We start from the raw sequence: 144179 nt of genomic DNA, 5'->3' as shown, positions 1-144179 counted from the left end.
GAAATAAATCAGTCACAACAGGACAGAGACTGTATGATTCCACTCACATGAAGTACCTAAAATAGTGCAAATCACAGAGACAGAAAGTAGAAAGGTGGTTGCCAAGGGCTTGGGTGAGTGGGAATTAGTGTTTAATGGGTATAGAGTTTCCGTTTTGCAAGATGTTGTACAATGATGTGAATATACTTAACAATACCAAATTGTACACTTTAAAATGGGTAAGATGGTTAGAAAAAAAAATCTGACCTCTTAAATGCTAGCACTGGGCCCACTTGATTCCACCTCTCTAAGCTGTACAGTGCACTTTCGTCTTTTTCCTACAACACGTGCATTTGAAGACTCCTAACCATGGCCCCTTGGACCAGCTGCTCTTCTCCAGGTGAAACAAGCCACATCTTTACATCATCTCTTCCGCTCTGGCCACCAGATTACCTGGCCCAGCTGGCCCAGAACCTGCAGTGCTGTAGCAGGACCATGGGCATCCTTGACAGGCTGAAGCCCATGCACGGTGGCAGAGGATAGACCCTGTCTGGAGCAGCTAGTGCAAGCAGAGTGGTTACAATTTGCTGGAATAGAAGAGAAAACCAGTATCCTTAAATGGGCAATTCTACTTTACACTTTTTTTTTTTAACGTCTTTATTGGAGTATACTTGCTTTACAATGGTGTGTTAGTTTCTGCTTTATAACAAAGTGAATCAGTTATACATATACATATATCCCCATATCTCTTCCCTCTTGCATTTCCCTCCCTCCCACCCTCCCTATCCCACCCCTCTAGGTGGTCACAGAGCACCGAGCTGATCTCCCTGTGCTATGTGGCTGCTTCCACTAGCTATCTATCTTACGTTTGGTAGTGTATATATGTCCATGCCACTCTCTCACTTTGTCCCAGCTTACCCTTCCCCCTCCCCATATCCTCAAGTCCATTCTCTAGTAGGTCTGTGTCTTTATTCCCGTCTTATCCCTAGGTTCTTCATGACATTTTTTTTCTTAAATTCCATATATATGTGTTAGCATACGGTATTTGTTCTTCTCTTTCTGACTTACTTCACTCTGTATGACAGTCTCTAGGTCCATCCACCTCACTACAAATAACTCAGTTTAGTTCCTTTTTATGGCTGAGTAAATATTCCATTGTATGTATGTGCCACATCTTCTTTATCCATTCATCTGTTGATGGACACTTAGGTTGCTTCCATGTCCTGGTTATTGTAAATAGAGCTGCAGTGAACATTGTGGTACATGACTCTTTTTGAATTATGGTTTTCTCAGGGTATATGCCCAGTAGTGGTATTGCTGGGTCATATGGTAGTTCTATTTTTAGTTTTTTAAGGAACCTTCATACTGTTCTCCATAGTGGCTATATCAATTTACATTCCCACCAACAGTGCAAGAGGGTTCCCTTTTCTCCACACCCCCTCCAGCATTTATTGTTTGTAGATTTTTTACTTTATACTTTTTAAGGCATTTTACAAACTGGATTAAATTTACTACTCACTGCGACCCTTCGGGGCAGGCATTTCAGGAAGAGAAGGCCTCGGTCAGAGAGATCAGCATTTACACTGGTCCTCTTAAGTCCTTACTGGGTGGGCCCTGTCCACTCTGCAGCCTGCCTTTGATTTCACATTAAAAACAAACCCAAAAACAAATAAGCAAAACAAAAACAAAACCGAAACGATCATTTGCCAAATTGTCCCAAGTCTTATAATTTTGACAGATTGAGAAAGTTTTCTATAGAGGTAGAAAAACAGATTGAACTGTTCCCCATATCACAGTGCACATCCGTGAGGGCCAAAGGCCATTTGTGGGGTGCCCTTGGGTACCTAGCCCTCCCTGAGCCAGGAGAGCTGGGGGCCTTGTCTTTGGCTCTGCTGGCAAGACCTGAGCCTGCCTCCACCCAAGGGTAAGACAGCCGTTAAACCTCCATTCTGCGGAAAGATCAGCTCCCTTCCCATGGCTGCCCAAGGAGCTCAGAGCATCCTTAGGGAAATCCTCCGATCTGTGACCTGGGCCCTGCCCAGGGCTCAAGGGAATCCCTCTCTTTCAGGGGCTGGAAATGGAAAATGGTGGCTGAGAGACGGGGGACGGTGATGGGAAAGAGGGCCCCTGGCAGCCAGGACGAAAACGTGTGGTACCCAGAGACCTCCAGCAAGCCTGGCTGGGCTAGGCTGTGCACACCCCCCCGGCCCTGGCTGTTTTCTTCCCAGTCGGCACGCGCCCCTGAGGCTGCACATTGGCCTCTACTGACTTTATCTTCCCCTTTTAGGACGCTGTCCCTGGCCATTTTAACCTAATTTCATCAGGACAAACAAGTTAGGGAAGCAGAAGGAAGAGGCACATAGGAAAAGTTCCTTGCAGTCTGGAGTATCAGGGTCCCCCAGGGAATGAGAAGAGGGCGTGTCTTCTTGAACGTTGCAAAAGACATTTTTTACTGCAAAAGATACTCCCCGGTGTCCTAAACTGGCAAACGCTGGGCTAGGGAGAAAGGAGGCAGGGAGAGGAAGGTGGAGGGGTTTCTGCAGGAAGTCAGCTTTCTGGCCTCTCACTGATAGATCTAGTTACAGAGGGAGAGATTTAAAATATTTAACACGCCAGCCCGACCAACCAGAGCAGCCGTCCGCGGGGGGCCTCCGCGCCAGCTCCTGGAGGCCCTCTGCTGGGCCGTGTGTTCCCCGCTGGCTGCGCGGTGGCGGAGGGTGTTGGGCGAGCGGGCTGCGGCTGTTTACCGACCGGTGTGAAGTGTTTGCACACGAACGCGTGGTGTGGCCGCAGCGTCTTACAGCAGCGGAATGTCGGTCCGGGGGCCCCCGCATCAGAGACGCTGGCCCCGAATGCCTGATCGCCGCCTCGAGCTCCCTGGGTGCTTATTCCAAATCACTCCCAGCGTCGGTGGCCGCACCCCGTTCCCTGGCAGAACCGTAGATGTTTGTTTCCCGCCACCCCGCGCAGAGTCGGGCAGTGCCCGGATGTCCTGGGGAGCAGCTGGGTGCCTCCTGGCCTGTGGGACTCGTGTGCGTGTGGGTGACATTCGAGGAGCCGGCAGCTTTTGCTTTACCGGGAGGGATCTTTCTCTTGCTTCCTCACCCTCTCCTTCCAGGCTGACGTGCAGCTGGCACATGCTGCTGCCCCCTCTCAGCGGGAATCCAGGGTTTTGTCTCTGTAAAGAGGAGGGGCCCACGCTTCCAGAGCCACTGACAGATGTCTGCGGGAAGGGGCCTCCACACCTGCCAAACCGCCAGCTTCCTTTCTCAGTCTCAAGGGCTCTGGGGAACGGGCGCATTTGGAAAATGTGTCGTATGCCCCGCCGTTTCCACTTTCTCGGAAGACAGGCTATCTCATCTGAGAGTGAAAAATCAGGCAGCCAGAGCTTCCTGAGATGGGAGGCGAGAGGTGGCATGTGAGACGATGTACATGTCACCCAGGAGCCTCCCTTCCTGAGACCAGCCTGGGATGGGGCCCGGGGATGGTTAGACGCCTTGTCCTGAAAGAGGAGACCATAAAGATCCGTCTTCATTTTCACGATCTGAAAACTTCTGGCGAGGCTTGAAATGGAGCGCTGCGTTTTATTCTTATTTCTATACATATTACTTTTCCTTCTAATGTATATCGTTTTAAAATTCACATGTTTATGAGGCTTACAGAAACATCACAGCCCAGTGCCTCCTGCCTCACCCATTCTTACCTCCGGTTACCGTTCCCCAGAGCCAACGGCTGGCTGTGCTTTTAGTGGTACTCCTGTTTAGTCGTTCTAAACAATATGTTTATAAAGCTGCATCTTTACTTTCATAATTTTAGAAATGTTCTAAATTTGTTATTAACATTTCTAATGTTATTGCTGTGGAAGATGAGGGTTTAGCTTTCCTCCCCCCTCCTAGACACAGGTGTTCATACTTCTCCCTCACTTCCCCACAGAATTCTCTTCCCATGTTAGACGCCATCCATTATAAGATGTACCATTATTTATGAGTCACTACAAAAGCATGAACGTGCTCCCAGTTAAACTTAGAAACAATACTTTCTTATCACATTGACCATGAGGTGCAGTCTGACTTCCAAGATGTTAAAATGTGAGAAGTACGTGCATGTTAGAATATTATAAATTATGGGACGGCACAATTTTTGATTAAATCACTCTCAGTATTTGCATTATTTTGACTGTCTACATCGTACACTATAATTACATTTTGGTTCTTGTACATCTCCCCGCCCCCCCCAAGTTAATAATTGCCTTATCTATTTAATTGTGTAGTTTTTTGGGTGTTTATGAGTAATTCATCCCCAGACTCTCCTCAGCGTGATGATCACGTTAGTAATCTCTCAGTTGTGTTTCCCTCCCTGTGGGGATGTCTTCCTGGAGCTGTCTTCCTGCTCCAAACTCGGGGCTGGTCTCCCCTTGGCCCACTGCAGTTACCAAGTCAGAGCTTCCCTTTAGCATCATCCTGGGAATCCTCTTTCCTTCTCTCCTATGTTGGATCCTCTGTTTCCTGGGGCTTCTCTCTTCTTTCTTAGGTAATTCTTTGTTTTGTTGAAGCACATCCTTCAGTAGATTCCTGAGAAAGGGTTAATGGCAGGTAAATGTCTGGGGACCTTGTAAGTGTCTTTATTCGACTGTTGCACTTGATAGCGTGTCTGGATATAGAATTTGACTTTGCAAATAATTTTTCTTCATGTTAGAGGCTTCCTGCCAATGTCTGGTGATTTAGTGCTCACAGTAAGGGGATGTGTGCCTGGGTGACGTTTATGAACCAGTGGGCTCCGGGTTGGTGATTCTGCAGCAACCTGGATGTTTCATTGGAGGATCCTGCTAGACCAGTCTCTGTAAGTCTTTTCTCTTGGACTTGCCAGCTTCCCTAGAGATGAATCATCTGATCTGCCTGTGGGGTATAAGCCTCACTGCCAGCATTCTGGGAGCCAAGAGGGGGGAAGAGACTGCAGGGTGTTATAATCCAAAATGCAGACTGTCATTTAATCCTGTTTCAGCAGCAGGTCACATGCCAGCTCCCAGCTGTGCCCGCTGTCCAGATGATCTCTAATTCACCCTTTTCTCCCAGGGCTGGGCAGGGGCATGGCCTGGCTGCACAGGTTTGTGGGAAGAAATAGGAGGCTCCTCGTTCCTTGCAAAAATTTTCAACACATTTGTTTTCAGTGCACCTGTACCTATATTCTGCACAAAGGGAACCAATTTCTGTTTCTTTCTAAGGTTCTGTGGAAGCTGGCTTGCTTCTTCCAGGCTTCCCTCCCTATGGGCTTGGGTTTTGGCTGTATCTTCTCTGCTAAATTAATTAACTCTCATTCATCTGCTTGTCTAGTTTCTAGAATATTGTTGACATTTTTTTTTTTGTCTCCTGTTGTCTCCATTCCTGTTCTCTCTTTGTCCTTATGGGGCTAGACAAGGTGTGTTGGTAAATGTTTGACAAGTGGCTCCTAGGGGGAGGGGGAGCCCTGATTTGTAGCAGTCCAGTTTCTGCAGTTAAATGCTCCTACTGTGGCTATTCCAGGCAACCAAGAGGATATCACTGAACAGGCAGATGGGAAGAGATACAGAAAAGCACATCATTATATAATATTTCCACCATACAGATACGATAGACATGAACACTAGCTATAAATAACCTCAAGAGAATATATAATCGTAAAATTACTATGAAATGATAAGTTTTGAGAAATTATTAGCTTTGTTTTCAATGTAATTTTTAAAATTGTAAACTTATACAATTTAGCTTCAAAAATAACTGTATTTAACAACTGGTTCAAAAAATTCCTAAAAATTTAACAATCAGTTCTCACAAATCAGTGTCAGCTGGCCCCAGAATACCACTGGGTTAATGCCTTTTTAACAGTTTAACTGTCATTTCAGTACATTATGGAAAAACTGTTTTTCAAATGAAAACACAAATTCAAAGAGATACATGCACCCCAGTGTTCATAGCAGCACTATTTACAATAGCCAAGACATGGAAGCAACCAAAGTCCCATCAACAGATGATTGGATTAAGAGGATGTGGTACGTATACAGAATGGAATATTACTCAACCCCAAAAAAGAATGAAATAATGCCAATGGCAGCAACATGGATGGACGTAGAGAATATTATGCTTAGTGAAATAAGTCACACAGAGAGAGACAAATACTATATGATATCACTTATATGTAGAATCTAAAAAATAATACAAATGAATTTATATGCAAAACAGAAACAGACTCACAGAAAACAAACTAGTGGTTACCAATGGGGAGAGAGAAGGGAGGATGGTCAAATTAGGGGAATGGGATTAACAAACTACTATATATAAACTATGTAAGCAACATGGATATACTGTATAGCACAGGGAGTTACACCTATTATCTTGTAATAACCTGTAATGGAATATAATCTGCAAAAGTACTGAATCACTGTGCTGCACACCTGAAACTAATGCAATATTGTAAATCAACTATACTTTAATTAAATAAACTTTTTCAGTTTGCTGCTCTATAGCATACAATTATCTTTCCTCATATATTGGGGTTTTCCCCCCAGTTTTATTGAGATATAATTGACATATAATTCATATGATGTTAACACAATGGTAATTCATCCAAAATTCACATTATCTAACTATAAATCTCCAACTGTGGTGAGGGAAGGATGACACCTCAGTGGAATGGATGATGCTTGACTTGAGAGTAAAGAGAGGAGTTACAATGAGGAGGGGTAGGTAATCAGTGCTGGTGGTACTCAGGGGAAAGGGCTGTCAACGAGATGGGGCAGGAGGTCCTGCTAGGACAAGGCGGTAACTGGGCCAAACTTTCTGTTTTGATTTAATCTCCATTTTTAAAAAGAACGTTTAGTGGATCTGTGTTTCTTAGCAGATCTCTGAAGTAGCGCCAGCCAACTTCTCACTCCAGACACACCTGACCGTGTCACAGCATTGAGTGACTGCACAGAGGGTTTCATTAGCGAAGCTCAAAGCATTTGACCCAAAGCGCCTCATTAAGTCTCACCACACCCCAGTGTGGGAGCTGAAGGGGAACATCATTATCCCCATTTTACAGAAGGAAGAAACAGAGGCCTTAAAGCAAATCAACAATAGCTGAGACTGGCTCGTCAGCCTGCAAATCCAGTATTATTTCATGATAACAGGGTCTTAGGCACTAATTTATGTTTTCTGCCTCTATAAGTGAGGGTGCACACGTTTTGTTCTCTGAAATATCAAGAAGTTCTTTTAAGTCTAAATTGTATGATTTTGGTTTTGACCTTTGTTGACCCTCTCACACGTTCCTACATGCATGATTTTATAGTATTTTATGTATATTATTCAACATAACTCCAGTCTGGCTGTAGGAATAGGGGCAGGTTGGCAAGAGCGGAAGGCTGTGCCATTTGGGTAACAAGTAGAAGAGCAGATACTGTGGTTTGGTCTCCATACTGCGCAGATCACAGAGCATTAACAATGGCCAAAATAGACAATAGGCTGTTTGAGCATTTACTGTGTGCCACATATGGAACTTAGTACTTTACATGTGTTATCTCATTTAAATTAATTTAATCTTCACAATAACAATTTGTGGGTGGTGTTAATATTACCCCTACTTTACACACGAGGAAAGTGAAGCTTACAGAGTTTAAGGAAACAGCCAGCTTCTTGGCTACAGTGATTGGTGTAGACATGGACCTGTCACCCAACAGAGTCCCAACTCAGGGTATACTGAGCTGGACCCAGAAGAAGAACCCTTCCTTCTCTGGTCAAAGGGTCATTTGACTGGGAACCCAGTGAGGTGGGCTCCCATATCCACTGCTGTGTGAAGAAAGGTCTCTGTAGGAGGAGAGAATGAAATCCACACACAAAGAAGCAGAGACAAAACGGGGAGAAAGAATCCCTGCGGAATGAAAATCCTTGCCTCTGAGTCCCTGCCTCCCTTATCTAAGCGAATGTAAGTTCAGTTTGTCACTTGGCCCCTGCGAGAGCCTGACCAACACAAGTGTTTAAGCCCCTGCTATCCCCTTGTGAGACATTACCTTATTTACCCCTTTGGACTTACCCCAATCTCTGTCAAATCTGCAAGCAGGTAAACTTTCCTCACAGTACAACCCTCCTTCTACTTCTAGACACATTCTGCATCTCCTCCATAAGATTCTTCTCCATCTCTTGTTACTTGGCTGAAGACTCCTAATGCAAATACGCTATATTGTGATAACGTGGTCAGCTTAAGAGTCCATATGCGTGACTTTGTCTTCTGACCTCAAGAGGCAAGAGAAAAGCCATGGTACTAACAATACAAAGATACGATGGCCCATTGGCCAGAATTTCACAGGCCAGCCTCTTCTTTGATAGGGTGAGGTTTGGGGGAACATAATAGAGTAGTCAGCTTTTCATTCGGCCAGATCAATTTAGAAGGCTGAAATGTATCCTTCTCCAACTCTTCATTCATTCATACATTTATTAACAAGTCTAGTAAATACTCTGCTGTAAGCCCTGAGCATATAAAGCAACCTTACAGTCAAGTCACTAGCTGACTATAAAGGTCACACTAATTCTTCTTCCTAAAATTCCATTCTTCACTTCACTTGATACCTCTGGTTACCTTCCAAAATTCAGGGCAGAGTGTAAGCAGATTGTCGGTCATTCTTGTTGGCAATAATTTAAAAAACGGGTTGGGAGCCAGGAAGGGAAAAAGAGGTGAAGAGGAAGCCCTGGCAGTAGAGACTGATGTAGTGCAGCCTTGGGCCAGGTGTGGGGAGCAGTGCAGACAAAGGGCACAGCCTGCCCTACAGGGGTGCCAGCCCAGGAGCTAAGGGAAGTGAGAGGCCTCTGTGCCCTGGCTTTGGCATGAAGTAGGTAAGGGTGATGTTGAGGCTTTATAACCCCTGATGGTAAGCCTTGAGGGAATGTACTCATTCTCACCTTCACGTAACTGAATAGTAAACTACATTTGGCCAAAGTTGTGCCTTTAGGATTATAGCCAAAGCCAGGCTCAGAGCAAATCAATGAGAGAGGCCCTCACATTGCACAAAGGACCAGACACAGAAAAAGCCTTCTTGGTGCACATAGTATCTGCATCCAATGAAGCAATATAAATTTGTAAGAATCTCCTTAAAATTGCTGGCAAGGGAATCTGAAGAAGATTCTAGTAAGCAAAGCAGAGTGAAATGGAAATTAATTGTGCAGCACCCATTACTTTTTTTTTTTTTTTTTTTTGCGGTACGCAGGCCTCTCGCTGTTGTGGCCTCTCCCGTTGCGGAGCACAGGCTCCGGACGCGCAGGCTCAGCGGCCATGGCTTACGGGCCCAGCCGCTCCGCGACATGTGGGATCCTCCTGGACCGAGGCACGAACCCACGTCCCCTGCATCGGCAGGCGGACTCTCAACCATTGGGCCACCAGGGAAGCCCCCCATTACTTTTAATTTAATATGCCCTTGATAAGCTCTTTGTATACTATATAGTCTAGTGTTTATTCAATGAAAGTAAAAATTACCTATTAGAAGTTTGTAGATTTTTATTTTATTTTATCTTATCTCATCTTGTTTTATTTTATTTTATTTTATTTTTTGGCCATGCCGCGCAGCTTGTGGGATCTTAGTTCCCCAGCCAGGGATCGAACCCGGGACCACTGCATTGAAAGTGCCAAGTCTTAACCACTGGACCACCAGGGAATTCCCTGCAGATTCATTTTTAACCATGGTCCCCCAGCTTTACTTCTTCTAGGTGGCTTTTAGTTTCTGAGCCCCCAGTTCTCTGGCTGAGGGGTTTTCAGTGATGTAGCACTTGGGTTGGGGAGAGTGGTAGGCAGCCTCCAAGAAGACCCTTCCTGATGTTCACACTCCTGCCTGGCCCCTCCCACACTGTATCAGAGTTGGTCTGTGTGACCAATAGGATACAGAAGTGACTGGAGTTTATTTCCAAGATTAGGTTTTAAAACACACTGCAGCTTCCATGTCAAGTGCTTTCTCTCTCACTCTCTCTTGAATCCCCCATTCAGGAAGGCAGCTGTGATGTCACAAGGACACACCGTGTACGGAGAGGTGCATGAGGCAAGGAAATGAGGCTGCTAGCCAAGAGCCAGTGAGGAACTCAGGTCCCCAGCTGTTCCTGACCAGGGTTCTTGGCCTCCTTAATCAATAGAAATTGATCAGAGCCCAGACAAGAAATTCAGGCAGGGCCTTATCGGGGCCCCTGCTGCAGCAGTGGGGAGCGAGAACAAACCACAGGTTTCCTTGCTTGCCTGCTCCCCAAGGGGACGGCGAGCTGGTCCCTTACATGGGGGGAGGGGAGGGGCGGGTCCAGGGCTCGGGCCGGAGGGCTGGCTTAGGGGGTCTGCCCACCCTTTTGGTGGTGGTGTGTGCAGGGGGCATGCACAGTCCCCTGCTTTTGCTCCTGGCTCCTCAGAAGTGGCAGTTGGATTTTTGGTCTCTGTATCTTGTTGTCCATAACTTGCCCTAACTGCCTCGCACGCAGTAAGTTTTAGTCTCTTATAGTTTCTTTGTATTTTGTTACTCAAGGAGACCTTTGTCCAGGTGCAAGTATTGCAGCACTGCCGCAAAGGGCCCCAGGCCCCAGGTCCCAGCCTGTCTCATAACAACTGTGTGGTGCCCTGCAGCGTGGCTCCTCCAGCCCCAGTCGAGCCTCACGATGACTGCAGCCCTGGCTTGACTACAGTCTCGTGAGGCGCCTGAGTCAGAGCCACCCTGTGAGCTCACTCCCAGATTCCTGACTCTCAGAAACTGTGAGAGATCATACACGTCTGTTGTTTTAAGTTCCTGAGTCTGGGGGTGATTCACTGTGCAACAATAGATAATTAATACAGAGAGGGGAGACAGTATTTATTCCTGCTACCCTTATTTTCTCAAGGAGTCCCTCCTTACTTCTGCAGGGAGAGATGTCCAGGTCCCTGATTATAGGGGTCGAGGCGTCCTCATTTCCTTTGCTGTCATTGTTACACCTTTGTTATCCCCTGGATGTTTGGACATGTGGGTGAGGAAGTACACACAGAATCTACAAGATGACACAGACAATTCTTCTTGTCCCTGTCCCAACTGGGAGGAGTATGAAAAGAATTTTTGTGCTCATGTAGGCTTTAGAAATGGGTATAAATAAGAAAAAATAGACTTTATTTCTTATTACAAAAGCAATAATATATGTGGTATAAAAATTTTTTTAAAGCAAGACCATTAAGCAACCATAATTCCAATATGGAGGTATATCCAATAACTGCTGTTAATAATTGAAGCATTTCTATAACTATTTCATCTCTATACATTTTACACAAATAAAGAATATAATAAGTGCTAGTTTGTGACTTGTTTTTTCATTAAATATATTGTGAACCTGTGTTTATGTCATTAACCTATTAGGTCATCTACAATTATATATATTTTTTTAAAGAAAGGGAATTTATTTATTTTCACTTATTTATTTTTATGGCTGCATCAGGTCTTAGTTGCGACAGGTGGGATCTTCATTGAGGTGTGGAGGATCTTCTGTTGCGGCGCGCGGGCTTCTCTCTAGTTGTGGCGCGTGGGTTTTTCTCTCTCTAGTTGTGGCACATGAGCTCCAGACCACGTGTGCTCTGTAGTTTGTGGCATGTGGGCTCTCTAGTTGAGGCACCCGGGCTCAATAGTTGTGGCTCGTGGGCTTAGTTGCCCCATGGCGTGGGGGACCTTAGTTTCCTGACCAGGGATGGAAGCCGCGTCCCCTGCATTGGAAGGCGGATTCTTTACCACTGGACCGCCAGGGAAGTCCGTACAATTATAAGCTAAAATGACTGCATAGCACTCCATTATACAGATACCATAATTTTTTAAGCCAATTCTTTTTGTTGGACATAAATGTGTTTCTACTTTTGCTCTTATACGAAATGCTATAAGGAATATGTTTGTAGCTAAATATTTGTACCTCTCCTTGACTTTTCCCCTGTGGGATTAAATTATTAAAGTAGAATGGTTGGCTTAAACAAGTATACATTTTTAGAGCTTTTCTTATGTATTGCCAAATTGCCTTCCAGAGAGGTCTACCACTTTATAGCTTATTCATGTGTCTAATTCTTCATACCCTTACCAGCACTGAGCAACTATTTTTATCTTTCTGGCCTGGTATCTGAATGGGTAACACAAGGATTTCTGGAGAAGACTAACTCACTTACATTCCGAAATTGTCCGCATCCACGAGTGAGAGCAGACCCCACTCCAGCCTGATGCCTTGTCAAGTGCGAGGGGAATGAAGCGATGGACTGAACGTCTCTCCCCGATTATGCTTAGAAGATGAGGAGGGGAATGCTGGAACTCATATGTATGCATTCAAGATGTAAGAAGGACAGCCAGACATAAAATATTCAAACCCTCTGGTCTGGTAATTATACTTTTGGGAATTTAGCCTAAGGAAGAATCTCACTGAAAGGAAAAAGGGCATATACTTGAAAAACGTTTATTGTAACTTTACTTGTAGTAGGAAACATTATAAATAACAGAGGAGAAATGGTTTGAGAAATGGCTTAAGAAATTGGGGTCTATTCAACTTGATGGAATATTATGCAGTTGTTAAATTAGCAATTATAACAACTATGTAGAAACATGGGAATGTATTCATGATATAATGTTAAATGCAAAAGAAGGTTATACATTTTTAGTATTTGAAACGATACACTAGTTAAGTCCATGTAGGCGAAGACTGGAAGAAAGCACAGAAACTGAAAATAGTTGTGAGAGAGAGCGGTACCCCGCGTTTGGAATTTTTCTTTTCTTTTTTCTTTTTTTTTTTTTTGCGGTACGCGGGCCTCTCACTGTTGTGGCCTCTCCCGTTGCGGAGCACAGGCTCTGGACGCAGCCGCTCCGCGGCATGTGGGATCTTCCTAGACTGGGGCACGAACCCGTGTCCCCTGCATCGGCAGGCGGATTCTTAACCACTGCGCCACCAGGGAAGCCCTGGACTTTTTCTTTAAAGTCATCGTTGTGCAATTACAAGGAAAAGTAACAATTTTGAAAGAGGTGGGAAGGGGTTCATGGAAAGAGGTAAGTGAATGTGCTAGAGGGACAGTCACGGAAAGTGCTGAGTCAGTCAAATATGTTAACTTAGCGAGGCTTTGCTGAATATTGGAAAGAGCGAGGCGCTGCCGGCCAACAGAGCTCGGCTGGAAGCCAGGCTCCACTTCATACCAGAAATATGAGCCCAGACAAGTTAACTTCCTGCAGGTTAGTTTACGTAGCTGTAAAAATGGATGAATGATGCCTACTTGTGCAGATGTTGGGGGGCGGGAGGGGAGGCCGTATTCTGGAGGCAGGTCTGCAGTAGGTGCTTGATGAGGGGTGATGATTATCGAAAGCGACGCTGCTCTTCTTCTGTATTCATCTTTTCATAATTATTGATACCACAATAGAGAGAAGGAAGTCCAGCCAAGAGAAAATATTTGCACATCTATTTCTGGCAAATGTAAACCACACGATTCTGTCCAGGACAGAAGGGAGTGAGTGAGTGCAGACTCTTAGCTCAGCTGGATGGTTATGGAGCTAACTTAGCAGTGTCTCTACAGCCTCCCTGTTAAGTGATTTATCTGGACACTTTGACGGATGATGACATAGTATAAAAAGTACCACAGAACTGCCAACCTTCTGCTGTGTACCGCGGCAGCAAAACTGATCATGAAAAGGTGACGGACAGAGAGAAATTTCGGAAAACCTTACATAGTACCTATCCCTGCGTTATTTTTAAAAAATGGATTATACAGTCTAATTTGGGGTGGGGGGGCTCAGTGCTGGCTCTTGTTAACGCAGCGGTTTGAAATCAGCCCCAGAAGAGCAAGCAGCACAGCATTTTGCTCTCTGTGATGTCAGGACCGTTTGCCAATCACATCTGGATTTGCAGCATCTCTAGCACCAGGGAAAACTCAGAAGGTGGAGAGAGAATGGCCTGACTTACAGACACTCAGCAGAGAGACTCAGTGGCCACCTGATGCAGAGAAATCTGTGACGTGAAAAGGTCCATCTGTCTCTCTTCAGGGACGGGGACAATTCCGCCACTGTACCCACCCCTCTTGTAGGGAAAAAAATCAGCACCTTGTTTGTACCGAGTCCTTTCCGACAAATTCCTTGTCATCGTGAGCACGCTTTTCCTTCCTCCTCCTCAAAAATCTTTCAGCAGTAACAGCAGCTCAAATAACTGGAGTTATTTCGGCATTAAAATACAGGCTTTGTGGACCTCTCACGCAGCCAGATGCAGTTTCAAAGGAAACTTCTTTTGCTGGGCATTCAGTGTTACACAGGGATTTGGGGAGTTAATCTTCACTGTTTGTGCTGTCGGAGAAAAGGAAAGAAGAGCTGCTCTTTCTAACCGCTCCTCCCTGTAGGCCTCTGTCTCCTTTTGTAGCCTGGAATTATGGAGATGGAGGAAACTCGGAGCGGTTATCCCCGCAGCCCCCGAAGGCGGGATGGGCCCTCCTTAAACCTCCAGAACAGATGGTTGCTGATCAGAGTTTTAAAGATCCCGGGAGAGACATTCTGCAGCCTCCCTTGTTAACTGGTATCAGCGCTCAGCCTGTTTTCATCTGAATAACTTCTTTTTTGTTGTTGTTACACCAACAATAGTGGAAAATTTTAAATTGCAAAACTCTGTGCAGAAGCTCCCATAAATCACCTGCAGCCATGTTGCTACAGTTTACATTTACTGCAGAGACAGCTGGAGTTCAAGAGACGGGCGTTTTTCTTTGAGAGAGAGTTACAAGTACAAGTCAGTCCTATTCCTCCTGGGGCCACAGCAGCTTCCCCAAGGGTCCTGCCTTCAGAGCCGCACTGAGGAAGCAGGCCCTTGCCTTAGGCGCCACGTGTGTCCTCAGCCTCCAGAGGACACACTCCCTGCTGGGCTCTCCTCCTCTGGGGGTTGGGCAGGAAGCCCTGTGGCTCATCAGGTGTCTACTGGGGACCAGGCGCACCAGGGTCTGCAAGACTCCCTTGGATTAAGGGTTGGCAAACTACAGACCAGGGCCCACTACTGGCCCGCTGCCTGTTTTCACAGAGCCTGTGAGATACGTTTTTTTTCCTGTTGTTTTTTTGTTTTTGCGGTGCGCGGGCCTCCCACTGTTGTGGCCTCTCCCGTTGTGGAGCACAGGCTCCGGACGCGCAGGTTCAGCGGCCATGGCTCACGGGCCCAGCTGCTCCGCGGCATGTGGGATCTTCCCAGACCGGGGCACGAACCCGTGTCCCCTGCATCGGCAGGCGGACTCTCAACCACTGCGCCACCAGGGAAGCCCTGTTTGTTTGTTTTAAACTTTGAAGTGGTTGGAAAAAATATCAAAAGAAGAATACTATTTTGTGATGTGTGAAAATCATAGGAAATGGACATTTGTGTCCATAAATAGCTTTATTAGAACACAGCCTTGCTCCTTCGTGTGTCTTATTCATTACACCTGTGGCTGCTTTCACTAAAATGGCCGTGTTGAGCCGCTGGGACAGAGACCACTCTGTACGCGCAGCAAATCCTACAGTATTTCATCTGGCCCTTCACGGAGAAAGTTCACAGCCCTCTGTGTCAGAGCCTCCCATATCACCTGGGGGTCCATCTCCTTGCTTCCCCCGTGGTAACCTGCCCTCATCGACACTGCAGCTGCCGCTCCAGAGACAGCACATCCCGGACGCCGTGGCTCCTTCCCTAGGCTGCCAGGTTGACCTCGGGGCTGGCGGGGAGCACAGAGCAGGAAGTGGGGAGGTGTCTGCCCAGCTGTTTGCCGTCATCTCTAGATTGAGATTATCAGGACTTGCTGCTCTTCAGCTGTAGGGTCTAATCCTCATTCTGAAGCATGAAAACCAACAGGACATGGGATGCAGGAGTCAAGGACAGCTCCTCTTGTTTCGGCTGTCTGCTGCCGTGTGTGGAGTGGGGAAGGAGAGGTTTGGGCAGGGACAAGGAACCCTCGAGACTCCGCTTCCCATGGACCAAGTTTGTGATCCGTTGAGAGGACAGTTAGACTACTGGTCACCTGCGTCTGGGATGGAGGTCTGGATCCGTGAGTCATCAGCAGGCGGGTGGTGCGGAAAGACTGAGTAGCGGACGACATTGTCAAGGGGGTGAGTGCGGAGAGAAAGAAGAGGTGTCAGGACTCATCACAGGCCCATCAACATTTAGAAGTCAGGTCGGGGGAGAAGAAGGCACGAGGGCAGAATTCCGGATGTCTTGTTCGCTGCCCCATGCCCAGCAGCGGATGCAGGGCCTGCACACACCACGTGCTCCACAAATTACGTGTTCACTCTGTAAGCGAATTAGAATTCCAGTCAACTAGCATCATCCACTCCCTGTCTCTTTCTCATCCCGCCCCGCCTTCCCTTTCCTTCTGTCTTCTGCTTTCTTCTCTGTTATGTGTTAACGCATCGGGAGCACCCAGGCACCCCAGCCACCCTTGGGCATCCTTGCTTACCTTGCTACAGCTCCGGGTGAAACAAGTGATGCTCCAGTGAATTAGTCAATAGATATCCTCCTTTTTGTCTACGTAGGTTGTTTTAAAAAAATGTCACACTTGTTCGTGTTGAGCCTCACCCTCTTCATGAACTCTTTGTTCGGTTAATGCTATTTTGACTTCTGTTCTGCCTTTTTACTAATGCCTCACAGCTTGGTGTCATCTGTGATCTTACTTAGGAAGTTCTCAGTTACATCACCGGGGTAAAGATAGAGAGGCTCCGCGTGAGCTCCAGCTCTGACATGAGTGCGATCACGCCGGATGCTTCCAGGTTGAGGCTGAGTCATCGATAAGCCACTGCTTGGGTGATATTATTCAGCTCTTAAGAAAGAAAAGAGTCTTATTTCTTTCTGCCTCATTGATGAAAAGTCATTGGCAATGGAATCTAAGGTCATACCTCAGCACAGAGAGATGACATCTCCTGCTCATTCCTTATCCACACGGCCTGTCGATCATGGAAGAAAATTAAATGGGCCTGCCGAGCTTTGATCTTCACATACCATCGAGGTGAGTGCAAATTGATTGCTTGTTGCTGCTGAACTGACTCTTGACACCGAAGAGAAGTGGACTTGTATGGTGACCTGCGTTGGCGTTGCATGGGGTGGGGCCAGGGGAATCAGAGAGACCTAGCAAGGCTCGAGGTCATACTTTGCACCAGGCATTATGCCAAGCGCTTTACAAAGATTTCCTTGTTTAATATTTGCAACAGCCCGGAGAGGTTGCTATGGTTGTTCCTGTTTTCCAGTTAAGGAAACTGAGGCTCGGAAGGTAGAGGATCTTGTGCAAGGCTACACAGCTGGTTGGCAGCACTGAACTTGAACTTGAACTTCAAGTCTTTCACACTCACTCCCAGCAGTTATACACTTGTGGTCACCTGAACAGGATCACATTGTGGGAAAGACTATCTTTAAACTCCTAAGGCTTCAAACATCGCCCGGGCACAAATGACTTCAAAGTTTATAATCTGCCCTCTGCAACCTAGTCCCCATCTCCAACTGCCTCCTGGACATCTCCACTTGGATCTCATTCTAAAAACTACAGCTCCACGTGTAAACTCAAGCAATGATCTTCTCTCCAAAACCCAGGACCTCCCCACCCCTGCCCCCACTGTCCTGTGCTTTTTAGTGGTACAATATTCGTTCAGTCTTCTCAGAATCAGAGTTATTTTTAAGCCCCTCCCTGCGGATTCTTTCTCTGAAATAGTTCTTGCCTCCATCTCCCGTTTCTATTTCCACCATCCTTTTTGCCGTGATTGCCGAGGGCTTAGATTACTGCAACAGCTAAATACATCGTTCACCAGCTGTTAGAGTTAAACTCTGTTTAATCAAGTCAGTTCCTTCCTGTGAAAGTATGGCCCTCGATTGTGTTTGCATACTGGAATTACCTGGGGAATTTTAAAAGTACTCAGAATTTTATATGTTTTGGGTCTTCAGCATTACAGCACTGAGATATCAGCATTGCAGGAGCCACATCAGGATTCTGTGTATCTCTGAGACCAAGGATGTTGTCCTAAGGTTTTGGGGATCAGACACAGTCCCCAGGCATTAAGGAGTTGTGACTCTAATCACACTCTTGTCTCTTTGGTCTGGATGAGGGCAAGCAGGCTTGACTGCCGATAAAAAGAGTCGAGTAGGTAAAGCTTAGCATTACTGCAACCCCTACTTTCCAACAGTCCCTCCAATAGGTATCTGCTGTTTTCCAGTGACTGACTCAGGTGAATGGTGCCTCTGTGAGGTCTTGGACCCTCCCATTAAAGAGCCATGCTTCAGACTTGACAGTTTCACAGGTTACATATTACATATTTTCTAACCAACTGTCACAGAGTTCTCTGATGGAGGAGAGTTGGTTAGCAAATCTGATCAATTAATCCAGAATATAATGGCTTAATGCAGTGTTTAAAAATTTGTGTTCCATATAACACTAGCACTATAAGGTGCACAAAAAAAGAGAGAGAGAGAGAGAGAGAGAGAATTTCATGCCCACATAATCTTAGCAAATCTCTTGAGATGCACTTTAGCATATTAAAGGCTCTGAGAAGGTCTGCATTCAAAACTTTAGCTTGAATTAGTTTATTCATTACTAATAAGTTCCCCAAACTTATTTGACCATGGAACCTTTTTATTTTCAAGTACCATATTCCAAAATTAAGACACCAGTGCCTATAAGATGCATTATGATCTCAGAGATATTAAAGAGAAAAATGGTCAATGATGATTATATGGTACATCGATTATAACAAACATCCTGATTTCAGAGATGTTAAAATGTGAAAGATAGTACATCTTCGTCTTAAGTAAATCCAGTAATACATAGTAACTTCGCTTGAGACTAGGGTTTTGTGGAATGCCTTGTGGGGAATTACTGGGCAAGAGAGCTCTATTTTCCCAGGGGTGTTCTGATTATGCTCCAGTGGTAGAACGTGGTCAGTGTGGTAAAGTCCAGTAGAGGAGGCATTTGAGGGGAGAAGGGATTTCCAGAACCTGCCGTTGGTCTATTTTCAGGAAGACTGGCCTGGAAAGAAAGGGACAGGGTCCTCACTGCCAGAAACCTAGGGTCTGACTGACTGGCAGAAGACAACGATGGTCCAGTGCTGAAGAGAAGAATGGCAGAGACTCCAGGGGAAGGGCAAATGCCTTTACCACCTGGCTTTCAAACACTGAGAGAGCCTCTGGCTTGCCCAGTGTATCATGGAATTGCAAAAGGTTCATCCATTGATAATCAGGTGGCAGGGGACGGGAGTAAGTGCTGGATACCAGCTATGCCTTATTCTGGCTGTGCGAATTGGCTGCGTTTCTTTACCTATCTGAACGTCAGTATCTTAAAACATAAGTCAAATTATCGTAGTAATAACAACTGTCTTGATTTGCATTTCTCTAATGATTAATGATGTTGAGCATTCTTTCATGTGTTTGTTGGCAGTCTGTATATCTTCTTTGGAGAAATGCCTATTTAAGTCTTCCGCCCATTTTTGGATTGGGTTGTTTGTTTTTTTGCTATTGAGCTGCATGAGCTGTTTATAAATTTTGGAGATTAATCCTTTGTCAGTTGCTTCATTTGCAAATATTGTCTCCCATTCTGAGGGTTCTCTTTTGGTCTTGTTTATGATTTCCTTTGCTGTGCAAAAGCTTTGAAGTTTCATTAGGTCCCATTTGTTTATCTTTGTTTTTATTTCCATTTCTCTAGGAGGTGGGTCCAAAAGGATCTTGCTGTGATTTATGTCATAGAGTGTTCTGCCTATGTTTTCCTCTAAGAGTTTGATAGTTTCTGGCCTTACATTTAGGTCTTTAATCCATTTTGAGCTTATTTTTTTGTATGGTGTTAGGGAATGATCTAATCTCATACTTTTACATGTCCCTGTCCAGTTTTCCCAGCACCACTTATTGAAGAGGTTGTCCTTTCTCCACTGTACATTCCTGCCTCCTTTATCAAAGATAAGTTGACCATATGTGCGTGGGTTTATCTCTGGGCTTTCTATCCTGTTCCATTGATCTATCTTTCTGTTTTTATGCCAGTACCACACTGTCTTGATTACTGTAGCTTTGCAGTATAGTCTGAAGCAAAACTACAATGAGATATCATCTCACACCAGTCAGAATGGCCATCATCAAGAAATCTAGAAACAATAAATGCTGGAGAGAGTGTGGAGAAAAGGGAACACTCTTGCACTGCTGGTGGGAATGTGAATTGGTACAGCCACTATGGAGAACAGTATGGAGGTTCCTTAAAAAACTAAAAATAGAACTACCATATGACCCAGCAATCCCACTACTAGGCATATACCCTGAGAAAACCATAATTCAAAAAGAGACATGTACCAAAATGTTCATTGCAGCTCTATTCACAATAGCCCGGAGCTGGAAACAACCTAAATGTCCATCATCGGATGAATGGATAAAGAAGATGTGGCACATATATACAATGGAATATTACTCAGCCATAAAAAGAAATGAAACTGAGCTATTTGTAATGAGGTGGATAGACCTAGAGTCTGTCATACAGAGTGAAGTAAGTCAGGAAGAGAAAGACAAATACCGTATGCTAACACATATATATGGAATTAAAAAAAAAATGCCATGAAGAACCTAGGGGTAAAACGGGAATAAAGACACAGACCTACTAGAGAATGGACTTGAGGATATGGGGAGGGGGAAGTGTAAGCTGCGACAAAGCGAAAGAGAGGCATGGACATGTATACACTACCAAACGTGAGGTAGATAGATAGTGGGAAGCAGCCGCAGAGCACAGGGAGATCAGCTCAGTGCTCTGTGACCACCTAGAGGGGTGGGATGGGGAGGGTGGGAGGGAGGGAGATGCATGAGGGAAGGGATGTGGGAACGGATGTATATGTATGACTGATTCACTTTGTTATAAAGCAGAAACTAAAAAAAAAAAATTAAAAATAAATAAATAAATAAAAGAGATGGAAAAAAAAATAACAACTGTCAGATAGATAACATTCGGGCTGTTTGTAACAGAAGGCTGACTATGGTGGTTTAACCAAGTAAGGCTTTCCTTTTTTTCACACCTCTCAGGAATTCCAGAGGCAGGCATTTGGGGGAGGGTTGGTGACACCAGGAAGATCGCTTTTTTCTTCCTGCTGCGCGATCCTCAGTGTGAGGCTTTCGTCCTCACGTTCGTGTCCTCACAGCTACGAGGTAGCTGCTGTACCTCCCACTCAACTCTACATCCCAGGCAGGAAGGTGAAGGAGGGAAAGGAAGAAAGGGCAGCCCCCCAAACTGTCTCAGAAATCCCCAGCCGACTTCCAGCTAGAACCCGGTGGTCAGCATCCATCCACACGGTCACTCCCAGCTACGAGGGCATCTTAGTGAGGAGGTGGTAGCGGGCACTTTGTGAATAAAATTGGGATTCTGTTAGAAAGAAAGAAGGCGAATGCAGGTACTGGGTAAGTAGCTAGTAGCATTTGCCACAGACGCTGACCTCTCAGGTGTGCATTAGATACGCATAACAGAGAAAACACTCCGTGCCCACCCGGGAGTAGACGTGCAATAGATATTCTTCTTCCTGGATTCCCCGCAGCAGTTGATGGTTGATCTCTTCTTCCGTTTCTTCACGGTTGGAAAATATGTTGTAACGGGTGGTCGTACCACAAGGCAGCATGTCACATGTAACAGAGAGGGAGGCAGAAACCTGGCCGTGAGTCCTTTGGCCCCTAAAACAGTGGAGAAGGATGGACAGGATGGTTTGCAAAGGAAGCCCGGGGAGGGGGGGATGCCGACTTGTATCTGGGACTACAGAGCTGTCATCAGTACAATATTCTGTTTCGGTTAGAGAAGCCAGTGTGTGGGTCACAGTCCTTACCTGGTACGTGCCTCCTCTGTACCCCCCAGCGGGAGCGCTGCAGGAGCTATTTGTACCACTTTATGACACTTCTTTTATTGTTACTTTCCTATGCTCATGACAACCACACTGTAAATTCCTTTGGTACAAGGCCTGCCCCTTGTTTATCTTTGTCTGCTGCAGTCGCCACCCTAATCCTCCCGAAAGCTCAGGGCCTTTGTGAGCCAAGCCAGGTAAACTGTGAAGTGTGAAGCGGGCCTGGGGTAAAAAGGAACAGCACCCTGGCTGGTACCCACCACCTGCCCAAAGGGGCTCATGTTTCAATACAAACCAAACATTAGATCAAGCAGTGGCTACGAACCTGACTAAAAGAAACACAATTTATCTGGTGCCTTCCTATAGAAGCACTCACCTAAGAAGAATTCTTGTCAGAAAGTCAAACCTGAATCTGATCAAGCTTCTAGATATAACTACCGATTTATAGGAAAGAAAGGAGATAGGGGAACACGTTGAAATGATACCACAGGAATGCAGTTAGCAAGATGCAGACTGTGGGAAGCCCTACAGGACAAAATGACTCAGTTTCTGCAACAGAAATTGCAAGGAAAGTAAAACATTGGGAGGGCAAACGTATAGACTAAGAGAGACTTATCAACCAGTTGCAATACACTTTATACGGTTCCTGATTCAAACACACTGTAAAAAAATATTTGAGACAATTAGAGAAATTTGAACACTGAATTGCTTAGGGAATTATTATTTTCCAGGTAATGATATTGTGGTATGTTTCTGAAAGAGCCCTTATCTTTTAGAGATGCATACTGAAACGTTTTAGGGATAAAATGATGCTAGAGATTTGCTTCAAAATAACACTGTGTGTGGAGGCGGGTGGATGGGACTGTGGATGAACTGATGCTCGCCAAGGACTGCTCGTCGTAGAAGCAGGATGGTAGGTGCATAAAGATCATTGTCTTCATTGCTCTAATTTTTGCTTCATTTGAAATGTTCATAATAAAAACAGGGGAAAAAGGCTAAAAGAGGAAAAATCACTGGGCCAGCCAGCACAAACACATGGCAGACAGAGGTAGATTTACCATGAAGCTGATGAAACCCCGTTTTCAGACCTCTCACCACACAGGCCCTTCCAAGAGAATTTTGTGTTCATGCTTTTTCTTAAAGAGGGGTCTCCAAATTGTAAGAGCTTCAGGCCTCACAAAACTTGGATCTGCCCCTGATAGCAGGCAACCACTTAACCCCTGTTGTAGGCATTCAGTAAATGGTCACTGATAAAATTTTAAAAACACTTCTTAATGAAGACTTTCAAACTTACACAAAAGTAGACATACCATATAAAAACCTTATGTTCTGGGGCTTCCCTGGTGGCACAGTAGTTGAGAGTCCGCCTGCCGATGCAGGGGATGCGGGTTCATGCCCCGGTCTGGGAAGATCCCACATGCCACGGAGCGGCTGGGCCTGTGAGCCATGGCCCGTGAGCCATGGCCGCTGAGCCTGCACGTCCGGAGCCTGTGCTCCTCAACGGGAGAGGCCACAGCAGTGAGAGGCCCGCATACCGCAAAAAAAAAAAAAAAAAGATATACACAGAGAAGACAAAACAATTACACTTCTGATGCCTTGGCCATTTTCTCATAGTGTAAAGCTGGGAGGAATCTTAAAAGCTATCTGATCGTACCTGCTCATTTTATAGATGTGTAGGGTTCTGTTGTCAAATGAATGCAGGAAATACTAAGTTTAGAAAGTTAAACAGGTGCAACCACTTTGGAGAACTGTTTTGGCAGTTTTTATGAAGTTAAATATATCTACCCTATGACCCAGTCATTTCTCTCTTAAGTATTTATTCAAGAAAAATGAAAGCATATGACCACAAAAGAACTTGGACAAGAATGTTCATACCTGCCTTATTCATAATAGGCAAGGCCCGGAAACAATTCAATTTCTGTGAAAAGGTGGGTGGATAAGCAGATCATGAGATATATGTATTTATCCATACACAATGGAATACAGCTCAGCAATTACAAAAAAGAGGATGAGCTGATACACACAATAGCTTTGGTGAAAGTAAGAGATCTCACACTGAGCAAAAGAAGCCAGACCTGCCACCCACACACAGAGAAATAAATCCATGCAACATGATTAGATTTTTGTGAAGTCTAAGAAGTAGCAAAGCCAGACTATGGTGATGATGAGAAGTCAGACACTGTTTACTGCTGGACCAGGAGAGGGGATGGACTGGAATGAGGAGACTTCCTGGGGTGATGGAAACATCTTGTATCTTGTTTTGGGTAGTGGTCGATTCATTCAACTTTTAAAACTCAATGACCTGAACACTTAAGGTGTGCGCTTATGCTAATGATACCGCAATAAAATCTTTCAAAAACTTCAACATACTTCTTGTTGTTGTTTGTTTTTTTGTTTTTTGCCGTACGCGGGCCTCTCACTGTTGTAGCCTCTCCCATTGCGGAGCACAGGCTCCGGACGCACAGGCTCAGCAGCCATGGCTCACGGGCCCAGCCGCTCCGCGGCATGTGGGATCCTCCTGGACCGGGGCACGAACCCGTGTCCCCTGCATCGGCAGGCGGACTCTCAACCACTGCGCCACCAGGGAAGCCCTCAACATAGTTCTTTATGGTGGGGCTTTTCAGAGGAGTTAATCCAGCAAATATGTATTATAAATCTTTAAGAAGGAGACACAGGACAGTGTTTCTTAACCATATTTGAAGACGGGCCACACTTTGAAGGCCCATCCAGGGAACAGAAAATGATTTAGAGGACGGTGGGGTTTGCACATTGACTTAGTGCATCTTATCCGCTGACTGTTTTCTGCTGCTTATTTCCTTCCTCCTCGACCCAGAGGGGGCAGCTCATGCCAGTGCCTGGGGCTGGATGGTGAGTCACCTGCTGTGGTCCAATTCTCCTGCCTCCCCCTGGCCATACTAAGCCCCTCTGTTAGACCCTTGTCTCTCCTAGGCCACCGGATCACCACTGCCCATCACCTCCCATCAGTGGCAAGAGACAGGGTTGGACGGGGGAGCTCGGCCCCTGATATGTTTGCAGGACTTGTCCTCTATCAGCCACGCAGCCCATTTATTCCATCACGTTTGTATCCATCACCAGTTTGCAGCCCACATTGATGCGAACGCCCCTGTCTGTCACTGTGTCCATCTCTGGAGATACAAGACTGAGGAAAGCACCATTCCTGCCTTAGGGGGAGAGAGTCACATTAAGACAACTTTTAAACAATGCGGTATCCGCGAGGTGCTCAAGACTTTGCTTTCATCTTACCTCTTCCCCTGCAGATGTGCAGATTTCCTCTTCCTCAGATGGGTCTGTCAAAGGCAAAAATGGTGATACCAACCACCGAACACAAAAGGAGGATCATTACTTTGACTGAAAGGGTATGTGTCGTAAGAGAAATACTCTACCCTGTTGGCCAAACACCGGAGTGGTGCAGTGGGGGAGGGGCTCCGGGGCCCGCGGGGTTTTGCTGCATTTCTGTGGGTGCAGCTGCTAAGAAGCAGCCCCAGAAGCCTGTGCTCCAACGATGAGGGGTCATATAGATCCATAAGCCCTGATGCTGATGAGTCCAGTGGGTTTTTTCTTGTTTGGGGGCAGGGATGGAGGGAGGTGAGCTTTACAGTTTTTGTAGAACTCTAATTCTGTCAAAATGACTCCTGACTTCTTATTCACTGCCCAGTTCAAGCATGTGATACACTCTTCCCTTGAACTGGTAGCCAGGCAGGTGGGGAGGGTAAATCCAGCTATCAGCTGCACTCAAGGGCAGCAGAAACAGCCTGCCATTGACCATGGCCATGGCCTTATTGATTGCCCTTGCAAGCAGGCGTCCAAGGGAGGTGGTGAAGACTCAAGTATTATTCAAAGACCAGGCGGTTCTTGAGCAACATCTCTGTTTGTTGACTTTTTAAAAGAAATTAATATGAGCAGTATTGACTTTGTATGTATGTGTCTGCCGAGTTCCATGCGTTTTACTGCATGTAGAGATCTTTTTTTTTTTTTTTTTTTTTTTGCGGTACGCAGGCCTCTCACTGCTGTGGCCTCTCCCATTGCGGAGCACAGGCTCCGGACGTGCAGGCCCAGAGGCCATGGCTCACGGGCCCAGCCGCTCCGCGGCATGTAGGATCTTCCCGGACCCGGGCACGAACCCGCGTCCCCTGCATCGGCAGGCGGACTCTCAACCACTGCGCCACCAGGGAAGCCCGCATGTAGAGATCTTTATAACCACCATCACAGTCAGGTTACAGACAGCCTGGTCCTTCCAGAATTCTCTCCTGCTACCCCATTTACTCACACCCTCACCCCACCCCTGACTCCTAGCAACCACTGATCAGTTCTCCATCACCGTAGCTTTATCCCATTGAGAGCATCATATACATGAAATCATTATAGTACATACCTTTTGAGTCTGGCTTCTTTCACACAGGGTGATTTTGTCTGAAGATCTTTCTTTAGCCCTTTAGCAATTCTTCCAGAGCAAGTCTGCTTCGGATGAATTCTCTTATTTTTCATTCACCTGAGAAGGTTTTCATTTCACCTTCATTCCTGAAGGATATTTTCTTAGAATATAGGATTCCAGGATGACAGGTTTTTTTTTCTTTCTGCACACAAACACTGTTGTTCAACTACTTTCTCCCCTCTAGTTGTTTCAGATGAGAATTCCAGTTGTTCAACGGTTGTTCCAACATAATATGTTGTTTTTCTCTGAGTGCTTTTTCAGCAGTTTAATTATGATATGTCTGGGCATGGATTTCTTGGGTTTATCCTGTTTGGGGTCTGCTGAGATTCTGGAATCTATAGGTTTATGGCTTTTGATAAATTTGGGAAGTTTTCAGTCTATTTTTCATCTATTTTTCTGCATCATACTTTTTTCCTATCCTCTGGGACTCTAATGCCACAAATATTAGACTTTTTGGGATTGTTCCATAGGACTCTGAAGCTCTGTTCATTTTTGTTTTCAATCTTCATGCTCTCTCTCTCTCTTTTCAGTTTTTTATTTTATTTTTGCCTGTCTTTAAAAAAAATTTTTATTGAAATATGGTTGATTTACAGTGTTATGTTAGTTTCAGGTAAAGTGTACAGTAAACTGATTCAGTTATACATATATATATATATATTCTTGTTAAGATTGGATAATTTCTATTGCTCAATCTTCAAGTTGATCAACTTTTCCCTCTGTTATCTCCATTCTGTTTTTTAACCCATTCAGTGAATTTTACATTTTTGTTAATGTAGTTTCAGTTCTAAAATATCTATTTGATTCATCTCCTATTGTTTTTTTGCTGAGGCTTTCTAGAGTATTTGTTTTTACTTCTTGGAGCATTTTTATAATTGTTGCTTTAAAGTCTTTGTCAGATAACTTTCGCATCTGTATCATCTTGGCACTGATATCCATTGGTTGCATTTTCCCATGTGAATTGAGATTTTCCTGGTTCATATGCCAAATATTTTTGGATCATATCACAGACATTTTGAGTATTATGAGATACTGGGTCTTGTTTAAATCGGGTAGAGAATGTTGTTGTTGTTTTAAGCAGACAATCGACACAGTTGGGCTCAGTCTGCAAGTTCTGACCAGATTTCTATGGGTTGTGGTTCTCATGTCAGTTCCACTTTCAAAGTCTTTGCAGTGCTAGTCACATTTCTCCTGAATGCCCACCATCTCATGGTCAGGCTGGGACCTAGATGGTGATGTATCTGTTAATTCAGTTCTGAGTCTTTGTTACACTGTTTGTGATCAAATCCAAGTACGCGTGGCATGGCGGCGAGCCCAGAATTTAGCAGATAACGTCATGGTTTGTTTTCCCAAACTCCTTTCTCTCTATAATCTCCCTGGTATTTTCCAGTTTCCTGGGGTTTCCCTTTTTGGTTGTCCATGCAGAAAGCTGGGCTTTTCTTTTCCCTGTTCTCCTGTGCAATTCTTGTGACTCTGCCCATATCCAGGGCCAAATGGTGGGGGCACTGAGAGAGGGAAAACCATACTCTTTAATTGGAGAGGAAGTGTCCCCTTCCCCAGCATTCTCCATGCTGCATGCCTTTCATGCTTGTTAGAGGAGGTGATGGAGAGGATGTGACCTCCAGTTGACCCACGAGCTGGACCGGGGCAGGCAGAGGCTCCTAATCCCCTCCCCTCCCCTGAATGTACATTCTGCCCACCATTCCTGCAGTGGGAGCTGTTCCAAGGACACAGCCTTGGGAGTCAGGTGTTGCTGAGACCATCTGGACGGTATACGTGACTGGACCCCGGTAAGGCTTCTTATAATCTTTTAAGATTCTGGCGGGCGGGTACAGTGATCCGTTTGTCTTGCGGCCGCTCAAGATGAGCATCTTATGTAAGTCCCCTGGCTTATTAAACCTGCCACCTACCAATCTGGAGGAGTCTGCTTCTTTCCTCTGTCTCTCCCTGCCCTCTCTGTACAGGGGCCGGTTTCAGATTTCATGCAGGAAGCTCCCGAGGCTGTGAACTTACACTGCTGTCTACACGGCCAGAAGACTCCTTTCTCACACCTGGAGGCTGAACTAGAAAATTTCTGCTGGAGTGTTCTCGGTCCACGCCGATGCCCACTTCTGGGCTTCAGGCTGCCTTGCGTCCCTTCCAGGAAATTCCAGGGGGAAAATGGTGGATCCGTAGACAGCTGATGATACTATGAATTCATGTTTTCTCTCCCCATCAACCTGCTTGGTCCTCAGATAGCTGCCCCCTGCATCCTGTCCCGGAATTCAGTGGGTGAGCCAGGGTAGAGAGAAGGAGCTTACTCCATCTTACCCAGATCTAGAAGCTGTTCACTGACTTTTGCTGAGCCATGTCTCCAGATCTCTTTGGTCTGAGAACTGGGGACTCTTTCCAAAGGGAGAATGGACATGTCATCATAGGAGTGTATGAGGGCAGTTGTCAAATACGTGAGTTTGTGCTACTGAAGTGCTGAGAAAAGACATTGCAGCCTCTCGTGGGCAACATGGAGCCTCTAAAGAGCCTCTAAACAAATCCTTGTCCCAGGCTGGAGGAGCAGCCACCCTCCTCTTGTTCCCACACACGGCTGACGGGAGCAGGGCCTGCCCTGCCTGGTTAGCGTGACGGTACCGCAGGCAGCTCTCTTCCTAATGGCCCACGGGGTGCATATCGTATTCCAGATGCACAGCCGTCAGCCCTGCATCTCTTCCCAGGTCCCTTGTGAAACTTTCTTTTCTTCTCTTTGCTTTTTCCATTTCTTCTGCCAGCGCCTTTTATGGAATAATGTGACTGTAGGAAGGAATGAGTAGATCTGGCCAACCCAAGGGGACGGGCGGAGCGTTTACGCGAAGAACTGAGGTTCTCTGGTGTAGTAAACACTGTGATCTCGGCTGGGGCAGTCTTTTGTGAGGAAGGAAGCTGCAGTGCAGAAAACTCTTGATTGATAAACATATACGTGTTCTTGCCAATGTCACCCAAGGGATAAACAGTTTGCCCGCCATAAAATCTCATTAGTCCTGCCAGGCGAATGAAGAAATGTAAAGATTTGTGGCCCCAGTCTAACTAAAGCCATTATCTCAAGAATGTCTCAGCGATGCGTTATGGGTCTATTTGAAGATTTCAATTTACCTGTAGTAGGATTTGCTTGCTTTTCTTCTACTGGAGGAAAACATTCAGCCTGTTTTATTGTTTTGGATTCATTTTTCAGAGAACTGAGACTATCATAGCTAGCCCTCCCTCCAGAAATAGTTAAAAGCACCAACCACTTGCCTGTTGCCCCCCAGCAGACGCAATCATAGAGGAGATTTCTGTTTGTGCAGTGACAGGTGGGGTGTGTTTGGTGCATGCACAAGTTGGAGAATATGATTGACACAGTCGTGAATCCATTTGTGCTTGAAAAACAGGCTGAGAATCTAAGAAAAACTCAGAGTCTCTCTGAAAAAGAGACATTATGAGTGTTGCACTATTTTCCTTTTATATACATAAAAAGGAAAATAGTATAGGAAACGTTACTTCTCTCAATGAATGTTTACTAAGTGTCTCTGTACGAGGTTTTGTGTTAAGAGCTGTGGGAGATGCAAAGAATACGCTAAGATCCTTGTTCTCCTCGTGAAGATGAGATGCACTCGTAGGTGGTGGTGGCCGAGCATGGGATCCTCCCGGACCAGGGCTCGAACCCGTGTCCCCTGCATTGGCAGGCAGATTCTTAACCCCTGCGCCACCAGGAAAGCCCCTTATCAACTTTATTGAGGAATAATTTAGGTACAATAAACTACATCCATTGAAAGTACATACTCTTCTAACCTTTTAAACTACTAACTAATGACTTGTTAATTAAAAATTATTCAGCAATTCAAATAAAAAATAATTTTAAAACCCTACACAATTGGGAAATACTATATGACCTTCAGAGGGAGCAAGACGAATATGATCTTATCTTACTGTCTGGAATCTATGTGACACACACGTACGACAGAAGGGCAAGAGGAAGCAGATGAGGATCAGGACGAGAGGGTCCACCAGGACGCTGGAATTGTTTCCTGGGGGCACCTGGTGTGCTCCGGTAACACAGTCTAGGGAACACTTCAGCTGCGAGAATGAAGTGAAGGGGACAGTTATGCCTTTCATGACCGTCCCTTCCTGTTCCCAAGGTCCCCGCCTTGGTTCAGGACCTCATCACCTCATGTTTAAATTATTATTAAAAGCCATCCAACGTTTCTCCTTGCTTCTGGTCTCTCCCCACATTAACCTGTCTTGCATGTAACTGTGTTTATGCCACTTCCCAACTAACACAATTTCAGGACCTCTTGGGGCGAAATCAAACGCTTCAGTCTGGCCTTTGAAGCCCTCAGCCATGCAGCCTGTACCTGGAGTGGCTTTGTCAACCCATCTCACCTAATTCTAAGCACAGGCCATCTGTTTCAGGTGGACGGTTCCATTCACTTGCCCTCATCTTCATGGCGTCCCTCCTGTTGGAACATCCCTTCATCTTCCTTACCTGTGTGTCGTGCTCCACGTGCTATTCTCTGTCAACTTTATGTACACAGTGAAGACTTTGTACCCTCCGAGTTCTTTCTCTTCCATATTTTTATGGTCTGAACTACTCACTTTTTATACACAATCACAAGCTGCTTTTGACTTTTAAGGAGCGTTTCATGAGCCTATATTCTCTTTCTTAAATAACCAGTATAAACAGGTTGAGATCAGGGATCACATTATAGAATACTTCCTGGGCTTTAGGATTATATGTAAAAAAAAAAAAAAATCCTCTAAATGTGTAATTCAATGGTGTGTGGAGACTTTCAATGCAAGCAAATCCAAGAATCTGAAAACAATCCTTTGTTAGACCATGCATCTTTTAAAACATATGTATATATCTTAAATATTTTTTGTAAGCACTAAGGAAATGCAAAGTGTGGTGATAACAATAGCAAATATTTATTGAGCTCTGACTGTGTGTCGGACACTTTCCCAAGTGTTTTTCCATGGCATAACTGCTTTAATTCTCCTGACAACCCACTGAGGCTGTTATTCCCATTTTACAGCCAAGGAAACCAAAGCACAAAGTGGGGAAATCATTGCCAAGGTCAGAGAGTTTGGGCCAAGCAGCTGGGCCTGGTGCCCAAGCGTTTAACCACAACACACAATGCATCTCATTCATATGAGGAGCATATGAAATGTAGACAATGTTGAGGAATAAGAAACAGAATTGTAATTAGAGGCCAGAGGAAAAGATCTTGACCACGTCAAGATTTATGCCTGAGAGATGGTGAGATGGAACGTACCGCCTGTATGATAAAGGTGTTGGATTCTAACAAACTCTGGAGAAAGAACAGCTCATTATCTGTAGAGTCTATTTTTAGATTCTTTTCCTTAGGTCATTGTAGAGAAAATATAAAGTCTCTGATTACTCTGTACATGATAGGTATGATCTTAATTATTATTATTTTTTTAAAGATGTCATAAAAGTCTGCACTTTGCTGAGTTTTTCATTAAAAATCTCCTTTTCGAACTTAGCAGATGCTAATCTTTTCCACTTAAATAGTTGGAAATTCTCCCCTGGGTGTCCTAGCTCTTTAAATATTTTTAGGTTGCCTGATTTCTTCTGTTGACTCTCCGGGAAGCCAGCTTCATTCCTAAACCCCAGAGAGTAGCCCTGCTCCATCTTTTGCACCCTCACTGCATCAGGATAAAGTGCTGCCTAATTACTGCTTTTGTGGGGTCACAGAGGCCGGAGTATTTGTGTCCAGGCCATTGCTCTGGACCATAAACTCTTCTCAGATGAGAGATAAATCTCTTTAGTATTTAAATCTCCAGGATTTGTAAGAGGAGTTTACTCCAACCAAATTGTTTCAAGTCTTATAAGAGAAGTGATCAAATGAGACCATGTAACTCAGCCTGAGATAGTTTCTAATGGGACCAGTTTAAGGGTAAGGATGTCCCCCACCACCCATAAAAGTATCAAAATCTGGTGCCCACATCTAAAGGGGGATCCTGAAAAATCAAATCATTTTATTTACTTTGTTTCTCCATTTCTGATATGAGAAGGGAATTCAGAAGTGAGTATTTGAGGAAGTGTTACTTTGTCTCCTATGAAGACACAAAAGCAAAGTTCTGATTATAGTAATACCCTGGCTTTTTGCTGGATATTTTCTTCCAATAATGGAAATTTCTTTTAAGAAATTTGAACCAAACAGCTAAACCTGTGTTTTTACTAGAAACTAAATACTTTTAATAGATATGAAATATATGACACTCGTAATTTTATGCTTATTTGGTTAACTCTATAATGAAACATACAGAACATGTTAATTTGCAAGTGCATTGGAATTGAGTGGAAGAAGTTAACATTAAACAACACATGAGTATTTCCTTATTATCGGTGGGAAAAATTATAGGATTGGCCACTTGTAGAATATTTGCTTATTTTCTGAGATTTCTTTTTTAAAATAAATGTATTCACTTTTCCAGTCCTTATGATGTAGGGAAGTTACTGTGGAAGCAGTAAGTTACTGAGAAGCAGACCTTAATAGAGGAACAGTGATAAGGAAGGGTACTCTGCACTGTTCAGGCTTCTCCCGTGTGTTTAGCATCTTTCCCACCACACACATTGCCCAGGCTTTCCTCCAAAGGTCCCAGTCCAGAAAGGAGGTCTGCTGCATATGTGATGGTGGCACTTTAGGATCTTTGAGGTCCGAGGTCCAACTTCTGGACCACTTTCCCAAGTGACCTCGGACATCCTCAGGTTACGCGCTTCCTTCTCTGGAACAAGTAGACAGACTTGTAGTCTCTACAGCGGTGGGTCCCAAGCTCAGCAGCAAATTAGAATCTCTTGGGGAACTCTATTTATTTATTTATTTTTTAAACTTTTTATTTTATATTGGAGTATAGTTGATTAACAATATTGTGATAGTTTCAGGTGTACAGCAAAGTGATTCAGTTATACCTATACATGTATCTATTCTTTTTTCAATTCTTTTCCCATTTAGGTTGTTGCATAATATTGAGCAGAACTCCCTGTGCTCTACAGTAGGTCCTTGTTGGTAATCCATTTTTTTTTCTTTTCCATTATGGTTTATCACAGGATATTGAATATAGTTCCCTGAGCTCTACAGTAGGTCTTTGTTGTTTATCTAGGTACTCCATTTTAAATATAGAGGTGTGCCCATGTCAGTCCTCTTGAGGAACTTTAAAAACTCCTGATGCCCAGTTCCTGCCCACCCCCAGATTAAAATTTAATTGGCCTCAGTGTGAGGCCTGGACGCCTGTATATTTAAATTTCTCCAGGTGACACTGCTCTAAATTCATTCTAGAAGAAAGAAACTTCCTCCTCCCTCATTGGCCAGTTGCCGGCATACCTGTAGCGATGGTAGCAACAGGGGTGTTGTATTGGTAATAATATGCTGCAAAATTATTGAAAGGCTGCAATGAAAGGCCCTGTCAAAGTAAAAAGATGATAACAACTATTACTCTCCTTATTTTGTTAGCAAAGATTGCTGAGACCGGACATCTGTGGAACACCCTCCCAGTTATAAAGCACGTTCAACATACCACCAGCTTTGTCCTCAGAAGGACCCTGTGAGGCAGCCAAGGAAGGTATTATCATGTACATTTTTTACAGGTGAAGAAATTAAGTTCAGATAGGCTGAATGACACGTCCAGGATCACACAGCTAAGTAGCTAGCAGCGCTGGGGTTAGAATCCAGGTTTCTGATTGCTATTCCCTTGTAACAAGTGGTCGTATTATGACTTAGAATCCCATATAGTTCTAGTTATTCACTCACTGTGTGACTGTGTGTGGTTGTGTGACCTTTTTTTTTTTTTTTTTTTTTTTTTTGCGGTACATGGGCCTCTCACTGTTGTGGCCTCTCCCGTTGCGGAGCACAGGCTCCGGACGTGCAGGCTCAGCAGCCATGGCGCACGGGCCCAGCCGCTCCGTGGCATGTGGGATCTTCCCGGACCGGGGCACGAACCCGTGTCCCCTGCATCGACAGGCGGACTCTCAACCACTGCGCCACCAGGGAAGCCTAGGCTGTACATTTTATAAAGTGGCAAAGAACTGAATTGTGTTCATGTTCTAATGTTTTTTGGAAGTTAGAACTTGCAAGCAATGAATTTGGATATTTAGCTGAAGCAGTTTCTAAGCAAAGAGTTGCAGAAGTAGCCTGATTTCTTCCTGACTATTAAGGGTAAAATGTGAAAAGAGAGAAATGACTTAAAGATGAAATTGTTACTAAAAAAAGGAAACAGAACTTAAAGATTTGTAAAATTCTCAGAGTGTCCATATTGAAAAGAATGAGAAGGGCTCTTTGGGAGAGAACACTAAGTATGTGGCCAAGCGAGCATTCGATAAGGAGGTGGGTATGGATCCGCCATCTCCATAGAAGCCAGGAGGTCTTCTCCAAGACAACGGAAGAATGACCCTCCTTCCCCCTCAAGGTGATTCAGAGATTGTCAGGGCTGCCACTTGCATCACAGGCCTGTGTTCAGGGCGGGAGAGAGCAGGAGGGGCCGCTGGCGCTCTCAGGAGCTCAGGGATAGCTGGCAGCACTGCTTTATCTCACATGGCTGCAACCTGCACTCAGGCAGGATGCTCCTCGGCTGCCCCAGGTGCGGCTCGGGCAGCAAACTTTGGCAGCATCCATACTGTCCAAAGAGTGTAGGAGCCCTGAGGGCATGGCTGCCTCCAGCTAGGTTTCAAAGGATGGGACCAACAAGCCATGGAGCCACAGGGGTGGGACCTGTCTCTGCTTTCTCCTTTCCCATTTCTCCTCTTTGGACTGGGAATATCTGTCCTGTGTCCATCCTACCACTTTGTATTTTGGAAGCACAAGGCACATTTGCTTTCACAGGCTCACAGCTGGGGAATTTGCCTGAGGATAAATCTTACCTTGAGTCTCACCCATATCTGATTTAGATGGTATTTGGAGGAGATTTTGGACTTTACACTTTTTTTTTTTTTTAGAATATGTTGGGGGTAGGAGTTTATTAATTAATTAATTTAATTTTGCTGTGTTGGGTCTTCGTTTCTGTGTGAGGGCTTTCTCTAGTTGCGGCGAGCGGGGGCCACTCTTCATCACGGTGCGCGGGCCTCTCACTATCGCGGCCTCTCTTGTTGCAGAGCACAGGCTCCAGACGCGCAGGCTCAGTAGTTGTGACTCACGGGTCCAGTTGCTCCGCGGCATGTGGGATCCTCCCAGACCAGGGCTCGAACCCGTGTCCCCTGCATTAGCAGGCAGATTCCTAACCACTGCGCCACCAGGGAAGCTCTGGACTTTACACTTTTGAGTTGACATGTGAGTACAACATAAATTTTGGAGGGCCAAGGGTGGACTGCTATAGACTGAATGTTTCTGTCCCACCTCCCCAGTTCATATGTTGAAGTCCTAACCCCCAATGTAATGGTATGTGTTTAGAGGTGGGGCGTTTGGGAGGTGATTAGGTCATGAGGATGGAGCCCTCGTGAATGGGATTATTTGCCCTTTTAAAAGAGACTCCAGAGGGCTCTCTCTCCCCATCTGCCATGTGAGGACACAGCAAGAAGACAGCTGTCCATGACTAGAAATCTCACACCGAATCTGCTGGTTCCTAGCTTCCAGAACTGTGAAAAATAAATTTCTGTTGTTTATATGCCGTCCAGTCTACGGTTTTTTGTTATAGCAGCCTGAACGCCTGAAGACATCAAGGTTGAAAACGACCTAAATATCCATCAATAGAAAATGGACGAACTGTATTATATTGTTACAGCAGTTAGAATGAATGAACTGGGCTTCCCTGGTGGCACAGTGGTTAAGAATACGCCTGCCAGTGCAGGGGACACGGGTTCCAGCCCTGGTCTGGCAAGATCCCACATGCCGCGGAGCAGCTAAGCCCGTGTGCCACAACTACTGAGCCTGTGCTCTAGAGCCCACGAGCCACAACTACTGAAGCCCGTGCGCCTAGAGCCCGTGCTCCACAAAAAGAGAAGCCACCACAATGAGAAGTCTGCGCACCACAACGAAGAGTAGCCCCCGCTCACCGCAACTAGAGAAAGCCCACACGCAGCAGCAAAGACCCAACGCAGCCAGAAATAATACACAAATAAAATAAATAAAATCAATGAACTAACTTTATGTTTATAAACATGGATCAACCTCAGAAACACAACTTTGAACAGAAAAAGGCAATCTCAAGAAAGCATAGTATAACATTTATATAAAGCTTGAAAACCCATAAAACAATATTATAGAATGCTTACAACATAGAGTAATAGTAAAAAACATGCATCTGAAAAATAATCAAAATCCAAATCAGGATGTGGTGGGTACCAGGTGTTGTTGTTATGAAACTCTATGCTTTTCATGTCTGTTTTACATGTTAAACAAAACAAAACTGAAATGCTTATTGGCCATGAGGCTGTAAATCCTGGCACAGATCAAGAAGACACTTTACAAAACTTGTGTAATTGCTGTCCTACTTCATGTCATCGTAACTTCACTTTCAGAGAGCGGGAACAGGTAACCCGTGAGTTGGGGGAAAAGGGACAGAGATGAGGTTGAGTAAGGGCTGTTAGAATTCTTTTTTTTTTTTTGCTCTACGCGGGCCTCTCACTGTTGTGGCCTCTCCCGTTGCGGAACACAGGCTCCAGACGCGCAGGCTCAGCGGCCATGGCTCACGGGCCCAGCCGCTCCGCGGCACGTGGGATCCTCCCAGACCAGGGCATGAACCCATGCCCCCTGCACCAGCAGGCGGACTCCCAACCAATGCACCACCAGGGAAGCCCTAGAATTCTTTATCACAGCTCTTAGTGAGGGTTTTCTGGAAACATGAAATTTGAGGTGAGATTTGAGAAAGGAAGGCGGGAGCCTGGTGAATACAAGCAGAGAATACCAAGGAGAGATGGGATGATGAATGGTTTGCTTGAGTAGTTAACCATTTAGGAATGATTCATGCAGCCAGTATTTATGATGTCGTAGCATTTATGCACATAAATCACAAAGAAGACCTAAAATGTAGCAGAAAGACAAGAGCCAGAAAAGGAAATGGAATTTGCGCCTCCCAACCCCATCATTCTCCATTCTATAGTCACAGTAGAACAGGACACAGGAAACCAGGGGGGAAAAAGAGGTATTCCAGGAATGGGAGGGTCCCTCTAGAGTGGCTTGTATTTTCTTGCAATGGGAAGGAGGAAGGAGATCCCAGCTGAACTGTTCCGTTTTTCATTCAGACCTGCAATGTTTCATGGCTGAGGTTGCTTGCCACAAGACTGCCTTCTAAGAATAGAAAACCTGATCACAAGCTGCTTTTCCTCTGTGACATGCCACCTACATTGCAACATGCTTCAGTGGCTGAATCAGAAGGTGACGCGCTTTTCAATTCGCTAGAAGATATTCTGCTTGTCACAAACGAAGTAACTCTTGCCAGCATTTTCGAGTAATGCACATTTGGTTATGTATCCTTCTACTAAATATAAGGTCCTACAATAGTTAGGGGAAAGAAGCATTGCAAATGTATTAGCACCTTGCAGAGTATTCACAATGACTTACTGCAGTGCTCAAAGAAATCCCATGACTCCAGCTGTCACAGGGGACTACGGGTTCATTCATTGAGTTAGGTACCCACAACACTCCAGAGTGCTACAAATCCACTTAACAACCTTGAATCCTGAGTTTTCTGTTCATATTTCTAAATTAGCATAAAGAAATACAGAATCACAAGCAAGGAGAATCCCCATAGGCTACTGCCAAGAGGTTTTGTGTTTATTTTGGCACACATAGGAAATATTCTGAATCCCTAAAATGGGGAGCAGTTCTTTTCATTAGGAATATGTGATTAAGTGAGGCTGGTCTAAAATAGTTCTGGTCTTTAAAGAAAGTCTCCCTTCTAATGGGAGCACTGAAGCAGAAGTACAGCTCGTGAATAAAACAGAGCAAAGCCTCATTTTGGCTGGATAAGACAGAAACACAGGTACAAGTTTCTTCATTTCCTTCTCTTGTTATCTCCTCCATCACCTTTAAGAAAAGACAGCATCAGAGAGACAAAATTGCTGCCCTGAACATCTTTTTAATCCTTCCCTTCCATTCACCAAATTCCAGTTCACTTTATGAGGCCTCTGGTACCACTTCCTGGCTTTTTGCATCATTAGCTATTTGCTTCCTCCCACTTGCCAATGAGGAATACAAGGGTAGTAAGTGAAAAAGCTGAGTTTCCACATTCTGAGAGAGGTCAGATTCCAGACGAAGCTTGGGGTTCAGGCCAAGCTCTGGGAGAACACTGCAGGCTCATTGGCAGTGAGGCTCAGGGGCCAGATGAGGCCTGGCATCCAACAGGGACAGCTTCTGGGGAGGAGCTGGGTCTTTGCTTTTCGCAGAGCACATCTACCTGTCAGGACTGGTCCCTCGACACGCAGGACACCTGCTTGTTTAGTGAAGAACCCCGACTCCTCTAAGGTAGTGTTCTTGACTCTTTTCCACCGACATTCACAGTAGGAAATATATTTTCCTTCATGATCCATATTGGTCACGGTCCACCAGTCAGGAAAAAAGAAACCAGAGTGTGTTTCAACAGAGAGAATTTAATGTAGGGAATTGGTTAAACAGATGTTGGAGGACTGAACAAATTAGCTGCAAGAAGCAGCTACTGCCTTGGGAGCTGGAGATCAGAGCAGAGAGGAGGCTGTGGTTATCAGAACCCAGCAGCTTTTTTTTGGCTGTGCCGTGCAGCTCGTGGAATTTTAGTTCCCTGACCAGGGATTGAACCCAGGCCCTTGGCAGTGAGAGCTCGGAGTCCTAACCACTGGGCCACCAGGGACCACTGGACCACCACCCAGAACCCAGCAGCTTCAAGGAGAGGCACCATGGAGCTGGGCCCCCGACTTCTGAAGGGGGCGCTGCCTGGCTGATGGGGGTACGTTGGGGGTAGAGGGAGAAGAGGCGGGATGAGGCTGGTTCTGGAAGAGCTGTAAGAAGCTGCAGACAGGAAACACTGCTGCCAGGCTAGAGGGCTGTCGGGGGCGGGGGGGGGGGGGTTGCTGCTGGCAGGGACAGGGAGCCACCGGCAAGGAGCAAGTCCCTCCCTTTCCTCCGGCACAGGCTCTGCCTCCAGGGCCCCCGGCAGCCCGATGACAAAGGAGAAGTATGGTTTGTGCAGTTCCAGCACCAGCAACTCAAAGCAGTAGAGGGTAGGTTTGAAGCTGAAAGGCTGTAGCTCAGTAACTGCCTCACAACGCTTTGCTGGAATATGAGATACAGTCTGCATTTAATTTTCAATCACTTTCTATTCTATTTCGTCTTACCCGACGCTACCTTAGCCTAGCACATTTTACATATTAAAAAGCTGATGGGAGCTGCTAAATTCTGCTCTAGGACACCTTCAAGGGTAATGGTGACTTTGCACATTGGACTCAGTGCCCCTTATCTCCTGAACTCCTTCCATACCAAAAGTCTTAAGGGGATTGTCTCCCAAGGTACCTCTCCCCTGAATACATATGGGCGGCCCCACCTTTCCACAGGATTCAGGATGTATTAAGAGGCTGCAAGTGTCCCGTACAGTACTAGAAGGGGGAGGACCGCCAGAGAGGAGGTTGCACTAAGGGGACAAGCTAAGGAACCACCAACCAAAAATATCTGCGTCCTTTTTACAGGTTAATGTTGTAAAGGTGTTTTGGGGAATACCCGGAAATGCACATCAGAGGAGCTTGAAACATAGGAGAAAAGACAAAAGCCGATGAGTAATCAATACATGATCTGTCACGAGGCAGTATGGTTAGTTGTCCGGGGGGTGACATAGGTGGGAAATATTTTGAGTACAGGGCAGGACAGTAGGATTGTGAGCAGGAGTGATCTGGAAAGGTTCCATGTAAAGGCCTGAGTTCGTTTTGATGGAATAGGTAGAATGTAGTGGAGGGGGGAGCATTCCAGGTGAAGAGAACATTAGGAACCATAGAACAAGCCCCTGCGTGCTTGGTGCAGCGCTGGGACCTGGGGGCCAGAACCAGTGAGGGAAATCTGAGTGTTGCCAGGGGAAGACATGAAGCCTTGTACATAGACAGGCTCTATGGGCTGAACGCTGGGAACCATTCCCATGTTTAAGGAGCAGGTAGGAGAGCTGGTGAAGAACGCAGTGACGATGCTTTGAAGAGAACCAAGGTCACGGAGCACAAAGGAGGGAGGGCGGTAAAGTCAAAGGCTCCCAAGGCCAGGGGCTGAGAACTGAGGGAAAACTTCTGGCTTTGAACCAGGAGCGCCAAGTCTCTCTCTCTTTTTTTTGCTGCTTTGTGGCTTGTGGGATCTTAGTTCCCTGACCAGGGATAGAACTCGGGCCACAGCAGTGAAAGCGATGAGTCCTCACCACTGGACCGCCAGGGAATTCCTGCAAAGTCTCTTTAACGAGGGCGGTGGCTCTTGACCATATTGTCTGTCTTGGGAGATTAACCTGTTATTACTTTCAGCCCCATCTTTTGAACTTGCACAGTGTGTTTAACTTTCACTTCAGCTGGTAGAAAGTATCCAGTGAAAGCACCCAACTAAAGTTTGCAGGCAGTCCCCGCAGTTTCCCAGCCGTCCAGAGCCACGCTGTTTCTTAAGGCTGTGCTTCAGTGGCTCGTGGTCTTCCTGCGCGTGACTGCCCTCCTTCAGCTTCCTGCAAAGCAGCTGTTTTCCTTTCGCTGCTGTCATCCACTCTCCTCAAGGGGCTTGTCCTGCTGCATGGAGGCTCTGGGATCCCAACTTCAGAAAAGAAGGAGGGTTATGCGTCGGGACCTTGCGCTTGGAGACCTCTTCATGGTTGTAGGCTGCACTGCGACCCCAGCCAGCTGCTTTGCAAATGCAAGTGACTGTGAACACAGGAAACCAGGTGAGGGATCAGTGGATCAGGTGAACCTGTCACCCTGACTCAACGTGTTCAGCTGGGAGGTGATCAGTATCATCTCCCCCAGGAGTAAAGGAGAGTCTATTTATAGCCTTAAGATATATGCACAGTTGTGACCAAATTGCTAGAGGTGACAGGTCCGGGTGTTGCTTCTGTGCTTGCTTCATACTCGGGTTTTGTTCTGGAGTTTCTTGTTTGAATGCTGTTGTTTCTTCTGCACGATATAAGCTGTGATCACGAAGACTTTGGTTTCTTTTCTTCCTCTTGGATATCAGATTCTAGCTACTATCAACTGCTTCCTCACTTATACTAAATAGTTCTCATAATTGAATCCACTCCGTAGGTAGCCTAAACACGTCATGTGCATAAGCTGCTTACTTATTGAGTAACTATACTGTGGGCTGAATCAAATAGAATACGCAGAAATATTCTGGGGTGAAGACAATTATTTTAATAGCTGGCATTACAGTTTCTCTTGGCAAGGCACTTTTTTGTGTGTAGGAAAATACTTTGATAAACAGTTTAGGAATGGAAGGTGACCCTAAGTATAGATTCGGAGACAGAGATAAGTTAAAGTACTATATAAGGAGAGAAAAGAGGAGGGGAGGGATGGGACCACAGAGATGATGGAGAGTGGGAAGCTGCGGTTCATACTGAAAGAGGATGGGGGTCGGTGGATACCAAGGCTGCTGGGATACTGAAGGACTTTTAAGAGCAGGGAATTTTAATTTTAGGTTATTTGCATCTTTCATTCAGAACGCTTTGGTTGCTCCAAACCTTCAGAAGAGTCTGCTATACGAACAACCACAGAAAAGAGTCTGCTTTCCACATGTGTGTCAGCAGGAGAAAAAAGCGTTGCAGGAGGTGAGATGTGAGGCAGTCTAACTATTTAGAGAAAACAAGAGCTCAGAGCCAGAAGTGACCTTGAAATTGTAAGCCCCCAAGGAATATGCAGTCTTGGAGAGAACACTGGCCTTCCACAAAATCTCTATGGACAGGGTGACCCCAACTGAAAACTGATGACACACAGCAGCTTGCTATTTTCAATCATAAATTCTCAAGAGGCTTTTATTACTAGAAAATGACAGGGTCAGTAATGCCTCCTTCCTCCTCCATTTATTTAAATCTGTAGGCCTCATTTTCCTCACCTGCATATTCTGGAGATTGGACCTAGAATATGTCTGTGGTCTCTATTAGAGTCTACAGCTCTAATAATAATAGCGGCTATTTTAATGTTCTTTTTTTGAGGTAAATTTACTTACAGTGAAATGTACAAATCTCAAGTGTAGCATTTCATGAGTTTTGACAAACGCATATACCCTTGGAACCCAAATCTAAGCAAGATATAGAGCTTTTCTATCACTACAGAAAAATTCCCTCTTCAGTCGAACCACACCCTTACCTCCAGGCGCCCACCCTTCTGGCTCTTATCAGGATGGATCAAAAAACTAAAATTTAAAAGTTACTGTTGAATGCCAGGCTTTGTTTTAGAATGCTTCATCAGCATCAGTGCTTTTATTTCTCACGAGCACTGTGAAATGGCTCTTATCTCCATTTTTGCAGATTAACCGTTGAGCACCAGACCAATTAAGTTGCCCCTGGTTATCAGCCACCCAGTGTAGCGGCAGGGCGTGAACGAAGAAGTGGGTTTTAGACTCACGGCATCCCTGAGACGGCTCACGGCCAGCCCACATACGATTAGTTAAGAAATATTATAGATCAATGTTCAAGTGAAATCAATGCCATTTACAAATTCTCAAGCCTCCCGAATAACCCTAAAGGCCGCATGCATTACACTTTACAAATGATTCGTTTCTATCCTAAACAGAAAATGGCAGAAAGGAGGTGTGAGAGGTTGCAAATTCGGTTTTACTGGTGAAAAACCCCAAAAGAGGTGACTTAGGTTCCAAACATGCCTCGAGGCAGGGCCCGCGGGGATGCCGAGATAGGCGGCGAGGGAAGGGCTGGACCAGCGACCTTTAAGGAGCCTGGCGCCGCTCCTTCCTCTGACGCCACAGGCATCCTCTCAGAATAGAGCAGGCTCGACGCGCTCGCCGAGAGAACGGACACGCGTCCTGCCACGGGGATTGGACGCTGCCGCGCAGGGCTCATCGGCAGCACTGGAGTTCAATTTCGTCACCCGTCCCCCTCAATGTCACCGTCTCCCTCCGCTCCTAGGCGCACCCTAGTGCCTCCCTGCCCCGGCACCTGGGTGGGTTCCCAGGCTCCTCCCCAGAGCTGACTTCGAGCCCCACGCCCTACAGGCCCACGGCTGCCATGGCAACCGTACGCCGCCGCCGCCGCCTCTACACGCACGTCGCGAACTAACGGACTCCGCGGCGGCGGCGGCGGCTTATGCCCCACCCCCACCCCACCTGGACCGCAGCAAAACGGTCGGTCGATCTGCGGCACCTAGGTAATGAATCCGAAGGAGACGGGCGCCAGCTACAGAGCCGATGGTGGGGTATCCGGTTTGACAGCCCCACCCCTACTCCCGCCGCGGGAGAGGCGGGGGCCGTGGGCGGCGGGGGAGGTAGTGCGTGCCGTGCGGGACGGGGAGAGCCGCGGGCGCGCATGGCATGATGGGGATTGTAGTTCAGTGGCTCCTTGGGCTCGCGGCCTTGGCGGGGCGGCCTGGACGGGAGAACTACAAAGCCCGGCGTCCCCGACAGCTGGGAAAGACCGATAAACTTTGAGCCGAGCGGGCAGAGACGATCTTTCTCTTTGTGTTGAGGGGGGTTCTGGGGTGGTCGCGGAACTGGGTTCTGAGCGCTGGGAAGGGGAAGTGGAGGTGGAGGTGAGACTCGGGCTTTCCGCCCCGCCATTTGGCCCGCCCCGGTTGCAGCACTGGCCCCACCCCGGCCCGGCCACCGCCCCGCATAGTCTCTGGGAGGAGCGGCCGCCCAGGCTGCAGGGCCTCGGGCCTTCGGCGCCTCTCCCCCCCCAGGTTGCTGCCTCTCGGTGCAGAACCGTATGTATGGCACACGTTTGATGGGAGACCCGAAAAACTATATTTTAACAGGCGTTTCTCCTTTTCCCTGATTCCCTCCTTTATTTCTAGGTATTTGATCAGATTTGTTCTGAAGTAGTTAGGAGGTGTTTGCATTAATTAAACCCATTGATTAATAATTACTCAAAGGGCATTAATGTTTAAAGGTTAACTGTAGAAGTAGAGAAAAGATACCATGCTGTTATATGGTAGTATCTGATATTTTTACCGTTTTGCGTTTTGCATTTTACTTATTGAGGGTCAAGATCCACCCCTGCCTACTAGCCTGAACACTGCCGACACATATTTTGATTCTATTTGAAACCTCAGTTCAACTTTAAATCACTAATGTTTTTGAAATACAGACTTGTCTTTTTATTTCATTTTTTTAGTAGTGGGTAGTAATAATTATTTTCTTTTTTATAACATTTTCCAGAATTTCTCAGGACCATTTTTCAGAATGAAAAGTGCCATGTTCTTTCTTCCTTTCTTTTTTTTAATGCTCTGGAATACACCTTAGCGCCTGAAGTTTGCTCAGGCCCTGGCGGTAAGGAAGCTGACACAGATTTAGAAAACCTGCCTTGTCTACCCTTTAACATTTTTCAATAGGTAGAATACCATCCTAGAAATTCGGTATTTTACAGTGGTATGTTGGAAAATTATTGATGTATTGTGGGCTTATTTTGTGTGTGTATGTTTTAAAACAAGAAAACAACATAAGGCCACTATAAAATTCCTTTTACTTCCATTAAATGAAGTTGGCCTCTGTGAACTATACTTAAAGTAACAGTCTCATAGGAGGAGATAAAAAGTAGGTTTAGTAAGACCACTAGAAAAAAATCAAGACCTTATGGTATACAGTATAAGGATTTGAAATATCTTATTTATTCATTCAAGATTTGTTTATTCATTCATTCAAGATTTGTTAAGGACCTATTATGTGCCAGGCAATACATGCCAGGTGGTGGGAATTAAGAGATGATAGAATATAGTCTGTGTTCTGCGTGGGCACACATTCATGTCATCACAGTAGTGTGGGAGAGAGGTGCAAATTGCTCTGAGCCTCCAGTGGGAATATGTGGTAATATCACAGTGACGTGTATTGAATACTTACTCTGTGGGAGGTACTCCTTGGCATATTTTGCATGCAACCCCTTATTTAATCCTCACAGCTATCCTGTGAAGTCGCTGCTGTTATCTAGAGATGAGGAAACAGCCTTAGAGACCTTGCCCAAAGTCATAGCTGATAAGGTGTGAACCTGGGATTCCAACCCAAGTGGGTCTAGCTCATCTCAGTCATGATCTCAACCACTCATGCCATTCTCCACACCCTTTGGAAGAAAGATCCTGACTCTGTCTAGGGAGATTAGGAGAAGCCTCCAGAATGATGTGACATTTGACTTGTGTTAGGAAAGTTGCTTAAGCTTTTACTGGAGAGAGGCTGAGGAAAGTCATTCTAGGCAAATGGCATAACAAAAGCAAAGGAAAAATTGGAGTGCTTTGTGTTTGCGGAACCCTAGGTCATTCTGATGACTAAATACTTGCAATATAGTGGGAGAGACCAGATCTCGAAGTACTTGGTACCATGACAAAGCGTTTAGAATTTTTCCTCAACATGGGGTGACGGTTGAAGAATTTCTGATAGAGTAGTGCCATTTATTGGGTTTGTATTTTAGAAAGACCTCCGGCTCCAGTGTGGAGAATGGATCCAGGAGAGTGGTGATAGGAAAACCAGTTTTAGGGGGAAAAAAAAAAAAAAAAGTCCAGTAAGGAAATGAAAAGAGCCTAAAGTAAGCAGTTGGAGTTATGGGAAGAGATGGATTGCAGGAGTATTTAAGAGGTAAAATTGATAATGACTTGATAATTGGGGGCTAGAAAGATTTGGAATCCTAAGACAAATGATTCTTAGTTTTCTGGCTAGGATGACTAATGGGATAGTGAAACCACTGATTGAGATCAGGAGGAACAGGTTTTTATCTGGGGCAAAAGACAAAGATAAATCCGTTTACTTTTGAGTATTTGTTCAAGGTTCCTGTGGGATATTCAGGTAAGGAGGCATTTGTATCCAGAGTTCAGGACAGAGATCAGAGGTAGAGGTTGAAGTGTAGATAAGTAGTTATAGGAGAGAATGGACCAGCTCACATAGGAGGAATGTGTAGCTATGAAAAAAGAAGAGGTTTGGATGTGGAACTCTTGGGAAACAGCAGCATTTACAGGGGGGTTGAGTTTCTGGGGAGAGGGGGGTGTGTTTGAAAGGAAGTGGGAGCCCACAGATGAGGCTGAGAGGTCAGGAGGCAGAGAGCAAGGAGAAGAACCACAGAGAGCATCATAACAAATGAGGTAGGAGAGGAAAGTAGGAAGCAGGGAGGGAGTGATCCAGGTGCCTCGGAGAGGGTGAGTAAGGCAAAGACTGAAATGTGTCCAATGGATCTGGTGACTGCACATCATTTCTAAACTTTGCAAAAATGAAGAAGAGGAATCTGGGCATAGGCTACTTGAAAAGAGTTTCCGTATTAATACATATACAAAAGAAAACAGAATAATGAGCCCCATGTAGCCATCACCTAGCTTGGAGAATGAACACATGACCAATTTTGTTTCATCTGTAATCTCTGCCCGCAGTTGGATAATTTTATTTAGTTCTTTTTTAATTAATTAATTTTTATTTTTGGCTGCATTGAGTGTTCGTTGCTGCACGTGGGCTTTCTCTAGTTGCAGTGAGCAGGGGCTACTCTTCGTTGTGGTGCGTGGGCTTCTCATCGCGGTGGCTTCTCTTGTTGTGGAGCACGGGCTCTAGGCGCGCGGGCTCAGTAGTTGTGGCTCGCGGGCTCAGTAGTTGTGGCGCATGGGCTTAGTTGCTCCGCGGCATGTGGGATCTTCCCGGACCAGGGATCGAACAGTGTTCCCTGCATTGGCAGGCGGATTCTTAACCACTGCACCACCAGGGAAGTCCCATGGATTATTTTAAAGCTAGACTCAGATATCATATCTTTTTATCTGTAATTATTTCATTATGTATCTTTGAAAGTTAAGGATTCTTTAAAAAAATATAGAACTGTAGTATTACCTACTTAAAAAATTCAACAGTACTTCCTTAACATAAAATTTCCAGTCACACTTCTTTTTAAAGAAGCTTGACTGTGAAGAAAAAGAGTTGAGGCAAACTAAAAGAGGTTTGTAGGGTGTTTTCTTTTTTTTTTAAAGATTGATGACAAGCTATTAAGGAAAGAGCCAATAAAGAGGAAATGTGTGACGATGTAGGCGACGAAGAGCGAGGAGAGAGCTGATCGAGATCCCTGAGAAAGTAGGAAAGGAAGGGATGAGCAGGGTGGAAGAATTAGGCTAGAATGAATTTGGTACGTTTCATAAGCAGCAACTAAGTTCTAGCTGTGTTACTAGGCAGCATGCTAGTAACAACATGTTGATAGGAGGGGAGAAGCTCTGAAAAAGGAGGAGATGCGAATAGATACACGTATTTATAGGTTGGGTGGTAAAAGGTGAGAGTTCAAAGCTTATGGCCCCTAAGAGGTGGATAGAAGTAAAGGTCAATTGATGAGAGATGAGATTGGGGTTAGGAACGGAGAATAGTGGAGATTTGAAATAGCCACACTGGAAGGGGACCTGAGCTAGGACAAGTAAGAATTGTTTCATTGATTAGATGACAGCAAAACACCAGGCGGTGTCATTTTTTTTTTCCTTAAAATTTGATTGGTTTACTAAGGGGAAGCTTAAAATATTGAGGAAACCAATATCCTACTGTGTTCCTGAAGAGAAGAGAATTCAGGCCAAGAACTTAGGATTGGACCATTCCTCAATAACTTTAGATTTATTCATTTAAACTGATCATTGCTGTCTATTTGTGTAAATATCACACTAAAACTAGAAAGGCCCTTACAGATCTTTTGGATCCATACTTTATTTTCTCAACATGTACAGTGATATTCTTTTACAGAGAACATTTCTCCAAGGATCATTTCCTGAGTGTGGTGCAGTGGGAGGGGTCAGATGGATCTGTTGTCCACTTCTGGAACTACAGCTTATTTTCCAGGTGATCATGCACATGTTTCCAGACCTGCGCCCACTCAAAAAAGATGTTCACGCTATCTATAAGATTTTTGGGAAGATTGGACAGTTTAACGGAGGTAAACCTGAAGTGCTCCACAACCGAATGCCTTTCTCTTCCCCTTCCGCACCTTCCTCACCAACAACATGGCAGGATTGTCAGTTCTCTTTGACAAAAGGCCATGTTCTGTGACTTTGACCATATTAAGCAGGTAGATCAGGTAGTAGTTACATTACAAAATGATAATTTGATCTATATAAAAAGATTCATCAATTATTCTTTTAAATGAAGCTTCCTTAAGTGCTATAAAATGTTATTTTATGTCGACCGTTAATAGTAACAATGTCTGGGCTTCCCTGGTGGCGCAGTGGTTGAGAGTCCGCCTGCCGATGCAGGGAACACGGGTTCGTGGCCCCGTCCGGGAAGATCCCCACGTGCCGCGGAGCGGCTGGGCCCGTGAGCCGTGGCCGTTGAGTCTGCACGTCCGGAACCTGTGCTCCGCAACGGGAGAGGCCACAACAGTGAAAGGCCCGCGTACCGCAAAAAAAAAAAAAAAAAATCCAAGTATGTTGGGGGAGAAAGCTGTGTGTGCACGCGTGTGCATGCGTGCGTGTGCGTGTGTTTTGTGCAGGATGGCGGGGGGAAGGGTGTGGTTGGAGATGCAGCTGGAGAGAGAGCTTGGAACCAGGGGTTTATTTGTTATGTTTAGATCTGAGTCATGAAAGAGACAAGTCATAGTTATCTAGAACCAAGTGAAGCAATATTTTTTTCTTCTTGGTCTGAGCATGAACTGGAACTGAGCTCTTCTTTTCATTCTGAGAATAGAACTCTCCTTGAAGATACTACTTGGATCGTTCTGTATAGGGCAACACGACTGGATCAGTTCAGTAGTAAATGTTGCAAGAAGATGCTGATTCATTTTTGAATACATGATAAATTATACTTCAATAAGAGAAGTGTTGTCAAGTGTGCGACATTGCTAAAATATTTCATGCCTCCTTTACATGTAACCTGACCGTTTAAAAGTCCTAGAAACTCTTCTAACTTAAACTAAAGGAGACTTTTAAAAACCCTCTTATAGGGCCTCCCTGGTGGCGCAGTGGTTGGGAGTCCGCCTGCCGATGCAGGGGACATGGGTTCGTGCCCCGGTCCGGGAAGATCCCACATGCTGCGGAGTGGCTGGGCCCGTGAGCCATGGCCGCTGAGCCTGCGCGTCCGGAGCCTGTGGAGGCCACAACAGTGAGAGGCCCGCGTAATGCAAAAAAAAAAAAAAAAAAAAAAAAAAAAAACCCTCTTATATTTCAAGATTATGGTTAAAAGTAATTAAAGTTGTGGTATAGCTTCTAGGAATTTATAATGAAAACTGGATCCGTTGATTTACTGTTATTTTTGAGGAAACATTAGCTGCTCCAAACCTGTTTTAATGTTGAGTGTGGAGTAAAATAGTTTACGTTGATTCAATGTCATCATACGCTAGGAATGATGCTAATGTATTATCACACTTAATTTTTACAATAACCTTATGGTGAGAAATATTATTCTCCCTCTCTTATAGATGTAGACGTGAGAAATTACATGATTTGCCTGAGGTCACACTGAAAATTTGTGGTGCCTGGATCCCTACCCGGGTTTTTCTGTCTGAAATTTTTCTGTTGCCTGCACGCTTGAAGAGTTTAGCTTGGTATGCGATTCTAGGTTGGCGGCTCCCACCTCCAGCACATGCAACATACTACTCTGCTGCCTCCAAGCTTCCAGCGTTCGTTTTGAAAAGTTAGCTGTCAATATATTATTTTTCCTTTGTTGATAATATATCATTTCTCCCTATTGCTTTTAGGTTCCTCAGTTTTACTACACTGTCTCTAGATGTGGATTTATTTTTATTTATTTTGAAACAGAGAGTTACTGTCCTCTATAGATTTCGGAAATCTTTTAGCCATTATATATTGGATACTGCTCTCTCCTTTTTGCCTTCTAAAATTCATAATAGACATATGATGGATCGTATCTTTCTGCTCTCTGCATTTCTTATCTTTGCTTACTTATTCTATCTCTATATGCTGCATTCCGGGCAGTTTCTATAGCTCTGTGTTCTGGTTTCTTGATTCCCCTTTCATCTGTGCCTAATCTGCTATTTTCTCAGTCCATTGAGTTTTTCATTTCAGTGACTATATTTTTTAATGCTAGAAGTTCTTTTTGATTCTTTTCACATGTGCCTATTCATTTTTAAATGACCCTATGTTTTTAGATGTACTTATTTTATAGTAACTATTACATTATCAAGTGCTTTTGATAGTAGCATGGATTCAGCTATATGTTGTAGCATTTGACTCACCCTCATGATGGATTGTAAATCTTGTACCTTGAAATTTTGGCTGTAACCTCAGTGGAAATACTGTGAAGCCTTGGTCAAGGATGTATCCTGTACTTTTGTGTTTATTTCTGTGAAGTGCCATATGGAGAACTGGTGAATGAATAAACAAATTTGATATATCCCTATAATGAGATACTACTCAGCAATAAAAGCATTAAATTACTGATATATGAACAGCATGGTTGAATCCCAAAAGTATGATTCTAAATGAAAGAAATCAGACACCAGAATATATACTGTATCATTCTATTTACGTCACATTCCAGAAGAGACAAATCTTTAGTGAACAGAAGAATGTATGCAGTTGTATGCATTTTTCAAAAGAAATCAAATTGTACTCTTAAAATTAGTGAATTTCATTGCATAAAAATTATACCTCAATAAAGCTTATTTTAAAAAAAACAGGCAGGGCTTCCCTGGTGGCACAGTGGTTGAGAGTCCGCCTGCCGATGCAGGGGACACGGGTTCGTGCCCCGGTCCGGGGAGATCCCACATGCCGCGGAGCGGCTGGGCCCGTGAGCCGTGGCCGCTGAGCCTGCGCGTCCGGAGCCTGTGCTCCTCAACGGGAGAGGCCACAACAGTGAGAGGCCCGCGTACCGCAAAAAAAAAAAAAAATTATACTGATTGGTTTTTTAATAGAAACCACCTTGAATGTTTGGTATAAACCCCACTTGGTCATAATGTGTTATCCTTTTTATATACTGGATTTGATTAGCTAAAATTTAAATATTTTTGTATCCGTGTTCCTGAGGGATACTGGTAGGTAAATTTCTTATAATGTCTGGTTTTGGTATCAGGGTAAAGCTGGCCTTAAAATATGAGTTGGAGGTTTTTCCACCTCTTCCTTTTTCTGAAAGAGTTTGTTTGGAATTGGCTTATTTTTTCCCTGAGTACTTGAGAGAATTCACTTGTGAAACCTTTTGGATTTGGAGTGTTTGGGGTTTTTTTGTTTGTTTGTTTTGTTTTTTGGGGGGTTTTTTGGTGGAAAGATTTTAAATTACAAATTGAATTTCATTGATTGACAGAGGGCTATTCAGATTAATTACTCTGTTTCTTCTTGAGAAATAGCTTTGGTATGTTGTGACTCTCATAGAATCTGTCCATTTCATTAAGCCCTCTTTTGCCTTTTAATAGCTCTAAAGTTTGTAGTGATAACCCCTCCATTTCTGATTTTGGTAATTTGTGTTTTCTCTCTCCCTTTCTTGGTCAGTAATACTAGAGGTTTAATCATTTTTAATGATCTTTCCAAAGAACCAGCTTTTGGCTACATAGAAATTTCTTTTTTTCTGTTCTATTTTATTGATTTTTACTCTTAACATTATTATGTTCTTCCTTCTACTTCTTTTGGGTTAATATGTGTTAATTTTCCTAGATTCTTAAGACAAGCTGAAAGCAGGAGTTGGCAAACTATAGTCTGGGGGCCAGATTCAGTCTGCTCCTTATTTTTATATGGCCCATGAACTAAGAATGTTATTTTCATTTTTTTTAATGGTTAAGTCAAAAGAAGAATAGTGTTCTGTGACGTGAAAATAAATGAGATTCAGATATCAGTGTCTGTAAATAAAGTTTTATTGGAACACAACCACACTCATTTGTTTACATATTGTTTATGGCTACTTTTGTGCAGAGTTCAGTACTTGGAGTAGAGACTCTGTGATGTTCTCATTGCTTTGCACTGCTGCTTGGTGCGCACTATGATCACAGTGTTTCACGTGCCCTGCATACCACTGTACTGTGACATTTTACTTCATTTATTGTCAGCGGATTCCCATCATGTCAAAACAAGAAAAGATGAGAAAAATGGACTTGACATATTTATACTTTTAAAGCACAGTGGAGTGTAGAATATCGAACTAAATGACAAAGCATTGTGATTATTATGCAATGACACTATAGCTGTGCTAAAGACATACAATTTACACTGACATTACCAGACTAATCCCTCGTCATGGTATTCCCAACTCATAGGAAAGCAGTGGTTAGAAAACTTAAAAAGGAATATCTTTTTAAGCAGAATTTCTTCACAAAATTAAAAAACGAAAATCAGGCTGCACCCCAGAGTAAGTTTCTGAGTGTCTCATTTGTTGGCCAAACAAGGAAGTTATTTACCAATGGTAATTTAAGTAAATCTTCTTTGACTGTAGCAGCCAAAGAAATGTGTCTGGAGAAAACAAACTTGCTTATGACTATTAGCCTTCTGGTGAGAACAGTGGCTAGAAGAGTTGAGGACATCAATAATCAATTAAAAAAAACAAGGCAAATGATTTTGATTGGTTTTCCTTGGCTCTTGGTGAATTGACAGATGTTACCAAAACAGCTTAAGTGTTTATTTGAGAAGTCAATGCTGAGTTTGAAGTTACTGAAAAATTACATTTAATGAATAGTGTGTGTGGAATAGCTACAGACAGGAATACTTATAAAAAGTTGAGAAAACACGAATTCTGTATAACCTGAAGTGGAATCTGTTAAGATGTGTTGAAACTTGGGGTGGCAAAAAATATGTGTAGAACAGAAAAAGGCTTAGGTGAACAAATTTACAAAGCCGTGAAAATGTAGCATGGTTAAAGTTTTGGGCTCTTCACTGTTTTTTTAAAATTTATTTATTTTTTATTTTATTTATTTTTGGCTGTGTTGGGTCTTCGTTGCTGCACACAGGCTATCTCGAGTTGCGGTGAGCAGGGGCTACTCTTCGTTGCGGCGCACGGGCTTCTCATTGCGGTGGCTTCTCTTGTTGCGGAGCACGGGCTGTAGGTGCACGGGCTTCAGTAGTTGCAGCACGCTGGCTCAGTACTTGTGGCTCACGGGCTCTAGAGCACAGGCTCAGTAGTTGTGGTGCACAGGCTTAGTTGCTCTGTGCCATGTGGGATCTTCCCGGACCAGGGCTCGAACCCGTGTCCCCTGCATTGGCAGGCAGATTCTTAACCACTGTGCCACCAGGGAAGCCCTTCACTGTTTTTTTGTTTGTTTGTTTTTTTATCAGCAGGTGATTTGCAGAGAATATTTGAATCTATCGTGTAGTAAGGAACCATTAGTGTCTTAAGGCTCGAGTGTTGCTCTTGAGGACTTAGCCATTGTCAGTTCCATGAATTTTTGTCAGAAATAGACTTGCCCCTGCCACACAGCAGTTTGGTGGCTTGTAGTGGTAAAGTTCTATTGTCATCATTTGAGCTAAGGGCTGATTTGAAATTTTTCTGAATGAGAGGAACTGCTCTCACCCACTATTACTGAACACTGAATGGCTTTGGAAATCAGTTTGGCTGCAGACTTGATAATGTTTCTTTATGAATCAATGGAAAATTACAGGGCCAAACAGTGCTTATATGCAAAACTAAAAGTTATTTCAGTGCCAACTAATGTTTGAATCGCAAGTAATACCAAGCTATTTTATATAGCTTTCCTTGCTGTCAAAAGTTAAAGCAAAGAAGTGAGATCTCCATTCCCACCCAGATTTTCAGTATATTTTTTTGAGCTCAAACTACTTTGATGCAAGTGCAAAGGAAATTTCCATATTACGAAATCCATTTAACTGTGTAATTGAGATACTTCCACTTACCCTTCAATTGCAAGTGATTAACATGCAATGTAATGACATGCTAAAAGACATATCAAGAGAAGAATAAAAGCTTTAAATGCTTTCCAAACAGTGAATATGCTGGATGAAATCATATGCTTGTGATTTGATATCATTATGTGACAGTACCTATCTGGGTAAAAAGACACTTTTAAACATGAAATGCATAAGTATTATTAAAGAACATCATTAACATATGAACATTTGCAATTGATTTTGATGATAGGGAACAGTAACTTTGAATCTGAACTACATGAACTATCCCCCCGCAAAAGAGTTCCATTCTTATTAGTAGACCTGTTTTGCAAAACGTTGTACTCAACTATTACTACTATAATACTTTGAATTTTGTCGATAAAAATTGTGGACATTTTTGTCTCATTATATAGGTACTTACATAATATCCTCAATTTTGCCCATTGCCCCTCAAAACTAAAAATATTTACTCTCTGGCCCTTTACAGAAAAAGTTTGCTGACCCCTGCTTTCCATCGAGATATTTTCAGTCTGCATATTTGTGTGCCTGTACATACTAGCAGAATTAATGCTTTTGTCTCACAGTGACTAATTTGAAGAATTGTTCTAATTTGAAGAGGAAGCTTTCCGTGGTTGTCCTATTTTCTGTGGGTAGGTCTACTGAATGTTGACATTTCTTACTGTGAAACAGTAGTGTACTATTTGCTGCAGTGTGATTCTCAAGTAACATAGATGCCGCCTTCAAGGAACCTATGCCTGGAGAAGGGGCAAATAATATGCCAAAGCACATAAAGGCAACAATTTTATTCTCAAAAATGTACTGGAGTCAGCTGAAATGACTAGACCTAGAGACAGTTAATTTTGAGGAAGAGTTTTTGAGCCCCTTAAGAATAGATAAGAAGTAGAGAGGAAGGGCCAAGCTACCCACATCAAAATTTAATTCCCTCAGGAAGGCATGGAGAAATATTTTGATTTTTCTCTACCAAGTGTATTCACTGGTTTACTGTTCCAGGAAATAAGAGTAGGTCAATTTGGACTCTTTCCCAAGATGTCATTCTCCTGTATCTCCGGACTTCCTACTCTTTGTAGTTTTTGGTGGAAAGCAACTTTGCTTAGAAGCCTTGGATGATCTTGGGAGACTTTAGAGAAGCCTGGAAGAAAAGCCAGAATTACTGGGCTGGAGGGCTTTGACGGAAACCAGAGGTTCAGATGATATTTTTTCCTAGCATCTTATAGAAGGGGAAAGATTATTGATAGTTATTTGCACAGACAAAAAGCTACAAATGACAAGGTCATAGAAGATTACAACATGAGGAGCAAAAAGAGCTCAGGTAGTTTAATTCACAGGTTTTTGCTTAGATTTAAATTGTATGGAACAATTAAATGTATACAAACGATGCATGGACAACTATAGGCTGTTCTTTTAAAATGTGTTCTTTAAGTCAAAAAGTTCCTTAACTTTTTGTTCTTGGGGCCAAATAGTTTTAGTGAGAAATAGTTTCTGCAGTTTTAATTGATGTCATTGGAAAATGTGAGATATTCATATATTTATTTTTACATTGTCAAGAATAAGTGGACTAAAATAAAACAAGTTCATCTTTACTATTATTGCAGCTTGTAGTAACTATAAATGAGCAAGGAGAACTAGTGTCTAATTTTTGTACCTGTAACATAAATCGATAGTTCAGAGCTGTGTAATTTGTCTCCTTGCTATCTCTTTGTGTGTTCATTTGTGATCTCCTTTGTATTTCCAAAATTGGGAATTTTGTTCACTATTATAAGATGCGTTCAGATAACCTCAAAGAGTGAGAGAACCATTTTGACTTTCAAAGTAGTTTTAAGCAGATCTTTTAAATCATAATAAGAAATGCTTTAAAGTCAGTACTGGAAACTTAATAAAAAGTCATATTTTATGTTTAGGTCTCTGAAAGATGAATTTGGCTGAGATTTGTGACAATGCAAAGAAAGGAAGAGAATATGCACTTCTTGGAAATTATGACTCATCAATGGTATATTACCAGGGGGTGATACAGCAGATTCAGAGACATTGCCAGTCAGTCAGAGACCCAGCTGTCAAAGGCAAATGGCAGCAGGTAAGATCACGTTCAAGTATTCAGTGAATGAGGGCAGTGGTCTGTTACACTTGAAAGATAAGAGTTAGAAAATTAGCTTGAGATTTTTGTAAATAGCTCTTATTTGTCTGAATACTGAAATATATTGAAAATGTGCTCTGAATAATTTTCTTTCCCAGTTAATATTTTATATACTTTTGATAATGTATTTTATGAGACATATTTTGAAGGTATTTAATTCAAATTGAATCTACTTTTAATTCTTTTCCCTGATCAGTTGACTAATTGTGTGTGATTACAAATTTTTGAAATAAGGTATTTCTACTTGCCCTTTCCCCTTTCATTTTACATGTAATTTTGACTCATTTCATAAAACTTTTCCTTTAAGAAGATTTCCTCTTCTTTTGAAAGACTCCTTATAAATACAAAGGAGTCAGTAATCTAATAAAAAACACTAATATATTTGCTGTGTCTCTTGACTATACAACTTGGTTATATAATATTACAGTTAATAAAAACTTGAATTAGAATTTCCCCACTTACTCTTAAAACTTAAAATCCTTTTAAAATTAAAAGTACAAAGTCAGGCATTTCTTTGAAGTTTCATTTATGTGCTAATGCCTTTCAAGTGTTTAAGTTTTCCACTGGTCAGAAATTGATGTTTTACTAAGTTTTCAGGGTAAATTTGGCTTATTTTCCAACTTAAGTGTTAACCAAATTATGTTGGGTGAGAACAATACACTCGCTTTAACTCAAGTTGAAATTTTTAGTTGTGTTCTATCCTGCATCCTAGCCCCAGGCAAGAGTTGTTTATTAATCTAGCATGGAAATATTTTTGACCTGTTCTTAATTGTGTTAAATAGTGACCATTTCTGTTCTGGTACTTCTACTGTGTTTCTTTCCACTAGGTTCTGAAATTTCATTTCTCTAAGTGTAGCATATAATTGCATATATTAGTTGAATTTAGATTTTTCTTTGGTTCTGTGACTCCTTTATATGTTCCTTTCTATATATTGTTTGAGATAAAGTTAAGGGAAAGTTTCTTATGCTCTGCTTTATAGGAAAGTGTGCTTTCTGGTTAAGAAAATTAAAATTGTTAAAATTAATTTATAAATGTAATTTTCAATCTGTTATCTGCTTGTCTTTGAAAATTAGTTTGGGCTCAAAGTTTGAAAACATGAGAATTTCCACATAGTTGGTGCTCAATGAAGTTTTTTAAGTGTGGGGAAAATCTTGCCTTTGAGCTCAAAATAAACTTTAGCCAGGACTTGAAAGATTTTAAACAAGGGGAAAAGTACTCAGACTTTGGTGAGGCAGAATTTAAATTGGAAATGGGTAATTCTTAGTATCAATATTACACCACTTCAGGCTTTCAGATGCTCACGACAGGCATTTCGTATTTTGTGATATTGGGGGTAGGAAATGCTGATTTCCTATCAGCATTTGGCTGAGAATTTTTGAGGAAGCTATTTACAAATATATTAAAAGTATTTAGCATAACATTATGGATTTCTGGGAATGGTTAACTTCTTACTAACTTAGTTGCTTGTTTTAAATTGTCTTAATGGTCATCACATTCTTTGGTAGAAAGAATTTCTTCATGAAAGATATATAACGACTTGCACTAAGAAAAGATATATATTAAACGTATGTCTTGAAACCAATTCCTGGCCTCCTATGTAACTTTAAATAGTTGTCTTTTTAAACTATGTTTTAATTACTCATTTTGCATACTTTGAATGACAGTAAGAAAAGTAGAATTCTATAGCAATTTGTTATTTGCAATTTATATAAATATTTTGTAGCATAAAGGCTATTTTTTTAAGGTTCGGCAGGAATTATTGGAAGAATATGAACAAGTTAAAAGTATTGTCAGCACTTTGGAAAGTTTTAAAATCGACAAGCCCCCAGATGTCCCTGTGTCCTGTCAAGATGAACCATTTAGAGATCCTGCTGTTTGGCCGCCCCCTGTACCTGCAGAACACAGGTAAATGGGACTTTATATTCTCTTTAGGTACTTCTATAGTTAATTGATATTCAGAGTGAAGAGAGTAAAGCTTTATTTGAGCAAAGTATGAAAAACTGTTTGGGGGGGCATGTAAATTTAATACATATTTATAATTTTCACACATGTGTGTTTACAGGGTTTGTATTTGGTAAAGAACAGAAGTATATCGTTTGTCATCTATCTTGCTTTTGGAATGTTTTACTACTGTCATCAAAACAATAGAAATCTACTGCTAGTCCTAAATTTTAGTTTCACTGATAAATTTCTCAGTTAAGCGAGTTCTTTTAGATTTCATAATGTCAGCCTCAGAGCTTTTTTTTTGCTTTAAAAGACTTATTCCTTTCCAGTTTGGATGCCTTTTATTTCTTTGTGTTGCCTAATTACTCTAGCTAGGACTTGCAGTATTATGCTGAATCAGGGTGATGAGAGTGTGGGCATTCTTATCTTGTTGCTGTTCAAGAAGAGCAACTTTCAATTTTTCAGTGTTGAGTATAATGTTAGCTGTTGTTGCATATGGCCTTTATCACGCTGAGGTATGTTCCTTCAACTTGTTGAGGGTTTTTATCATGAAAGGATGTCGTATTTTGTCAAATGCTTTTCTTCATCTGTCGAGATGATAGTATGGTTTGTATCTTTTATTCCGTTGATGTGACGTAGCGTATTTATTGGTTTGTATATGTTGAACCACCCTGGCATCCCAAGGACAAATCCCACTTGGTCCTGGTGTATTTGAATTTGGTTTGCCAGTATTCTGTTGAGAATTTTTGCCTCTGTATTCATTGAGGACAGTGGTCTATAGTTTTCTTTTCTCATCGTGTCCTTATCTGGCCTTGGTATCAGAGTAATGCTGGCTTCATAAAATGCGTTTGGAAGTGTTCCCTCTTCCTCCGTTTTTTGGAAGAGTTTAAGAAGGATTGGCGTTAATTCTTTCTTCAGTGTTTGGTAGAATTTGCCAGTGAAGCCATCTGGTCCTGGGAAACACTTTCAGCATAGGAAGTACCTGTTCGTAATTGCTAGAGCACCATGATGTATTTCAGAAGGCAGTGGCCACAGACAATACCTCTAATATCTAATATCTGTGGCTCAGACTGAATAGAAAGTGTGGCTGGCATTTTCCCATTGATGAACACTTTCCTGAAAACTTCTCCTCATTAGAGAAACACCAGCGCAATTATTTCTTTTTCTTTGGCCTCCTTTAACTGCCCATAGCACAGATCTGACTTATTTTTTTTTTTTTTTTTTTTTTTTTTTTTTTTTTTTTTTTTTTTTTTTTTTTTTTTTGCGGTAGGCGGGCCTCTCACTGTTGTGGCCTCTCCCCTTGCAGAGCACAGGCTCCGGATGCGCAGGCTCAGCAGCCATGGCTCACGGGCCTAGCCGCTCTGCGGCATGTGGGATCTTCCCAGACCGGGGCACGAACCCGTGTCCCCTGCATCGGCAGGCGGACTCTCAACCACTGCGCCACCAGGGAAGCCCCTGACTTATTTTTATACCTGTGTTTTAATCGTTATTCTCAATGAAAGTGGAAGATGAATGGACCAGAATATGTTTCTCCAAACCTCCTCCCTCCACACTAAATTTTTAAAAAAGTTTCCCTTGTGTGTAACCATTGTGTGTATTTTTTTTTTTCTCTGTGGATCAGAAATCCTTAATAAAAGCAAATCTAAGACTGTATATTGCCTGGGGAAAAAAGATTCCCATTTCCGCATATATCAACAACAATGGAAAAACACCCAACAACTCCACAGGGTTCTACCAGTGAAGGAATTCTGTTTAATACCTGGAGTAGTATCATGGGATTAGCAGTTTTAAACTTTAAGAATAAAATCTTTACATAAGCAAATCCACAGATCCTTCACCAAGTAATAACATCATAGTGATACCTATGTAAGGCAGATGTTAATGAAGTAAACTTTACACAGGTTTGTAGCACAGAATGTGTGCATGAGCTGATAGAATAAGCAAATATTAAGATTGTAAGTTTAGGGTTAAAAGTTATGGGAGGTTAAAATTGTATAATTTTTTCCTTTTATAATTTTGTTTCTTCTACAGGTCGTAGAAAACAAAAGTAATAAAATTTCCACCTAGAGATAGTGAAAAGTGGATATAGTCCTTAGGTATTCTTGGTGTAATGGGAAGACAATTGACTGGAGCCCACGAGATCTGAGTTTGAATTCTACTTCTGACACCTCTTTGCTTTATGACCTTGTGCAAGTTATTTAACCTCTAAACATTAGCTTCACTGTCTGTAAAATGGGGATGTCTACCTCATGGAATTAATTAAGAAAATTTAATGTTTAGGACAGTAACTGGCATGTAATAAGTGAATCATCAACTCTGAAATAAAAGACTACAGCATTCTTTCAGATAAATAGTAAGAGACTAACAGAATTTAAAAAATGACATAGCCTCATTTGTAAAATTCCTTAAGGAATTTTTTTTCCTTCCTGTACATTCTATATAAATCCTTAGTTTTCTGAAACATTTTGAATAACTCTGGCAGAGAGAATATGGATTTTTAAATGTCCAAGTCTCATGAAGTGGGCAATCATTTTTAGGAAGAGCATGATAACTAGTTATCTGTCAATTTATGTTTTACAAGCACTATCTTATTTAAACCTACAGTGATCCTCTGAAGTAGCTACTTGTATTGTGTACCCATATTACTATTGCTGATCTATTGTTATGAATAAATCGTATGAAGCTGAGGAAATTGAAGCTTACAGAGTTTGTTATTTTCCCAAAGTCATCTGAACAAGAAAGTGGCAGAGCCAGGATTTGAACCCAGATCTCCTCAACTTCAGGAGTCTTATTTATACCCACTCTGCCATGTTACTTGGCTACACATACTTGGTGGTATCTATGGGTCTATTTTGATATTTATCTATATATCCTAATATATAATATATAGTTCTGTTAACCACTTGATTAAATTCTCACTAGAGGTGGTAGGAGAATAAAGAAGCTGAAAATGCTTGATGAAATAAATAATGTAATTAAAAACATTTCTCTTTGAGAATACCACCCTGAAATTGCAGCGTAGGCAAGTCGGAAAGTATAATTTACCTTGTTTTGTACAAAATGTTTCCAGGACGCATCTGTTGGGTTTATTGTTAGCCACTAATTTGGTAGCCCTGCTTGTGGGTCTGCCTTTTCACCTCATGGACTTTAACACAAAACTTCTCCTCTCTCCCTGTTACGGCACAGTGAGGTAATGTCCATTACCACTGGTGGTTTTCCGTGGTGGTTTGCCACGTTGTTCGAAGTTATACCTTATATGTCACGTGTCCTCTGGGTTTAATCATGATCCTGTTTACCAGCAGCTGCTTGGATATATCAGAACAACCTTTTAAAGTGAATTAGATTTATTGCCTTAAGTATGAGGAAATTGAGCTACAAAAGTAGGACTATAATGGGAGGTTCTGGCAATATGAGAATTAAACTCCAAAGAGATGAAGCCTCCAGATCATTCTTAGTGTCCTAAGTTAAAAGGTATCTTGTATTAATTAAATTATTTTATAATATTTTCCATGTAAGTTTATTAACCACATTCTCTTTAATGAGGCCATTTAAAAATGATCTCTCCTGGTGAGACCTGAGGCCATGAAACTAAGATTTTCTGTATTGGAACAGTATTTGACATAGATTATATTCAATAAAGTGTTCTTTATTCAACTTAAAAAATAAATGTGTTAGGTCTTTTAAAGTTACATCTTTTGGGAGATATGGCAGTAACAACAGGATACACAAGCCTGAAAATAATCATTTGGCTTATTCCATACAGGTTGAAAAAGAGAACTCTGATAGGCTCTCTAACGTTATTTCATCTGGAGCCAAGGGAAATGGCATAGAGTGTTTCTGTATACAGATAGATAGGATGATTGATTTTTATCAAATCTGTGCTATTCTGTAGCATTTCAGCAAGGAGGAAATTCTTGTTGACTTGGTATTAAAATTGTTGCTTTATGTTTTCTTTGGGTACCCTAATAGATTAAGTAACTGCTTGCATATTAAATCCCAGTTTGCACTGGAAAAAGATCAGTTAAGGTCAAGGTCAAGTACCGATAGATAGTAAACTGCCATCTCATCCTTACTGGTATCTCACCCAGGCTCTGGGAAATTTTCCCGGGATTGGGAGGTAGGAGAGCAAGCTTTTCTGTCAGTTCCACCACTAATTGAGTGGTCCTCCAAGTTAATTTCACTTCTCTGTGCCTCACTTTTCACCTCTGTAAAATGTACATCATGATGAGATTGTTTTGTAAAATTGTTTTAAAGTCTTAGGAAGAAAAACACTATTACTGCCCTATCCAACGTATATTTTATGAGCATTCATCATATACTCAACTTTATTTTTGGCCCTGTGGAAAGTATAAAGGTAATAAAAAAAAAAAAACCCAGCACAGACCTTGGCCTCAAGAAACCATCAGAAAAATAATCCAGACATTCTGGAAAGCTTAACCTAGGATGCTGGCACCTATTGTATACCAAATACTATGCTGGGTGCCAGTACTATGGTGGGGATACGGTGGGATGCAGAAACAGACACAGTCCCTGCCTTCCTGAGCTTACAGTCTTGTAAAATGGGTGTGAGAGCCATTACTGAGGTAGAATGGACTGGATTTGGTGATGAATGAGATAAGAGAATGAGAGAATTGGTGCAGGTAATTAAATATCTAGAGGAAGCTGTTGAATAGGAATTGGAAATGAGAACCAGAGTTTAAGAGAGGTTGGGATTAGTAGTAGTTACTTAGGAATCCTCAGCAAGTATGGAATTTTAAGAAAGAACTTTTAAGGTCATTCTTCATATGGTAGAGTAGGTTATTGCTGAGTATGATTGGCAGGTTGAGATTATACTCATTTCTAAACACTCTGGAGTCATATTCTCTTCCAGAGTTCTGTTTCTGGAGTGTGGGGTGGACTCTATATTTAGACTATGGGAAGAAATTAGGTAGCAGCGCTGATTAACCATAATCATAGACATTTATTGAGTCGTTTTTAACTGTGAACCAGGTACTATGCTAATAGACTCTCTACATGGTTTTTTTCTTGATCTTCACAACCACCCTCTAAAATAGGTACTATTAATATCATCCCTATTTTTTTTTAGAAGAAATTGAAGCTTAAAGATTCTAAGCAACTTTACCAAATGCTGCATGTAGATTAAGTAAGATAAGGATTGAGAATTGGATTGGATTTAGCAACATGGAGCTCACTGGTGACCATGATGAGTGGTTTTGGTGGAATGGTGGAGAATAACGGAGTGGGCTCAGAGAACGGGAAGAGAGGAATTGAAAACAGTGAACGTGTGCCGTTCTTTCAGCGAGTCTTGTTGAAAAGGGCAGCATGGAAATTGAGTGGTAGTTGGGGAAGTGGAATCAAAATTTGTTGTTGTTTCAGAGACTTTTGTATGCTGATAAGAATGCTGCAACAGAAAGGGGAAGATTGACGATGCCTGGGAGAAAGAGGCACTGCTGGAGCAATGTCCCTGAGTAGACAAGAGGAGGCACAATGCAGTGTACAGGTGGGGCGGGTGCAGGAAAGCTGATTCAGAGTCGCTGGAGGGGAGGCAGTTAGTTATAAAGGCTGTGGACGCAGATGTGGAGGCCGATGTGGAGGTGAGCGCTTGTGGAAGTTCTCTCCTGATTATTTCGATGAGGGAAGAAAAGCAAGCAAGATCGTCTGAGAGTGAGGGCGGGGTGCAGGTGTTTTCCAGGGTTTAAATTCTCACCTAAAGTGTCCCAAGAGGGGACGTCCGTTCCATTTGGCTATTTTGTTTCTTTTATGTAAATTTTCTAGGAAGCATTTGTCTTATTTTGCAGAACTCAGTAGTCATTCATTTGAAATCTTATTTTGGAATTCTAGGTATTTATTGCAATGAGTGCCTAAAAACTTGGTATTTCTATTGTTTTTTTTTAATATATTACAGAAAAGACAGCTGAAAGATAGAAATTTTAATTCATTAGGGATAAACTAAGGAGTGGGAACAAGATAGTGGTAAGTCCGAATGAAATCGTAACACATCCGTTTTGTTTTTCTTGAAAGCAGTCTTCGCCTTGCTGCCCTTGACCACTGTTTCCTCCCTTCTCCTTTCCTCTGGCAAACTGCCGTGGTGTGTACGCTCCCTGTTGCCTTTCACTGCTTCTCTTTCCTTAGTGAGTAGAAAGCCTGGATCTCTATTCATTGCAGTATGGGACTGACTTCTTGAAGACAGCTTCCTAATTTAAAATGGAATGCCAGATTCTCAAGAGTTAAGGTATTTCACTTTGGTAACAGTTGATAGTGTTTACCATCTTTCTTCTTTGGAATGCGCCTCTTCTTTCGGCTTCTGTTCACACTGTACTGTTCTTTTTTCCTTCCTCTTGTTTCTTTTTTTCTAACTGTGGCCCCTTCCTCTCTTCTCTCCTCCTCTTGTTCCCTAGTGCTGTCCCCCTGCTCGTTCTGTATTCGCTTCAGCTCCTTATATCCAGCCCCACTCTCTCTATGCTTTGCAGATGACATTAGTGATAGGAGGATTGTGCCTTCTGGTTTGCATGAGCAGACTAATTGTCATTTGTAGATAACTTCTCTTTTCTCTCTCATTGTTTTTATGATTTGATTTTTTGTCTTGGTGTTAAATGGTTTCACTACAGATGATCTGAATATGGATTTATTTTTATTTAACACTACTTAAGACTTGTGTTTCTTTTGTTTCAAATTCTTTTTTATGCTTTTAACCATTTTAAACATTCATTTTTATAGTTCATAACTGATAGTTCTATTATCAGAAGTTATTTGGAGCCTTATCTTTTTGGTTATTTCTGATGGCTCTTGTTTGTGGTAAAGTTGAGAATGTCCCTTCAAGGTTTGAGTCATTCTAATGTGTGGCTTGTTTAGGGGGATGTCACTCCTCAGAGGGTCTGTGTTGGGTTCAGCCAGGTGCCTTCAGGATGTCACGCGCCTGGACCACTTTTAGGTAAATTTCTTCACTTAACGGAGTGTAAAACCAAATCCCAAACCACAGGAGTGCAGGCCCTGGTTACTGTTTCTAGGGGAGACTTGTACCTTACTCCACACACATAGAACATAGGCTCAGATGGACAGACGTACTTGTTTCTTCCATGTGCGTGTTTAAAGTCTGCCCTTTGAGCGTCCTGGCTTCAGTTGCCAGTCTCAGTTCAGCTTTGACATTTGTAGGCCTCAGGCCTTGTCTCAGGCCTCACTTTGTGCTCAGTAAATCTCAAGCCCTTAGGTGCCTGAGACCTGGAAACCCTCAAGGACTGCCATGCCGTCAGCTGTATTTTATTTATATTTTGGCTGTTAGGTATTTCTCTTATCTTCTGGTAAGATCACCTATGTATAAACAGGATATTTGTTACATTTTATCCAGAATTTTTTTTTAATGTTACAGAAAAGAAAACTGAAAGATAAAAAATTCAATTCGTTAGAGATAAACTGTATCTATATATTTATCATAAGTTCTTGAGGGTCTTATGCTCCAGTTTGTTGTTTTTGAGGACTTTTATTTATAGTTTAGTTGGGAACTCTTCTTCAGCGAGGCTTTAGTTGCAGGATTTATATGTGGATAGAAAGGGATGTCCAATATAATACATAAAATATGTATATATTTTTAGCTAAACTATAAGCTTCTTGAATGCATGGACTATATCATATTTTTTTGTATTACAGTGTTTTGAAAATCAGTAGAATATTTTCAGAACTTGACTATAAACGAGACAGAGAACTATGAGATATTTAAAGTTCAACTGATAGTATTTTAATACAATCTGTAAAAGATGTGTAGTCCCTATACTCTGAAAGAATGCCATTGTCCATCTAGTTTTAAGGTCTTTAGAGTTAGACATAAGATAAACTAAATATTTTAAGTTTTTCAAGTTCAGAGGTCTTTAGAGTTAAATGGAAAAGGCAAGGGCCTATCTTTAGATCCAAAGAAGAGCAAGGTAAAAGTAAATAATCAACCTGCCTGGGAGTAGTGGCATTCTACCATTAGATGAAATAATTAGTAATGTCATCATCCCCTTCCCCTACCTTAGAAGGGATAGAATGACTGGCTTAGCAACTTTAAATAAGGATTAGTATGTCCCATCAGAGTCTCTGACAAGAATCTCGCCCCTGTTCTTGCTGAAATACCTAGTTGTGGGTAGCATCAAAATGCTAAGAGGGCAGCCCCCGTGATACTAAATGGGACTGTATAATATTTGGTGTGAGAAGGATGTCTGCAGCTCCAGATCTCATACCAGCTGAAATTTTTGGCTAAATATTACCTTGGTTAACTTGGATAATTGTCTTCTGTAGTGGGTAAGCATCTTTCAACTCCAGTGACATTTCGAATTAAGAGTAGAAATGTCTAAGAGACTCAAAACTGTAATAGTAGTATTTTTTGTTAAGGGATATGTACATATTTATTGATTATTTTTATGTACTTGTAATTTAAGACAATATGGCTAATGAGGGTGATAAGCATGCAATTCCAATTTTAAGTGTATTATGGAATAATTTAGATCTGTGATTTTTACATGAAAATTTATGTTAAGTACTTTTGGGGAACATTTAGGAGAAATTAGGCTTACCTCATTTATAAGTTTAACTTACTAAGTTTATGAAAGTATTTATATGTAAGTTATGCTGTGTTAAGTAAGACAATTGAAGAACTAAGAAAGAAATAAAATATATTACATTTATAAACGTATGTTAAAAATTTTAGTGGCATTTAATTAGCCAGGTTTGTAAATGGCATCAAACATTATTCAAAAGCCTCTTAAAAGTGACTTCTGGGCTTCCCTGGTGGCGCAGTGGTTGGGAGTCCGCCTGCCGATGCAGGGGACACGGGTTCGTGCCCCGGTCCCGGAAGATCCCGCGTGCCGCGGAGCGGCTGGGCCCGTGAGCCATGGCTGCTGAGCCTGCGCGTCCGGAGCCTGTGCTTCGCAACGGGAGAGGCCACAACAATGAGAGGCCCACATACCACGAAAAAAAAAAAAAAAAAAAAAAAAAAGTGACTTCTAAAATCTGCTACTCTTGTACATAGAAAAAGATTTGTAAGTGAATCTAAAAGCTTTAAGGACTAACTGAATTTTTGCAGTTTTAACTTTAATAAATTGAATATTTAAAGAATCAAAGTAAACCTTTGAAGAGATGTTTTGCACAAAAAGTACCCTTGAGGATATAAAACAACTTGTATCAGCATGGCTTATAGTACTCCATGTGTTTCTGAGTGTGATTGATTTGTTTGTTAGATAGTGAGGGAAGACTTAACCCAGTATACAAAAAGCCTTTTCTATTACGTAGCGTAGTATCTTGCATTCATCAAAAGTTCAGGTATTTGTTGAAAAATTAATATTTTGAACAGACTCTGGAATATATCATACTAAAATATTTGTTTATAATTTTCTGATAGCAAATAATTAAAATTTCTAAAGTTCTTTTTAGAACTGGAACTTATTAAAGGTTAGATTCTGTGGAGTCACTTGATTTATGAAGAGGCACCACTGCAGTTCAGTAGGGAAAGGTGGGTCTTGTCAGTAAATGCTTCTGGGTTAATTGAATGTCCATGTGGTGAGGAAAATCTTGACCCCTTACCTCACATCATATAGAAAAACTAATTTGAAATAGATCACCACCTAAAATGTAAAACGGTAATAAAATAAAACTTCCGGAAGAAAACATGGAAGGGATATTACCATCTTCTTGGGATAGCAAAGATTTATTAAACTGGACAATAAAGCATTAAAGATAAAAGATCAGTAAGTCAGAATTCTAAAATTATGAACTTCTTTTCATCAAGAGATACACCATTAAGACAAGCCATATACTGGTAGAAAGGCAGTAAAAAAAAGGAAAGCCATATACTGGTAGAAGATGTTTGCAATGCATATGTATGACAAAGGACTTGTATCCAGAATATATAAAGAACAACAATCAATAAATCAATAAGAAAAAGTCAGGCAACCCAGTTGAAAAAAAATGGACTAAAGACTGGAACAGATACTATACAAAAGAAGATATTCACGTGGCTAATAAGCATCTTGTTGAAAAGGTGTTTAACATCTGTAGCCATTCAAGAAAGGCAAGGTAGAACCACAGTGAGACACCATTACACGCCCACCCACCCCCGAATGACTAGGGTGGGACAACTGGCACTCTTGTACATGGCTGATGGGAGTGTAGAATGGCATCACTGCTCTGGAATACCATTGGCTATATTTACTAAAGCTAATCTTACATACACTTTGTGATGCAGCTATTCTGCTCCTGGATACAGATCCCAAAGAAATGAATGCTTCTGTTTACCATGAGCATAATTCCCATATTCATAGAGGCTTTAATAATAAACCTCAAACAGAAAACAGCTCAGGTGTCCATTCACAGAATTGATAAGTTGTATATTTATGCAATAGAATACTCCAGAGCAGTGAAGAAAGATCAACGGCTATATACAGGAACATGGATGAATTTCACAGGTAATGTTGAAAGAGTATGTACTATAGGATTCCATTTTGTGAAACTAGAACAGGCAAACCTAATCTATGATAGGAAGGTCAAAATAGTGGTTACCTTTACCAGCTGGTATCTACTAACAGGGGCCATGAAAAAAACTTCCTGGGGTATTGGGAAATGCTCTTTGTTCTACAGGTGGTTATACAGTACCAAAATTTATTGAGTTGTATACCTAATATATGTACATTTTACTGAATATATGGTATACCTCAATGAAAAATAGATTTAAAAAATTCTGTTAAGTATTAATCATCCCCATTTACAGAGGAAGAGTATGAGGTTTGTAGATGTTAAGTGATACACTCATATAATCAGTAATTGGTGGACCTGGGAGTAGGAAGGCACCCAGGGTTTAGGATTCTAAATCTAATGCTAACTCCGGATCACCATGCTGTTTCTCTGTGAAGGGAGGAATAGTGTTTGCAACGTTTTTATGTCAACAGCCAGTATAGTTCCTGTCCTTATTAGATAAACATATATTTTCTGATTTGAAAAAATAGCAGTCATATATTTGATGAGAGTGGACATTAAAATTCTTAATTATTAATTTCAAATAACAAGTCCTCTAATTTCTGTTTAAGCTTTGTTTTCTTGCCTCCTGATTTCTTACCAAACAATTTCTCTTGGACTCAAAGTCTCATATATTGACTCCAAGTCCTTATAGTAAAACTATCAGTATGAACTACTTGGAACTCGTGTTTTTTTCCATTAGCTATAGAGAGGTATGTATTTTCCTGTTTAATTCATATAGATTAATGTCATAGCAAAGTAAGATTATTTTCCTTCCTTTTCCAGAAGTTTCAGTAATTTGATTTATGTTCTTGGGCATATATAGGACCTGTTCCAAGTTTCTTATTCTTTTACTAGAATTCTAACAATGTATGAACAAACAGATATAACCAAAGAATTTAGAATAATCATGAAACAGAAAGCTGGAAGAAATAGAAAGAGCTGAATAGATGGGAATCTTAAGGTGCTTGTATAGCAATTGGAGAAAATTGTGATAGTATCTTTGACCCTGTTTCTAAATATGGTGTGGAATGAAGGCATCTTCAGAAGAGGTCTCTTTCCCTTTGACTTCTGGAATCCTGGATGAGTGGTGCTGTCTGACAGACAGTTCTGTTTCTGTTGCCCAATCTTTTATGGAGATCTGCCAGGCAGTAATACAGCAGGTTCAACTGAGGGTGTGTACTCTGAGCCCACATCACCACCACATGTGTGTTTCTAGAACATGCCAACAACTTTGTAGCAACCCTATAATTTCATTTTTTTAGGCGCTCAAATAATTTAATTAGTGGTGTTGTTATATTCATCATATTTAAAGTTTATTAACTACCAAGTAAATAATATGAATAATAAAATTTATGTAAGGAGTAAGGAGTTATAATACAGTAGGATCTATGTACCCACCATGGAGTTTAAGATAAAGAACATTAGCGTTACCTTGAAGGCCCCCTGTGAGCTCCTCTGCGTCCTGTTCCTTTCCCTCCTCTTTCAGAGTTAGCCACTGTCCTGGATTTGAGGTTTATCATTCCTTTGCCTTTCTTTCTACTTTTAGCACATACATTTTAATCTCCACACAGTATCCTGTTTTGCTTAGAATCATACTGTATGTGTTCTTTGAACTTACTTTTTCACTCAGCATTGTGGTCCTGAGATTGATCTGTTATTACTGCATGTGGCTGTAATTCATGTTCACGTGAATATAGTATCCCATTATGTGAATGTATAATAATTTATGCATCTATTCTGATACTGGACCTTTGGGTTGTTTCCAGGTGTTTACTATTACAAGCAGTGCTGTAAGAACATGTACATATAATATTGATATTTAATATTGCTTAGAAAGGGAGTATTGGCTTTTGGAGGAAGTCAGGCTTGTTTGCATATGATAGGGTAAGGCATCTTTCTTCCCATTCCTGCGGGGAAATATCCTCCAGTAGGAGAACTGAGCTCAATGTAGACATGCTACTCTTTTATCTGCAGATCTCCAGTTATTCTCTATATTTGAAATGCTGTAAGCTAGCAGGGTGTCTGCCTGTGTTTGACCATTGGGGCAGAGGCTGACGATGCTGTGCAACCCTACTCATAAAGTCTCTTTTTAAAAAGAGACCAGTAAAAGAAGCCCTGAGACTTATTTTTTACAGCCTGGAAGCTGTCACTGAGTCCTTAAATTGAAGCATGCCATTGGGCAGTGATGCCCTAAATGGAAAGAAGTACAGAACAGAGTCAAGGATGTCCTTTGGGAAGCTGACAGAGTCTGTTTCGAATGTAATATCACACTGCAGTGAGACGGCACTGAAGACCTGCAAAGCACAGGCACACTTTCTGTGAGACGTGGGACTTGCCACAAATGCCACATCTGGCCTCCTGAGCAGTTTCATCCAGACCGTTTATGAGCCCGTCAGAATATCGAGTGGCAGGACAAGGTCAGCAGCAGCAAACGCTCGGAGTGCAGCCTGTGTACGAGCTTTGACGTAATTCTCGCAGCACAGCTTTACTGAGCTGGATGTGTGTGCAGAACAGACTACAAGCAGGACTCCTCAGTGACTGCTAACCAGCCAGCTGAGGCGGGAAAGCACAAGCTGAGGAGGCAGAAGAAACGCTTCTAGAGTCCCTGCAATTCACCCCTCCTCAGCGAGGCCACCGAGCAGCCTGGCAGCGCAGCTGTGAAGGATGGGCCTGCTGTTTGTGAGCCAAAGCTTCGGGCTGGCTGTGCCTCCAGAAAGCAGGACCACAAACAAGGACAGACTATTTAAATAGCAGGCGCAGCTGCTAACAGAAGGGCAAACTTGACGTGTGTTCTGTGTGCAAGAGATTGTCAGTCGCTTTTTATTGTCTTTGGCCAGGAATCCGATTCAGGAAGGACATTATACATACACAGATATGTATGTATATATATAACAGTAAAGTTCTGCTCTATGACTTTACACCTCTTCATCAAAACAAAACAGAAATTCATTCAAAAAACAATGGTTGCAATGAAATACTAGGAATAGAGCAACATAACGTTTTTAGTTTTTTATTCTTTACCAGTTTCATTACATTTTTACCTTATTGACAGAATACTTAAAAGACTAATAATGCGCTAGAACCAAAAACATAATAATACCTTTAAATTTGAGAATGCCTTATAACTATTTCACTATACACGATTTTCAAGTTCCTTTCCTGTGGATTTTTTCCCCACAAGATTGCTTATTCATCTTTGTCTCCTCCTAGGGCCTAGCACAGTAGAGGATATATACCTCCTAACAGGTGTGGGTGTTCAGTAAATAACTGTTTAACTGGATTGGACTCCAAGGATTCAGATGTCAGTGTATGGTAACCTAGTAGAAAGACATACACTTTTCACCAGCCTCTCTCATCCTCAGCACTTTCATGTAGTGGTCTAATTCCAGTAGTCTGAAGATGCTGCAATATGTAAACTATTTTTTACCTTGAGTTTTCAACCTTCCTGGCTTTTCATCCATTTTCCTGTTTTGCTGAGTTCATTGAGTTATACACACGTGAGACCTTTTCTGGTACCAGGAAGAGAAACTCCGTGATGAGTTAGATGAATTAAAAGCATGAAGCTGGAAAAGGGATAAGAATAGATTTTGGCACTTGGGTGGAAAAGGAACACACATATGGGATGTGAAGGGCTGCAAATACAGGCAGAGCTGTGAAGAGAGTAAAGGTAGGAAAACAGAGACAGAGACAGTTCAGGGAGGAAGCACTAAGAGATTAGACACAAAGTGATGGAGTTTCCCCCAATACCCAGAGAGAGGCAAATAAATACTGTTCTGAGAAACCCCATAATCTCACTATTTGAAGAAGACATGTTTCACATTACATGAGACAAAATATGCCACTTTATAAGCATAGTTATATGTATGTATTTATCAAAATTCTTTTTTAAAACTGCTGTATAATTGACATATATTACATTAGTTTCAGGTGTACCACATAATGATTCAATATTTGTGTATATTGCGAAATGATCACCACCATAAATAGAATTAACATCCTTTGCCACATATAGTTATCAAAATTCTTGATTCACATTTGGGGGCCTGTATAATTTGAATGATCCTGTGATTTTTGACATGCTCAAAGCATGAGTAATATTTTTACACATAAACTTTGCACATAAATTAAGAAGATTTCATTAAGCCCTGCTGTTTGTAATTTGATGAATGAATTGGTTTTTCCAACATGGAAGCAGAGAAAATCATTTTGGTTGTAAAGGATAAACTAGTAAGCTATGCAAATAAATACATTTTGAATCCTTGTCCTTTCAGCTTTTAATAATTTTTTTAAAGTTACTTATTTGGCTTAGGACAGTAATGAATAAAGGAATTGATTTTCTGTTACACTAGTAAGATTATTAGATGGGAATAGTCTGTATTGCCCTCTATTGGTGAATGTTATTTTTGACAAAATAATTGCTGCTGTATGTGTCATTTATATGTATTTAATGTTTGTATCAACCAGTATACTTTACAGAAAAGCACTTTAAAAACTGACCTAATAGTTGTGGCCATGAATTGGCAAAAGGGGGAAAAATTGACCTTGTGGGCTTATTGATTTAATAGTTTTATTGACTAAGGTAATATTGAAATACTTTTGCCTTTGATTAATTTTAATTTTATGTATTTATTTTTTTGTCAGAGCTCCACCTCAGATAAGGCGTCCCAGTCGAGAAGTAAGACCTCTGAGGAAAGAAATGCCAGGAGGAGGAGCCCGGGGACCTGTAGGCCGAGCACATGCTGTATCAAAGAGTGAAAAACCCTCTACAAGTAGGGACAAGGATTGTAGAGCAAGAGGGAGAGATGACAAGGCAAGACTACCTCTTTGTAACCCACTCACTTTAAGCCCGTGACGTTTGTTGCTTTTCAGAGGACCCTGGTTTTGACATGGAAGAGATTTTTAAAAAAACTTTGAATCAAAAACCTATGCAGTCTTTGCATTTTGACGGCCATTCTGCACTGTCAGTAACCTCAGAGATGTATATATTTCTTAATACACACACACAGAAATCTTAAGTAAAATGGAGCTTTTTATTTTTTGAATTTCAAAATTGTATTAAATATCATCACAATTCTGATAATTAAAGATAAAAAATGACAAAATTAAATAGGAAATAATTTTGAATCTTACATAGTAGTCCACGTTTACTTAGAGGAGGACAAGGAGGTAGTTTGATTTTTTTTCCCACCCCCCTGCGGCTTTCCCCCTTGGTGTCCATACGTTTGTTCTCTACATCTGTGTCTCAACGTCTGCCCTGCAAACCGGTTCATCTGTACCATTTTTCTAGGTTCCACGTACATGCGTTAATATATGATATTTGTTTTTCTCTTTCTGACTTACTTCACTCTGTATGACAGTCTCTAGGTCCATCCATGTCTCAACAAATGACCTAATTTCATTCCTTTTTATGGCTGAGTAATATTCCATTGTATATATGTACCACATCTTCTTTATCCATTCCTCTGTCGATGGGCATTTAGGTTGCTTCCATGACCTGGCTATTGTAAATTGTGCTACAATGAACATTGGGGTGCATGACTCTTTTTGAATTATGGTTTTCTCTGGGTATATGCCCAGTAGTGGGATTGCTTGATCATATGGTAATTCTATTTTTAGTTTTTTAAGGAGCCTCCATACTGTTCTCCATAGTGGCTCTATCAATTTACATTCCCACCAACAGTGCAAGAGGGTTCCCTTTTCTCCACACCCTCTCCAGCATTTGTTGTTTGTAGATTTTCTGATGATGCCCATTCTAACTGGTGTGAGGTGATACCTCATTGTAGTTTTGATTTGCATTTCTCTAATAATTAGTGATGTTGAGCAGCTTTTCATGTGCTTCTTGGCCATCTGTATGTCTTCTTTGGAGACATGTCTATTTAGGTCTTCTGCCCATTTTTTGATTGGGTTGTTTGTTTCTTTAATATTGAGCTACATGAGCTGTTTATATATTTTGGAGATTAATCCTTTGTCCGTTGATGCGTTTGCAAATATTTTCTCCCAATCTGAGGGTTGTCTTTTCGTCTTGTTTATGGTTTCCTTTGCTGTGCAAAAGCTTTTAAGTTTCACTAGGTCCCATTTGTTTATTTTTGTTTTTATTTCCATTACTCTAGGAGGTGGATCAAAAAAGATCTTGCTGTGATTTATGTCAAAGAGTGTTCTTCCTGTGTTTTCCTCTAAGAGTTTTATAGTGTCTGATCGTACATTTAGGTCGCTAATCCATTTTGAGTTTATTTTTGTGTATGGCACTAGGGAGCATTCTAATTTCATTCTTTTACATGTAGCTGTCCAGTTTTCCCAGCACCACATATTGAAGAGACTGTCTTTTCTCCATTGTATATCTTTGCCTCCTTTGTCATGGATTAGTTGACCATAGGTGAGTGGGTTTATCTCTGGGCTTTCTATCTTGTTCCATTGATCTGTGTTTCTGATTTTGTGCCAGTACCATATTGTCTTGATTACTGTAGCTTTGTAATATAGTCTGAAGTCAGGGAGTCTGATTCCTCCAGCTCCGTTTTTTCCCCTCAAGACTGCTTTGGCCATTCGGGGTCTTTTGTTTCTCCATACAAATTTTGAGATGATTTGTTCTAGTTCCATAAAAAATGCCCTTGGTAATTTGATAGGGATTGCACTGAATCTGTAGATTGCTTTGGGTAGTATAGTCATTTTCACAATATTGATTTTTCCAATCCAAGAACATGGTATATCTCTCCATCTGTTGGTATCATCTTTAATTTCTTTCATCAGTGTCTTACAGTTTTCTGCATACAGGTCTTTTGTGTCTGTAGGTAGGCTTATTCCTAGGTATTTTATTCTTTTTGTTGCAGTGGTAAATGGGAGTGTTTCCATAATTTCTCTTTCAGATTTTTCATCATTAGTGTATAGGAATGCAAGAGATTTCTGTGCATTAATTTTGTATCCTGCAACTTTACCAAATTCATTGATTAGCTCTAGTAGTTCTCTGGTGGCATTTTTAGGGTTCTCTACGTATAGTGTCATGTAATATGCAAACATTGACAGTTTTACTTCTTCTTTTCCAATGTGTATTTCTTTTTCTTCTCTGATTGCTGTGGTTAGGACTTCCAAAACTATGTTGCATAATAGTGGTGAGAGTGGACATCCTTGTCTCGTTCCTGATCTTAGAGGAAATGCTTTCAGTTTTTCATCATTGAGAATGATGTTGGCTGTGGGTTTGTCACATTTGGCCTTTATTATGTTGAAGTAGTTTCCTTCTTTACCCACTTTCTGGAGAGTTTTTATCATGAATGGATGTTGATTTTGTCAAAAGCTTTTTCTGTATCTATTGAGGTGATCATATGGTTTTTATTCTTCAATTTGTTAATATGGTATATCACATTGATTGATTTGTGTATATTGAAGAATCCTTGCATCCCTGGGATAAATCCCACTTGATCGTGGTGTATGATCCTTTTAATTTGTTGTTGGATTCTGTTTGCTAGTATTTTGTTGAGGATTCGTGCATCTATATTCATCAGTGATATTGGTCTGTAATTTTATTTTTTTGTAGTATCTTTGTCTGGTTTTGGTATCAGGGTGATGGTGGCCTCATAGAATGAGTTTGGAGTGTTCCTTCCTCTGAAATTTTTTGGAAGAGTATGAGAAGGATAGGTGTTAGCTCTTCTTTAAATGTTTGATAGAATTCACCTGTGAAGCCATCTGGTCCTGGACTTTTGTTTGTTGGAAGAATTTTTTTTTTTTTTTTGCGGTATGCGGGCCTCTCACTGTTGTGGCCTCTCCCGTTGCGGAGCACAGGCTCCAGACGCACAGGCTCAGTGGCCATGGCTCATGGGCCCAGCCGCTCTGCAGCATGTGGGATCTTCCCGGACTGGAGCATGAACCCGTGTCCCCCACATCAGCAGGCGGACTCTCAACCACTGCGCCACCAGGGAAGCCCTGTTGGAAGATTTTTAATCACAGTTTCAATTTCATTACTTGTGATTGGTCTGTTCATATTTTCTGTTTTTTCCTGGTTCTGTCTTGAAAGGTTATACCTTTCTAAGAATTTGTCCATTTCTTCCAGGTTGTCCATTTTATTGGCATAGAGTTGCTTGTAGTAGTCTCTTAGGATGCTTTGTATTTCTGCAGTGTCTGTTGTAACTTCTCCTTTTTCATTTCTAATTTTATTGATTTGAGTCCTCTCCCTCTTTTTCTTGATGAGTCTGGCTAATGGTTTATCAATTTTGTTTATCTTCTCAAAGAACCAGCTTTTAGTTTTATTGATCTTTGCTTTTGTTTTCTTTGTGTCTATTTCATTTATTTCTGCTCTGATCTTTATGATTTCTTTCCTTCTGCTAACTTTGGGATTTGTTTGTTCTTCTTTCTCTAGTTCCTTTAGGTGTAAGTTTAGATTGTTTGAGATTTTTCTTGTTTCTTGAGGTAGGCTTGTATGACTGTAAACTTCCCTCTTAGAACTGCTTTTGCTGCATCTCATAGGTTTTGGATCATCGTGTTTTCATTGTCATTTGTCTCTAGGTATTTTTTTATTTCCTCTTTGATTTCTTCAGTGATCTGTTGGTTATTTAATAATGTATTGTTTAGCCTCCATGTGTATGTGTTTTTTATATTTTTTTCCCTGTAATTCATTTCTAATCTCATAGTGTTGTGGTCAGAAAAGATGCTTTATGTGATTTCAATTTTCTTAAATTTACTGATGCTTGATTTGTGACCCAGGATGTGATCTGTCCTGGAGAGTGTTCCATGTGCAATTGAGAAGGAAGTATAATCTGCTGTTTTTGGATGGAATGTCCTATAAGTATCAATTAAATCTATCTGGTCTATTGTGTCATTTAAAGCTTCTGTTTCCTTATTTATTTTCATTTTGGATGATCTGTCCATTGGTGTAAGTGAAATGTTAAAGTCCCCCACTATTATTGTGTTACTGTTGATTTCCTCTTTAATAGCTGTTAGCAGTTGCCTTATGTATTGAGGTTCTCCTATGTTGGGTGCATACATATTTATAATTGTTATATCTTCTTCTTGGAATGATCCCTTGATCATTATGTAGTGTCCTTCCTTGTCTCTTGTAACATTATTTTAAAGTCTGTTTTATCTGATATGAGTATTGCTACTCCAGCTTTCTTTAGATTTCTGTTTGCATGGAATATCTTTTTCCATCCCCTCACTTTCAGTCTGTATGTGTCCCTCGGTCTGAAGTGGGTCTCTTGTAGACAGCATATATATGGACCTTGTTTTTGTATCCATTCAGCAAGCCTGTGTCTTTTGGTTGGAGCATTTAATCCATTCACGTTTAAGGTAATTATCGATATGTATGTTCCTATGACCATTTTCTTAATTGTTTTGGGTTTGTTTTTTGGATCCTTTTCTTCTCTTGTGTTTCCCACTTAGAGAAGTTCCTTTAGCATTTGTTGTAGAGCTGGTTTGGTGGTGCTGAATTCTCTTAGCCTTTGCTTGTCTGTAAAGCTTTTGATTTCTCCATCGAATCTGAATGAGCTTCTTGCCAGGTAGAGTAATCTTGGTTGTAGGTTCTTCCCTTTCATCACTTTAAGTATATCATGCCACTCCCTTCTGGCTTGTAGAGTTTCTGCTGAGAAATCAGCTGTTAACCTTATGGGAGTTCCCTTGTATGTTATTTGTCATTTTTCCCTTGCTGCTTTCAATAATTTTTCTTCGTCTTTAATTTTTGCCAATTTGATTACTATGTGTCTTGACGTGTTTCTCCTTGGGTTTATCCTGTATGGGACTCGCTGTGCTTCCTGGACTTGGGTGGCTCTTTCCTTTCCCATGTTAGGGAAGTTTTTGACTATAATCTCTTCAAATATTTTCTCTGGTCCTTTCTCTCTCTCTTCTCCTTCTGGGACCCCTATAATGTGAACGTTGTTGCATTTAATGTTGTCCCAGAGGTCTCTTAGGCTGTCTTCATTTCTTTTCATTCTTTTTTCTTTATTCTGTTCTGCAACAGTGAATTCCACCATTGTGTCTTCCAGGTCACTTATCCATTCTTCTGCCTCAGTTATTCTGCTATTGATTCCTTCTAGTGTAGTTTCCATTTCAGTTATTGTATTGTTCATCTCTGTTTTTTTGTTCTTTAATTCTTCTAGGTCTTTGTTAAACATTTCTTGCATTTTCTCGATCTTTGCCTCCATTCTTTTTCCAAGGTCCTGGATCATCTTCACTATCATTTTTCTGTATTCTTTTTCTGGAAGGTTGCCTATCTCCACTTCATTTAGTTGTTTTTCTGGGGTTTTATCTTGTTCCTTCATCTGGTACATAGCCCTCTGCCTTTTCATCTTGTCTGTCTTTCTGTGAATGTGCTTTATGTTCCACAGGCTGCAGTATTGTAGTTCTTCTTGCTTCTACTGTCTGCCCTCTAAAATGGAGCTTTTTTTTGGCCAGGTTTTAGTTCCCCGACCAGGGTTCGAGCCTGTGCCCCCTGCAGTGGAAGTGCAGAGTCCTAACCACTGGACTGCCAGGGAAGTCCTGAGCTTTTATAGAAATATTCAAAATAAAGTTTTAAAACTTAAAAGATATTTTAACTAGTATTCTGAATTAAAATGAAAACACAATTGTAGGGGAAAGATTTATAAGGAAGTAGATGTGTCTACGGTGTTCACAGAATAAGATGATACATATGCTTTACTATTGATAAAATTTTTTTTCAACTTTGACTTATCTTTAAATTTTAGGGTAAAACAAGATTATTTTTCCTAATGAGAAAATTTCCTTTGGTTTGGGTTCAGTATGTACATTTACTTTATCTGGGAAATTGATTGGTGAATAAACATAATACTGGGTAGAAATTCTGTGCTGTCCTTAAAATGGACTTTAGGAAAATGTGCTGAAAATAATTTTTCAGAGTAAGGAGCCAGGATGACCTGACATTTCTCGTAGCCTTAATTTTAATGAAAAGACAAAAATAAATTTTTAGTGATAGCATTTCCTGTTTCCTTTATGATGTCATAAGTGAATGAGGATGTTATTGAATTGCCACAAAGAAGTTTTATTTTCCTAGCTAGGGGTTCTATATGTCATCACATTTATGCCATGATGTTTATCGTGAAAATACAGCTTATAACTAATAGCAAGTGGTTATCCTTAAAAATTACATACTATATTTGAATATTTTTACTATATATGATTTCAGTCAGTGGTAAGGACTCTACACAGACCAACTTCCTACACCTTGTGGTTTTTTAGACCATAATGGAATAAAACTGATGTTTTCTGAGTATTTCTATTTAGGAGATAGAGCCAAAGACATATTCTCTCTACCTCACTAGGACGCTGAAAATGAATTAGATTTTTTTATGTTTGTAATTTGTTCAAGCTATTATGTCATAAAACAGTAAGTGATTCCATTTCAGATCCTTTTGGGATTAGTGAGGGGTACTAATAAATAAATAAATTTTCCTGCTGATGAAATTGAACTGGTTCTCCCCATTATTGAAAGCCGCATAATGGATACTTAAAAATCTGTATCTTATATATCATCTTTGTTTCTTCCTCTCTTCTTCATTTTTGTGCTGTTAACCTTGGTTTGCAGTTTAGAGAATAAAGTAGTGGCTGACGTCCACCCATCACTCTGCTAGTAGCTTTTAAGTAAACTTTTAGAACCAGGTAAGGAACTTTCAGTCTTTATCTTAACTTCACATAACACAAGAGAAGAATATTGGTCATGGTTTATTGGATGCTTCCCTGCTAGGTACCATTTGGAGTGATTATACAATAATTTATGAAATAATCCCAAGTAGTAGGCAGTCATTTTATCCCCATTTTGACAAATGAAGAAACTGAGATACAGCTAAAGTATCTTATCCAAAGTCATAGAGTAAGGAATGGAGCTTTGTGAATCACAGATCTTTTTCCTCTTTATTTTAGTATTTTTCATATTATGTAGTATCCCTACCAAACTAGATTAAAAGTCTGGTTGGATTTGAAAAGAATTCCAGAAAAATTAAATAAATGTTTATTTTAAAATGTGATTCTTAAGCAAAGAACAAAACAACCAGGCAGCATTTATTGAATGTCAGATAAATTTCTCTGGATATTGTAAATTGTCTTTTACTTAAAAAGTTCCAAATAATTTTGTAAATCTTAGTTGTTCTTCATTCACATGTAAGTACTCAGAATGTCACTGGAAAATAAGCCCTTTAATAAAAGAAAAAGAACAGTTGTTTGAAGATAAAAGAGACTTTCTGAGTCACTCTGGAAACAAAAGGGATTACAATTAAAAAAAAAAACCTCAGAGAAACTTCATTAGAATTTGAAAGGTGTGCTTGGTTCAGTTATGATCACTGTAAGCACTCAGATATTCATTAGAATACTGGAGTCCTTAAACTCACTGGAAGCGATGATAGGGTTTGAGGCAGTTTAGATGAAACTGACAGATATCCATTGCCATTGAAAGCTAATTTGAAATCGAGTACTGAAGGGTACTCAGTGTTGTTGGTTTTTTTAAATCAGTTTTGTGTGTTGCAACCAGCTTAAAAAAAAATGAAATAGACTAGAAAATTCAGACTGCATTGCCCATTATAAGGACAGAATTACTTTGAGAAAAGAATTTGTTATATAAGTATGTAAAAATGTAGTTATTTATTTGTATATACTAGCTCATGATCTAAGATGAACTTATTACTTTGTGTCATGGTCAAAAGTTTGAAAGCTGCTTTTCTGCTCTAGCCACTTAACTTTATAGATGTTAAAAAAAGAGAGGACAGGAGAAATTACCTGTTTTGCTTAAGACTCTCAGTATCTTTGGATTCTTTGTTTAGTCTTGTGAACTGTATGAGGAAGCAGCTAGTAATAAAAGCAGTAGCAACAGGTCTCACTCTGCCTTGAACATTCTTAACCTGTACCAGTCCTCCCTACAAATTCCTGTGAACTCAGTGTTATTTTCCCTGTACTGTGTATGAAGAAATTGAGCCACTGAAGTTACAACTGCAAGTAGGTGGTGGAACTTGGATTTGAACTCTAATACCTGAGCTTTTAACCATTATGCTATGCAGCCTCTTAATTGAAAATGCTTGCTGTCTTATTTTAATGTATCACAAATATCTATTTCTTTTAAGAGTACCAGTTCACTTTCTGAGAGTGATTAAATCTTTTTCTTCTTTTTTTTTAAAAACTGCTAACAGGCTTCAAGTTAGGTCCAATCTTAAAAATGCTATTTTTCAATAAATAACAGTCACTGTGTATAGATCTGTTATTCAAGCCTTACAGTTTTTTCCCCTGAGGTACAGAGTCATCATGAGGCCAGTTCGTTACACCATTTACTTAATGTACCTTTATTAAGTGCGTACTTTGTGTTAGTCATACTTCTAGGTACTAGGAAGGCAAACTTTAATATGTGACTCCTGGCCTCAACTTGATTGTTATTGATGAGAGGGAATCAGATGAATAAATTAACCTTTACAGCCATATTTTTTAGTCTTATTTGAATGTACCTGAGAAAAATGGTTATTTTTATTTTACTATCTAAGTCTAGAGTCAGTGTAGAAATATACATAGAAATAACAAATGCATTTTTTAATTTAAGAAGGATAGCCTAAAAGTAAAATATTAGGTAGCAGAATAGATGTTTTGATATTATAAACCAAAAATAAATTTAATTAAAATTCTGATTCTCAAGTATTTACAAGACTATGGCTTTATGGTTAATTAACTCTTAGTGAAATGAGCAGTGCTTCCATTATGATCTCATGATTAAAGCTGTATGTGCTTTTAGATAGAATTCAGATTAAAGTATGGTAAATCATCTTCAGAGGCTTAATTTAAAGCTATTAAACTTAAAGGACTTCATTTCATTGAATTATAACAAATGGCCATTTTTTGAATATTTTCCTTCTCTGATTAAATGTAGGGATGTCTGATATGGAGAGACATTGTAAACTGGGTTGGAGTATTCTTTTAATTTTATTTATTTATTTATTTATGGCTGTGTTGGGTCTTCGTTTCTGTGTGAGGGCTTTCTCTAGTTGTGGCAAGTGGAGGCCACTCTTCATCGCGGTGCGTGGGCCTCTCACTATCGCGGCATCTCTTGTTGAGGAGCACGGGCTCCAGACATGCAGGCTCAGTAATTGTGGCTCATGGGCCCAGTTGCTCCGCGACATGTGGGATCTTCCCAGACCAGGGCTCGAACCCGTGTCCCCTGCATTGGCAGGCAGATTCTCAACCACTGCGCCACCAGGGATGCCCCTGGACTATTCTTTTGAGAACTGTTGATCGGTGGTTATACAAGTGAATAGTGACTTAAAAAAAATCTTTTTATTGAAGAAAAGTGTATACATTATAAGGGTATATTTGATGAATGATGATCATCTAACCAGCAGTGTACTGGTAAATGTTTAATAACTAGTTTTCTGAAGGAAAAAAGTGTATGTGTATATAAACATGTACATATTCACACACAAATTTATTATAAACCTGACTGATATAAAGGATGTGCAGCATATAATTTACAAATAATAAAATATACAGTACTCTTTAGTGTAAACTTTATAGAGCCAATGGACCCTCACTGAATGCCTTTGCTGCTTTTTGCTTAACTCTTGCAAATGTAGGTACCTGTGGTTGCAGTTGACAGATGATTAGGAATGTAGTTCTGTTAGGATATTGGTTGATATTTTGTTTTTATTAATGAGTCAGATGAAAGTGAAACAACAGAAACATATGTGGGAACTTCACTCATTGATCAATCACTTGAGCAACTTTGATGAATCAGATCATGGTTTTCAAATACTGGAAAATTATTTCCTTCATCTTTTGTGCTATTTACATTGTAACAACTATAGAAATGACACACTTTTAAATGTAATATTTTCCCCATTACTTTAAGTCTAGACAGTTAGCAAAACAAGAAATCAAGCCCCGTTTTGTAGCATTTGCTGGTTTCTCTGGTATAAATACTTTCATTATGATGGATTTCAAGCTACCAACATGAGGTCACTGAACTCAGAGTCAAGATAAGATGGGTAGTAGCCTACCATTCTATAGTGTAGACACAGTAGACTTAAGTAACCTTAAGTGCATAGGTAATAGTTAAATAGTTAGAAGTGAGGAGTTTTGAGTAATTACCACTTTTGTTTTTAATATAATTTATTCTGTTTGTGTAATTTAATTTTTATCAATGGCTGTTTTTTATAGAAAAATTCCTGCAAATTTAATAATTGGCTCTTACAGACCAGTAAGAGTCCGCTTTGTCTGACTGCATTTAACCTCTGTAACTACCATGTAATCCATGTAACTATCACTCAGGGGTCAAGAATAGAATATTTAGCACCTCAGAAGCCATACTCAGGATCCCTTCTGATCCCTGACACTTCTTTCTCAAAAGTAACCACTATTCTGCCACTTTGTTTCCAAAGATAACCACTATTCTGATTTCTAATACCATAAATTAGTTATACCTGTTTTGAAACTTTACATACAGTAGGTATTCTTTTTTTGTCTGGCTTTTTTTGCTCAACATATGTTGGTGAGATTTTGCCATCCTCTTGCATATATCTGAAGTTTGTTTATTTTCGTTAATATACAGTATTATACCACAGTTGAATCTGTTTTACTATTAGTGAATTTTTGGATTGCTTTCAGTTTGAAACTATTATTAATAATGCTACCTTGGATAGTTTTGTACTTATCCTTTGGTATATATGTGAGCATATATACCTTTCTAGTGAGCATATACCTAGGAGTGGAATTGATGGGCCATAGGATATGCATATGTTAAACTTTAGTAGGTAACACCAACTAGTTTTCCAAAATGATTATACCAATTTCCACGTCTGCCTGCAGAGCACGAAAGTTCTAGTTGCTCCACATCCTCACCAACACTTGATATTGTCTCTCTCTTGTGGGTGAATCTCGTTGTGATTTTATCAGCATATCTACCATGTATAGTGTACTTATCTGATAACTTCTGAGGTTAAAAGTTCTTTCATGGGCTTCCCTGGTGGTACAGTGGTTGAGAGTCTGCCTGCCGATGCAGGGGACACGGGTTCGTGCCCCGGTCCGGGAAGATCCCACATGCCGCGGAGCGGCTGGGCCCGTGAGCCATGGCCTCTGAGCCTGCGCGTCCGGAGCCTGTGCTCCGCAACGGGAGAGGCCACAACAGTGAGAGGCCTGCGTACCGCAAAAAAAAAAAAAAAGTTCTTTCATATGTTTATTGGCCATTCGTATTATCAGTGACTTGTTTTTAAGAAATATCCTGTTCTGTCCTTTGGATATTAAATCACTCCACAAATTTTTTCTCTCATGGCAGCTGATTAATAGCGTTGGTTTTTGCTTTTATTTTTATTATTTTCAATTTTATTGCATTAGATTATAGTAAAGTAGTTACTTGCTGTCCTGTCCCTAAATGTTTTACTGTGTTTTACTTGTTTGTGTATTGTGTCCCCTAATGTGAGTGTATGCCTCTGAGGGCAGGATTTTTGTCTGCTTGGATCACTGCTATTTCCCAGTACCTAGAATAGTGCCTGGTACAGAGTAAGTATTCATAAATATTGCTGCAAGAATGCATTTATTGATAAGTAAGCAGAATGCTATGGATTCATTATTTCAACTTAAATGTATTTTGTATGAACACTCCAATGCAAGGCATGACACTGAAATTAGTAAGCGTTTTGCATTTATCAACATACTTTCCCTTGTAATTAATAAAGTCTTATCTCTAAAATATCAGTTTAGAGATCTTGTCTAACTTTTCCTGTGTTTGCTTCTCACACTGGGGTAGGAGTAGCCCAAACTGTGCAGCCTTATGCCATAGTGTACAAAGGGGTTGAAAGCACTGGTTCTGAAGCCAGACTGCCTAGGATCTAGCTGTGTGTCCTTGGACAATTTACTCAAGCTCTTGGTGCCTCAGTTTTCTCATCTATGAGGTAGAAATAGTACGAGTACCTAACTCATAGGACCTTTAAGATTGTTATGTCAAGTGCTTAGAACAGTGCCTGGCATATAGCAAGCTGTAAACGAGTGTTAGCTGTAAAGGTAACATGACAGTGGGGAACTAACACAGGTATGATACAGAATAAAGATCACGTAAAAAAAAAAAAAGAGAGAGAGAAACAATGAGATTCCCAAGCAATTTTGCACTTGCCTTGGGCTGTTGAACTCAGGAAACAGATGAATAAGTGGACAAGTGAGAGGCAGTGGCTTTACCCAAAGAACCAAAGGTCAGCTATAATTCAGCTCAGACATCCCTGCGATTGGGGGCCGGTGGTTTTTATTACTAATTAGCCAGTGATTCTAACATCGGGTAGCTCACTACCTACAAGAGAGATGACTCCCTTGATGGATGGACTCATTGTTAGAAAATTCTTTCTTTTGTCGATCTGAAATTTACCTCTTCTGTCACTTTGTACTGGTCCTGGTTCTTTCCTTTGGAGTAATAGAGAGTACATACAGGTAAGGAGGTCAGTGGGTTGTGTTGCTCCGTTAACATTTTCTTCTTCAGCTTAAATGTCTCTAGGGTCCCTGATCCTCCTCCATATGACATGGGTTTTGAACCCTTTATCACTCTTCTCTCAGTATAATTTGTCAACATTTTTCTTAAAATGTAAGACCCAGAGCTAGTAACTGAGCATGTTTGTCTTAGATGCCACACAATGAAATATAAAATCTATTATTTGCATTTTAGGCCAATCTGTGTCATTAATTAACTCTATAATATTGAGTTGGTCATTAATTTTAGCCTCATCTTCCTCAAATAGAATACTAATGAAAGATCATAAACAAACTTTTTGATATGGGTAGTTTAGACACTCGTAAAAAGAAGCTAATACTTTGCTTTAATGAGAAAAAGTATATCAGCCTTCATGCTAATAATCAAATTTTTGCTAATTAATTAATGTGAAAATTTAAGCAAAGATTTCTAAGATCATTTCAGTGATGTTGCAGCTGTTATTATAAACTGTACAGGTAATAATATCTTGGGTGAGGTTAGCTTTATTGCCTGAAAACTAAACTTCTTTTAGGTGTTGTAGTTAATCTAGTTGGTTAACTGAAACCAGAGCTACTAACTTATATTTGATATCCCTATTTAATTTATCTGAGTATTTGTTATGAAGGATAATTGTCGCCCATTTTGTTGATTTCCCAATATAACCAAATAAATTATTTATTTTTAGTTTCCTTAATTTGTTGTTTAGCAACCTCACCATTTTGGTTTGAAAAAGTTCTAGAATCTTCTTTGTACTACTTAATTTGTATTCAGGTCTCATTTCTACCACTGAGAAACTTCGGGTGCAAGGGCAAGTCCTTTGACTAGCTTCTTTTTTTTAACATCTTTATTAGCGTATAATTGCTTTACAATGGTGTGTTAGTTTCTGCTGTGTAACAAACTGAATCAGCTATACATATACATATATCCCCATATCTCCTCCCTCTTGGGTCTCCCTCCCACCCTCCCTATCCCACCCCTCTAGGTGGTCACAAAGCACGAAGCTGATCTCCCTGTGCTATGGGGCTGCTTCCCACTAGCTATGTATTTTACATTTGGTAGTGTATATAAGTCCATGCCATTCTCTCACTTCGTCCCAGCTTACCCTTCCCCCTCCCCATGTCCTCAAGTCCACCTTAAGTCTTTGTCTTTATTCCTGTCCTGCCCCTAGGTTCTTCAGAACCTTTTTTTTTTTGTTTTTTTAGACTAGCTTTATACACTCTCCTCTTCTGTGAATTGAGAGCCTTGACCTTGACTACTGCAATAGGCCTTTGTTTTTCTGCTTCTCCTTCTCCCTCCAGCCCATCCTTTTTCCATATCGCAGCTAGCAGGGTCATTTTAAAATGTAAATCAGATCCTGTCATTCCCCTGCTTAGCACATTTCAAAAACTTCCCCATGTACTTAGAATAAAATCTAAATTCCTTCCCGTGGCCTATAGGGGCCCAGTGAGCTGGCCTCTGATCATCTCTCCAACTTATTCTTTTTGCTCAATACCTTTTAGCTATAGTGACCATTCAGTTTTTTCATAGCACTTAACAGTTTATAATTATGTATGTTTGGGGTTTGTTTACTTAATTGTTTCCACCACAAGACTGGATGCTCAGTGAGGGCAGGTAATGTATTTTCATTCACTGATCTGGAGCTGAATGTGTTGGACATAGATGGTCACGTGTTTATTGTTCTTAAAATCCTGTGATTCCTATTACTTCCAGATACGTGTGCAGCTTTTCCTTTCCCTTGGTAGTGTTATCAAATCCTTCCCCACCACATGGACATTCATACTTAAATGACGGTCTGCCTATATTTTTTAATACTAATTTTTTGGTAAGTCTAAAATTACAGTGTCAGGACTTCCCTGGTGATGCAGTGGTTAAGAATCTGTCTGCCAATGCAGGGGTCACGGGTTTGATCCCTGGTCTAGGAAGATCCCACATGCCAAGGAGTGACTAAGCCCGTGTGCCACAACTACCGAGCCCGTGAGCCACAACTATTGAGCCCGTTAGCCACAACTGCTGAGCCTGTGTGCCACAACTGCTGAAGCCCACGTGCCTAGAGCCCGTGCTCCACAACAAGAGAAGCCACTGCAATGAGAAGCCCGTGCATTGCAATGAAGAGTAGCCCCCGCTCGCCGCAACTAGAGAAAACCCATGCGCAGCAGTGAAGACCCAACGCAGCCAAAAATAAATAAATAAAATAAAGTTACAGTGTCATATCAAAGCTTGTTAAGTCCCAGATATATCAGTGTCTGTTGCATTCTTTTTTTGATTTATTTCTAGAACAGTTTTAAAATGATTACACAGTGTTCCCAGTGATTTGTTTGAATGTGACTAGCCTTGGCCTACCATTATTATAAAATGTGATTCTAGGCTGTGCTTATTTTAAATTTGTTGATGTTATTTTTGTTGTGTAGGCATGCCAGAAGTTTATTCCTTTTAAGTGTCAGTATTGGGTTCTGTCATCTGAAATACAAGAATCTTTCTGAAAACTTAGCTTAATACCGTTGCCATGCTACTCAGGGACAGTAAATTATTCATTTTGGGGTCAAGTCACCAGAGTACTGTTTGGTCATTTACCTAGTGGCTTAAAGAGCTAGAGTGTTTGCCCAAAGGGAGCCATTTAGGCCTCTCTCAGCACTTAGGATCTAGTTGATGGTTTATCTCAGATGGAGTGTGGTAGGAGAGGTTCCTCCTGTTCTCTCTCTTCAGATTGAAGCTTAGGAAACGGACTCATTTTTGGACCATATTTCCTTTCATTTTTACATTAACAGTAACTGTGGAGCTGAAGCTCTGGGGAGGTGCTTGGCTGTGTCTGCTGAAGTAGTTCCAGTGGTTGAACCGTCTCTGGCAGCTGAGCGTGTTTCATTTAAAGCTCTTCAGAGCCGAGTAAATCTTGGCAGAACTCCATAGAAACTATAGGATATAATTCTTTTTTAAAGCTACTATATTATTAAATAAAGAATTTGGGGTAAAGTGTATTGCTTTAATGGTCCTAATGATACTATTTTAAAAGGTCCTTTTATCATTGTCATGACAGTGACTTTATGATGTGGTCCAAGGACCTTACTAGGAAGAAACCCTCAACCCTGAGTGGGTACTTACAGTGACAGGGAAAAGGCTTTGTAAGATGCAGTTCAGAGTCCCACCTCTTTCCTCATCTGCAGCCTCTTTCTTGGATGCTTAGGAGGATAGTTCTGCCATGCATAACCTAGTCTTTTGTTTTTTCAAATGAAGTATAGTTGATTTACAATGTTGTGTTAGTTTCAGGTGTACAGCACAGTGATTCATTATACACATTATAGATATATAGATATATATATATATATATATTTCAGATTCTTTTTCCTTATAGGTTATTACAAAATATTGAGTATAGTACTGTATAGTGCTATACAGTAGGTCCTTGCTGGTTACCTATTTTATATATAGTAATGTGTGTTTGCTAATCTCATCCTCCTAATTTATCCCTCTCCGCCATAACCTGCTTTTAAGCTTTAAGCTGACTCAGCCAGGCATGAGGTGGTCTGATGCTGTGAAAGAGCATGGATCTGGGGAGTCAGGAAGATCTGAGTTAAAATCTGTACTCTGACATTTAATAGTTGTGAACTTAAGTTACTTAACTTTCTGAGTCCCAGTTCCTTATCTGTAAAAATAGGGTTATAATACCTACCTTGTAGGGTAGTTGTATTAAATGAGATAATATATGTGAGATTTCTTGCCATGCAGTAGGTTTTCAATTGATTTCTTTTCTTCTTTTGTGTTAATACTCAAGTGTTTTTTAGTGGTGGTAGAAATCCCATGCATCCACAGATTTAGAGGCATCTAGATCATTTCAGTCTTACATGCAACTGTCCCCTCAAGAATGTAAATTTGAAGTGTCTAATAAAGTTGGCCAGTTCATCTATTTCTAATGAACTAAATAGGGGAGGATGGCATTTGGGTAATTAGCAAACAGTATTTAAAAAAATAGTAAGCCATTTAAAATGGTTACATTGCAATATTTTGAAAGCTTAATGATGTTAATTAAAATTATCTTGTTATTGATCAGCATTTTTTTGTACCTGTCCCCAGGGAAGGAAAAATATGCCAGACGGTGCAAGTGATGGTGAAATTCCAAAATTTGATGGTGCTGCATATGATAAGGATCTGGTGGAAGCCCTTGAGAGAGACATTGTCTCTAGGAATCCTAGCATTCATTGGTTAGTCTGTTAAGTTCTTGAATTACAGTAGTGGAGAAAACAAATTGTAGGTTGGCTTGGTGTGAGTCTTATCTTGTTATCCATTCATCTCCTGATGATGACTTCATCCATAATATGAGTGTGCAGAATTGGTAGGACAGTTCTTCTTCCAGAATATAACCAAGACATTTTCATACTAATGTTGACATAACTGACAAAGTTTGTTAGTTGAATGACATGTCCTAATTTATAATTGCAATATGTTTTCACTGATCATTTTATACAGTAAAAATAAGAATAATGTTCTTAATGTAAGAAAAATTTCATAATTTAAAAAAATTAAAAGAATTAGTATTGATCATAAATCAAAGGTGTCCCTGAATAAGCATGAAACTTTGCTCTTCTTACAAAGGGATGACATAGCCGATCTGGAAGAAGCTAAGAAGTTGCTAAGGGAAGCTGTTGTTCTTCCCATGTGGATGCCTGACTTTTTCAAAGGGATTAGAAGGCCATGGAAGGTGAGAATTTATTGAAATAATATAGGTATAAAACTGCTGCTTGCATGGTAAAGAAAGGCAGCACTGTAGTTTCTTTGTGTATTTATTAACACAGTTTGTAAAGGTTGGGGGAGGTCGGGCATCCCTCAGATACCTGGATTTGGATTTGTAGTTGCGATGTGCTGCCTCTGCCTGGCAGGAGAGGGGCCTGGAGTGTTGGAACTATAGTCTTTAAGTCACTTCCCTCAGGGGCGCTGAGCTAGAGATGAGTTTTAAGAATTTTCTAGATGTCTGTTTTTGTAAATAAAAAGTTAGCAAGGGGCTTCCCTGGTGGTGCAGTGGTTGAGAGTCCGCCTGCCGATGCAGGGGACACGGGTTCGTGCCCCAGTCCGGGAAGATCCCACATGCCGCGGAGCCGCTAGGTCCGTGAGCCATGGCCTCTGAGCCTGCGTGTCCGGAGCCTGTGCTCCGCAACAGGAGAGGCCACAGCAGTGAGAGGCCCGCAAAAAAAAAAAAAAGTTAGCAAGCAAATTAAATAGTAATAGTGCATAGTCATAGAATAAGTGTTTGATCAAATAAATTATCTTTTTAAAAGCCGGCGTATTTCTCAGTAATTAATTAGTTTGATCACTTCATCTAGGCTTGGTGTAATTCTCAGATGTTATCAGAATGTTTATATCTTTCTAGCTTGCCCAGGACTGGTTCCTCCTAAGTTCAGTGTTTCATTTTAGCATATTAGAAACCCTTCCAGCAGCTGCTGCCTGGAACTTTTTTTGGTCTTAGCCATAGGCAGAGTCTTTCTTTACTCTGACTGGTAGAGTGAAATAAAAGCATGATCTTACTTTGCCCTTCTGAATTAGCTGGGAAGGTCTTTTACCTTCGCATACCTCTTCCTTGTTTGATGTGCCTAAAAGTAGAGAGGAGGAGAAATTGTGTGTTTACATAAATGGCTTGGAACACCCATGGCATCTTGATTGCCTCTCACAACTTAAAAACTTTTATAGACTGTTTGTTATAGATTTACCTAATTTGGGGACCATATTATCATAAATTTCCCCTTTATTATAACTTTAAAAACAATGTTTAAAAGAAATAATAAGGCCTTGATAAAATAGGTATTTAAAGGAGTTTTAAAACAGCTGGAATGGTAGGTATAGCCTGTGTATCATGACGAGCCCTGTAAACTTTTAGCAAGAGGGTAATTTGCAAATGTGTGAAGATCGCCTTGGCAGCAGTGTGCAGGCTGGATTGGAGACGGGCATAGATGGATACCCGTCTGACCAGAGAGGAGTCTGGTCAGGAGGCTGTTGCAATAGTCTAGCCAAACAATGAGGACCTGAACAAAGGCATTCGTTATTTGGCCAATGAAGAATGAGTGGATTTGTGAGAGATACTTAAAAGGTGTAAGTGATAACATTATGACGTGATGGTTTACAGGGGTAGGAAGAGGAACAAGTTGTATGACTCTTAGATTCCAGGCTTGAATTGAAGGAGTGTGCAGTTGCTCGGATACCAACTACCCAAAATTGGGCCAAACTTCACAGGTTGAGGTTAGTTTTCCACAAGACTGCCCGCACTTCAGATGCCAACCACAAATTTGGGGGTCCCCAGGTCACCCTCACTCTGACAGCTGGCTGTAAATTTGGGGGTTCTCACTGCACCCTCAGGTTTGATAATTCTCTAGAATGACTCACAGAACTTAGGAAAGCACTGTACTTCCGACTATAGTTTTTGTTATAGCAAAAGGAGGCAAATCAGAACTAGCCAAAGGAAGAAATGCATAGGGTGAGATCTGGGAGGATGCTGAAAGTGTAGCTTCTGTGTTCCTTTCCCTTGCAAGCAGGATGCTTTACCCTCCTAGCGCATGGATGTGTGACGGTATATACAGTACTGCCAACAGGGAAGCTCACTCAGGCTTCAGTGTCCAGAGTTTTGACTGGGGTTTCATTGCATAGTCATAATTGATTGAATTGTTGCCCATATGTCCTCTCAATCTCCAGTCTCCCTTCTCTCCCCAGAGGTGTGGTTGATATCACATGGCTCAAAGCCCCAACCTGCTAATCACATGGTTGGTTTTTTGGGCAAGGCCAGCCCCCATCCTGAGTCATCTCATTAGCATAATCTATATAGGGACCCACCATGAGCCACCTTATTAGCCTAAAATTTCAGGGCCCGACATGAACAACAAAGACACTCCTATCACTTGGGAAATTCCAAGGGTTTAGAGTCTGCCTCCCAGGAACTAGGGGAAAAGGGCCAGCCAAATTCTTCATTAAATAGGGTACAGTGAACTGATACTGGAAATTGAGGAGAGGAGCAGGTTTAAATAGAAACAAAATATATTGAGGTGAAAACTCAGTGGGTAATTGGAAATAGAGGTCTGGAGCTCGGGCTACAGTTTAAGTTTAAATTAAAATTGTGAGATATAAGTGGTGGTTGATAATTTGGGTATGGATGAAATCGTTCAAGGAGTTTTATAAAGGGCTTTCAAAAGAGCAAAAGATTTAGAATTGCTTTGGGAATATAAAGGGCAGGGGGAAGAGGAGACCTGAAAGCCACTGAAGATGGTCATGAGTAGGAGAAGCATCAGGAAAGAACCGTGTCATCGAACCAACCTAGGGAGAAGGGGTTTCAGGGAGAAGGGAATGAACACCAGGTATCGGCACCATCAAAGGTCAGAGAGAGGGAAGGAAGCTGTGAGTTGAAAAGTGACCATTGGTTGGGACTTCTCTGGAGATCCAGTGGTTAAGACTCCGTGCTTCCAAGCAGTGGGTGCGGGTTCCATCCCTGGTCAGGGAACTAAGATCCAGCGTACTGCGCAGTGGCGCAGCCAAAAAAAAAAGAATACGTAAAACTCAAAACAGGAAAGGAAAGAAAAGTGACCACTGGATTAGTAAATTAGGTATTTTTAGTGTAGGAGTAGAGGTAGAAGTGAGACTGTAGCTTGTGAAGCACAAATAGTAAACATAAGCCATTTCTTTAAGAAGGTTGGCTGGGAAGGGGAAGGAAGAGGTAGATAGTAGCCAGAGGATTTGTAGGGTCAAGAGAGGGATTTTATTTTTAAAATAAATAGAGCCCACAGAGGAGGAGATACAGGAAATAGAGGGGATAATTGACAGGGTAATGTCAGGAGGAGGGGAAATTTATAAACGCTGTACTGTATCTATGAGCTGTGTGCACGCACAGATGCTAACCCTGGAAATTATCTCCCGCTGGATGTGACCACATTAATGACATTACGGGAACTGAGAGGGCATTGAGAGGGGATAGTGGAAAGAGAAATAGGAACTTTTCCATAGCCGTGCCAATACCATTAGTTGTCTTTACAGTTTTCAAAATATCAATCTCATGTATAAAGGCTTCTTGCAAAGCAAAATTTTTCTTGTAAAACTAGTGTTTCAAATCCTAGTGATCCCTGGTTGTCCTGGGTATCAAAATTCTATAGCTAGAAGAGCGTTTGGATGGTTTCTGAATTTAGAGTTTATGAAATTTTGATATGCACATAGTTTTCAAAGTTTAAATCCCCCAAAGCTTATTGAATTAAATTAACAAATGGCTCCAAATTCCTCTTAAGATCACAAACTATTATGCAAAAGAAATGTAGTGTTAACTATATATCTGAACTCATTAAGAGTGTTAGAAGAAAGTAATAAGTATTTAAAAATCCGTTAGTCTTCAAGACTAGAGGATTGGTGTTCTTGGATAATTTTTACTTCTCATTGATTTATTTTTATGGAACATTTTTCTGTTTGTTTCAAAGGCGAGAAGTAACTAAAATTTATATATTAGTCTATGTTATATTTAGTGGCTTTTTCATTACTAACCCTATTTTATGTAAACTCTTAACTGCCTAGCACAGTTAAACTGATAAAAGGCTAGCTAAATTTGATTATGTTTGAATCACCACTAGATTTTAGCTGCCTTATTTATTAACTGATGAATGGATCTTTATTTCTGATTAAAAGTGTATATTGTAAGTGTGTTGTAGAAGATAGGTTTTGTACCTTAGGAGGGCAAGGGATATATAATTCTGCTCCATGTGGTAGAAAATGTCATCTTTTTTTCATTGCTTAAACAGAGCAGTCACTCTTAAGCGGTGCTCAAGACCATACATATTTGTCTTCCGCCAGGTTCAGTAAAATCAGTGGGTTCTTTCTAAATGTACCAGGAGATTCCTTGTTGTCTAGGCCCTTTGTTAGCCCGTCTCTGAGTACCTCTGATTTGAGACATTTTGTGAAACCATTCTTCATTTTTGTTTTTTCTGTCTATGAAATGATATTCGTGCCAAATGCACCATGATTTCACTGTGACAGTTGAGCTTATCTTTTGATGGGAAGAGTTTTGTGTACATTAATAGTTGCTGATATTTTATAAGAAAGCACTTTAATCTGGTAAATCATTTCATGTGTCCTTTCGAATTTCAGGGTGTGCTGATGGCCGGGCCCCCAGGCACTGGTAAGACCATGCTGGCTAAAGCTGTCGCCACTGAGTGTGGCACAACATTCTTCAACGTCTCGTCTTCCACGCTGACGTCGAAATACAGAGGGGAATCTGAGAAGTTAGTTCGTCTGTTGTTTGAAATGGTGAGTGATGTTATATTCACGTTTCAAAGCACTGTTTGTGTAGGCACATGGTATCCCTTTAATCTAGATCCGTTCACCAAGGGATCTTTTTAAGAAAGAGCAAGTGTACTTGTAGTTTCACAGTTCTTGACACACTAATAAGACACGGGGCGGTGGGTTTTGTGGAGTGGTTGATGTGTCTTCAGCGTACCTTCCTCTCTGAGGTAAAAGCCCTTTGGCATCCCATCCAGTGAGGGTAGAAGAGACTTTGGAAATGTGTGTGGTTTGACTGATATTTCTGGATCTCTAATGAGCTGGTGAGCAGAAGTATATTTTAACATATATTTTGAAAATCAGTTAGAAATTGATCTATCGTTAAAGTTTGTTCCTTTTTCAAAGTAGTTTGCAGTAGCTACTTAAGACTGCATACTTGAGGATAGATTGATGATTTTCTTTAGAAACTTTTTGTATTATGGAAATTTTCAAACACAAAAGTAGAAAGAATAGTACCGTGAATCCTCGTGTTATCTGTCACCTGACTTCACCAACCATATAACTTATCTTTTATGTTTAGAAATTTTCCTGTTTCTGATATGACTGATTAATTTAACCTCTGTCTATAAGCAAGTGATGGCATTAAAGCAGTGAGAAATTTCTGCTCTTTTTCACCATTGTTTTAGTCAGAGGAGACGTCTTTTAAAAACTTCAGATTATTTCAGGAGGTCACTAAATGATTTCTTTAAACTATTTTCACAAAGGCTAGGTTTTATGCCCCCACCACCATCTTCATTGATGAGATAGATTCTATCTGCAGTCGAAGAGGAACCTCTGATGAGCATGAGGCAAGTCGCAGGGTCAAGTCTGAGCTACTCATTCAGATGGATGGTAATTGATATTTAATTACTGTCTCTAAACTGTTTTGGTTCCTTTTTGAACTTTGTGTAGATTCATACTTTGGAAATTCTCAGCGACTGGACTAGAAGGCAACCTGAATGTATTTGTAATCATTTGTTCATCCACGTATTTGTACATTTGTTCATGCACTCAGAAAGCATCTATTGCTTACTTGCACCATCTCAGGTTCTGAGGTTAAAAAGAAAAGGACTGTTGTGGCGTTCAAGGAGCTTACTGTTTAGAGCAAAGCCTTTAGAGATGTGGCTCAGGGTCCCAGGGGTCTTTAAGGCTCTTTTAAAAGGTGTGCAAAGGCCAAACTATTTTCATAGTAATATCAAGATGTTATTTACCTTTTTCACTTTCATTCTCTCACAAGTCTCATTTTTAGTTTTTAATAATAAATGTTGATATAGTACATGCACACAAAAGCTCTTTGGAGGTCAATAGTCTTTAAGGGTATAAAAAGGATTCTGGGACCAAAATGTTTGAGAACCACTGATCTAGTTGAGAAGCAGGCACTTCACCGACAATTACAATACATTATGAGTTCTGTAGTAGAACTAAACTCTGGGTGTAGTGAAAACACAGTACGAGAGGTACCACCCGGACTAAGGGAGTCATAGAAGGGAATAGCTGACTTGGGCTTTGAAATATTGGTAGAAGTTATTCAGACAAAGAAGAAAAGGCTTTGGGGAGCCATTGGAGGAAGAGAGTGATGGGCCCAGAGCTACTTTTTAGAGATATATCACTGGTAGTTGTATGGTGAATAAGAGGCTATTTAAGCAAATTATGAGAAAACATAAAGTGTGTCAAAAAAAAGTATATATTTATTTATATGTGTGTGTGTATATATATATATATATGTATATATATATATATGTATATGTATGTATGTATATCCACAGTGCATTGTTTTAAAATAGCTGTGGTTATCCACCAACCATAGGTACTAATTGAATACTTAAAACATGTGTTGCATACAGTGCCAGGCACTATAAGATACATAAAATAATGTAGTACCAGGAGTTCCTTCCCTCAATGAGTTAACCATCTTAATTTCTGTTAAAGTATAATATGAGAGAAAGGAGTGACTGTGTTGTATTTGTTCTATAGTTATCTGTTGATTTGTCTGGTTCTGACACCATCCAGAGGTCAGAAGAACTGCATCATGTTCGTCTTTGAGCCTACCACCAAGCCTGTGGCTGATGCTTAGAAATGTTAGTTGAATGAAAGAATAAAGGACTGTAAGAAAAACACTCTTCTTTCCCCCTTACTGTATATAGGAGTTGGAGGAGCTTTAGAGAATGACGATCCTTCCAAAATGGTTATGGTATTGGCTGCCACTAATTTCCCATGGGACATTGATGAAGCATTGCGAAGGAGATTAGAAAAAAGGATATATATACCTCTCCCAACAGGTATGATGCCTTCCTTTTACTATATTTTGATCTTTCTTTTACTCTCTGTTACATTTTTCTATTTCGGTAGGTCTTTATTCCCTTGGCATTCTGCTTAAAGAAGTTTATAGCATCAAAAAACCCATTTGTTATTTATGGAAACAGAGGCCTCAGTACTCTGCTGAAGTTTCTTACATTCAGAGGAGTGGTTGTGTTAATAAGTTGATAGGACATCTAAGTTTTACTTTATTTATTTATTTTTAATTAATTTATTTTTTTGGCTGCATTAGGTCTTTGTTGCTGTGCACAGGCTTTCTCTAGTTGCGGCAGCTGGGGGCTACTCTTCGTTGTGGTGTGTGGTCTTATCGTGGTGGCTTCTCTCGTTGCAGAGCACAGGCTCTAGTTGCGTGGGCTTCAGTAGTTGCAGCACACGGGCTCAGTAGTTGTGGCACGTGGGCCCTAGAGCACACAGGCTTTAGTAGTTGTGGCGTGTGGGCTCAGTAGTTGTGGCATGCGAGCTCAGGAGCTGTGGCTCATGGGCTCTAGAGCTCAGGCTCAGTAGTGTGGTGCATGGGCTTAGCTGCTCCATGGCATGTGGGATCTTCCCCAACCAGGGATCAAACCCCATGTCCCTTGCATTGGCAGGTGGATTCTTAACCACTGTGCCACCAAGGGAAGTCCCTAAGTTTTACTTTTAAACTTGAGTCTTCATTAAAACTTACGTGGGGCTTCCCTGGTGGCACAGTGGTTGAGAGTCCACCTGCCAATGCAGGGGTCGTGGTTTCATGTCCTGGTCCGGGAGAATCCCACATGCTGCGGAGCGGCTGGGCCCGTGAGCCTGCGCGTCTGGAGCCTGTGCTTCACAGTGGGAGAGGCCACAGCAGTGAGAGGCCTGCGTACTGCAAAAAAAAAAAAAAAAAAAACCTTACGTGATACAAGTTTTTGTCCCTGTACTACAAAAAACAATGTACGTTGATAAAAATGTGAAAATTTTAAAACATTTTTATAATGAAAAAAACTTCAGTGATTAAAAATAAAGTTCTCTTGGGATCTTTTTTGAAGTATGCTGCTTTGAAAAAATATTTCATTCTGTTGATGAATGTTGACATTTTCATAAGTGAGTTTTTTCTTTTTATATTGAGATAAAATTTACATACAGTGTGAAATGTACAAATCTTAAGTGTATAGTTTGATGAGTTTTGACAAATGAATACTCTTGTTTAATCAGTACCCTACTCAAGATGTGCACATTTCTTTCACCTCAGAAAGTTTCCCTGTGCCCCTACCAGTTGATTCAAACCCCTAACAGACATTCACCTTCCTGATTTTTATCACCATAGATTAGTTTTACCTATTATCAAACTTCATATAAATGGAATCATGACATATGTACTCTTGTGCATCTGGCTACTTCCATACAACATAATGTTTCTGAAATTCATCCATGTGGTTACATGTATCAGTAGTTTATTTGTGGTGTGATTACATGACAATTTGTTTATTCTCTTTTTGATGGACATTTGAGTTATTTCTAGTTTTTGACTATTATGAATGAAGCTATAAATATTTTTGTATAGATCTTTTTATAGATGGATGTTTTCAATTCTTTTGGGTAATATAGATAAGAAGAGAATAGGTGTATCATAGGGTAGGTATGTCTTTAACTTTATAATGCACAAACCATTTTCCTAAGTGGTTGTACCATTTTATACTCCCGCCATCAATGAATGAGAATTCCAATACTTCCATATTTTTGCCAACATTTGGTATCGCCAGTATTTTAATTTTAGTCATTCTAGTAAGTGTGAAATGCTGTATTTTCTTTCAATTTGTAGTTTGCCTTTCAATTTTCTTTATGGTGTCTTTTGATAAGCAGAAGTGTTAATTTTGATTAAGTCCTCTTGTCAGGTTTTTCTTTTATGGATAGTGCTTTTTGTATCTTAAGAAATCTTTGCTTACCACAAGGAGTCAAAGGTTTTCTCCTATATTTTCCTTTAGAAATTAGAGTTAAATCTGTGATCCATATTGAATTAATTTTTTGTATATGTGTCAACTGGGGGTTGAGTTTCATTTTTTTCATATATATATTGAGTTGTTCTAGCATCACTTGTTAAAAGGAGTTTTATTTTTCCATTGAGTTACTTTGGCACCTTTGTTGAAAATTATTTTGCGGCATATATGTGGGTCTATTTCTGAATTCTCTGTTCTGTTCCATTGATTTAAAAAAAAAATTAGATATAGGGTTATCCTGTCAGGTTATCTATTTTTCATTGAGTAGGCTTTGGTAGTTTGTGTTTTTCAAAAAATGTGTCCCTTTCCTCTAGGTTGTCAGGTTTATTGGGATTTGACCTAATACAAACATGGAAGCTGACTAAATGGTTTGTGTGAGGCTGTTGATTTCATGTCTGGTTCTGGAGCCTGAAGTCAGTAGGGAGGGCAGTAGGAAGAGAAGATGAAATGGTGGAAACCAGAACAAACTGTAACCTGTGGGGATGAGCTGGAACTCATGAGGATAGACTGGAACCCACACTGGGCGCTCATTGCCTCTAAGAGTTACAACTTTGATGATTGGGGTGTCCTTTAGAAGAAGCTGGCACTCTCTGTAACAGTACTAAAGGTACACCTGGCTTAGGAGTCAAGCTGAAGGAGGAAATCTGACAGGAGCTGGAAAGAGTTGGAGGCCCAGGTGCTGCCCCTCACTAAAAAGATGAGCCAGGGCTTCCCTGGTGGCGCAGTGGTTGAGAGTCCGCCTGCCGACGCAGGGGACACGGGTTCGTGCCCTGGTCCGGGAAGATCCCACATGCCGCGGAGCAGCTGGGCCCGTGAGCTATGGCCGCTGAGCCTGCGTGTCCGGAGCCTGGGCTCCGCAACGGGAGAGGCCACAACAGTGAGAGGCCCGCGTACCGCAAAAAAAAAAAAAAGATGAGCCGGCAGACAAGCGACAATAGGGCCTCAGCTGCAAATGCTCTTCATGCCCTGAACTAACTTTCTGAGTTGATTTCAGTTCTGCCTTTCACATCTCGTCCATAATGACTGATGTGGTCCCCACTGACCCAGAGCTGTGTAATGAAGAGAATTCTGAGAAGTGAAATTCTAACTTCACTGAAGTTGACACAGTACAAATCCACACACCTTATTTTCTCTTTCGTCTGTATGATCTATAATAATGGCTCAGTTTTCATTCCTAGAAGAGGTAATTTGTGTTTTATCCCTGTTGTTCTTGATCATTCTTGCTAGACATTTATCAGTGTTATTAATCTTTTCAAAGAACCAACTTCTTGCTTTGTTAATGTTCTGTTTTGTATTTCATTGATTTTTATCTCTTCTTATTTCTCCCTTATACTCCTGAGTTTAATTTTCTCTTTTTTTATGAAGTTAGAAACTTAGACTGTTGATTTGAAACCTTTGTTCTTTTTTTTTTTAATATAAACATTTAAGGTTGTATTTCTCTTAAAGCACTGCTTTGGCTTCATCCCACAAATTTTGTTATATTTTCTTTACTATTCAATTAGAAATATTTAAAAATTCTCCTTTTTCTTATTTTCTTCGACTCTTGAGTTATTTAGAAGTATGTGGTTTAGGGAATTCCCTGGCGGTCCAGTGGTTAGGACTCCGTCCTCTCACCACTGAGGGCCCATGTTCAATACCTGGTTGGGGAGCTAAGATCCCACAAGCCGTGAGGCAAGGCTGAAAAAAAAAAAAAAAAAAGAAGTATGTGGTTTAGTATCCAAATATTTGAGGATTTTCTAGATGTCTTGTTGTTGATTTCTCATTTAATTCCACTATAATTAGGAACTACTCTGCAAGATGTCAATTTTTGAATTTTGTTGAGATTTTATGATTCAGCATGTAGTGTATCTTGCTGAATGTTTCAGCTGCAGTCGAATAGAATATTTATTCTGCACTTGTTGAGACAATATTCCATACATGTCAGTTAGGGCAAGCTGTTGTGATAGTATTGTTTAAATCTTCTAGATCCTTAATGATTTGTTGCTCTGGTTCCTTCTATCAATTACTGAGAGTGGGCGGTTAACACTCTTTAAGTGTGATTGTGAATTTGTTTATTTTTCACTTTAATTCTGTAAATTTTTGCTTCATGCAGTTTGAAGTTCTGTCATTAGGTACATAAACAGTTATCATCATTATATCTTCTTGATTCTTCTACCTTTATGAAACGTCTCTTCACCTCTGATTAAATCCTTTGACTCGATGTTTACTTTGATATTAATATAGCCTCACCATCCTTGTTTTGCTACTGTTTGCATGATATATCTGCTTCCTTCCTTTAATTTTCACCTTGTACGTGTTTGTATTTGCAGTGCAGTTCTTGTAGACAGCATATCATTGGGTCTTGCTATTTGTATAGTTTATCTTTGCTTTTGAATTGGAAGATTTTGTCCATTGACATATAATGTGATTGTTGATATGGTTATGTTTACGTCTGCCATTTTGCTCTTTGCTATCAGGTGTCCATAGTATATCCTCTGCTCTGCTCGTAGGCTCTCCGTTCTGTGTCACAGATCTGCTTGTCTCTATGCAAGAGTGTTAGACAGATTTGAATCCTATTGCTTTGTAGTAGAGCAGTTCCTCCTGCCTTGCTATTGTTCTTCCAGAGTGTCTTGGTTATCCTTGGTTCCTTCCATTAACATCTTCATATCTGCCTGTCAGGTTCCACAAACAGACCTGTTGGGGTCTTCACTGGAATGCCTTAACTCTGTAAGATCATTTGGGGGGGGCATTATCAGTGGCATGAAAGACGAAACAAAGTAACACTGGGGAACTGTTTGAAGAAGACTAAAGAGAGACAATAACTTTAATGTGATGTGTAATGGTTTTTAAGAAAGTAATAAAGGCCTGGGACAAATGCGGACATTTTAATCTGGATTGTGTATTAGATGATACTAACGTACCAATGTTAAATTTCCTGTGAAGTGTGATGATTGTATGGATGCCTTTGTTCTTAGGAGATACATGCTGAAGAATTCAAGGTAAAGTGTTGTGTTGCCTATAGCTAGCTCTCAGTTCATAAATCAGAGTGGGGATGAGAGGAGAGGGCAAGGGAGTGATAATGGCAAAATGTTGACAATTGGTGAATCTAGAGAAAAGGTTAATGAGTGTTCACTATTTTTTTTTTACCTGAAGATTTAAAATTTTTCAAGATAAAAATTGGGAAAATTAAATTTCATTTTGTATATCAGGAAATCGTAGAGAGCTGGATCCAAGCTAATTTTGCATTATCTTAGTGTGCTGTATTAAGCAAATTTGTCACAAAAACTGATGGTGAAACAGCAAGCAAGGTTGGTTATTAAAAAATTGTTTGTTTCAGCTTACTCGATACACATTTCAATCATATTGGAACAGCAAATGTCTGTGGGCCGGCTCTCCAAGTAAAAAATATATTAATAAGCGTTTTGTGCCAATTGCTGATTGCTAGGAAAAGAAAACTAGATTTTTAACAAATACTGATTAGAGTTCTGGACATCTTTTCCTATGTTATACTAAAAGGTGAGCAAAGTAACTCACAGGAGTTACACTCCATGCAATCTAGTTTCGTAAAGCTAGGCTAAATATTTTTTTTACAAAAGCATTTCTGGTGCTTGAATACTAATGTTTTTATTTTTCATAAAGAATCTCAGATCCTTTGTTCTCATAGCAAATATCTTCACAATCTATTAGGAAAACTCTGAGTTTTGTTTCAATTATTAGTTATTACAGCCAAGGCACACAGGAAGTTAAATGATTCCACTAGTCATGCAGTGAATTAGTAATATTAGTGGACTCACAGTTGTTGACTTTTCTTTGCATTAGACTCTTTCTTTTCCTGAAGGTTAAATAGGTGATTTCTTATCAAAATGATTTGTAAAGTAAAACATCTAATAATAACCACCAAAAAAAATCTTCTAACAGCAAAAGGAAGAACTGAGCTTCTGAAAATCAATCTTCGTGAGGTTGAATTGGATCCTGATATTCAACTGGAAGATATAGCAGAGAAGATTGAGGGCTATTCTGGTGCTGATATAACTAATGTTTGCAGGTATTTTTTTTTTTAATGATCCGTGATGTTAGACATTAGTTATGGATTTATCAGGAGGACTTGTCTTAAAGTCAATGTGGAGTTGACCCTTGAACGATGAAGGCTTGAACTGTGTGGATTTTTTTCACTAAACAGGATCTGTGGTTGGTTGAATCTGGAATTGTGGATAAGGAGGAATCGCCCGTTCAGAGGGCTGACTATAAGTTATTCCCGGATTTTCAACTGTGCCAAGGGTCTGCAGCCCTAACCCCCGTGTTGTTCAAGGGTCAACTGTAGTTCACCTTTTAGAGCCTTTGATTTTTAAGAAATTGTTTTGCCTAACTTGGTAATAAATGGCTTTGACAACCTAAGGTTAATTTAGCCCTAAATTGGAGACTAGCTGCATCAACATAAAATAATATCATTTTGTTTTGGTTGGCATTATTTTACTACACGCAGATGAACAAAGGTGATCAATTTTATCTGTGTGTGTGTATATATATATATATATAAATACAAATTTCACTTTCAGTTTTGTGACATCATAACTTTTAGACAATTCACATCACTCAGTGAAGAGGATTTGTTTTTAGTACTTAACTTCCCTAACAATACTTAAATTGACATCGTAGCCTTTCCTTAAAACCATAACATCTGTGTTACTCATTTTTTCTACGAGTATTTGTCCTATACACGTGTAAGTTTAGTGGCACTCGATAAGCTCACAATAGCTTCTACTATTACTATAGTAAAATGTATAAAAATTTGAAGTTTTGGTTGGTTTGGCTGCCTAATAGCTTTTTCGTGAGCACTAGTTGAACACTTCTTCCTAACCTGCGTAATGATTTACAAGTGATCAGAATGAGCTGAAAATAGGATCCAGAGAAGCCAGATTTCCTCTCTTCACTTGCCCACAAATATTCCATGTAGGGAATTCCACATCCACTGTATTTAGATATATTCATGCTCCAGAGAGAGAGAGGTTCCTGGCTTTACCTCCTCTAATTAGGTTGTAGACAAACTGGTATAAGATTTGAGTTATCTTAACATTAGCTGTATGTTTATTTCCAAGTATGCAATTCGGTATTTCATAATTCTCCTTCAGTTTCCTAGACTTCTGGGCTGTCTTTGAGGAGCAAGTGGGGAAAAGAAAATTCAGTACCATGTGAGCCCAACCTAGACTTTTAGGATTCATTACAGTACTTTTCATGTTTAAGTCCTTTGCATCCTGTTTTAACCTTTCCTGAGCCCTCAGGATGTCTCTGAAGTGGAAAATTCTGAGCAGCATGGTAAAAACATATAAAATGACCTTTTGAATGCTTTCCCTTAACATTATCACAATTGAATATGTTTAAAACCTTTGCAACAATAAGTATTCACTGATTTTGGTATATTTTTAGGGATGCCTCTTTAATGGCAATGAGACGACGAATCAATGGCCTAAGTCCAGAAGAGATCCGTGCACTTTCTAAAGAGGAACTTCAGATGCCTGTTACCAAAGGAGACTTTGAATTGGCTCTTAAGAAAATTGCTAAGTCTGTCTCTGCTGCAGACTTGGAGAAATATGAAAAGTGGATGGTTGAATTTGGATCTGCTTGAATTTCTGTCAGCTCTTTCATTTCTGGTATTTTTGTTTATCAAATGTGAAGAAATTCCAGCAATTTTTTTAAAAAAACAGGTTTGGAACTTTACATTGGAGAGATTTTCTCTTAAAGAAAAAATTTAAAACACAAAAGAACATACATATACTTGAGAAGTAAGAAAAGCTTACATAGAGAGCCTGATATCCACATATCCATGCATTATAGTTGCACACCCTAACCAGAGTATCGGGGGCTGAAGAAAGCGACCAGTGTGCTATCGTAGAAACTTGTTTACAGAAAATGTACAAGGAGCTCTGTTTCTCACTAGTGTTCATTGTTTTTTAGTTTTTTCTATTCTTTGCTCTGAACTTGAGGGACCTATATCTGTTGGCTTTTAACATCAAAACTGCGTTTGTGTCGGATCTATTATTTGTTGTTAAGAATTATGGTTTTGGATTAAATAATGAATCTGCTAGTTAAACCTTTAGAATTCACCTACTACTGTTAGAGTCTATTATATAGTTTGAATTTTCCCTTCTCTTCCCTCACCGTTCCCTCTACTAGCTATTTAGTCACTTATTGAGCTTTATGGGAGAATAGCCTCATGCTTTGTGGTTTTTGAATCCTTTTGCCAAGTGGCTTCTCCGGTCTTCAGTATTTTTTTTTTGCTGGCAATATTTCACATTGGAAGGGTGGAAAGAACATCATGTTTGTGTAAGATGCTCTTTTTCATTCTAGACTTCTGAGTTTGTTTTCACTTTTCTTTCAATATGTTCAATAGATAAACCCTTGATTTTTCTCAGCTCAAACATTGGTTTTTGCTGCATTTGCCTTTCATATTCTAAATAAATGCTTCGGTATTCTACACAAGTCCACTCTCTTGTGGCTAATGCAAAACAAACAAAGCAAAATCTTTATGGTTTTGGAGACAGCTTGTTTATTAACAAAATAACATCGTGCATAATGAACAACGAACATTTAAGGATCATTCCTTGTCTAGGTTGAGTGCTTGTACGCACGCTAAGATTAGGTTAGAAATATGGCATGCCCATTCTTTTCAGCAGGAATTAGACCGTAGAAGGAGGCCAGAAAAGGAGAGGCCTTGTATCTAGTCACAAGTAGAGTAGCCTAGTGTTAGTTTTTAAAAATTACATTTATCCTAGTTTGATTGGGCAACCTCTGCTTTAATAGTCAAGCTTTAAAAAATGTGTATTTTGGGCTTCCCTGGTGTGCAGTGGTTGAGAATCTGCCTGCCAATGCAGGGGACATGGGTTCGAGCCCTGGTCTGGGAAGATCCCACATGCCGCGGAGCGACCGGGCCCGTGAGCCACAATTACTGAGCCTGTGCGTCTGGAGCCTGTGCTCCGCAACGAGAGAGGCCGCGATAGTGAGAGGCCCGCACACCGCGATGAAGAGTGGCCCCCGCTTGCCACAACTAGAGAAAGCCCTCGCACAGAAACAAAGACCCAACACAGCCATAAATAAATAAATTCATTACTTAAAAAAAATTTGTATTTGATGATATCCTGAATTTTCAATTTTGGACAGCAACTACTAGTTTAAAACCAAAAATAACATATAGTTTTTTTGACAGTTAAACTCTTAGCAGCTTCCTTAAGAGATTTCTTCCCCCTACTGAGAACCACATACCACAGTATTTATCTAATGTTTTAAATTACCCCCCTTTCCTCTGAGGCATAGATTTATAAGAGTTAAAATCATGAGATATCATGATTTTATTTTAATTGATTTAGTTCATCTTAAAAGTTGAAATGAGAGAACTTTCCTTTTATTCATGACCTTTTAAAGTAAAGAAATAAATCATCCCACTAAGATAATCTTGCAGACTATTGCCATCCGGAGTAAGTTATTTTTTTCCCGAAGTCCTAGGGGCAGTCGTTAAAACCTTAGTGTTTTGATTGCCAAAACTTGTTTGCATAGTTTAGTTGATTAGTCAGACCATTTTTCTAGATTTCGTGTTATTTGTCTCGGCTTACATTTCCATTTTTTTCTGAATTCTTCATGCATAATGACATGGTAATTTTGATTTTTTAAAAACTATCAGTTGAGCAGTATTTGGAGACTCAAGCCTCCTAGGAGCTTATCTTTACTGTGTTAAGTCAGTCGGTGTGCTTTTTTCTTTCCCTTGTTTCTCGTTTTGCTCTGTCAGTGGATGGTGAATGCTTTGTATGTATTAACCCCTTAAAGGATCCTGAGGAGATCCCTAGGGCGTTCCGTCCAACCTTTCCTGTACATGGTATGTACATTGTCTTTATTGCAAGACTGTGTTGCCTTACCCAGAATGAGAGCATTTGTGTGTTTTATTTTATTTTTTCTGTTGTATTATCAAATTAGAAAGATTTGGTTCCTTTAATTCATCTGAAAACCTGAGTGTTTGGGATTCTTCAACACAGTGATGTCGAGACTAAGTTTTCTACACTTCTGTCTCACAGATCATCTGATCAGATAGTCCTCCGTTTTAGCAGGCTCACGTTGGTTGCTTACTGTGTACCTGTCCCTTGGGTGGGCGCTCTGTGGCCACAGAGTTGGACCAGGCAGTGCAGTACCGACTGGATACTTCCTGTACTTACACCGTGTAGCTTCTGGCTCCCACTAATGAAACGATTTCAGTTTATAAATGGAAGGCACAGTAACCTGCGTGTTGCTTTGGAAAGATAACCTATAAAAGTTTTTCTCTCTTTAAATTTGCTTTAAAATTAGAAGTGGTATCCATTTGCTTGAACAACAGAACTATTATAGATCTTGGCTATTTTCATGAACAATTTTTGTCATTTCCCAAGCTACACGTTTATTGTAAACACATACACATGCAGTTATGTCAACATGTAAACGTGTTGCATGTTTATTGCAAACATTTTGCTTGCACAATTCCTTTACTTTTAAAAGGAAATGAATATTAATGGAATGTGCCAGACAAATGGCTCTCTAATGTAGGCTGAAACCTTCTAGTAATCCACGTAGAAAATAGACGATGGCATCACAGACTTTATCTTCAGTCAGCAGCAGTGTGGGCATTCCAGAATGACCAAACACACTTTGGGCTTGGACCTCTACCTCCCAAAATGCCAAGACAGCTTGGAAGAGGTAACATGTTGTGGTCTAGCCACCTAACTGGGGGTTTCATTTGGGCTCCAGAGACTGCAGTTTTTGTGATGTGATATTTGTCCAAAAGTAGGCTGAAATCACTAATTACTCAAAAAGTGAGCAAGCAAGTGTCTGGTGAATCTGCCGTAAAAAACCATACATCTACATCAGGAAAAATGTGTGTATACAGCCCAGATTTTCAATATAAGTGTCACTCTTTCACTTTGCTACATGTAGCCTGACTCTTTTGAACAGAGAGTATTGATACTGTAGGTTTTGAACAGCTTGAGTTTGTTTGAATTCCCTCCTTGGAAGTTTCTGTATACACTGCCGTATCCATGATGAGAATCATAGACCAGTTGACGCAGTTCTGTTTCACTTTCCTTACCCTAATAACAACCTTGAGGTAAAGTGAAGGATGAGGCAGGTATTGCTTGTCATGTGGGCTTTGGCTCCTTCTGTGTTGTCTTGATTATTGAATCTTCTGGCATAATAGTAGATTCCCACTCCTCCTTTTCTCTTGTGAATGATAAGTCACCTCAGGGTATTTCCTGTGTGACAGGCATAAATGTTAAGGATAATTGCTGGCCTTTTCCAAGAAGGGGCCACTTTAACCATATGAAGAAACAATAGTAATCCTTCTTTTAACATTTGTTTTGTGTCTTCTGTTCCATAATGGTTTTAACTGTGTAGTAGTTTTTACATACCACTTAATTTGTGATGTACATAATATTTATGTGAATCTAAGAATCTGTCACAATAGAAAAGGGTAGGAATTATAGTTGGAGGGCGTGTTAGGGGAATACAAATATTTAAACCCCAAATGTTTTATTCTTATCTCCGCTAATTATTATTTTTTTTGCAGAAAAAGCTAAAAACTGTAATAATTACTATGTTTACTTATTTATACTTTTAAATTAGGCTTTTCATACTTATTTATTTGATTTTTTAGGATGTTTACTTTTAATATTGTTTTCTCTTGTGAAAACTATATGAATATTTAAAAATAAAGTCCCTAAGATAACACATATGTTTTTAAACATTCACAAATTAACAATCATTCTTTGAATTTTTATTAGGTTTTTTGGCTCCGGACAACTCTTTAACTTTAGGAATATTTCTCAGTTTCCAGATGACTTGTTAATAAAAACAGGAAAAATATTAAGGTAACATCATCAAATTTATTCTTTTTATTTTACCTTTCTCCTTTGTTGATTGATTTTATTTTATATGTATAGAAATAACCTAGATTCTGCTTTGTCACCAGCAGTGTGTAGGTTTCTGTACATATGGAAATTTGGTAGGGAATTAATGTGGAGGTTTTCCTCCTATGAAAGGACTCCCATTTGATTTCATGTTCAAAATTATAAAATGCACTTTTGTTTTACAACCTCTGAAGTGACTAAATATTGCCCTTTGGAAAACCTGAGTCTTTGCACGTGTTATTTCCAGAGTCTACCTCAGTCAAACAGGCTTAGTTTTAGGTGCGAATGAATTGAAACCATATTGAAATTCAGTTCGTCATCTACTATACCTATGTGTTCGTCTAAGCGCTTCCTTCTCTCTCCTCTCTCACTCACCTTTTTTTAACACTGAAATTTCACTTGAAAATGTTTGTTGTTCTTCCTCTGGGAAAGCCATATATTCCAAGTGAAGCCTCTACAGACTGTCTGGGTGAGTCTTCCCCTCTTTGTTGGGACAGCTTCATCACTCGATGTGTCTCATGTCAAGGAGTGGTTTCAAACGCAGCACACCTCCTCCCGCTTTCTCATAGCTTCATAAATACAGACTCGTGATAGCAGTAGAAGTCTCGGGACCTAAGTACTTCATGGAAACACAGCGAGGTGGACACGTGACACGTCTGTCCACACGGCAGCAGGGCAGCAGGCGTCGCCTTCGGTGAACGTTGTGCGGACACAGTGTCCAGCGAGATCACTATGTGCTGTAAGTGTTCTGTTAAGATTCTCGTTGCAGTGTCTGTCTCCCAGTATTTTGAACCTAATTTAAAGAACAAGACGTTTCCAAATTGTATTTATTAAATGTGCTTTTCCTTACATTTTGTGCGGCTACATCACTAGCTTCATGAGCTTCGCTGTGTCTGTGCATAGGTTGTAGTTTGGTAATAAACTTCTAGAGTGTGGCTTGTCGGTGTTTTCTTTGTGGTTCATATTTGATCTACAGTCGCTGGTCCACTTATTGCCGCCAGTGGGAGTAACAGATCCCTCACTAGTAAGGGATGACTTTTTCCGGAGTTTCAGTTCTTATAAAATCACATATGGTGAACCTGACATTTTGTGTTTGCCGTGCATTATGCTAATAATTTCAAGGTTGATGCGGGTAAGATAAGAATGGCGTTTCAATGAATTCTAACTGGTGTAACAAATACACGTATTTGTGTAGCTTCATTGCAAAGTGGATGTTCCATAAGGTGAATTTTCCACATGACTGTGTCTTTTTTTTTTTTTCTTTCCTGTTTCCATTTTTTTTTTAACATCTCTATTGGAGTATAATTGCTTTACAACGGTGTGTTAGCTTCTGCTGTATAACAAAGTGAATCAGCTATACATATACATATATCCCCATATCTCCTCCCTCTTGCGTCTCCCTCCCACCCTCCCCATCCCACCCCTCTAGGTGGTCACAGAGCACCGAGCTGATCTCCCTGTGCTATGTGGCTGCTTCCCACTAGCTATCTACCTTACGTTTGGTAGTGTATATGTGTCCATGCCGCTCTCTCACTTCGTCCCAGCTTACCCTTCCCCCTCCCCATGTCCTCAAGTCCATTCTCTACATCTGCGCCACATGACTGTGTCTTATGTTATGAATTCTCCAAAACTATTTTTTTTTAGTTCACAGGCTTTATTTTTTGAGCAATTTTATGTTTACAGAAAAATTAACCTGTATATGAGGAGAGTTCTCGTATACTTCTCCCCCTCCCCCACCCCCACCATTTCCCCTTTTATCAGTATCTCGCTTTAGTGTGATTTGCTTGTTTTAGTTGGGTCAGTATTGATTATTACTAAAGTTCATAGTTTATATTACAGTTCATTGGGTTTTGACAAAAGCATGATGTCATATATCCACCACTACAGTCTCATACAGAATTGTTTCACTGGCCTAAAATCCTCCCTGCTCTGCCTGTTCATCTTTGTCCCTCCTCTTAACCCCTGGCACCCACTGATCTTCCTACTATCTCCACAGTTTGCCTTTTCCAGAATGTCATATAGCTGCAATCATGCAGTATGTACCCTTTTAAGACAGGCTTCTTTCACTTAGCCATATGCATTTAAGGTTCCTCCTTGTCTTTTTGTGGCTTGATAGTTCATTTCTTTTCAGCATGGAATAATACTCCATTACATGGGTGTGCCAGTTTGTTTATCCATCACCTACTGAAGGGCATCCTGGTTGCTTCCAGGTTTTAGCATTTAGGAATAAAACTGCTGTAAACATTCCTGTGCAGGGTTTTGTTTGGACATAAGCTTTCAACTCATTTGAGTAAATACCTAAGCGTACTGTTGGTGGAATGTATGGTAAGAGTATGTTTAGTCTTGTGAGAAACTGCCAGCCTGCCTTTCCGAGTGGCTGCACCGTTTGCCTTCCCACCGGTGACGAGTGAGCGTCCCCGTTGCTCCACGTCCTCACCGGCATTTGGTGTTGTCGGGGTTCTGACTGTGCCACGCCGATAGGTGTGTCGTGGGTTCTCGTTGCTGTTTTAATTTTCAGTTCTCTAATGACATGATGTTGAACATCTTTTCATATGCTTATCTATTTTTAATTGTTTTTTATTGAAACCTTTCTAAAAGGTATCACACTTGTTCTCTGACTTTGTAGAGAATTTGAACGCAACCTTTTCTTTGTGATTCAGAGTGATGTGCTGTGCTCCCCGCAGCAGCTAGTGCAGGGACAGCAAGGCTTTTCTGCCTGTCACTCAGTGGTCTTTGAGTTTTGGTGTTTGCTTCTGTAGCATTTTTACTCTTCTGTTATCAGGCTGTCAACCTTTATTTCTCTTCCAATTTCCGACCTGCAGTCTTCAGTGAACCTAACGAAAAGAAACAGTTGTTAGGCGTGTTAGAATTGTGGGTAAATTAGGAGTACAGCCATTTGGGGATGAGGAGTGATAGGGAGATCTGTTCTTTGAGCATTCGTGTTTCTGTCATTTATCTAGGCCATCTGTGCCCTTTCTAGCTTTATCTTTAGTTCCCAGAGTGTTCCAGGTAGACCAAGTGTGAAGTAGATATTTATGCATCATTACTTTGTCATGCAGTTGTATAATATTTATAGCTGGAAGGCACCTATAGCAACAATTTAATTCCGTGGCTCCACTTTTTTTTCTTGCTGTCACCCTTGAGGTTTTGATCTCTTAAAGGATATGAAGAAAAAGAATGGGGTACAAAATTAATTAAGGACAAAAGTAGGACACATGTGTGGCTAGGGCCTTCCCTTCAGTCCTTCCTACTTTCTCCAGGTGTACGGCCAGTGCCGCCTTGAGATGGCTCACGGCAGAGCACACTGGAGTGCTGGGGGGCCTGCTCAGGGCCAGGAGTTCAGATGGAAACGCGAGGGAAGATAGAAGCGTTGCCTGGCCAGCGGCAGCTGCTGCCTTGCAAATGGATGGGTGGAAAGGCAGGGTGGGCTCAAGTCTCACCTGGCTGATTGCATCAACCCAGGCTCAGATTCAGGAGACTGGTGCACTGTGATTTCCTCCCTACCTACCTGGGTATCACCATGGTCAGATGCTCCTGGACCAGCAGACCCGAACCTGGGAGCAAATGACTTGGTCCAGTCCCCTCGTGTCACAGGTAAAGGAACTGTGCCCAGGGAGATTTTAAGATCTGTGTTCAAGATCACATTCTGAACTGGGAAATAGGACTTATATCTATTTCTGATCTTAACAAATGCTGCAGGTAAGGTATAAAGAAAGCAAGCCAGACAGGGGAACATTTATTAAGGACCTTAAAGCCTCTGCGACATGGTGCCAATACAGACTGTTCACCTAAGTTGATGATAGTTAAGAATAAGAAGTATCAGATAAATTAACATCATAGGACTGGCGCTAACATTTATAATGTTTACTGTATGCAAGATAATGTACTTTTATTCCTTTATTAAATCCACACATTAGTTCTAAGGTGTATTTACTATTATTCTCTTGTTGCAGAGAAAGAAACTGAGGCTTATAGAGTGATTTGCTCTAGTCATTTGGCTCCTAAGAAGTAGAAGAAAAAATGGAACCTCAGTCAATCTAGTTCCAGAGCCTAGTCCTTTGCCATATTCCAAGGTTACTTTCAACAACGTTAAATGCAAAAGTACTCAATTCTTGAAATAAGTATATTAACATTCACCCATTTTTCTGAGGTTATTAATCACCGTTTTACCATCCCTTTCCTGTAACGCTTTTTTTTACCAGGAGACTTTTGGGCAGACTACAGTGATATATTCTGTTACAGTATTTATGTTTATAATAATAGGAAAAAATAATGGCTTGTGTTGTGGGATTAACATGACTTTGGGAATATTGTTGCCCTACGTTATATCAGAGTGTAAATATACAGCTATTTCTTTTTCAGGGCCGGTTTTATGAAATGAACTGATCATTCTAAGAGTTTCCATGAATCATATTTAAATCACCAACTTAAGTGATGTAGAGCTCAGTCGTTTATTTTTACTAATAAGATTCCCAACCGTGTTCTGCATAGAGGGAGCGGCAGCTCCAAAGTCCTCAGCTGTACGTATGGTCGCCATCAGTTACCAGGAGAGCAGCCCCTTGTACTTGCCCTGGCTTCAGTGTCTGTGTTTGAAGAACTACCCCAGAGCTGAGTTTAGCTCTGAACGTTCAAAATGCTTTCAATCAGCACATCTTAAATAACTTCTTTCAACAAATAACTAATCATGGTATGACTACTGTATTCCATAACATAAATCCTAAACTATAGTGTTAGTAATTAGAGTTGTAATTAGAGATGGGTGAATCAAGCTTCATTTGGGATTTGTAAAATACCTCCAGCTATTTTTCAAACATTCTGAAATATATTTTATAACACTTCTCAAACATACTTTACCAAGCATATTTCCTTTAATTTTTAAACCCTTGTGTATTTCAAGGTGAATTCAATCCATAAGTTTATGATTCATTTGTGCTTAACTCGTAGAAATTACTTTTTAAGAACAACTTGGTTTCTAAGGCCTTGGGAAACCCTTCTCATGAAATCCATAAGCCTTTAAAAGCCTTTTCCCCAATCAAACTTTTTTCCCTCAAAGATAAATGTGTGTGAAATGTTTTAGTTTGGTTTACAATGTGCAGAGCCCATGTTTCAAAATCTAAGCTAGTTCTGAATTTAGTACAAGTTATTCTGCCTTTACTGTAAGAACTGGCTTCGTTTGTGTCTCTCTGTAAAGAGCTGGTAATAACAGTGCTCTCTTGAAAACCCAGCACACCGACATTCCGTGCCGTCTCCCGGAGTTGTAGCACAGGGGACAGACATGCGTTGATCAAACACAGCAAACCGAATTAGCTGTTCATCAGGGATCTGTCGTGTGCTGAATGTGTATACATGTTTGTACGTATTCAGTATACATGTACACACTCATTAAAATGCTTAAGTCCTTGTAGGTTGTCTTTTTTGTTTTGACCTCTATTTAGAAATTCTAACAAGATGATGATGTATTCTGGATTAAATTAATAATTTCCTGGGAAATGACTGTAATTGTTCTCATCTCTCTTCGAAGAGAACTGTTTTTCACCTGAGATTTAGTTCACAGGTTTCTGTTGCCTAGCAGTGGGTCTTTGAGAACAGCTTTTTGTATAGTTTTAAATGAACGGGTTGATGGTGTGAAATCTTCTTAGAAAAAGTAAGGTTATTGCAGTGAAGGTAAAAGGAAATATGCTGACAACTAATTGGGCAAAATGTCATCCAGCAGAGCGGCTCTGGAAGAGATTTGCAGAAACTAGCAACCTAAGAATGGACTTTGCTCAAGGCAGCTAGAAACTGCATCCAGAAATATTCATGGTAAAAGAAAAGCACCATTTTCCTAGGTTCTCATTAGGGAATGGTATGAAATACATATTTGCTTCTCATAAGAAACAACCTCTTTAGTTCCTATTCTCAATAAAAAGTCATTTTCCGCCTGATTTTTTTTAGTGTGGGATTATTAAACAATGAAAATATCTTTTCTGTGCGTTTCAAAGTATACCAGTTTCTTATATATTTTATTAGTTTGTACTGTAAATGAACTTTTAATATTTTAGAAAAATCTTTTATGATAGATGAATTCCTTTTGAAATTTAGCACCTGAATTTTTCTTTATCAAACTAAAATGAAAAGCCTCTTGCAGGAAGGGAGACTTTTACCTTTTGCTTTTATATGATAATTATTTTACTTTACAAAGGAAACATGCTTACAAATATATTAAGGTGGTTTTTGAAGAGCAGTATTTATAAAAATCCAGGCAGTGCTTGCCTTGACCTCTGCCTCCTGAAAGCCCTCGGCCTGAAAGTCAGTCGTGGCTCTTGACTCACACGTGGCTCATTGCGTGTGCCTTGTAGGGCAGGATTGTGCTGGTCATTTCGTGTGACCCGGGACAGTGCTGTACAAACTCCTGTGACGCTGCCTCTCCATCAGTAAGATGTTTGTGAGTTTTACACGATAGTTTACACTATATTACAATATATTTACTCTATTGATAATCTACAGAATGTAATTTATAAAAATATGCACAAAATTAGAAAAGTTAAGGACTGTAAATATGAAAACATGAAAAATAATTTTATTGGCACAAAATGCCCTCCAAAAATCATGAATAATATTTTTATCGAGAACCGTGAGATTAAATATGGTTCACTTTTTAAAAAACAACCTTGGACTAGGCTAACTAGGTACAGCGATTTAGTTAACTTTAGTGCTTAGTTTTAATGACTTTTGTCGATGAAAAAGTTACCTCACAAAAGTGTGTCAATCCAAGTGGAAGAAATAAATCATTGGCTGCGGTTATAAATCATGAGCTTCATTTTTTAATCACAGCCACTAATTATGCAGAACTTTTCATTTAACTTTGGCTGTTAAATTTGCATCTTCCCTGGTGTCAGTCAGTTCTTGCAAATTGATTGGAAGGTTGCATTTTGTATGAATAGTTTCAAAGCCCACTGAACCTCTTCATTTGGAAGATTTTTATTATTTTTTTTCACCATTAGTTTACATTTCATTTTATTCTAAAGAACACTCGTGTGCACATTATAATGTGAATGGCTACAGTTCCACTAGTGAGGAGAATCTAACCTAAACCTGGTAAGAGCTGGAACACAAAACGGGTTCCTCTTAAGATGAGTGTGCCCAAGATCTCTAAAATCTATCTTTGTGAATTAGCTTCATAATGTATTACACAGGCATATATGTGTTTCATAATTTGCACTGTGAATAACATAGCCTAGAAACACAAAATTCCAACTATTTTCTTTATATAAATATATTCCTTCCATTCATTTGATCACTATTTTTTGAATAATTGCAATGTGGAAGAGATTTAAATAGGGAAAATTGTTTCAAGTTTAAATTGCACATATTAGAGTTTCTAATAATAAACTCACTGCTTTCGGCAACAAAATCACAGATCAATGGAAACAAATCCTCGAGGTCAGGGCCTGGGAGTCTCCCCTCCGCCCGCCACCCTGACCCTCACCTGCCCATACATTCCAGTTCATAGTCAGTGCCACTGATTGTTTTCCTGATTCTGCTTAGTCTGGAGGTGATGGTCCTTAAATGACTTAGGACAAGTTTACTTCCCGTCCTGGGTTTTCATTTCTCCTCAGACTTGGAATAATTCCTGATTTCTGGATATGATATGAATATATCACTGTCCATTTCTTCCTCTCCATTTATCAGGGATCCTGGGCCGCTTCCGCCACGGTTCCTCCACCGCGTGTGGAAAGCGTGCCCCGGGCGGTGTGCTCGCTGCTTCCTGCACTGGGAACGTTTGTTCCTGTCCTGGTTGGGGGCACGTGCAGGTAGCTGTCGCTCCCAAGGAGGGCGCTGCTGGCCGACCTGTCCTTGTTCACGGAGGGATAGAGCTGGTCAGCTGAATGTGAGTGGGCTTGTTGGGGGACGAAGAGCAGGACAGAGGCTCTCGTTCCTGACAGGGACGTGCAAAGGGGTGAGAGTCAGACTGGAAGGAAGAATCAAGAAAGGAGGAGGTTGAGTTTTCAAAGGAAAGGAATCTCCGTGTGCTCTGTGACTGGGTGAGGGAGGTTGGCCTGAACTGCCAATGTCTGGTCTTATTTGGGCCGTGCACACTCTGGTCATCACACCGTCCTGGCCCTTTGGCTGGAGTTCTGTTGTTTTGGGAACAAGGATCTGTCCCAGGAGAGCACTGTGGGGCTGGGAGAGCTTCAGCTCGGGAGTCAGAACCGGGATTCCAGCCCCAGCTCCGCTGCTCCCCAGCTGGGTGACACGGGGCAAGTTGCTTATCCTCTCTGTGCCTCTGTTGTCTCACCTTCAGATGGAGATGATGATGGTGGACCTTCCTTACAGGACTGCTGGGAAGATGAAATGAGATACTTGAACTATAAAGTGCTTATCAGTTTCTGGCCCCATAATAAACCCGCAATAAATGTGAGCCGCGCTGGTGTGCTCGAGCTGGCTCCTCACAGGCTTTCTCAGAGCCAATTTTTTTTTAAGTTTTTTTTATTTTTTTTCTTTGGCTGCGTTGGGTCTTCCTTGCTGCGCGCGGGCTTTCTCCAGTTGCGGCGAGCGGGGGCTACTCTTTGCTGCGGTGCGCGGGCTTCTCATTGCGGTGGCTTCTCTTGTTGAGGAGCACGGGCTCTAGGCGCTCGGGCTTCAGTAGTTGTGGTGCGTGGGCTCAGTAGCTGTGGCTCGTGGGCTCTAGAGCGCAGGCTCAGTAGTTGTGGCACACGGGCTTAGTTGCTCCGCGGCATGTGGGATCTTCCCGGACCAGGGCTACGAACCCGTGTCCCCTGCATTGGCAGGTGGATTCTTAACCACTGCGCCACCATGGATGTCCCTCGGAGCCAATTGTTGAATATTTTTAAATGCTGCAAGTCTTTCAACCTGTTGATAGCTTGAAATTGGCTATAGTGAGAGTATTTACACCGTAGAAATCGGCAAACAGCACAAGTGAGGATTCCTCCTCCACACGCCCCCTTGCGGAGCCAGTTCACAGCACATCACTGGTTAGCTCTTTTTATTTAATATGGGTTTTGTTTGTTCCTGCAAATAAAGCAGTTCTGGATGCCTAGCCTGGCTCTTTGTCAGTCCCTCTCAGATACGTAGATGCAGTGGTGAGGAAGACTCCTGACCCTGTGCTCAGAGCGCATGGGGTCTGTTTGCTTGGCAGTGCGCCATTTGGACTCAAGGGGGGGATGGCTGCTTTGGATCTGCCACAATTAGGGACCACTGTCTTCCCTGAGCTAGAGTTTGCTCCGATACTTTTATTGTGATGTAACAGAAATCTTAGGACACCAGAAATAGACCAAAGTGTCCCACTACCCTTTCATTCCCTGACACACACAGCCTGAGCTGTGTCTAGGCGGTACTCACACTGCTTTCAGCCTTTCACCAAAGGTGAGATTCTGCAATCACCCCCATATTGGCGTGGCTTCCCTAGTGGTCATGGTAGACCCGTGTACACAGAAGTGTTTTGCCAGATGCTTGTGAGAGCTCTTAGGCTATTTTTCCAGCAAAGGTAAGAGAGGCAGGATGAAGAGAGGGTCCTGTTCTCACTGCTTTTAGTACCTTTCGTGAACCAAAACACGAGCTGTAGTAGCGCTCAGCTCGAACTCTCTGGCCTCATTTAGCAGACTAAGGCTCAAATTTCTCCCTCTTTACAATAGGAACCCAAAAAAGCAAGCATAATTTCTCAAAACGAGGCACTTTAAATATGGAATTTACAAACTACACTGTGTCTCACTGTCTTTCCTTACTGCAGATGCATGCATATGTCCTAGAGAAGGTCACACAGGTAGAGCTTCGTGTACTTTGCTTAAGAATCACAGACCAGAGTTGCAGTTTGTTAGTCCCATTTGCTTTTCACAGAAAGAAAAAGCATTACATTGATGTCAGAGGGTTTCGGTTTCCATAAAGGGGAGTTTTCCAAGGTTTTCTGGGTAAGGAAGTTTTCTGTGTAATCCATGGGGGATTGTGCACAAAGGGCGCCTGGAAAGGTCTAGCCAGGACTTATTTCTCCAGGTTTTCTAATTTGAATCTCATACAGATATTAATTGATTTATGCAGGTCTATTATTTAGACCTATATAAAGTCAGTTTAACTTATTGAATGCCCAGTAGATTTGAGGCACAGCCATTGCCTTAAGGAACTCGTCCCGGTAGAGAAAGCCCTGAAACAAACCATCACCGAATCCTAGATGCATCAGCCACTGTGAGCATGTGACTGAGCCGTGGTGTGGAGGAGAAGCACAGAGGAGGTGATGTCCTGAATCACGAATAGGAGTTTACGGCGTGGCGAGAGCGGGGATACTAGTCCAGTAGCGGTGACGGTCACTGTCTTCCTGCTGACTTGTGTTACAGTTATTAGCTGCCTTTTACCAGAGCAGGTTCTGTTACACACTAGACGGGGAGCTCTGGGAGGGCAGGGAGCGGGGGGTCATCTCCGTCTCCCCCGCAGGACTCTGCACACAGGAGGGGCTCCGTCCCCAGCGGGCAGTGAGAATCCTACAGGAAGACTCTTTCTTCACTGTGACCCCAGAAGCCAAGCCCTTGTGAAGAACACTGACACGAAGAAACATTCACTGTGTGTTGATGGCAAAGTTGGATGTTGGTCTGTGGACCTGGCCTTAGTAAACACAAAACTTCATTTCCGTTCATTTGTATGTAGCTTAAAGGTCCCTTACCTTGAGCACTGGTTGTGGAGTTGTCACGAGACTGCCTTGCCGGTCTTCTCAGGAGGGGCAGTGGCCCGGCCACAGTCCCTGCGCGTACAGGCCCCACAGCAGCACGCCTCGGGTGCTGTGGTTGTGACTGCCGTGGATGACGGCACTGCCCCGCAGTCACAGGGTCTTCTCAGTGCTATGAAATTCCCCTCCATTTCTCCAGGTCCGCATGCAGCCTGGGAGCCCATCTTGGAGTTGTCTATGGGATAGAAGTTTTTCCACGTGTGGATCAAGCCTACTGTATAAATCAAAAGGCACTTCTTAATTTGCAGTTGTATATTAACTTCACACATTTCAAGTTGAAATTCACACAATCTATTTTGCATGACTCACACTTAATAGTAATTTCTTTTGGCTATTGCCCTCAGGCTGTATAAGAATGAAAACAGATTTGAGTTCTTTATTTTGACTGTGTTCACATGTAAATCGCATTAGTTCTCTTTCTCTTTTTTTCTCTTAAAGTAACATACACATTACTCTGAACAAAGACTGATAAGTAGGCGCAGGTTTGCCTTGTAACCATGTTCATCTCACCTAGACTGTGATGTCAGTTCTCTTGGAAAATTCATCTGTTTTCTGCCCTGATTTGCTGCATAAAGTTGACGTGTGCCACTAATAGATACAATATCCGCCTGTCAAATGGTGAGGACAGTGATGTCCAGATTAGGTAATGGTTTAAGCCTGATCTGTTTCAGAACTGAAAGGGACCTTGCAGATCGTTGAATCTGGCGTTCCTCATTCTGAGTGAGAAGCCATTTGTTCTATGCGAAATCTTAAAATACCGCGTTTTCATTCAGATGAACAACCGCAAAACAATAGAAGCACAGACTGGCCCCTGGAGATGACCTCTCTGAACTGAGAACCGCTGTGAGGTTTCGAAGGTGGCATGACTTGGCTTCAGGGATAGGATCAAGGTTTTCTGCAGACACGTGGGAATCCTGGCTGATAAGTCCAGGGCCCCTCTTTACCCGATTGAGCGCCAGTTAGATGCATAGTGAACCGAGGGCCTCACCGTAACGGTGGCGTCTTGCCAGCCCCAAATTCCTGTCTGAGGCAGCCGGTGCTGCAAATGCGGAGAGTTGCGTGTTTCCGGTGTCCATGGTGCCGAGTTACAAGGCGGCCGCCGCCAGGAGCGCTCATCCAAAGAGCACACCTTAGCCAGGTCATCCTTGTCCTTCTTTGGGTGTTTATCATATGTGCCCCGTGGAGCGGCGGGTCAGTCAGCTTCCTCTAGGTGAGACCGAGGGAGTGAAATGACCTCCACATTTCAGTGGCTGCAATAACAAAGGTACGCTTCCTATTCTCCTGTCATCTGCAGCTCTGCTTTCGCTCTGATTGTGCTCCCTGCACGGTGTCTTCTTGAGATCCCTAAAACCTTCAGTGGCCCCTGTCCTCGTGGCACAGCGGGGAGAGCAGGAGGTCTCAGAAGCCCTCAGAGACTCTTCGAACTCCTCTTGAGATGTCGCATACATCGTGTCTGTTACGTTCCGGTGGTCAAAACAAGTCATATGGCCAAAACCTTTTGTCAGTGGGACTGGGAAATATTCTCTCCAAGAGGCGTCCCATGGCGGACGCTAGAGATGTACAAGCCTCCTCCGGGGAGGGGGTGAGTAATTGGGAACAGGAATGCGCTCCGCACAGGTGGTGCCCACCCATGTAACTGCCCTTAACAGCCACTTTGTCATCCTGGCTGACCAGGCTGTTCAACTGGCTTTCTGTTTTTAATTTTCATTTTTGGAAGTTTTAGAATTAGAAGGCCAGAAAGCTGTAGGGCTGGATGGACATTTAGAGATCTCGTGCTCTTATTTTTCTAGTGGAGGAACCGAGGCCCAGGGAGGTGACTTACCCAAGGTCACACAGCAAGACCTCACAGCAGTTCTCTCTTCATAACATCAACTTGTGAAAAGCTCAGGGAAGAAGTGCTTTGCTAATCGGATAAGAAAATGCTTTTACCATTGCTGAAATCATACCCCTTCTGGAGACAGAAATAACACAGAACCTGAGTGGTCGGTCTTGGGACGAAAACGGGTGCAATTTTCTATCAATTTTTTTCCCAGCCACATTCATATTAGAGGCAACTTATTTAAATTTACCACGTAGCATCAACAGAACACCAGGAGTTGTTTAGTACAATAGTAAGTCACAGTTCCTGCCAAGGCAGATTGCATCTCTGTTTTATAGTCTGCACCCTGTGCTGATTTGATTTAAAATAAAACCTGTATGGAGTATGTTTAGCCTTTGGGGGGGAACAGTAGGTGGATGACTGTCAATGCTGGAGATGTTAAAGTATGTGAGAGCCGTTCGCTGGGGATTCCATGGGCTTCTAATGTCCTCGTGGGCTTCAGCTGATAAAAAATAGCAAGACCCAGCACCGCCGGTGGGAAATGTGGATAACCTTTAGTTAGCCACTGGCTTTCCTAGCACCCCACTTCTGATCTTCAGAGATTTCAAGTTCTGAGGTCAGGGACCAACGCAAAAGAGATAAAGTAGATGGAAGTTACTGGAAGAGCCTCGTGTAGAGGACTGTGATTGGGACACAACAGAAAGAGGCAAAATAGGAGCTGCCTCTACTTTGGGGAGGGGCTGGTTACCAGGGAGACACAGTGCCTATTGCACGAGAGGCTCACAAATAAGATTCAGAAGGAAAGCGAATGGGGTGACTGCCCATGTGCCCCAGTAAGCCTTCAGTGTACAGTGCAGTCCCTTTCTCTGAGGGGCAGCTCACAGGCAAGCACCTACCGATGCACAAAGCTTCGTTGACAGTCACCCTTCACATTCTAAAATCTCTTAGATCTGTGACCAGCATAATTTAAATATTTGTTTGCATTTGTGAGTGTGTTAGACGAAGTAGGTCACAGAAGTACGGAATTTCTTGTAGAGCTGCCAGCGTAGTTGAGGTTTTGTGGCTCCTATGGGCTGTGCTCTAGGCTAGAGAGAGCGCCCCTCCCTGGACACAGAGTTTCCACCCTTAGCCTGTGGCAGTGAAAGGGAAAAGAGGAGGAAGGAGTTTACTGAAAATTGCTTTGGCTTCTGCAGACGAGAGGCAAGATCAGTCTGACTACATTTTGGAAAGGCCTCTTTCTGTTTTATCACTTCCTCTCGCCTCCTAAAACATCTTCTCTCCACAAAGGAAGTGCTCGTGCCCTCACTTAGCTTTTCTCAAGCCTCATGTTTTAACATCCCACACGGCCTGCTCGATGCTGCATCAAAATGAGCTCCCCCTCGACCGTCTCCGTCAGAGTGCCTTTCCCCTGAGTGGTGGTAGGCGTTAGGAAGGCAATCTGGTTAAACTTTCTTACACACATTGGCCTTGTAGCCCTTGGGGTTTTCTACTTCTTCAGCTTGCTTTCCCCCATCTTTCTTCTCTCTTTGGCTGTGATTTGTAAGTACCCTTAGGTGCAGAATTTATCTGCATAAAGGTTCTAGATAATCAACTTGGGTAATTGTCAGGACCACTTAGGGAACTTTTAAAAATACACATGCCTAAACCCCCTTCCTTGAGGTCTTGATCAGTAGGCTTCGGAGTGATCTAGGTGCCTGAATTTTTAATGGGTTCCTAGATAATTTGAACTGGCTCACCAAGTTCTTGAACAGGAAGGCCCGCTTTCCTCTTGTTGCTGTAATAGAGGGAAGGCACTGCCTTTCACCTTTTAGCATCTTAACAATACTCCTAGAATCAGCTCTAGTTGATTTTTGATTTTTAGAACTCTTTAGTTTCTTTTCTCTTAGAAGAGCTGAACAAATATTCTTAGACTCTATTCTCCCTGCCCAAATCCCCAGCTTGTAAATTTAGTCAGGGGCAGGGATTGGAAACTCCACAGTCTTTGGAATTCCTTGGCTTAAATAAGGGCAAAACCCACCCCTAACCCTGGTCTTATTAGATGGCCCTAATTTCCTCCCCCTACCCATATCTTTTCCTTTTTTTTTAAGGATCTTCCTTCACCGAGTTCTCACCCCCAGGATTTTCCACTGTGTAAGAAAGTTACTTCAATTGCTGTTAATGTCTTATAATTCTATTTAATTACCATACAGCACAATCATGGCCGTGCATTTCATTAAAATATATTAGATTTACTTTGTTGTTTTATTTAATGCTAACAATGAACTCCATTTATGTGTGGCTCCGATACTGCTTGTCTACTCAAAAATTAATAAAACAAAGTGGGACAGTTGTTTGGTAACTTTTCATTTGTGTTTGACAGTCTGGCACCATTTCAGCAAAACCCACGTGTAAACAACAGGCCTGAGTTTACTGTCATGGCTAGAGCCAGATAATTCGGTATTCTTATCTTACATTTTGAATTTTATAGCAACTGCAATCTCCTCAACCATCTACCAAGATAGAAGTGTGTGTGTGTGTGTGTGTGTCTGTGGGGATGGAAGGAGGAACTTTGCCAAGGCATTTGGTAACGTCTCCAGTGACGTCCTTATGGACACTGTAGAGAGATGTAACCTCAGTGATAGTTATGTGGGTACTTGGCTGGTCAAATGACTATACCAGAGGGTATTATCTGGTGGATTTCTGCTGGCCTGGGAAGAAGGCTTTAATACCTTTCTCTAGGCCTGTCCTTGACCCTGTTCTCCAAGTGTTTTAATAGAAGGTGAAGATATCAAATTTCTAGATGACCCAAAGCTGGGAAGAACAGATTATATTTAAGGTTATTGAAATAATGTTTAAAAAGAGCTCAGGTGGAAGGAAGAGCTAGAATGAGCAAAATGAAATGTAAAGAAATGCAGTGAGTTAGGAACAGATGTAAAAATCCTATACTTATCAATTGCCTGATACACAAGTGAGGGAGACCTGGTAAGATAGTCCCTACAGGACAAAGACCTGCATGAGAATGTGCCACCTGAGGGGTTCCTGTTTCTCAAGAGTTGGCCCTGAGGGTCCCAGAGGACCTCCAGGCAGGTCAGTGGGTCTGGAATCTCTTGAGGGCTCTAGCCATCTAAAGCTAGCAAGAAGAACCTTGGAAGCCCCCATGCCCACCCAGTAGCCACCATTCCCAGAACTTCATACCCCTCTGGGGTCTAGTACTTATCTCAGTGCATTACAGTTAGGTTATCTGTGCATCTGTCTTGGCTTCTTAATCATAAACTCCAGGGTAAGGACCATGTTTTACCACTTCTGAGTTCCCATGGCCAAGTGTCTGACGCAGACACAAACTGGGGAGTCTAAGCAGTCCCCACAGGCAGGGACTTTTGTCTGATTCGTTAGTTTTGCTCACCACTGCATCCACGGGACTTAGAACAATGCTTGGCATAAAGTAGGTCTCAATATGTATTCTCTGAAAGAATGAGTGACACATACAGATGCTCAGTAAACCTTAGCCATTTGTTCTCAATGTGGTTGTGGCTAGTCCCGTTAACAGGTCATTACTTGGCTATTCTAAAGCTTTCAGGAACTTCACATTCTTTTTCTTTTACTTCTCAGTTCTTAGTTCATAGGACTAAAAAGCTTGAGATCCTTTGAAAAGACATACTCCAGATGTAATGAATTCAATGCCCTTTGGCAGGGAGTTAAGTGCACAGGCTGAAGTCAGATGGATCTGGGTTCAAGTTCCAACTTGGACAGCTGTTTATGAGATTTATGACTTGGGAAAAGATCCTATTTTCTTGAAGCCTTGGTTTTCTCCTCTGTAAAAATATAGATAAAACACTCCCTCCAGAGGGTAGATAGAGTATGTATAACACAAAGCACCATCTTAATAAATGCCGCTATTATTATTGCTAGTTCAACAAAGCCTTTGCTCAAATAAGCCATGAGTAGAGAGGGAGAAAACTCTTTAGAAAGAATCAAGGAAAAACAAATTAGAAATTGCTAAAGGCTTACCTTCAAGGTTTACTTCTTTTGTATGTCAGAGCCCCTGTTTCTGTTAGACAAGTAAGCGCCTCTGATGGGGGAAGTAGAGGTCCTGCATAGCCAAGGGAGCTCTGGTCTCCATGGTAACAGCACATTAGATTCCGATGCGGGCACACCTGGTATTCTCAGGTTGTTCCACCATATGGCACCTCATATATTTCACCGAGAAAAAAAAACCACCTTGACCTCCCCCTACTGTGCAGGCACACACACACATGCACACACACACACCCCCTCTCTGTGTAATCCACGGCCACTGAAGCCATATAAGCTTCTGTCGTAGAGATTGGAAACACAGTTCTGAAAGCCATTCAGTCAAACAAAGGGCCAGAACAGTTACTCTTGCTTCAAAGAGGTGCCCAGAAGCGAGGCACCCAGAAGCGAGGCACCTGACAAGTACACTTGCAATTTGCCTTCCTTTTCTGTGGGACTGACTCAGAATATCAGGTGGCACCCCCTCGTCCCCAGCTTGCTAATAAAGCAGCCCCATTCATAAACCTGCCAAAAGCAGAATCACATCCTTTACCATGACTCATCTCATGACACCATTTGTAAAAGTGGCCTCTCAAACTCTCCCTACGTATAAATGCCCGTTAAATGCTCGGCTTTGAACTAGTTTAAAAGGAAGAAGAAAGATTTCCTGGTTGGATTAAAAAAAAATACAGCCTGTAGTTGCCATGTGACACAACCAAAGAGTTATGGCTGCTTAGAGATTTCCTTCTCTGCTTCAGAAACAGATGTTTAAAAACGTCATGTTAAACGACATGTCAGAAATTGAGGACAAAAGTCACTGTTTCTTGCAGCATATCAAAGTCCTCCTTTTCAATGGGCATCTTATTGACTCAGTTTCTTCACACCAAGTTCCCAGTAAAGCCCGTATCAGTTAACCGCACGTGCTGCTCCCGTCGTGCTTGGATGCAACCATGGTGCCTTGTGTATGTTATGCTTCATAAAATACCTTTGAAGATCAAGGCTGAAAAAGCCACAGTTAAGAAATGTAAGAATTTAGGTTCTAGAAACGTTGACTCACTTATGGTGTTCATGGTGGTGTTTTAAGTGCCTTGGGTCACCTACTGAGTAATTAATAACAACCAAATGTATCCGACCAACATGGGAAAGTGAGCTGTGCTCTATAAAGTTTGTAGTTTATGTTTTGAAACTGGCTCAGTGTGCAGGGTTCCTGGATCATGACTTAGTGTTAATTTGTGGGAAAGGCATTATGTTCAAAGCAATAAAAACTTCCTATCGTGTCATGGTAACCTTTTGGCAAGCTCACTGGCTCTTTCAGCTACTTCTCCACCCCACTTGCTCAGGAGGGAACTCTGAGATTGCCTGTAACCCCAAGGGGAGCTATGGGTCTCTCGGAACATATCTGATCTCTCCTAAATATGCCAGATACGGTCAGACTTCGGTTCCAGCCAAGATGAAGTAGCTGCATTCCTCCCAGCATCTCCCTCTCACAACTAAAAGACTGTGGACATAACACAACAGAAAAGCATAAGAAGGCTCTGAAAAGCAGAAAGAAGAAAGCAGACTTCCCAGGGTCCTCAGGACTTGAGGAACATCACAGTGGTGGGTCCCCAGGGTTTCTTTATTGCCTCCAGTATATTCCAGACAGGGTTCTACATAAACGTCCCACCTGGAATTGCCCACAGGCCCACCCAGACCAAAAATATCTTCAAGAAAAGCCTGTTCCCCATAGCCCAAAGACTGAGAAAGGGGTGACCTAACAACAGAAACCCTTTTTGGCAACACTCGCCTTGCTCTAGCCAAACACCAGTGGAAAGACTACACCTCCACCCCCGAGTTTCAGCAGGGCCAGGCAGGGAGCTGGTCTTCTGCCACAAGCCCGCTGCCCTGTGGAAGCGGGCGGCAGCGCTCTGATGGCCCTGCTCAGTACAGCTAAGCAGAGGGCTAATCTTCCATCTCTGACTTGGTAGAAGCAGTGATGCTCTAATCCTCTGGCTGGGTGATGTCTAGGGACCAAGTGGGTACTTGATCTTCTGTGCCCTGCTGAGGGGAAGTAGGCAGAGCTCCAATTTCCCTGCCAGGGTAGTGGCGGTGGAGTCCAGTAGCTAGTTGAGCCCCAAACTCCTGTCTCTGGTATCGGAGACAGAATGAGGTGGGAAGCAGAATGGGGCTAGACGGCAGGCTGATTCACCCCTTCCATTTCTCTGTGTCAGCAGGACCCAGGAAGGAGCTGAGCGTCTGCCCCGCCCCTGCAGTAGCAAAACAGCATGAGTCAGCCCTTCACCTCCCCACTGCCAGGTGTCGGTGGGAGCCTGGAGGGAAGCTGAGCTCACATTGATCCTGGGAGACAAGGGGCAGTGGGAGTAGGTGCCCTACTTTTGCGGGGACCGTTACCCGTGGGGTTGAGCCAAGAATCTGTTGATTCAAGATGCTGAGTGAAATCCAAATGGGATGAACCCAAATGGTGTGAAACCCACGGCAAGATGTGTAATAAACTTTTAAAAGCTAAAGACCAAAAAACGAAAATTCTTGAGAGCAGCCAGAGAGAAACAAGGCTTTACTTATATGGAGACAATAATCAAATGACAGCAGATTTCTCATCTGAAAACATGGTGGCCAGAAGGAGGTGGCACAACATTTTTCAAGTATTGAAAGCAAAGAACTGTCAACCACAAATTCTGTATCTATTGAAAATATCTTTCAAGAATGAAGGGGAAATAAAGACATTCTCAGACAAAGAAAAGCGAGGAGATTTTGTTGCTAGTAAACCTATCCTTTTAGAAAGTTCTCTAGACATAAAGGACATAACAGAAGAAGCCTCGGAGCTTTAACAAGAACCTCAGAATGGGTAAGAATAGGGGTAAGTAGACTATCCTACTTCTCATGAGTTTCTTAAAACATATTTGATGGTTGAAGCAATTATAACATCATTTGACTAGTATTCAATATATGTGGAAGAGGAAATACTTAAGAAAATGAACTTTTAAAAATGGGGAAGGTGAGAGGACTAGTAAGATTTCTATACTTCACTCAAAGTGGCACCAGTACCACTGATACCAGTAGACTGATAAATTATATATGTATATTGTAATGTCTACAGCAACTACTGAGAAAACTATGCCAAACAAAATACCCAAAGACGTTATAAATATATCAAGACAGAACCCTAAAACATGCTCAAGTAACCAGAGGAAGCTAAGAAAAGAGAAATGGTGGAGTTAGAAGAAACAAACAGAAAACAAATAATAAAGTGGCAGATTTAAGCCCTGAAACATCAATAATTACCTTAAATGTGAATGGTCAAGTACACCAATTAAAAGACAGACATTGAATGGATAAAAAAATCCAACATATGTTGTTTACAAGAAACTCCAAATACAACAACATGGGTAGGTTGAAAGTAAAAGAATAGAAAAAGATATACCATGCAAATAATAATAATAAAAAGCAGGAGTGGCTATATTGACATTTGGTAAAGTAGACTTCACAGCAAAGAAAATTCCTAGAGACAAAGAGGGGCATTACATATGACAGAAGGCTCAGGCCACCAGGAAGACATAAAGCAATAAGATAAACCACTGCTCCGGCTTCCACGGCACAAGTCTCTCTTCCTCACAGGACCGTTAAGGGACTTCGAGGTCAGGAATCACACCTACTGGTCTTGCTCTCTCGCCCCACCTGCCCCAGGAGGTGCTTAAGAAACGGTTTTCATAAAATTTAGTGACAGTCCACTGCAGTGCAGTGTGGCTCATAAGGACACCCCCTTTCCCAGGAAGACTGCAGCCTCTTGTGGCGCCATGATGCACGGTACCCACTGAGATGCCCTCTGTAGCAGAGCCCGTGTTCACTGGCTCACTTTAGACTTGAGGTGGGGTGGGGACCCCGCTTTCCCAAAGTGCTCTCCTCTGGGGCTTGACTAGAGTCTTCCCTTGGGTAGCTGGTCCCTAAACAGCAGCGCCGTGGTCCTCTTTGTGGGCCCTCCCAAGAGATCTAGGGCTTCTTATGCAAATAGCACCCCAGCTCTCCTGACAGATATATGCAGATCAGGCCTCACAGTGACCTCACAGGCGAAACCATATCCATAAATAACCGCAACCTTAAGACACACTGGGGTCAACCAGCATACCATTCGATTAAGTAATGCGCCGAAATGCAGTGAGAGGCCCCCTCTCAGGATTGGAACATAAATCTGAGAGAGACTGGCCAGGAATAAATAGAAACCCGTCTTGGTTGTATCATTATGATACTTGGTGTTTGGAAAGGATATTATTTTCCTTGGGAAGTCTCCACAGTGACATTATGAGATCACTGGTACATTGCTAATGATTTCCATGCTCCTGCTTTATAGCTTAATACTTGCTTAGTGCCCCAAATTTATAGGACGTGACCTGGTGGCAGGTTTGCCCTGTCATCAGCACCCTCAGTGAGTGAGGTCACAGCAGGTGAGTCGGTGGCCGCAGAAGGGAGATTTTCCCCGGGGCCTTTTAGGGAGAAGCCCAAAATCGTGGCCTCCCCGCCCAGTGGGATTCAGAGGCCAGTCCACCAGGAAACACCAAGTGTTTCCTGACCACGTGCTCCCAAGGAGTCCATCCTGGTTCGTCTCTCTAGGGTGCAGTTTTCAGCGCCGGTGGTCAGACTTCAAACACCTGTGGTCATCTTACCATATGACACCCCTGACCGAGACCTCCTCCTCGTGCCCAGCCCGACCCCGTGGCCTTCAGGTGGCTGATCTTTGGACACACCAGGAGGCTGCAGCTGGGCCATCACTGCCTCTGCACATGGGTTCCCACCTCCTGGTTCCTTGTCCGTGGTGGTTTCGGCCCTCGGTGGCGCCCGCTGTCATCCTCCACTTTAGGACGCATCTTGGCTTCGCTTGTCTTCTGGGTCTCTCTAGTTCTGACCCGTGACAGTCCCTCCGACGCATCCACACTGGCCCCCTGGCTGCCCTTAGTCATCCCAGGCGATCGCATCTTTGACCAGAGCCCCACGGATGCCCCAGCTTCTCATTCCTTTCCCTCATCCATCCTCACCCTGGAAGTCACCCCCAAATCCAATTTAGCCTTTCCGTCACCCCACCGTGATGGGGTGACCATCCTCTGTGTCCTGCACACCTCACCCTGGCTTTCATGCTAAAGGTGGGACGGTGTGGTGGTTCAAAGTCGGGGCTCTGGAGGCCGGCCGCTGGCTGGCTGTTCACCCCAGCTGTCTCTCCCTCTAGCTGGGAGACCTGGGGCAAGTCACTGGCACTTTTCAGCCGCAGGTTCCTTATCTGTTAAACGGAGATCATAATGGTAGCTACCCGAGAAGGTTGTTGGGAAGATTAAATAAATAATTCACGTGAAGACTTTAGAACAGGGCCCAGCACATAATAAGTGCTATGCATTTACTATTTTTCTAAGTTAATCTTTAAAAGCTAAGCCAGCTGTAAAACACTGTTTCTGTAACTCTAGGAGACCCGCTCTTGCACCGTGCTTAGGGTGCCTGGCCGCCCAGCCTGGATGGGCAGGCTGAAATCAAAACCAGGTTTAGGGGAGGGGGAGGGAATTCCAGATGCTTTTCTGTCTGTAATTTTCAGAAAGAGTTCTCTCCCCTAAAAAAGTTGAGCTTAGTATTAACTCCTGAAGCAGATAGTTCTTGAAAAACAACCATGGAAGAAATGCCTACAAAAAGTTGGTACCATTTTCTCTAATTCTTATCCTCCTATGGTCAACTGACTCAGGATCTCTTAGCTCCAAAGCTCTTCTGATGGGGGGCGGGGGGCGTGTTCTCTGCTGCCTCTGGCTGTTGTCACCCCGTGGGGCTCCCATCCCTCAGCGAGGCAGGTTGAGCTCACGTAAACCCCAGGTGGCCTCTACAGCCCGCCAAGGAGGTTTGCATTCCTTGCAATGAAGGAATGCAATATATTTGGCATTCCTAATTGATTTGGCAATATTTTTTTTTAATTTGGCCACGCCCCACAGCTTGCGGGATCTTAGTTCCCCATTGAACCCACGCCCTCAGCAGTGAAAGCGCAGAGGCCTAATCACTGGACGGCCAGGGAATCCCTACCTGGCAATCTATTCTTGTGCTCCAAGTTAGTTTCCTCTCTCTAGCAGAGGCAGGAAGGAAGAAGTGCTTCAAAGATGCATGTCGACATTGAGGGCAAACAAATTCCCAGGGGAGGCCTGAAGCCGCAGTGGGGCCAGCCCTCTCTGCTTGCACCAAAGCCCGGCCCTGCCCACCTTTGATGGCCTACGCCCAGCAGGACCACACAGCCCACCATGGCTGTGCCAGCTGCCCCCGCCTGCCTGCCCTGCTGCTGGGGTAGCTGTCTCAGGCTTTGGCCTGGGACTGTTTCCTGTGATGGTGGGAGAACCAGTCCCTTTGTCCCTAACTGTCCTGGCCTCCCAGCAAGGATGTCTGCAGACTCAGTCCCACAAATAACACCATCGAGTGGGAGGGGCTTGGCTAGAAGGGCCTGAAAGAAGGAGGGTCCATGCTTCCTGGGGCCTGGGCCTGGGGGCTGGGGGATCAGAGAGGCTTCCTCAGCAAGGTGATGCCTGACCTGACTTTTTTTTTTTTAAGTTCTTTTTAAAAATTAACTTTTATTGGAGTATAGTTGATTTACGATGTTGTGTTAGTTTCTGCTGTACAGCAAAGCGAATCAGTTATACATATACATATATCCACTCTTTTTTAGATTGTTTTCCCATACAGGTCATTACAGAGTATTGAGTAGAGTTCCCTGTGCTCTACAGTAGGTCCTTATCTATCTATTCTTTTTTTTTTTTTTTTTTTTTTTTTTTTTTTTTTTTTTTTTGCGGTACGTGGGCCTCTCACCGTTGCGGCCTCTCCCGTTGCGGAGCACAGGCTCCGGACGCGCAGGCTCAGCGGCCATGGCTCACGGGCCCAGCCGCTCCGCGGCATGTGGGATCCTCCCGGACCGGGGCATGAACCCGTGTCCCCTGCGTCGGCAGGTGGACTCTCAACCACTGCGCCACCCGGGAAGGCCCTATCTATCTTATCTATCTATTTTATACATACTAGTGTGTATACGTCAATCCCAACCTGCCAACTTATCCCTCCCTCCCTTCCCTCCCTGGTACCCATAAGTTTGTCTTCTACATCTGGGTCTATTTCTGCTTTGTAAGTAGGTTCGTTTGACCTGCTGCTTGAACTAAGTGAGACAGAGAAAGACAGATATCATATGACATCGCTTATGTATGGAATCTAAAAAAATGGTACAAATGAACCTACTGACCTGAGTTTTAAAAGACCAGTGAGTAGGTGTTTACCAGTAGATGGTGGGCGGGGCGGGAGTGGGGTGAGAAATCCAGGTTGAGGAAACACCTCCCCCAGAGACGAAGCAGCCCAGGGGATGTGCCTGGGGGAGGGCGCAGTGAGAGACGAGACAGTCAACAGTGCCCAGGACCCCTGTGCTCACTCTGGATGGAGCCCCGACCCTCCAGGAAGCTCAGCTTGATATCGAAAATCATTCATTCTGGCTGGTCAGACAGCCCCGGGTCTTTTGCCTGTTAAAGAACGTGAAGTCTCCCTCCACAGTACAGGGTCATCTTTGGGGGTCTAGGAGATTTGAAAACCAAACCTTTAATCTCGGACACATTCCCTGCTTGACACTGGCTGGCACTGCTAGGCCGGCAGCCTCTGCGGTGGAAACCGGGGGACCCTTCAGCGGGGAGCCTCAGTCTAGAGGACAGGCAGGTGCTCAGAGGAGGCCTAACAAGACCTGTAATTAAATGATGCTGAGCTGCCTCTAGGACCAGCCAGACTAGACTAATTTTACTTTCCCTCAAGGCAGGAATTCCAAGGAATCATCCTGGACAGATCCTCTAGTAATGTATAATTATCCATTATGATTAATTAGCTAGCTAGACGTTCATATTTAATTAATAACTCGAGCATTTATTAAATGGTCTCTATGTGACAGGCACTGCACATCCCACAGGGGATGAAGAGGAGAGTGAAACCTGGTCCCTGCCCTCCAGGCGTTCACGGTTGGAGAGATGAATCCATAGACAACCCCCCAGCGCTGTGTGATGTGTGCCTGTAATCATAGCTGCGGCCTCGTGGAAAGGAAGGCGCTAAGGCTCCTGGTGAGGGGCTGGGGCCTAGAAGGATGTGTAGGAGTTTAATTGGTGGATAGAGTGGGATAGAACCTTCTAGGCGAGCGCAGCAGCATTTTCTAAGGCACGAAGCTATGAAAAACCATGGTATGTGTGAGGACTTCTGGCAGAGGCTCATTGCTTCACAGCACGGCAAGCTTTCCCCACCTCGTGAGCCCCTGGCAGACACGCCGATGGACCACGGCCGTCTGTCCCACTCCTCCCCCCGCCAGAGGTTCCAGGCAGCGATCACAGATCTGCAGAATCAGTGCTTGGAAGGAACCTCTTTGCTGTGCCATCTGGGATGCAGACTTCCGTGTTGTTAGATCGTAAGGTGCTTAGAGGAGAAATGGCAGGAGGTAGTTTGGGGCCAGGATGTAAAGAGCTTCACATGTCATTCTGAGTTCCTTTTGCTGATGACAGAAAGCCACTAAACGTGTTTAAGCTGGAGAATAACCCAGTCGGACCTGTGGTTTAGAAATAAACTCTCTACGTGGTGCAGTGCGCTGTTCTCCACGTCTGCGCTGCAGCTCGCTGGTGTGTGGTGAGGGACAGATGAAGGTCTGCAGAGGACACCCTTAACATCTGAGGAAGGCTGCGGCTAATGGTAGCCCCGTAACCTCTCTCACTCTCGCTGGGGGGTAGACAAGGGAGCTGGAGTTCCATCTGCTGTGCTGAGAATTCCACTGGATCTCGGAATGACCTCCTGCCCCACTTTGAGTATATCAGGCACTTGCTTCTTATTCGGTAACTTCTTTTCCCGGTTCACATGACTTTTATGCTCTCTTACCTCTTTGATCTTATTTACTGTGTTAACTTACCCCTTGGTCCATTTATCCCAACACTTCTGCTTCAGGGATGCATGCTGTTGGCTTGATGTCTTTCTTCTAGTGGTTGTTCTCTGCAGAGGTGTGGTTTGCCCTAGGAGCTCTGTTTCCCTGACCGTGTCCGCTTCCCTCTCTGCTAACGTGTGTTACCAAGAAGCCACGATGGAGGCCCTCGTGTGTCTCCCGCCGTGAGTTTAAGGGGAGCAGAGGGAAGCTCCCGAGTAAAGCCCCGGGAACCACAGAAACACTGCAGCCACCCCTCACCGATGGCACTGCCCAGAGCTGTACCTTTAAACCCTCAGGGCCCCCAGGTTGCCAGGCTCCAGTCCTGGGGTCATCAGCACCTCAGCTCAGCTGGGTTGGGGGGAGGTGATACTACCAAGAACTGGGCTGTTGCTGCCTATTTCTGTGGGAACAGGTGGGCTTCAGTAATCCCAAGACAGGGTGGTGGGGAATGGTGAGAGCTGGGCTTAAACTCTTCCAGAACATTCTCATGCTCCTTTTTCAGTCTGTTGTTGTGATGGGTTAGATTAATTGATTTTTTTTTTTTTTTTTTTTTTTTTTGCGGTATGTGGGCCTCTCACTGTTGTGGCCTCTCCCGTTGCGGAGCACAGGCTCCGGACGCGCAGGCTCAGCGGCCATGGCTCACGGGCCCAGCCACTCCGCGGCATGTGGGATCTTCCCAGACCAGGGCACGAACCCGTGTCTCCTGCATCGGCAGGCGGACTCTCAACCACTGCGCCACCAGGGAAGCCCTATTAATTGATTTTTGAATGTTGAACCAGCTTTGCATACTAGGAATAAATCCCACTAGGTCATGGTGTATAATTCTTTTTACACTTTTTTGGATTCAATTTGCTAATATTTTGTTGAGGATTTTTGCTTCTATATTCATGAAAGATACTGATCTTTAATTTTTTTCTTTGTATGATTTTGGTATCAGGATAATAGTGGCCTCATAGAATGAGCTAGAGGTATTCCCTTTGTTTCTATCCTCTGAAATAGATAGTAGGAAATTGGTATAATTTCTTTCTAAATGTTCGGTTGAATTCACCAGTGAACCCATCTGGGCATGGTGATTTCTGGGTTGGAAGGTTTTAATTCTTGATTCAATTTCTTTAATAGATACAGGCCTATTCATATCTTCCATTTTTTTTGACAGATTGTGTCTTTGAAGGTATTGGTCTATTTCACCTAGGTTACCAAATACATAAGTATACATAATCAATATGTTTTTGCTAATATTATTGAGAATAAGAAAAATAAAAGTTTTTGGTTTTTTACCTTCACTTATTCTTTTATTTATTTATTTATTTATTTTTGGCTGCATTGGGTCTTCGTTGCTGCGTGTGGGTTTTCTCTAGTTGCGACGAGTGGGGGCTACTCTTCATTGCAGTGCGCGGGCTTCTCATTGCGGTGGCTTCTCTTGTTGCAGAGCACGGGCTCTAGGCACGCGGGCTTCAGTAGGTGTGGCTTGCGGGCTCTAGAGCACAGGCTCAGCAGTTGTGCTGCATGGGCTTAGTTGCTCCGTGGCATGTGGGATCTTCTCGGACCACGGCTCGAACCCGTGTCCCCTGCATTGGCAGGCGGATTCTTAACCACTGTGCCACCAGGGAAGTCCCCACTTGTTCTTTCTTTGATATTCTTTCTTTCTTTACATAGATCTGAGTTTCTGACCTATATTTTTTCATTCTCTTGAAAGAACTTCTTTTGACATATATTGCAGGTCTACTGACAACAAATTTCCTGCATGTTTGTCTGAAAAAGTCTTTATTTCTCCTCCACTTTTGAAGGATAATTTTGTAGGGTACAGAATTCCAGGTGGGTGGGGTTTTTTCTCAACAGTCACCAGTGAGCAGTAATATTTTGAAAGGAATCTTTTTTCTTCTTCTTCTGTGCAGTAGGTCTCAACTGTGGGTTTAAAATATTCAGTAAACCATGTTGTAAACAGACGTGCTGTCATCCAGGTTTTCAACGTGGGCTAAACAGCCTTCTAGGACTTTCATAGCTGGAGAGGAAAAGTCAATGCCTGGCTTCAGAGGACAGGCTGACACTCTGGTTAAGGACTAATGTAGATGGTGACTTTAAATTGAAGCCAATGCTCATTTTCCTTTAAGAACTTTTCCTTTTTATTCACAACTTGGCTAACTGGCTCAAGAAGCCTAGCTTTCGGCCTATCTAGTCTTTCAATATGCCTTCCTCACTAAGCTTAATCATTTCTAGCTTTTAATTTAAAATGAGAGATGTTCAATGCTTTCTTTCACTTGAACACTTAAAGGCCATTGTAGGGTTATTAATTGGCCTAATTTCAATATTGTTGTGTCTCAAGGAATAGGGAGGGAGAGAGGGTAATAGCCCTGGTGAGCAGACGGAACACACATTTATTGGGAATTCCCTGGCGGTCCAGTGGTTAGGACTCCGTGATTTCACTGCCAAGGGTGTGGGTTCAATCCCTGGTTGGGGAACTAAGATCCCACAAGCCATGTGGCGCAGCCAAAAAAAGGGTGGGGGGGGAAAGAACACACATTTATTAAGTTCTCCATCTTCTGTGGGTGTGGTATGAAGCATTCCAAAACAATTACAATAGGAACATCAAAGATCACTGATCGCGTAGCACTCTAACCAATATAATAATAATGAAAAAGCTTGAAATATTGTGAGAGTTACCAAAACGTGACACAGACACATAAAAGTGAGCAAATGCTGTTGGGAAAATAGTGCAGATAGATTTGTTCTATGCAGGGTTGCTTCAACGGGTAAAACAAACGCAGTATCTGTGACTCAAAATAAAGCAAAGTGCAATAAAACAAGGTCTGCCTCTAAGCCCATCAAAGGCATTCTTCATTTCTGTTACAGCGCTTTTGATCTCTAGCCTTTCTTTCTGGTTCCGTCTTAGGAGTTCAGTCTCGCCGCTTTCATTGCCCATCTGTCCTGTGTGCTGCTTCTTTCTCCACTAGAGTCCTTAGCATATTAATCAGAGTTGTTTTAAATTCCTGGTCTGATCATTCCAACGTGCTTTCCATGTCTGGTTCTGATGCTCGCCTTGTCTCTGTGATTTTTGCCTCTTGGTAGACCTTGTAATTTTTCTTAATAGCTAGACATGGTGTGCTGGATAAAAGGAACTGCCGTAAATAGGCCTTCGGTGATGTGGCGCTGAGGTGTGAAGGGAGGGGACGTGTTCTAATTCTATGATTAGGTGACAGTGCTTTCGTGAGTCTGTGCCTCTGGCCTGTGAGCTTCACAAGTGTTTCTCAGGTTTTTTTTTCTCCTCCTTTAGGTGGGACAGGATGGCTGGGGTGGGATGGAGGTGACTGTGTCCCTTCCCCAGTCAGTCTGGCTCTGAGCACACCCCAGCAGGTCTTGTTACCTAGTTTCCCCTGATGGCAGGCCTTGTTAAGAAGAATAGAGGGCTCCGGTGTATTTCCTTTTATTCTATTTTATTTTTACTGGAGTCGAGTTAACTTATAATGTTGTGTTAGTTTCAGGTGTACAGCAAAGTGAATCAGTTATACATATACATATGTTCACTCTTTCTTAGATTCTTTTCCCATATAGGCCATTGCAGAGTATTGAGTAGAGTTCCCTGTGCTCTACAGTAGGTCTTTATTAGTTATCTATTTTATGTATAGTAGTGTGTATGTGTCAGTCCCAAGAGGAATATGTCTGGTGTATTTCAGCACAGTTCCTTCTCCCCTCTGGCCGCTGGGAGCAGGGGGTGCCTTTTCTCTGATATTTACTGTGGGAACCTGGCCGAGCTCCTGGAGGTAAATCTCATAGGATTGTGGGCCCCCTATGACTGGGTCCCCCTGGAGTTTTTAGCTCTCAGACTTGTCTGCTCGGAGCCTCTGGGGGTTTGTCCGTCACAGCCGAGGTTTTCCTCCCGGCACGGGTTCCTGGCACTGGTTCCCACTGAGTCTGCTCTGGGCAGCTGCCCCTCCCTGTACTTGCCTGGATGTCTCTCCAAATCTTGGGGGCCAAGGTTTGTCCTGTGTCCCCTCCCTCTCTTATTGGATCCTAGGGCTGGTTTTCAGTCTGTTCAACTTTTACTTGTTAGGACAGAGGGGCAACTCACAAGCTTCTTACCTGCAGAACCAGAAACAAGTCCCATCCTTTCCTGTAAACATGTAATTTCAACACATTTTAAAAGATTTAAAAATAGCTGTTGGACTTCCCTGGAGGCGCAGTGGTTAAGAATCGCCTGCCAATTCAGGGGACACAGGTTCGATCCCTGGTCCGGGAAGATCCCACATGCTGTGGAGCAACTAAGCCCATGCGCCACAACTACTGAGCCTGTACTCTAGAGCCTGCGAGCCACAACTACTGAGCCCACGCGCCTAGAGCCTGTGCTCCACAACAAGAGAAGCCACCGCAATGAGAAGCCCGCGCACTGCAACGAAGAGTAGCCCCCGCTCGCCGCAACTAGAGAAAGCTCGCGTGCAGCAACGAAGACCCAATGCAGCCAAAAATAATTAAATAATTAATTTACAAAATAGCTGTTAAAGCAGGTTTTGTCTCTCACACACACACAGGGTCACAATCTTAAAGATCTGGTAAGGACACTGTAGGCAACATTTTAAAGAAAAACTACTTTAGCCCTGCAACATTTCTTTTAAAAAGACAGTTGACATTCATTTCCCTCAAATCCCTGATCTTCATCCCCTGATTAAAAATAAGAATAAAAGGGGGGCTTCCCTGGTGGTGCGGTGGTTGAGAGTCCGCCTGCCGATGCAGGGGACAGGGGTTCGTGCCCTGGTCTGGGAAGATCCCACATGCCGCGGAGCGGCTGGGCCCGTGAGCCATGGCCGCTGAGCCTGCGCGTCCAGAGCCTGTGCTCCGCAATGGGAGAGGCCACAACAGTGAGAGGCCCGCGTACCGCAAAAAAAAAAAAAAAAAAAAAAAGAATAGAAGTCATAGCAATTAGTACTGTGTATTGGGCACTGGCTATGTTCCACTTACTCTGCTGGATGTTTCAGCTGTTATTGCTAATCCTCACCAACAACTCTGCCTAAAAGGAATTATTTAATCAATTTCATAGATTAAGAAACTGAGGCTCAGAAAGGTTGGGTACTTTGTCTAAGATCACTAATTGAATAACCCGGTAATAATAAGGTTTTAAATCACTATGGTCGAACCTAATCTGTCAGGGTACTGCCAGACCACGTGGTTAGTGAGAGTCCTGTTGGCTTTGCAGGCAAGTGACTTTTGCAGACACCGACAGGCTTGTAGGCTGTGTGCGTGTGGAGGGGAGGGGGCGTCTGTTCACGTGCACACGTGTATCTGTGCATAAGATAACTTTGGACTACGTGGCTGTTGTCTCACGGCTCACAGTCCTGTTCCACAATATGCTCTCCTGACCTGTCTCATGAGAACCTCTAAGGTGGCTTCCTCTCCCCTCACCCAGTAAGCCCCTCAATATTGTACATCCCCAAAGGAAGGAGGCTTGGCTTTAGGTGGCATTAATGAGTTACCAGCAGAACCACCCGAATCTCTTATTAGGCTAAAAGTTGTTTGGTTTTAATGTTTCAGTAACCCTGTGTTTAACCATCCTAAAATCAAATTGTCTTTTTTCAACCCAAATAAGCTATTTCCTTCTTCGATCCAAGAGCTTTCAGGCTTTGCAGGTAAAAGGACAGGCTGTTTTGCAGCTCAAAACTTTCCATGACAAGTTGATGAGACAGGAAGTGAATCTGCAATCCTTCACGTGTTGGATTGAGTTCATGCTAGAGAGAAGTGTGCGATTCAAAAGCAGCACCCCTTACTCCCCCGAATTGTGAGGGACACCCCACTGCTCTGTAGTTCTCAGTTGGAAGTTGAGCACATGAGGGAACTGCTCTGGACACCAACTCTACCTCCTGGGAAAGCCAGATGGAGAAGGCTGTGGAGAAGGCTGTGGAGAAGCCGGACAGCACCTGGTACCTTGAAGGGAAAGGGCCGCATCGGTTGGAAACTGGGCAACTGAACTCCTATGTGTCAATGACAAGGCTAAACAATTAAAGGCCTCGTGTAGAAGAACTTGCTTAAAATACAAACTTAATATATTAATGTTTTATCTTCTCAATGAAAACCGAAAAGTAATCATCCACACATTTGTCATGCTCGACAGAGCCTTAAGAGAGGTTAACACAGAACATTAAGCATCATCTATTAAAGAATTCCATTTCACAATAGTGAGTAAAAGGAAAAAACATTAGCCAACAAAGGATGCTATTCTTCCCGCAAGATGATTTCCATGCTCCATCTACATTAATAGTTACAAGAGGAGAAAAAAGGCAAAGTTAAAAGCTCTTAAAATTTAGGCTATAATAGAATTGTTTCTTCTTGTGAAATACTGTTTTAAGTCTGTTTATTCCAAAGTCGGGTCAGAATGTCACCTTGAGGTTATGACACTCAGTGGATTCTAATACTACACTCCTTCTTAGTTGTGAGGCAGGGATATTGAGAAAGTCTTTTAACCCTGAGCATATTCTAATTTTTAAAAGTTATTGAACACGAGCAAAAATTAACCAGTTCAGAGCTGAGCCATTTTAAAAAATGGCCACTCGGACCCCACCTACCGGTTTGGTGTTAAACATGTCCATTAAAAACCGCCTGTAGGGCTTCCCTGGTGGCGCAGTGGTTGAGAGTCTGCCTGCCAATGCAGGGGACGTGGGTTCGTGCCCCGGTCTGGGAGGATCTCACATGCTGCGGATCGGCTGGGCCCGTGAGCCATGGCCGCTGAGCCTGTGTGTCCGGAGCCTGTGCTCCGTAACGGGAGAGGCCACAACAGTGAGAGGCCCGCGTACCGCAAAAAAAAAAAAAAAAAACGCCTGTAGCCTGACAGCCTCTGTTCTGTGACAGAACTGAGGGTGACGCCAGCGTCATGCTGCCTCCAGATGGAAACCTATTGAAATGATGCTTGAGAACACGTGGACTCTGATAACTTCGCTCCAGTGCCTTTCCAAAGTGGCCCCAGGACCTTCAGTCAATAAGTACTTACGAATATCCCGTGAGGCTCGAGGACTGTGTCAAACTACCCGGTGCATGTGAGAAGGATAGAGACCAGTTCCGCTCTGGTAGCGCTAGCGATTTATCAATGTAGCACCCAATGCATGCTGAACCTGATTATTGATATCATTATTATCCCTTGCTGAAAAAGCATGTATTCAGCTAATGACTACTTCAAACAGCTCACGGGTGTTTTAAAGGCACATCAGGTGTTCCCCCTGCAGATCTGCCTGAAGGTGAAGAGTAGGGATGCTCACAGCGCGCCTCCCCTGCCACTTCCTGGCTGTATGACCACAGCAAGTTACCTCACTGCACTGGGACTGGTTTTGAACCATCTGTAAGATGAGAACAATGTCTTCGCAGGTGGGTGTGAAGGCCACCTGAGCTGGCACATGCAGAGCGTTTGCACGGTGCTCAGCAACTTCCCCTCCCACCCGTGTCGCATTATCTCCTCCTTTCTTTCTTTTTTTAAAAATATTTATTTATTTATTTTGGCTCTCTCCAGTGTTTGTTGTCGTTATTGTTTGTTTGTTTGTTTTTGCGGTACGCGGGCCTCTCACTGTTGTGGCCTCTCCCGTTGTGGAGCACAGGCTCCGGACACGTAGGCTCAGCGGCCATGGCTCACGGGCCCAGCCGCTCCGTGGCACATGGGATATTCCCGGACTGGGGCACGAACCCGTGTCCCCTGCATCGGCAGGTGGACTCTCAACCACTGCACCGCCGGCGAAGCCCTTGGTTTTTTTTTAATAGCTTTTCTGAACTAATTCTGTAAAGTCTGTAATCTTTTTCATGTTTAGTCATCGTACTCTGTGCTCAGTTAGCTCAGTGGTCAGTTAATGAATGGACAGATATTTCCTTAAATTTCTAGAACCAATAAATCTCCCAGTCTTTGCCAAGGGCTCTGTGTGCTTGGTGGGGCTCATCTCCAACACTCAGCCGGGCAGTCGACAACTGTGCCTCAGCTTTCACTTCTTGCTTGTGCAGAGCATCAAGGACAGCTATAGGTGAGAAGGTAGGGCCTTCTGAGGTCTTTTGTGAGCATACGCACAGCCCTAGGCATGCTCATAGCCCTGCACACGCACGTGGCCTTCGAGATTACCATGAATATGTGGAAGCTTTTCAAAGCCCCTTTGGAGATTCATCCCTCAGCTTTTCCTCTGAAGCTCTTTGGCTAATTGTTTGTCCCCGTTGTTCACTGCCCTCAGGCAGCCACAGAGCTCCCAGCCACAAAGTTAAACAGTTGCCTTTAATGTTTTTTTGACCATCACCCCCGGGGAAAAGGCATTTTGGTGGAGTGAACGCCAAGTCAGGTGAAACAGGGATGACTTTGCAAGTGGAGTCTTCCAGGGAGCTACCAGAGAGGTCAAGTACTGACAGTTCCCCAGGAACGAAGCTTCAGAGGAGCTCCGACTCCATTTCCATCTGTCTGATGGCTCTCAGGCGACTGGTTTTACTAGGACTGGTTTTCAAGGCAACCATGGAGCTGGAGGTGGGTAGATTGGAACAGGGCAAGTTAAAACACCATAAGCCTCACTGTTCTTACCAAGATTTAGCCATTTAGGTTGAATGAAATCTTCCCAGATTACTGCAAGCCTTTGGATAACTTCGTGACTTCTGGCCAAGTTGGCTTTGACAATTTATTGTCAGTTTTTTTTGTAAGAGAGATTCTTTGGATCTCTGTATTACCAATTAGATTTGTGTTCTGGAAGATGACTCTGGTCCTAGTGTGTAGAAGATGCTGGGGTGTGGGGAAACGCTGGAGTCAAGGAGATGAGCTGGGGGTTTTGTGGTCAACAGGGGATAGATGATAGCCACCTGCCCTGAGGGGTGGTCATGGGAATAATACTCATAACAAGGCATATGTACTGAATGATGAGTTTGCTAGGTTCTGTGCTCAGTGCTTTACGTACTTTTTTGTACACCGTCATGCCTGTTTTAAGGAGGATAAAACTACATTTAGAGAAGTTCACACCTTGCCTAAGGTCACACAGCTAAAATGGGGTTAGAGCAGGTTTTTGAATCTTCATTAGTCTGACTTTAAAATCCTTGCTCATAATCACTACCCCTATACGTCTAGGAGCAGGCTCAATGACTACAGTAAAACAGTCTTCACTCAGCAAATATTTATTGATGACCAGCTGTGTGCCAGGTACTGTTTTAGGAGTTAGGGATATAGTAGTGAACAAGATATGAAAAAAAAAAAATCCCTGTTCTCATGGAGCTCACATTCTAGTTGGTGGAAGCAATAAACAAGATATACAAGCAAACTCTACTTTTTGTTGGGTAGTGACAAGTGTTCAAGCAGAATAAGGAGAGG

The 144179-nt window shown here is 41.9% G+C and overlaps 1 protein-coding gene across 4 annotated transcripts; it reads left to right on the top strand.

Annotated features, from left to right (window-relative positions):
* The first annotated feature begins 43062 nt into the window (after window positions 1-43062).
* On the top strand, window positions 43063-107945 carry KATNAL1 (katanin catalytic subunit A1 like 1). Of its 4 annotated transcripts, none has more exons than XM_081214617.1 (11): window positions 43063-43458; window positions 55932-56104; window positions 57910-58070; window positions 73233-73401; window positions 90067-90194; window positions 90586-90691; window positions 95095-95253; window positions 95991-96117; window positions 97410-97544; window positions 103431-103557; window positions 104937-107945. In XM_081214617.1, the coding sequence occupies exons 2-11, from the start codon at window positions 55943-55945 to the stop codon at window positions 105133-105135; spliced, it is 1473 nt and encodes a 490-aa protein (XP_081070743.1). In that variant the 5' UTR covers window positions 43063-43458; window positions 55932-55942; the 3' UTR covers window positions 105136-107945. The 4 variants fall into 4 exon arrangements, with proteins under 4 accessions (XP_081070743.1, XP_081070744.1, XP_081070742.1 ...); XM_081214618.1 differs by lacking the exon at window positions 43063-43458 and adding an exon at window positions 43787-43833; XM_081214616.1 differs by lacking the exon at window positions 43063-43458 and adding an exon at window positions 43939-44013.
* The last annotated feature ends 36234 nt before the right edge of the window (window positions 107946-144179 follow it).

Source organism: Mesoplodon bidens, assembly GCF_964165515.1.
Source record: "Mesoplodon bidens genome assembly, chromosome: 17".
NCBI lineage: Eukaryota > Metazoa > Chordata > Mammalia > Artiodactyla > Ziphiidae > Mesoplodon > Mesoplodon bidens.
Note: the sequence above shows the minus strand (reverse complement) of the source record. Positions and strands in the feature narration are given on the sequence as shown.

Bases quoted from the DNA above. Each gene is read 5' to 3' on its own strand.
- KATNAL1 (XM_081214617.1), top strand. From the start codon at position 55,943: ATGAATTTGGCTGAGATTTGTGACAATGCAAAGAAAGGAAGAGAATAT. The intron at 90,692-95,094 runs GTGAGAATTTAT...TTCGAATTTCAG, and splicing joins GGATTAGAAGGCCATGGAAG to GGTGTGCTGATGGCCGGGCC. The intron at 96,118-97,409 runs GTAATTGATATT...TACTGTATATAG, and splicing joins GCTACTCATTCAGATGGATG to GAGTTGGAGGAGCTTTAGAG.